Raw genomic sequence first — 121,896 nt, forward strand, 5'->3', positions numbered from 1 at the left:
CTCAATGCTCTGATAAGTTACTACCATCATTGCCATTTCACAACTGAGGAAACTGAAGCACAAAGATGTTTGATTATACCCAAATACCCACAGCAAGGAGGAGAAAAATCTGAGTTTGAACCCAAGTTCGTGTGTTTTTTGGCTCAGACCCCGCTCCATAAAGCAAAACAATATACTAAGTTATGAGTTGGGTTCTGAATCAAGGAATCAAAAGATCTAGGCTAGAGTCTCACCTCGGCCCCAGCCTCCTCTAAGCCCTCCAGTCCCACAGACCTCAGTTTCCCTATCTGGAACTGGACTTAAATATTCTGCACTGTGCCGTTTTTACCCCAACACAGTTTACTAGCTTTCTCTCTCCTGATCCAGCAATAGCACAAGCTGGGGATGGGGAGAAGCAGGTACTGGCCAGCGTCCCTGAGCCAACACGTAGTTCAGAGACCTAGGAGGGGGTTGGACCCTGTGGGAAGACCCTGAGGAACACAATGAGCGTTCCCTCCCCCTCCAGAAAACCCCTAACCCAGGTTTTGGGCAGATGCCAGACTTTTATTCTGAAGCTGAGGCCACAACCTATGAGGTAATCTTTGGAATTGCATTCGAGGCGGAGTCCCATTGGAAGGCTGGCGAAGCCCCTCCCTGGGTTCCCGGCGCCCCGCCTCCCCTGAAGCCCATAAAAGCGCAAGTCCCCGCCTAGGCAGCCAGTGGACACCTGCATCTGCCTGCAAGACGGGAAGCAGGTGAGGCACACAGGGGAAGGGCCAAAGCCGCGTGGGGGGAGGGGTGGTCTGAGGGATCCGGGCCCCCGTGAATGGGGCTGGTTTGCAGGTCAGCGCATGGACAGTTTCCCAGAAAGCGACAAGACTGTGAAGTTTGACGGTCTGGAAAACGGAGACCAACCGCGCTGACTACCTGGGAGGTAAGTTCTGGAAACATGCCACTAGGTGAGGAGCAGGTATGAGTCCTAGTTATTGACCTCTCCGTCTCTCCCCCGCCTTGTGCCGGGAGGCGCACCTGGAAGAGGATCGGAGGGGAAAGAATTGTAGTGGAGGGGAGTTCCCAAGAGGGAGAAGAACAGAGGGGACTAGGGTGAGCTGGGGAAGAAAGGGAAGCAAATCAAGTTTTCTTCAGAACCGAGGTTGAGGACAGCTCTCCGACCAACAAGGAAGGAAACTGCTATTTATTTCAGCACCGAGACTCAGGACAGCGCCGCTCGGGGTCCAGGAAGGGAGCCACAATCTGCTTCAGCACCAGGGCTCCGGACAGCTCCTAGGGGGTTCCCGGAGCCGACTTCATTTCAGAACCAGGACACTGGACAGCTTCCCTGGTACCGGGAAGCCCCTGTCCCCTGACGGGGGAATAGAGGGTGGTCTGAAGTGTCTGACGTTTCTGGAGACCTGACCCTCATTTAATGGATCTTTCAACGAATTGTTTTCCAGATAAGCAGGTGAGATGAAACCGCACACAGAAAAAAACCTGTAATTCCCAACAGGTGAAATGGCCAATCCGTAGGACGGAGTGGGGACAGGCGCCTGCCAAGATGGCATTACTGTGCTCTTTCCAGACTTCTGTGAGAAGCATTGTGCCAAGCATGTTACATACATTATATCATGCCATCTTCAGCCCCAGGACATGGGTGTTATTACACTCAGGTGACAGGTGAGGAAACTGAGACCCAGAGAGGGGCAGGGACGTAAGAAGCCCAAGGGCTCTCAGCCCAAGGGTGAAGCTGCAAGTCAACCCCACGTTTGTCCAACTCCAAAATCCATGTTTCTGATATGGCTGGGTGGGAGTTGGGCCCTTGGAGATCAGACCCTGCCTCTCTCCAGGAGGACCAGGAACGGGAAACAGGGGGCAGTGGAGAACAGGTGTTATGGCTTAGCTCAGGTGAGGGGAAAGAGCTGGGTGGGGATCTCAGACGTGGGGCAGACGGTGGCGAAGACGACTGGAACGGTTGTGGTCTAGTGCTGTGTGGAAGACTAGTGATTTTGTTGTTCTGATGTACTATGACAACAAGTCACAGCTTCCTCATAGCGTGGACTCCCGTCGACCTCCGCCCAAGACGAACAAGCAAGTGTGAGGGCTGGGGGCTCAGGGAGGAATCACTTCCACCCAGGGGTTGGGCTGACTAATTCCACAGAATAAAGGCAGGGGAGGGAACAGAATAGGGGCATGCACCCCATGAATACACAGCAGTGTGTGGTGTTGGCCATATCACTCCTATGCCCCCACGGGCCTGGAACTACAAAATATCTGACTCTGAACCCAGGACTCTTAACCATCTCACTACACTTTCCTGGAGGATCAATGAGGGAACAACCTTTGAAGGCCTCCCTAGATCAGGATTCTGGGGAAACTTTTCAATAAAAGTTCTGGGGAATGATTTTTTTTCTCCCCCCACCCTACCATCAGTTCCATGGACCAATTACAGGACACGTGTAAACTTGCGTCTAGTAGGTGGGCTGTGGCATCATCGAGGCTCACCCCCAATTCTCTGTGACACCCTAATCAAGTCACAGACACGACATTCGGCTCAGCCCAGCCTACGAACAGCCTTTGCCTTTGTTGTTCCCTCAGCTTGGAATGGATGCCGCCACCCCGAGTGCCCCATGGCACATTCTGCCTCCTCATCCAAGTCTCATTTCATCAAGGGAAACTTTCTTTGTTGCCTCACCTTTCCCCACGTCAAGTCTACATTAGACATTCTCATAGACCCGGGATATCTTCCACCTGGCACTTAGTCTAATTATTTTTGTGTTACTATTTACAGAACTGTCTCCCCCATGATACTGTGAGCTCCATGAGGGCAGAGACTGTGTTTGTATTTCCACTGCTGAGTCCCCGGCACCCAATCCAGGGCCTGGTACACAGCAGGTGCTCAATAAATATTTGTTGACTCAATAAAGGCATCAGGGAATAAACCAATACATCAATCAATAAATGAATTGATGGTTTCGGCGCACGAAGACCCTACTTCTCCTCGGTCTCCCCCACAGAGATACCACAGGGTGATGGTTGATGCAGGTGTTTATTGGGAAGTATAATTAAATTTGTGGACACTCAAGGGCCGGCCAACCAACTAATGCCCCAGGAGACAGCCAGACTCGTTTAATTAGCAATTATGAGGCATTGATTCCTCATTAGCTCTGGCAACCCCTGTCTCCCTCCTCAGCCCCAGACAAACGAAATCTTTCTCTCTCCCGGGAGTACTGCCTCAGTGGGTCCATTAACAAGCAGAGAAGATATGATTACAAGACACCAGAGGCTCTTCATGAATGAGGAGCGGAGAGAGAGTTCAACATCTGGGTTAAGGCTAACTGTGAGAGACTTTCTGGTATATTTAGAATTGTTCTCTGGGAATGGGAGCGCTTTCAGATACGAAAAGGCACCCAGATACTGCCCTTTAGGGACACCAATGAAAGAGGAGGTTCTGCCCTGGTATTTTTTTTAAAAAATCTTATTTATTTATTTTATTTTTGGCTGTGTTGGGTCTTCTTTTCTGTGCGAGGGCTTTCTCTAGTTGCGGCGAGCGGGGGCTACTCTTCATCGCGGTGCGCGGGCCTCTCACTGTCGCGGCCTCTCGTTGCGGAGCACAGGCTCCAGACGCGCAGGCTCAGTAGTTGTGGCTCACGGGCCTAGTTGCTCCGCGGCATGTGGGACCTCCCCAGACCAGGGATCGAACCCATGTCCCCTGCATTGGCAGGCAGACTCTCAACCACTGCGCCACCAGGGAAGCCCCCTGGTATTTCTATGAATATCTTTCCCTAGGTGTCTCACCATCACTCCAAACTAATAATGTCAAGGTGAATGCCCAATCCACCCAACCCCCAACTTGCCCCTGCCCTCCATGCCCCCATCATGCGGCAGGCTCTCCACATTCCAGAGACACTCCCCTCCCCCTCCCCCTCCCATATTCCCCAAGGCAAGTCATTCTCATCAAATCTGTCCTCTTCTCCAGCCCCCTACCTCCATCACTGCCTGGTCGTCTCATAGTCTCTTCCCTCCTCCCCCAAAACACACACACACAGCCAATTCATTCGCCACATACAGTGAGGGGTCTTTCTAGAACACAAATCTGATCAAGTTCCACCTTTGCCTTCAACACTTCCAAGACTCCCACTGCCGGGCTTCCCTGGTGGCGCAGCGGTTGAGAGTCCGCCTGCCGATGCAGGGGACGCGAGTTCGTGCCCCGGTCCGGGAAGATCCCACATGCCGCAGAGCGGCTGGGCCCGTGAGCCATGGCCGCTGAGCCTGCGCGTCCGGAGCCTGTGCTCCGCAACGGGAGAGGCCACAGCAGTGAGAGGCCCGCGTACCGCAAAAAAAAAAAAACTCTCCAAGACTCCCACTGCCTGCAAGATAAAATTCAAATATCCTCACACAACTTGCATGATCTGGCCCTTCCGTGCTGAGTGTAATTGCCTATCATTTCCCCCACCAGTGACACTCAATAACTAGCTCACTCACGACCATCTCTTGCTTGAATTCTCCAATATTTAAAAAAACTTTTTGGCCACGTCACACGGCATGTGGGATCTTAGCTCCCTGACCAGGGACCGAACCCACAACCCCTGCATTGGAAGCACAGAGTCGTAACCACTGGACTGCCAGGGAAGTCCCTGAATTTTCCAATTTTATTTATTTATTTAAAATTTTATTTGTTATTTTTGGCTGTGTTGGGTCTTCATTGCTGCGCGCAGTCTTTCTCTAGCTGCGGCGAGCGGGGGCTACTCTTCTACTATTCACTGCGGTGGCCAGGCTTCTCTTGTTGCAGAGCACAGGCTCTAGAGCGCGTGGGCTTCAGTAGATGCGGCGCGTGGGCTCAGTAGTTGTGGCTCGTGGGCTCTAGAGCGCAGGCTCAGTAGTTGTGGTGCACGGGCTCAGTTGCTCCGCAGCATGTGGGATCTTCCCGGACCAGGGCTTGAACCCGTGTCCCCTGCATTGGCAGGCGGATTCCTAACCACTGTGCCACCAGGAAAGCCCTCTCCAATTTTATTATGAGGATGATTCCCCTAGGAAAATCATAGAGAATGCACATTCCAGGGCCCTCTCAGTTTCAATAATCCAGAGGTGAGGCAGGCCAAGGAATCTGCATTTTGACCAGCTTCCCCACTGATTGTCATTTAGGGGAATCCTTCGTTTAAAAAAAAAAAAACCTCCGATCTTTTATTCTCCCATAGACCACTGGGGGGCCGGGAATCTCAGTTAATCTCAGCAGTTTGATCTCTGTACCCACCCCCATGCCCAGCTCAGTGCAAGTACCTAATAAGTATTCAGCTGAGATGTAAATGCTGATGCCTGCACCCCTTCATCAGACACAGGAGCATGGAGGCCACAGGCACCTGTAAGGAAGAGCCATCACCCTCAGAGGTGCTGTGGACAACTGAACTGAAGGTACAACCCATGGAGCTATCTTATTATCTGGTCAGTGTCCAATTATCTTAACTTGGGAAATCCATGAAAGTAGAGTCTGAGACAAGTCTGGTTTATTTGGAAGGTGGTCCCAAGAAAGCAGAAGTGAAGAAACCAGAGAGTGAGGCAAAGAAGGAGGGAACATCAATATATAGGGAGATAGTGGGGTTACTCTAACAAAGTGGAAGTTTATTTTCTTCCCTTTTTTTTTTTTTAAGGCCAGGTAACTTTCTTTTAATTTAATTAATTAATTAATTAATTTATTAATTTATTGCGGTACACGGGCCTCTCACTGTTGTGGCCTCTCCCGCTGCGGAGCACAGGCTCCGGACGCACAGGCTCAGCGGCCATGGCTCACGGGCCCAGCCACTCCACGGCATGTGGGATCTTCCCAGACCGGGGCACGAACCCGTGTCCCCTGCATTGGCAGGCAGACTCTCAACCACTGCGCCACCAGGGAAGCCCTTCTTTTAATTTTAAATAAATTTGGCTGCACTGGGTCTTCGTTGTTGGGTCTTCACTGCTGCACGCGGGCTTCCTCTAGTTGCAAAGAGAGGGGGCTACTCTTCGTTGCGGTGCGCGGGCTTCTCACTGCGGTGGCTTCTCTTGTTGCGGAGCAGGGGCTCTAGGTGCGCAGGCTTCAGTAGTTATGGTGCACAGGCTCAGCAGTGGTGGCTCACAGGCTCTAAAGTGCAGGCTCAGCAGCTGTGGCACATGGGCTTAGCTGCTCCGTGGCATGTGGGATCTTCCCGGACCAGGTCTCGAACCCATGTCCCCTGCATTGGCAGGTGTATTCTTAACCACTGTGCCACCAGGGAAGTCCCTATTTTCTTCCCTTTGACTCAGCAGTTCTATGCCTGGATCTACACAGAAGGGAAAAGAATATCTATTTCCACAGAGCAAATTTTACAAAAACAGTCTCAACAGCTTTGTTGGGAATAGCCAAAAACTAACTGGCAAATGGATAAACAAACTGGTATATCCACACTATGAGCAAGAAAAAAAAAGAAGGGAACAAACTGATGATACAAGCGGCAGCCTAGATGACTGAAGGTCATGCTGAACAAAAGAAGTTGGACACGAAAGGATACATACTGCATGATTCCATTTATATGGCATTTAAGAACCGGCAGGGAATTCCCTGGCGGTCCTGTGGTTAGGACTCCGCACTTCCACTGCAGGGGGGCACGGGTTGGATCCCCGGCCAGGGAACTAAGATCCCGTAAGCCATGCGGTGTGGCAAACAAACAAACAAACAAAAACTGGTAAAACTAATGTATGTTGATAGAAATCAGAATTTTGGGTGCCCCTGGGGGAGGGTAGGAATCAACTGGAAAGGGGTCCCTGGGAACTGTTTAGGGTTCTGAAAACATTATCCATCTTGATTAGGGTAGTGACTATATGGGTGTCTACAATTGTCAAAAATCATTGATCTGTACACTTAAGGTCTATGCATTTTACTATATGAAACATCCAACTCCTCTTTTTTTTTTTTTTGATTGTGCCAGTTGTGGCTCCCAGGCTCCTTAATTATGGCAGTTGGGCTCCTTAGTTGTGGCTTGCAGCCTGCTTAGTTGTGGCATGCGAACTCTTAGTTGCAGCATGCATGTGGGATCTAGTTCCCTAACCAGGAAACAAACCCGGGCTCCCTGCATTGGGAGTGCGGAGTCTTAACCACTGCACCACCAGGGAAGTCCCCCAGCTCAACTTCTTTAAGTAAAAAAAATGTAATACATTTATTTTATGTCACAAAACTGAGTGTACGCAGTTCAGGGCTGGTATGGAGCTCCATGATGGCAGGACCTGGACTCCTTCTATACTGTTGCTCTGCTATCCTTAGTGTGTCACACTCATCCCCATGGTGTGCTGCGCCATTTGTTAAAATACTGTCTATCTTTTACACCGCCAGATATGCTCAGATAAAATTTGGGGGTTCTAGTGCTGTGAGAAAGAAGGGAAGAACAGTTTTTGAGAACAGCTGGCAATCTCTGCCACAGATATCTCAAACAGTTGTAAATCCACCCAATGTTGCTCACGTTTTCCAAGCCAGTTTCCACCTGAGACCTCCTATAAGCCTGTATATCCAGGTTCATATTTCAAAATAGAGCTGTAAGCTCTTGAAGAGGGAATGCGTACGAATGGGTAACATGGCAGAGCTAGTGGGTAGTTACCTAAAACACACCCATGTCCTGGCGGCTGCTTCAAGACCCTGGAGAGACAGACAAGGACAGAACAAATAAAACAAACAATCCAGCCCACAGTGGCAGCAACACAGTTCCAAAAGGTAAAAGCACTTGTGAGAAGACAGGGGATTTGAAATATGGAGTTATCCACTACAGGAATGAAATGCCTCAGAGGATCATGGGGGGCATATGAGATTGTGCCTTTGAGGCACTATCTGGGTTGAAAGTTAAAATTAGTCAACTTTGGGCTTCCCTGGTGGCGCAGTGATTAAAAATCCGCCTGCCAACGCAGGAGACGGGTTTGATCCTGGTCCGGGAAGACCCCACGTGCCGCGGAGCAACTAAGCTCATGCGCCACAACTACTGAGCCTGCGCTCTAGAGCCCGTGAGCCACAACTACTGAGCCCACGCGCCATAACTACTAAAGCCTGCGTGCTCTAGAGCCTGCATGCCGCAACTACTGAGCCTGCGTGCTGCAACTACTGAAGCCTGTGCACCTAGAGCCCGTGCTCCACAAGAGAAGCCACCGCATTGAGAAGCCCGCACGCCACAACGAGGAGTAGCCCCTGCTCTTTGTAACCAGAGAGAGCCCACACGCAGCAATGAAGACCCAATGTAGCCAAAAAATAAATTTAAAATAATAATAATTAGCCAACCTTGGTGCCTGTTTCTTGGCATCATAATAAGTCTTTGTAGGATGGTGAGGGTTAGAGACCCACATGCAATGTTTTGGGCACCAGGAAGGTGGGTGCTAAAATAATTTCTATTCTGTGATAGGCAGTGGGGCAGGGAGGTGAAGGATGCTGAGCAGGGACATTGGTCAAGTGCTTCTCCTCTCTCAGCCTCAGTTTCCCTGTCTGTAAAGTGGGGTGATTATGGCCTCTCTCTTCAGGCTGTTATAAAGATCAAGGAGATGGTGTATGTATGTGCATGGCACCACAGACAGTAAGTGCTCAGGAAATGATGATGACAAAAGTATAAAGGTGGATAAATAACGGATTGATAGATAAATGAGAAGGGAGGAAAGAAGAAAGGAAGAGAGGGAGGAAGGGAGGGAGGAAAGATGGAAGGAAAGAAGGAAGGGAGGGAGGGACCCATTTCTGAGGCCCTGGACAGAGGCTGATCAGTTCCTCTTGAGAAACTGCCTAAGTCCACACCTGGACCACTTCCCTTATCAGCTCTCATACTTAAGGGCCACCACACACCTGCTTTGATTGCCCCAGGGCCAGGAACCAGGCAACTGGGGACAGCCCCATGGTCTTGGAACCCAAGAAATTATTCAAATTCGCCAATCCCAGGAAGCCCGGGAAACCTAGCTAACCGCACTACAGTTCCAGCTTGCTGTTACCCTGTCCAGTGCAAGCCCTGTATCCTCTAGTTTGGAGCGCCAAGTAACATAAAGAGTTTTGTCTTTCTTCGATCTGAGTGTCACTGTGTGTATCACACCATCAAAAAAATCTTGAAATTTTATAAAGCAAATACGCATAACATAAAATTTGTATTTCAACCATTTTAAAGGGACAATTCAGTGGCACTTAGTACATTCACAAAGGTCCAGAACCATCGCCACTACCTACTTCCAGAACATTCCATCACCCCAAAAGGAACCCCATTCCCATTAAGCAGTCACTCCCCATTTCCCTCTTCCCACAGCCCCCAGCAACCATCAGTCTGTTTTCTGTTTCTCTGGATTTATCTATTCTGGAATTTTCATATAAATGGCATCATACACCACGCATCCCATTGTGTGTGGTTTCTTTCACTGAACATAATGCTTTCAAGGTTCCTCCATGTTGTAGCCTGTCAGTGCTTTGTTCCTTTTTCATGGCTGAATAATATTCCATTGCACGAATATCCTACATTTTCTTTATCCAGACACTGTTTGGATAGCTTTAGCTACATTACCTCCTATAAGGTAGGTACCATCGTTATACCTCATTTTATAGGAGAGAAAACTGGGGTCCAGAGAGGTCAAGCAAGTTGTTCAAGGTTGCACAGCTAGTGGGTGGCAGAGTCAGGAGCTGAATTTGGGCACTCTGTGGCCAGGATGTGCATGTTGAACCGCTACCTTACACCCCTATCATAGTTTGGTACGCAGAGACAACATGGCAGTTGTGACGTGTCCCTCTGTCATTTCCACAGGGGAGGATGCTAAAGTGCTGACAGGAGCAGAGACTTATGGTCACACAGCGCATTGTCTCCAGCCAGTGCTGGAAACAGATGGTGAGGGCAGAACTCAGATGCTTCATCATCCAGGAGCTGCTGTTCAAATGGTGGTCGCCTCCCACCAGGGAGCGTGGGGGTCTGCCAGAGACACCGTTGATTATATCCTGCACCTTAATGGGTCCTTCAAAAGAGAATGGCTTGGGTTTCCATGACAACAGGCAGGCAGCATCACAAGGAGATGGCTGAGTTTCCTCCCCCAACCCACATCTGGCTCTGGAATCTGTCCCCTTCCATCTCTGCCTTTCTGGATCCCGGGAACCCAGCCGGTGCCCAGGCCCAGACCCAAGCAGACAGCCGTGTGGGTGGTCAGTGTTCACACCCCTGGGTACGCTCAGAGCTCCCTCTCTTCGGCCCAGCCCCAGCCCAGTGAGGGAGGGAGGGACAGACGGAAACAGCACACACCAGGCACATGTGCAAAGCAAAGTAGAAGGGACAGGGCACGGTGAAGAGGTAGTCCCAGGGGCCTCCACGTCACCCCAGGTTTCCCAGACATGTATCTAGCCAACCAAGGGGATGGAGAAAGCTCTGAGGTGGAAATGGTTAACAGGGCTCGAAAAGGTGAGACTTATTAACTAACAGTGACCTGACAGGTTACACAGAATATGCTCTTCAGGGCAGAGAAGGGATATTTGACAGACATCAGAGTAAAGCTTGCCAAGACTCCAACTTATTTCTTCAAATTGTCCAGGAAACATTATATGTACATTGTACATATATATATTTTACTTTATATGTTATATGAAGATATAATATATTTATACATTATATATTATTTTATATATTATTATGTATAATATGTATACATAACATGTAACATAGTATTTATAATACATTATTATATTTTGTCAAGTTATGTTATAAAATATTATGTATTATATAATATGAATATTATGGATATTATATTTATACACTTACAATATGTTACATGCAAAAATATATACTATATAGACAACAGTCTATATAATTAGACTATAGAACACAATAGTGTTTATATAGGGAGAGAGAAAGAGAGAGCATGATAAAGCAAATGTGATGAAATGCGAACAGTTGAGGAATCTGAGTAAAGAATATGCAAAAATACTTCACCTCTTCTTGCAGCTTTTCTGTATGTTTGAAATTATACCAAAATAAAAAGTTACAAACAAGGTGAGGTTGGCTTAACATTTGAAAAACCAATCAAAGTAGGGACTTCCCTGGGTCCAGTGGTAAAGAATCCGCCTTGCAATGCAGGGGACGCAGGTTCGAACCCTGGTCAGTGAACTATGATCCCACACGCTGCGGGGCAACTAGGCCCGCGTGCCACAACTACTGAGCTCGCGAGCCACAACTAGAGAGCCTGCAAGCTGCAAGCTACAGAGGCCATGCGCCCTGGAGCCTGTGCGCCAAACTAGAGAAGAGCCCGCGTGCCAGAACAAAAGATCCCACATGCCTCAATGAAGATCCCACATGCCGCAACTAAGACCCGATGCAGCCATAAAGATAAATAAATAATAAATCTTTTTTTCTAAAAAAGAAAACGAATCAAAGTAATTCATTATATGAACAATTAAGTGAAAAATTACATGATCATCTCAATAAGTGAAGAAAAAGCATTTGACAAAATCCAACATCTATTCTTGATTTTTTTTTTTTTTTTTTTTTCTGTACGCGGGCCTCTCACTGTTGTGGCCTCTCCCGCTGCGGAGCACAGGCTCCGGACGCGCAGGCTCAGCGGCCATGGCTCACGGGCCCAGCCGCTCCACGGCATGTGGGATCCTCCCGGACCGGGGCACGAACCCGTGTCCCCTGAATCGGCAGGCGGACTCTCAACCACTGCGCCACCAGGGAAGTCCCTTGATTTTTTTTTTAAAGTCTCAGGAAACTAGTAATAGAGGGGAATTTTCTCAACCCAATAAAGGATACCTATGAAAACCTACGGTGAACAGTATTTTCTTTGGAAGGAAGAAGCAAAACTGCCTTTATTTGTGGATGACAGGATTGTGTGCTTTAAATATGCCTAGTTTCCTTTTTTTTTTCCCGGATGTGCAGGCTCAGCGGCCATGGCTCACGGGCCCAGCCGCTCTGCAGCATGTGGGATCTTCCCAGACCGGGGCACGAACCCGTGTCCCCTGCATCGGCAGGCAGACTGTCAACCAGTGCGCCACCAGGGAAGCCCTATGTCTAGTTTCTTGTAAAGCTGTTTAAAAAAAAAAAAAAAATCACAGACACAGGAAAACAGTATGGTGATGTTTCCAAAAGTTAAACATAGAATTACTATATGAGCCCACAATTTCACTCCTACCTCTATACCCAAAGAACTGAAACCAGGGACTCAAATTCTTATACACGAATATTTATTGCAGCACTAGTCACAACAGACAAAAGGTGGAAACGACCCAAGTGTCCATCAATGGATGATTGGATAAACACAATGCGGTCCATCTATATGGCAGAACATTACTCAGCCATGAAAAGGAGAGAAGCCCTGACACTCACTACAATGTGGATGAACTTTGAAAACATGATGCTCAGTGAGAGAAGCCAGACACAGAAGGCCACATAGTGTGTGATTTCATTTACATGAAATGTCCAAAACAGGCAACTCCACAGAGACAGAGAGTGCATTCGTGGTTGTCAGGGGTTGGGGAAGGAGTGACTGCTAATGGGGATGCGGTTGTCTTCGAGGCTGATGAAAATATTTTGAAACTAGATAAAGATGACAGCTGCAGAATATTGTGAATATACTAAATGTACGTAATACACTTTAATATGTCAGGGGATGGTCTTTACAGTTAAGACTTGCGCAATTAAAAAAAAAAAGACACTTCACCATAGACAGCTAGGAAAGTAGTGCGGATGACATCTGTTTATTACTCAGCAATGTCTTGTCTTGAGGGAAAAATTAAGAGGACTTTGTTGAAATGTCCTTTGGACAGATGTGTTTACCTCTGAATCTCTCATTCATTGTGTTAAAAAAGAACCAATTGTGTGATTAATTTGAGGGCTTTTAAGGAGAAGGGAGTGTTCCCTCATCTTTGGTGGAGAAATTACCTGAATTGCTGTCTTGTGGATGTGGGGTGATTCAATGAGGCACTGAATGCACAGCGCCTACCCTGCGGTCTTATCTTTGCAACCGTGTGTGTGTGTGTGTGTGTGTGTGTGTGTGTGTGTGTGTGAGACTTTAAAACATATCAACAGGGACGTCCTTGGTGGTGCAGTGGTTAAGACTCCCCTATGCAGGGGGCCCGGGTTCAATCTCTGGTCAGGGAACTAGATCCCACATGCATGCCACAACTAAAGAGTCAGCGAGCTGCAACTAAGGAGCCCGTCTGCCACAACTAAGACCCGGCACAACCAAAAAACAAAAACAAACCCACAACACATACCTACAAATTTATTGACATCCCTCCCACAACTAATTCCCTTCCGTTGAGAGGGTGGTGTCTGCTTCTCTCCCCTTAGAGTGGGCAAGACTTAGTGACTTCCATCGAGCAAAGAGAATGGGGAGGAAGTGACACTGTGTGACTTCCAAGGCTGTATCTGCAAATACGGTCACATTGCGGGGTTAGGGCTTCAACATAAGAATTTGGGGAGGACCCAATTCCGTCCCAGCAGTCACTAAGCTTGGGGTAGTATGTTAAGCCAAAATGGACAACTAGAGTGATCTGGAACACTGCTCCATTCAAACACTCTACCTGAAAAATCCCTGTCCATGAATGAAGCCACTCTCAACTTCCTCCTTCCCTCCCCATCCAGGCACAATTTATGGGTCCCCTGGGCTCCCGCATCCCTGACTACACACCCTGACTTAAGTTCTCTCCCTCCACCAGATCCCTGGCTCCTGAGAACGCTGTGTTTCTTGCTCACTGCTGCATCCCAGCTTCCAGCACATGGCGCAGCATGTAGTAAGTGCTTAGAATATAAATCAGCATGGCTGAATGAATGAAATGAAGACATATACCAATACCTCAGGCTGTGCTAAACAAAATCAATCTATCTGTCCCTTCAGGGAGGGGAGACATATCCAGGCTATTTCTTAGAAACTCAACTATGGCATATTCCCCGATGAACAGGCAGTGCCCCAGAGAGGGAGCAGACAGTAAACAAACTCTCAGGGGAACTGTGTGATTTGCTCAGTAATTATACACACGCAAATTAAAGCCACAAGCTACATTTAACGCTGTTCTAGTTACTGCTGCTGCATCAATCTATTCCAAAACATACAGGCTTAGAACAATCATTTTTGTATATCTCACAGATTTTTGTACATCTCAGGTCAGGACTCTGGGCAGACTCAGCTTCTGTGGCCTGTGGGTAGGGTCAGGTGGATGGCTGGTCTGGAAGGTCTTAGATGGCCTCAGTCACCTAGGGGACACCGTGGAGGGGAGGGCCGGAAGGTGGAGCTCAGCTGGGACAGTGGACCAGAGGGTCTACACGTGCCTACAGCATGATGGTCTTTGGGTAGTTGACTTCTTTCATGGTGGCTGACTTCCCAGATGGGGCACCTCAAGAGAACCAGGGGGAACTGGTGACCTTTTCTGTCCTAGCCTCAGAAATCCCAGCGTCACTTCTGCCTCACCGTAGAGATCGAAGCAGGCACGCACTCACCTATATTCAAGTGTAGCAGACACAGACCATGGCTCTCGATGAGAGAAGGGTCAGTGAACGTGGGGGCCATGTTTCAAAAGTGCCACAAACACCTATTAAACTAGCAAGGAAGGAGGAGGAGGAGGAACAGGAAGGAGAGAGGCCTCAGGAGAAACCAACCCCCCAACACCTTGACCTTGGACTTCCAGCCTCCGTAATGTGATACAATAAATACCTGCAGCTTAAACCACCCAGTAAGTCTTAGTCAGTTTGGGCTGCTATAACAAAATACCAGAGACCCAAGGGCTTACAAACAACAGAAATCTATTTTTCACAGTCCTGGAGGCTGCAAAGTCCAAAATCAGGGTGCCGGCATGGTCCAGTGAGGGCTCCCTTCCTGGTTCATAGGCAGCCGTCTTCTTGCTGTGTCCTCATTGGGCAAAGGGGCAACGGAGCTCTCTGGAGTCCCTTTATAAGGGCACTAATCCCATCAGGAAGGGCTCCACCCTCATGACCTCACCACCTCCCAGAGACCCCACCTCCTGATATCATCACCTTTGGGGGCTAGGATTTCACAAATAAATTGGGGGGGGGCACAAAAATTCAGCCTGTAACACAGGCCTAGCAAATGAATACAGTGATTTAATTTCTTACCAGCCTTCCCCTCCACCCCACCTTGAACCAGATTCCAGAGTTAAGGGGGTTTGCTCTATTTTTCTCCCAGTTCTACCCCAGCTCCTAAAACAGTGCCAGACACACTGCTAACCTCATGAAATATTTATGGGATGAATGAGGATGCCTACTCTTTGGCATTGCTATCTTGGGGGTCTGTCATATTATTTTCCCTATTTTCCTGAATGTTTAAAATATTTTCTCATTAAAAAGATTTTAAAGCGCCCTACGATGAAAAGCCCCCCAGCTGGGGTTGGGCACGGCCCTAGAGGTCCCCGTGGCCTCCTTGGTTCCTGGTGCGCCCGTAGCGCGCAGGTGGCTGCGCCGTGGCCCTGCATCGGCTGCCGCGTTTAGGCTGCTGCGCGGGAGGGGAAACGCCACAGCTGCTGGCGCCCCGCGATGCGCACCTGGCGGGCGGCCCGGGGATGTGCCGGCGCATGGGGGCCGGACGTTTGCAGCCTCCTGGGCCTGGCGAGGGGACAGGCATTGGGAGAACAGGCTCCCCAGATGCAGAGGGTCTGGGGAGGGGGCCGCCGCCTGGGTGGACCGCAGTCACAGCCCAAGTAGCGGCCCCCACCGTGTCTCCTCGTGGCTGCCTCCCTAGAAGACTGCGGGGCGTCAGAAATAAAACAGAATGAAGGAGGAGAAGGTGGATGGTGCCCAGGCCACGGAACATTAGGCGGGGTGGAACTGTGGTTAAAATGCGCTTCCTGGAGTGACCCCTTTATTCACATCCCCCATATTTACTGAGAGCCTACTGTGTGCCGGGCGCTGCTAGAAACTGGGACACATGACAGACCAAAATCCCTGCCTTGTCCGAGCTGACATGGTAAGCAAGCACACTGAGAATAAAGGTCGTAAACACGTCAGTGATATAGGAAGTCAGGTTGCAAACTGATACGTGCTGTGGGAAGAAAATAGAGCAAGGTCGGGGGGCCTTGGGGGGGAGGGTTGCTGAGGATGCAGATACCCCATCAAGGATGGTTTCAAGCTACCTGATGGCGTCACAGAGTGGGAAACTGGGAGGAGATGGGCAGGTCCACACCATCACATGGTATTTCCGCCATGTACCTTCATAGGCATGTTATCGAGAAAGCATAGATAACAGTAATGCTTAGTGAATAATTAGGACGTGATGAGTATTTGCGTGAATAATTAGGACGTGATGAGTATCTGCGTATCACCTTTGTTTTTTTATGATCTGTTAAGTGTTAAATCTCTATAATTTAGTGTTCAGTGCTGGCTGGGCTTAATCTCTGGTTGTCAAAAATCTAGAAAATTTGGCCCTTGTAAGCCAGGGCATGCCGGCTTCAGCACAGCCTGGAGGGGAGAATTCTGAACAGGACTGAGGTAGTAAGTGCTTAGAATATAAATCAGCATGGCTGATTTTTGCCCCTGAAAGAGCTGTTATTAATCGAAGTTGGGAGCCTGGGCGAGTGAAATTAGAATTTGCTGTGAGTGTGTGTCTTTACTCTGCTTGCAGCGGAGCACAGCTGGGGACACTCCATGACGTGGGGGTCCCCAAATCTCCCCATTTCCATCCCCACATCCTGTTCTCAGTCTTTTCTCTGGAAGGTAGATGAGTTCAAGGGGAGCTCCTCCCACTTTCTGGATGCCCCTCCCAAATTCCTCTGCTATCTTGCCCTATCAATTATCCCCAACCTCATTCCAATTCCGGCCTTCTTCTCCCCAGCTCTCCCTCCTAAGATTGGGCCGGTTAGGACACATTCCCATTGTGTGTCAGAAAATCCACAACTATAGTGGCTTAAAGAGGAAAGAAACTACAGTATGGATGAACCTTGAGGACATGATGCTCAATGAAAGAAGCCAGACACAGAAGGTCATATACAGTCTGATCCTACTCACAGGAGGTCCCTAGAGGAGTCACATCCATAGACACAGGAAGTAGATGATGGGGACAGGGGCTGGGGGAGGGGGATGGAGAGTCAGTGTTTCAGGGGGACAGAGTTTCAGTCTGGGAAGATGAGAAAGTTCTGGAGATGATGGTGGGGATGGTTGCCCAACAATGTGAATGTACTTAATGCCATGGAACCGTACACTTAATTTTATGTTATGTATCTTTTACCCCAATCTAGAAAAATAAAGAAAACACAAAAATTTTGCTACCAGCATGTGCACTAGAGTGGAGGTTTTAATAGATGGGGTCTATCTACATAAATCATGGCACAAGTCCACACCATGGAATACTATACAGCCATGAAAAATACTATCAGGGAAAAAAATGTGATTAGAATGTCAGCTCTGTCACGGTTGGGAATTTTGTCTTTCTTGTTCATGATCGTAGCTTTAGTATCCAGAGCAGTACCTGGCACCTAGTGGGCACGCAATAAATGTCTACTAACAGGAGACTGTCTGTCTAAAACATGGTACCTGTTGAGTACCATGGGAGTACCATGGGAAATATTCAAGCTATACTGTCAAAAGGCAGGTAGCATAATACCTGTATTTCCTTGATCCCCAAAATGATCACTTTTCCATGCTTTTGTGTTTCAGGAACCAAAAAAAAACTGAACCATATTTAACTAAAAGCCATGTGTATGTTTAGCATGGTGTGGGTTTTTGTTTGTTCATTTGTTTTTTGTTTTTGCCCCTGAAAGAGCTGTTATTAATTGAAGGTGTTCTTTTCAACAGTCCGTGGCAGGTAAGAGTGGAAGAAATTCAGATTTGTGACCAGAAAGATGCAAAACGAAAGAAGTGCTTGTAGATCAGTGACGGTTTTGTCTCTGGCTGCAGGACGCTAGGAAGGGTTTTCATGATTTTTCTTTCTCCTTTGCTTGTCTGCATTTCTTGATGAGAATACATAACATTTATGCAATCAGAAACAGTCAAAACTAAGTGCACTCAATGACGTAAAGGATATAAGTTCATCAGGACCCACAGTGCTGTGGCTATGGGCACAGACAGCCTGGGTTCAAATCCTCAAAGCACCATGTGTGAATCAAGGGGCATTCCCAGTTGCCTTTGCCTCTGGTCCCCACATTCAGGCATGCCCCCCTGCTTCCAAAAGAAACTTGCCCCACCAAGCCTGTGGGAGAGGGTCTGTCCTCCCCGCCCTGCTCCTTGGAGCTCCCTCAGTTCTCCCTCTTTTACGTTCAACAATTCAGGAATTCCATCAACAAGCCCTGAATCTCAGGAAGTCATTTTAAAGTATGTTGCGGATGGAATGTTTCACCTCCCCACCAAAAAAACCCCGATATGTTGAAGCACTAAACCTCAACGGGATGGTATTTGGAGTTGGGGCCTTTGTGAGATGATCAGGTTTAGATGAGGTTGTGACGGTGCTGCCCTCAGGATGCGATTGATGCCCTTATAAAGGGATGAAGGGAGCACTGCTCTCTCTCTCTCTTTCCTTCTCTCTCCTCCACGTGAGGACACAGTTGAGAAGACAGCTGTCTACAAAGCAGGAAGAGAGTCCTCATCAGAACCTGATCATGCTGCCACCCTGATCTTGAACTTCCAGCCTCCAGAACTGTAAGAAATAAACGTTTGTTTGTTTAAGCCGCTGTGATGGTTAATTTTATGTGTCAACTTGACTGGGCTAAGAGATGCCCAGGTAGCAGGTAAAACATTATTTCTGGGTGTGTCTATGAGGGTGTTTCTGGAAGAGGTTAGCATGTGATTCAGTAGACTAAGAAAAAGAAGATCAGCCCCACCAATGTGGGCGTCATCCAATCCACTGAAGGCCTGAATAAAACAAGAAGGTGGAGGAAGGGTGAATTCTCTTTTTTCTTGAGCTGGGACATCCATATTTCCTGCCCTCAGACATCAGAGCCCCTGGTTCTCAGGCCTTCAGACTTGGACTGAATTACACCACCAGGTTTGCTTGTTCTCCAGATTACAGACGGCAGATCATAGAACTTCTCAGACGCCATAATCACATGAATTAATTCCATATATATATATATATATACATATATATATATATACACATACACACACATATATACATATAGATAGATAGATATGGAACTGAGCAGAACCCTGCAGGGCCCTCCCCAAATACAAAGGCCCCTTTATGTCCCCTGCCTCTTGTCTGCGGAAAAGCTAAAGTCTCCCAGGCCTCCCTGAGTCACAAAAGAGCGGGCTCAAGCAGTTAACGATTAGGACACTAGAGTCACAGACTCAATATCCGATGAAAGAATGGGATTAACATTATTGCTCATAATAATCTATATCTGTGTGGGCATTAGAATAATTATAGCTTGCTCTGCCCCTATATGTAAGCAGGAGACTAAAATTGTCAGCAAAGAGATGCTGCAGACCCATGTCGACATCTTTCACTCTGAAAACACAGCGTCCTATGTCAGCATGAAGAAGTTACGGAAGATGGACTTTGCCCTTAATCCCACAGAAATGGAATGATGTCTGACAAGTGGGAATTTGTAAGCAGCTCTTTGGCCCCTTTCCTGTTTGTCTATTTCTGTTCCCTTTAAACCTTGATCACTAGGTAACATTTACTCTAACTCCTGATTTTTGGTTTATTAAGTATACACAACGCCTTGTCTGACCTGTTGATTCCTTTCCTAGATTAGAAGGAGTAAGAATGAAGGATTAAAGAATGACTGACTAGGGCTTCCCTAGTGGCGCAGTGGTTAAGAATCCGCCTGCCAATGCTGGGGACACAGGTTTCAGCCCTGGTCCAGGAAGATCCCACGTGCCGCGGAGCAACTAGGCCTGTGCACCACAACTACTGAGCCTGCGCTCTAGAGCCCACGAGCCACAACTACTGAGCCCACATGCCACAACTGCTGAAGCCCGCACGCCTAGAGCCCATGATCCACAACAAGAGAAGCCACCGCAATGAGAAGCCCACACACCGCAACGAAGAGTAGCCCCCCGCTCGCTGCAACTAGAGAAAGCCCATGTGCAGCAACAAAGACCCAACGCAGCCAAAAATAAACAAAATTTTAAAAATGAATAAAATCTATCTTAAAAAGCAACAAAAAATGAATGACTGACTCTCTAACCTCAGCTGTCCCATAGCAAATTGGCAGGTGGACCACGCGTGCAAGACACCATCCAAAATAAGATCAGGAGAAGTCAGCAGTCTGCACACAATGGAAAATGGACAAAGAAGCTGACATCCTACCGTAATGATTAACTGAGATTTCCCCCTTTTTCCCTCTAAAAATGGTCATGGCTGAGCAGAATCTCTGGAGTTGGTCTCCAGACATGAGCCCACCTTCTCCCCAAATTGCTGGCTTTTTGGAATAAAGCATCTTTCCTTTCTACTGACATTTGCCACTAGAGTATTAGCTTTTGAACGGCGAGCAGCTGAACCTGAGTTCAGTAACATATCTATCTGTCTACCTATCTCCTACTGGATTCTGTTTCTCCGGAGAATCCCGACTAATATAGCCACCCAGCCTGTGGTATTTGTTACAACACCCTGAACTGACTAGAACAGAGTATTTCTCTAAGATTCACGAAGCAGAACGTCAGTGGTGCCAGGGAGGGCACCCAGTAAGCTCCAGGTCAAGGAATCATCCAAGAAGACCTGAAGTCTCAGCTGAGGCCTGAAGAAGGCCCAAGATGTAGCCAAGGGAAGAAGGTACGGAACAGCATTCCAAGCAGAGGGAACAGCACACACAAAAGTCGGGAGGTAGAGAACACCATGCATTTCTCGAACATTCCTGGACACAGCAACCTCCTTCATCTTTCCAGTAATCCTCAATAACCCTGGAGCAGGCAGCAGCAAATTAGAGGCAAGACAGTGTTGGGGGTAAGGGTCTGACTTTGGAGGTGGGGTTCAGGCTTCACGGGGGTGTCGACGTGTGCAGTCACCCAGGACCCCATGCTCAGAAGGGCCCCACGCTTGGTTTAATGCCCTGCTGTCCTTGTTGGGAAGTTCTTCATCACTTTTGGACAAGGAGCTCTACATTTTCCTATTGCACTGGGCCCTGCAAATTACGTAGCCACTTCTGCCTGGGTTCAAATCCCGACCAGGCCATTTACTTGCCCTGTGCCCTTGAGCAAGTAACTGAGATTCTCAAAGCCCCCAATCCCAGAGGTTTACTCACAATGATATTGGAGAAGTTCCCCAGCCAAATGACCAAGGGCTGAGGCAAATTAATTTAGATTTTGTATTGAGGATGTTGAGGGTTGAAGGAAGGAAAACTAAATTTTTAATAGGGTATTAATGAGTGAGCAAATAAACATATGAGTGTGTGAATGAATGAACGAATGAATGAGAAGTGAACGAGCGTCGGACACTGAACCTTAGGGCCACCTGTACTCCCTGCTCTCCTAACGTCCCCACCCCGCCCCACTTTCCTGCCTCTCCCGAGCGCCTCCTGCCGGTGAGCGGCTCGGCCTCGCGAAACCCAAATCGGACCACTCGCCTGGCTTCGCCTTTGCTCTCGCTCCTGGTTGGCTCCGAGTCGCTCTCCCTGCCTTTTGCGGAACGTACTCCTTTGGCCTGCGTCTGCGTTTCCGTCGGTTCCGGTACAGTGACAGCCACAGGAAGTACGTAGCCAAACTTTCCCAGGTCCCACAAGCCATCGCGATAGCATTGCATGACGGGAGTGGTAGTCCTCGAGGGAGGAGTTTCCGCCACAATTGGCTGTGATTGGAACTGCCATTCCCGCCATGCATCGTGATACCACTTCGCCGCCGCTGGCCCTCGGCCTTCTGGGAGTTGTAGTTTTAATACCTTACCGTTCCTTTTCTGTTTCATGGGGTGTGCCGGCTTAGAGAACTACATTTCCCTGCACCCTTCCAGCCTCCAATGGAACCAGGTCGCGGCAGCCATTTTGTTCCGCCCCAGAAGCCGCTAAGATGGCGGCGGGGGAGACGGTGAAGGTTGCCCTGTGTTCCTCCGGGCGCTAGTCCGCTGTCCCCCGCCCCGTCCCCCAGTACCCCGGCGGCTGGCCCATGGCCTGGCGGAGGCCCGGACCATGGACCTCCACACCGCCGTGTACAACGCCGCCCGCGACGGCAAGCTGCAGCTGCTTCAGAAGCTGCTCAGCGGCCGGAGCCGGGAGGAGCTGGAAGAGCTGACGGGCGAGGTGGCCAGCGGGGGGACGCCGCTGCTCATCGCCGCCCGTTACGGCCACTTGGACGTGGTCGAGTACCTGGTGGACCGGTGCGGCGCGAGCGTGGAGGCGGGCGGCTCGGTGCACTTCGATGGCGAGACCATCGAGGGTGCTCCGCCGCTGTGGGCCGCCTCGGCCGCCGGCCACCTGGACGTGGTGCGGAGCCTGCTGCGCCGTGGGGCCTCGGTGAACCGCACCACGCGCACCAACTCGACGCCCCTGCGCGCCGCCTGCTTCGACGGGCACCTGGAGGTGGTGCGCTACTTGGTGGGCGAGCACCAGGCCGACCTGGAGGTGGCCAACCGGCACGGTCACACGTGCCTCATGATCTCCTGTTACAAGGGTCACCGCGAGATCGCCCGCTACCTGCTAGAGCAGGGCGCCCAGGTAAACCGGCGCAGCGCCAAAGGCAACACGGCCCTGCACGACTGCGCCGAGTCCGGCAGCCTGGAGATCCTGCAGCTGCTGCTCGGGTGCAACGCCCGCATGGAACGGGACGGCTACGGCATGACCCCGCTGCTGGCGGCCAGCGTGACGGGCCACACCAACATCGTGGAGTACCTCATCCAGGAGCAGCCCGCTGGGGAGGAAGCGAGGCCAGGGCTGGCCCGAGAAGGCCCCTCCGCCGGCGTGGCGTGCGCGCAGCCCCAGGGCGCCCGCTGCGGCAGCTCCTCCCCAGAGGAATCCCTGAGTGAGGAATCGTTCGAGAGCTGCTGCCCCACCAGCCGGGAAGCCGCCGTGGAAGCCTTGGAGTTGCTGGGAGCCACCTACGTGGATAAGAAGCGAGATCTGCTCGGGGCCCTGAAACACTGGAGACGGGCCATGGAGCTTCGTCACCAGGGGGGCGCGTATCTGCCCAAACCCGAGCCCTCGCAGCTGGTCCTCGCCTATGACTATTCCAGGGAGGTGAACACCGCCGAGGAATTGGAGGCGCTTATCACCGACCCGGATGAGATGCGCATGCAGGCCTTGTTGATCCGAGAGCGCATCCTGGGTCCCTCCCACCCAGACACTTCCTACTATATTCGGTACCGGGGTGCGGTGTACGCCGACTCAGGCAACTTCGAGCGCTGCATCCGCTTGTGGAAGTACGCCCTAGACATGCAGCAGAACAACCTCGAGCCTCTGAGCCCCATGACCGCCAGCAGCTTCCTCTCCTTTGCCGAACTTTTCTCCTACGTGCTCCAGGACCGCTCGGCCAAGGGCAGCTTGGGCACGCCAGTCGGCTTTGCAGACCTCATGGGGGTGCTGTGCAAAGGAGTCCGGGAAGTGGAGCGGGCTCTGCAGCTGCCCAAGGAGCCCGGGGACTCGGCCCAGTTCACCAAGGCCCTGGCCATCATCCTCCACCTGCTCTACCTGCTGGAGAAAGTGGAGTGCACGCCTGACCAGGAGCACCTGAAGCACCAGAAGGTCTACCGGCTGCTCAAGTGCGCCCCCCGCGGCAAGAACGGCTTCACCCCTCTGCACATGGCCGTGGACGCGGAGACCACGAACGTGGGCCGCTACCCGGTGGGCAGGTTCCCCTCCCTCCAGGTGGTCAAGGTGCTGCTCGACTGCGGGGCCGACCCAGACAGCCGGGACTTTGACAACAACACCCCGCTGCACATCGCGGCGCAGAACAACTGCCCGGGGATCATGAACGCCCTGATCGAGGCGGGGGCCCACATGGACGCCACCAACGCCTTCAAGAAGACAGCCTACGAGCTGCTGGACGAGAAGCTGCTAGCCAAGAGCACCATTCAGCCTTTCAACTACGTGACCCTGCAGTGCCTTGCGGCCCGCGCCCTGGACAAGAACAAGATCCCCTACAAGGGCTTCATCCCCGAGGAGCTGGAGGCTTTCATCGAGCTGCACTAGCAGGGCCCAGAGGAGAACCTGGGAGGGGCGGGACCTGCATCTGTCCCCGCCCCGCCGGGGAGCACTTCCGGTGGCTGGAATGTGGGAAGGGCTTTCCCGCCTCCACGGCCCCCTCCCCTCCGCAGGGAGAGGGGAAAGGAGTCAGCGAGCTGTCGGTGCTAGAAGCCTTCAGGATCACGCGCTAGGAGAAAGGACTTTCTCGAGGAGCCCGCGCGCGCGCGCCCATCCTCAACAGGGAGAAGACGCTAAACCTCCCGCACCTTAGTCCTGTCTGCCTGGGTTTCTGAGGGTCTGAGGGTCTCCTTCTGACCCGGAGGCAGAGGGATTGAAGCCATCGCCATCCTCCCCTGCTAGAAACGCAAGAAGAAACGGAGAGTCGGGTCAGGCCTCTGCCCCTTACATGGCCGGATAGACCCAGCCGCCCAGTGCAGTGTTAGGACTGCGGGTCCCCGGGCGGAGGGGGAGTGGGAGACTCGCCCCCTACAGCACGTTTGCACCAGCTCCCTCCGCCCTGCTGTGGGCCGGGCTCTCTGCGGGGGGCGGCCTGCCCTTTGCGTAGCTTTTGTGGTTTGGTGTTCCGTTTATTTACTAAGCGGGCAGGTTACAGGTGTGGCTCAGGAGTCCTGAGGTTTTGCTGCCATATACTTTTTTTTTTTTTTTTTGTAAGATTTTGGTTTGTCGGGCTAAGTTCACTTGACGCAGCGAGGGTTTTGTCGTGCCCGAGATGGCCATGGCCGGCAGGAGTGAGCTTCGTTGTGTGAAGAGTTGACGGAGGGAGGGGCCATCCCGGCCTATCAGTCCCCAAAACGAGGGTGACGGTACCTTTCTGAACACTTCACTCGTTTGCCTTTTACTTGGGCCGCCCGACTTCCCGTTCACCCTAGAAGGAGAAGTAATTTTCCAAACGAGGAGCCGGCCAAACACTGAAGGAGCAGGGCTTGCCGGCCGCTTCCCACCCAGCAAGAGTTAGCGTGGTTGGTTTGGGCTTTGGTTTTCACAATTTCCAAGTTAAAACTGCAGGTCACTTCTGCCTCACAAATCACACCGGAGGGCACAGGTGTGTGGCGAGCAACCCAAGTGGCTGTAGCCATTTTTTAGCTGCTTGGGGAACTGGATCCAGGTGACCCTGAGACAATGCCAAGTACACCGTTAAGCCACTAAGTCAGCTAGATGAGACGCTGGATGCTGGGAGTGGGTTGCCAACTAAGGTGGTACAAAGTCTTGGTCTGCCATCCTTCGGGGCGTCCAGCGCCCCTGCCAGAGAACCCGCCCCAGCGAGATTCCCTCGGGGGCATCCTCCGTCCGCCTCGGCTGCCAGCAAGAGAGTGATCTTGGCATGTTGGGAGAGCAGAAGAGGACGGGAGCAGCTGCCCGCCGACTCAGGAGAGAGGTCGTTCCCACCCCGCGCCTCTCCCGCAGCCTTGTCGAGGGGCAGCTACACGGAAGCCTCCAGAAGCCACATCGGGTCCCTGGATGTCCCGCCCCACCGAGGGACCTAGGTCTCGTTTGGATTTGCAGTGTTAGTTAGGACATTCTTTCTTTACAAGGAAAGACCAGGTTTCGCCTTCCGTCAAGGTGGGAAATGCTGTCACTGTCCCTCCCAAAGGCCGGAATAAAGAAACGAGGCAGTGTCCATTGCGAGTCTCTTACTGATGTTGTTAAAAGGATGACACGGGGAGAGGGCCGCCTGGCAGTCCCGCACGGGCTAGATGGGGGAGAAGGCAGGGAGAGGGTGCCACCAGGTGTAGAAGGTCCACGTAAAGGCTAATGGCTCCCACCCGAGTTTCGGTTTGTGTCCTGGGGCTTTGTCAGAGTGCATTAGGAAGATGTATTACTGCAGGGAAAAAAAAAAAAACCCACTGACTTAGTCAAAAGCCCTGCTTTTCAGGAGGGTTGCCACAGAAAAGAGGGCTTGACCTTCAGGAAAGGCGAGGAAGGGCTCAGGAAACAGGAAGGCCCCTAGCTCAGCCCTGCTTCGCAGAGACCCCCAATGGAGCCCATGGACCCTCTGGCCCAGGAGGTCTGTGCATGAAGTTGATGTGCCCCTACCCCTCCCTTTGTCCTGCCGTCTCGCTGGTTAAATTGTTTTTCTCCCACATTCACAGTGAATTCACATTCACCCTCCCCAACAGCAGTGCCCTGGTGGTGGGTCATTGAGTGTTTCCTGAGGGCCCACTGTGTGCCAGGCAGGGTTCGAGCCCCCTTGGAGGCGGGGGGAGGATTGAGCCAGCTATACCTGAGGGCAGTCATCTCCCCTGCGTCCTTAGCTCCTGGGACAGTGGGGAGACCATGCTGTGGTCTCTCCGACTCCTGGTTTCACTGGGCCCCAACCACACTTACCAGCTAACACCCACTCAGCTATGGTGTGAATATATGGTTGTTGCCCTGAAAGAGTGGATTTTGAGTCAGCAGATGCTCTCAGGAAACATGTAGACCAGCAGCATTTATTGAGCCCTGACTGGATGGCAGGCACCATTCTGTGTGCTTGGGTGGGCTGCCAATAGCAGCCCTGGGAAATAAGTACCATTATTCCTATCTTGCAAATGGGGGAAACTGAGGCTATTAAGAGATTGTATTTGTCGGGAGTCGCCAAAGAGGGAAACCGATCTGGGCCACGTGCTTTCTTTGAAGGCTCACACCTGAGAATTGTGACTTTTGCCTGAGACTCTCCAGAGAAAGCCATCTTAAAGCTCAGGCAGGTTTCCAGTGAGGACTGATGCAGCAGCTCAGAGTTTAGGAATGATCTGCTTCCTCCTGGGTCCCGCCGTGGCAGCCGGCAGAATGGCATACGCCAGCCACAGTCCTGATGGTCACTGGAATTGGACCAATCGTAGTAGCCCAGGAATGGGTCGTGCTGGCTGACTCAGCCTGGGTCAGTGATTACCTGCACATTACCAGTGACAAGACAAGCTCAGAGAGGCCAGTTGCCTGCCCAAGGCCACACAGCCAGGATGGTGACCCACCTTGCTGATAGGTGAGCAGACCAGGGCTCAGAGGGAGTGGCGTTTGCCCGAGCTCACCGGGGTCAAGGCTGAGACCCAAGATTGAGGGTGTCAAAGTGTGCAGCCCACCCCACAAGTGGGAGCCACTGCCCCTACTCACTGTCACTCCCTACCCCACTTCCTGCCTCTGCAGAACTGAAATCAGGGCCTGAAGTTCTTTCTACTCATTGGCTTGTCTACTTGGTTTTTGCCTTTCTCAGACCTTCTGGAGCCCTGGGAGGGTCTGTGTTGGTCCCCACTGAGTGACCCATGTGGTGAGTGAATGAATGAATGCCTCTTGCCTCTGGGGCTTTCAGTCCCCCCCTAACCACTTGGGAGCAGCCCCGATGGCTTTGCCATGCACGGAGCCGGTCGCCCCCGTGGGATTCCAGGACTGTTATCTGAGCAGTGTTTACAGTGAGCAGAGCGTCCCGGCCTGAGGTTAAAGATAGCACTGCTCAGGGGCTCACATCACAGGCCCAAAAGCTGAGATGACCAGCTCCTGGGAAGATGGCACTTGGCTGGCACTGCAGGGCACTAACTCTGTGTCCCTGGAGAAAGGGTGAGGGTGTGGATTCCTTCAGGAAATTCAGTTAGGACTGGACAAAGGGTGATTCCACCCAGTGGTTGCCACAACATGTGTTAGGCAAGACCCAGACCAGACGCAGGCAGCACCACCCCTCCTGCAAGGCGGGGGAGAAGTGCTCCCTCCCCTGACCCCAGCACCTGTGTTTCTAGTAGGTTGCAAAAGAGACAGTGACCCTCAACACCGGACGGGACATTTGAAATCCCCCAGTGCAACCCTCTCCCCCTGACCTGAATCCTGATGTCTTCTATTAAAAGCCCATCAATGAAAGGTCTCCATCGGATGTCACCTCCTCCGTGAAGCCCTCCCAGATCATCATTAAAAACGCAGCCCCAGACAGCCTCCACCACATCCTCCTGGGTACTTCCTTCTTAATCCTTAAAATCTTAACACCTGTCATCATCTTCTTTTAAAAAAAAAAAAATTCTATTTTATTTTATTTATTTCTTGACCACGCCACGCAGCACGCAGGATCTTAGTTCCCTGACCAGGGATCGAACCTGCACGCCCTGTATTGGAAGCGTGAAGTCTTAACCACTGGACTGCCGAGGAAGTCCTCATCATCTTTTTCTTTGTTTCCTTCCTTGTTTTTTCATCATGTCCCTTCCTTAGAATGTCAACTACTCAAGCTCATTCCATACTGTGTCCCCAGCACCTAGAGGAGGGCCTGATTCACAGTAGTTCATTAAGCATTTGTTGAATGAATAAATGAACTCACGTGACTTGTTCCAAGAAGAGCAAGGAACCCTGTGTGGCTGGATCAGAGTGAGTGAGGGGAGTGCAGGAGGAGCTGGTGGACACAGGCAGATGGTGCAGGGCCTTTAGGCCCTAAAGAGCAATTTGGGTTTTACCCTCAGGGCTATGGGCAGCAATGGCAGAGTTTCACACCAAGGAGAGACATGGCCTGATTTAAGCCTTGAGATCACTGGCTACAGCTGGAGGAACGGATTAGAGAGAGGTCGTGGGATGGACAGAAGTGAACAGATTTCAGATCCATTTTGGAGTAAGGCTGGCAAGACTTGATAAATTGGTTTGGGGAAGAAGAGAGGTCTAAGATGACTCCTAGGTTTTTTGGCCAGAGCCAGTAAGTAGATGGATGGTGGGGCTGTTTAACGGGCTGTGGAGAAATGGAGCAGAGTTCCTGACTCGGGGTGACTCTAGGGCCTAGTGGGAACCCTACTGTAGCTGCCTCATTCACCACTGTACAGCTGGTACTTAGGAAAATGCCTGGCACATAGTAGGAGCTCAATCAGTATGTGTTGACTAATAGAAGGCTTTCAGTCCCAGGGAAGGTAGGCCTTTGAGTTGCTGAAGTAGCTTAACATTGACTTCTAAAGAGCCTTAAACTCAGCCACCACTCAGGGCAGGCAGGTAACACAGGTGAGTGAGCTGGCAGGTAGGCAGCTGTGACCCAGCTTCAGTCGAAGAAGCCACAAACAAAACTAGAAAGTACTTTGAATGGAGCATACCACACAACATATGAAAAATGTGTGCAGTGCAGCTAAAGCAGTGCTTAGAGGACAATGTATAGCTTTAAATGCTTGCACTAGAAGACAAGAAAAATGAAATCCGCAAACTATGGCCCATGGGCCAAGTCCAGCCACACTCCTGTGCTTACACCTTCCCTGTGGCTGCTTTCATGCTGCAATGGCAGAATTGCATTGCAACAGAGACCATCTGGCCCCCCAAAGCCTAAAATATTTACTGTTTAGCCCTTTATAGCAAAAGCATGCCAATGCCTGATCTAAAGTTTCACCTTAGGAAGCTAGAAAAATCAGCACAAATTAAGCCCAAAGAATAAAGAGTAGAAATCAATAAAATAGAAATGGGCAAGCAATAGAGAAAAACCAATGAAACCAAAAGCTGGTTCTTTAAAAAGTTTAATAGAATTGAATGAAACACATGTGCTGGTGGAGATGAGGTGGGGCTCCAGATTCTGCCCCGGGGTCACCCCCTTGCAATCAATCCTCTGGTTTAGTCCAGTTTCCTCACTCAGAATGAACATGCTCATTGGACAGTGTGGCGTGGTGCTTTAGGACACAGGCCACATGACCTTGGGAATGTCACTTCCCCTCTCTGAGCCTCAGTTTCCTCTCTGTAAAATGGTGTTGATGGTAGCAGCTTCCTACCAGCACTGTATGAAGAATTAAATGAGTTTACCCCTGAAAACATCCTGGCACACAGTAAATGTTCAGTGTAGCTGTCACAGTTATAGGCACCTACTGCCTGCACACTTATTTATACATATGATACACAGATGAGCCTTTTAAAACATATTTATTTATTTATTATTTATTTATTTTGGCTGTACTGGGTCTTAGTTGCGGCATGCAGGATCTAGTTCCCCAAGCAGGGATTGAACCCTGGCCCCCTGCATTGGGAGTGCAGAGTCTTACCCACTGGACCACCAGGGAAGTCCCATACACAGATGAACTTTAAAAAAATTTAAGTAGTTATGTATTTATTTGAATGTGTCTTGAGGAACAAAGCGTCGCTAGGCCCTCTGCTCCCAACATGTGAGTTCACAGATGTTAATCCTGAAAATGACCCAAGTTTAAAAATAAAGACGAGTTCGTATTTTTTACAATCTTTTTCTGAGATAAAATGGATCATTTTAAAGCATACATAGTGGCTTTAGTATAATCTCAAGGTTTTGCAACCCTCACCAGTATCTAATTCCAGGGCGGGGGGTGGGGAAGAGCTGTTTTTTAAACCTCTTTAAAGAAAAATATTAAAGGACTCAAGGAGGGACTTCCCTGGTGGTCCAGTGGGTAAGACTCCGTGCTCCCAATGCAAGGGGCCCGGGTTTGATCCCTGGTCAGGGAACTAGATCCTGCATGCCGCAACTAAGAGCTAGTGCAGCCAAAATAAATACATACATAAATATTTTAAAAATAAAGGACTCAATGAATAGGAAAGAAATTAAGTAAACAAGAGGGCAGATGGCCAGCAAAGATGCTGAGGACAGTTAGACAGGTAAGCAAAGTTTGGGAATCCTCAGGAGGCTGCCAGAGAGCATGATGGCCCCAAATGACAGAAGGGGACTCTAAGACCCAGCAAGGGGTGGGAATGGGCATAGCACCTGGTGAGGGGTCTGAGGGACCCCGGGGAGCCTCAGGGAAAATAAGAGATTGGGCCAGGCCCCTCTGAGAGGTCAGGCAGTTCCTTTTCTTGGGAAGGGAACAATTTTTTTAAAAACTTCCTTTGGAAATTGGAAACCCTGGGCGCCTCCCAGGGCTATAAAAAGGCGGTGTCCACTGACCAGGTTAAAAATAAAGATCCCCACCCAGGGGCATTTGGGGTTGGGAGGAGACACTGTGTAGGCCAGGCAGTGGTAGGACTTGCTGTGTGACCTAAGGCAGTTGTCTGCCCTCTCTGGGCTCTGGTTCCCAACAGCATTCGACTGAAGGATTTCTAAACACCCAGTTAATGGGCATATTTATACGGCTGCGGTTGTTGTTATTTACGGAGGTTGTAATCAGGGAGAGAGGCCTTTGGCATGGCCTGGAACTTGGCACTCTCTGGGGGTCCTGCCCCTCTGGGCTCTCTTAGGAGGAAGGCCGTCGCCAGCCCGGGGTGGGGGGTGGGGTGGTGGTGGAGAAGGAGAGGCAGGAACTGTTGTCCGACGGCGCCCCCTGGTGGCACCAAATGCTCATCGCAGTATCTTCTGGGTCCCCACGAATAAAGGAAGCATCCTGTTCTGGGGGAGGTGGGGGGACCGGTCTTGCACGAGGGTGGGATCACACTGGCTCCTCCCACCCCTTGGGCTGTGTCTCCCCCCTCCCCACCTGGACTACCCTTTCTCCCTGGAGTGATGCCTTCCAGGAAGCCTCCCACAGCCGCTCTCCCCTCCCCCTACCATCCCCCATCACACCCCGGACCACCTCGGTTGTAACCGCCTAGTCTAATGTCTCCCCCACGGATCTGTGAGCCCCAAGAGGGTAGGAACAGGGTCTGCTTTAATCAACAGTATGTCCCCTGATTTGAAACCGTCCCTGGCATACAGTAGGTGTCAATACACACTGTTCAGTAAATGAATGAGTGGATGGCAGAATGAATGAATGGAACCATTCACCCATAGGCAAGAAGGGAACATGGAATCAAGAGGTTGTTTTGCACAGCAAAGGAAACCAAAACAAAACGAAAAGACGACCTACGTAGGGACTGCAAGAAAATATTTGCAAACCATGCGACTGACAAGGGCTTAATTTCCAAAATATACAAACAGCTCATACAACTCAATAACAAAAAAACAAAGAGCCCAAGTGAAAAATGGGCAGAAGACCTAAATAAACATTTCTCCAAAGAACACATACAGATGGACAATAGGCACATGAAAAGATGCTCAACGTCACTAATTATTAGAGAAATGCAAATCAAAACTACAAGGTATCACCCCACACTGTTCAGAATGGCCATCATTAAAAAGTCTACAAATAACAAATGCTGGAGAGGGTGTGGAGAAAAGGGAACCCTCCTACACTGTTGGTGGGAGTATAAATCGGTGCAGCTACTGTAGACGAGTGTATGGAGGTTCCTTAAAAAAACTAAAAACAGGGCTTCCGTGGTGGCGCAGTGGTTAAGAATCCGCCTGCCAATGCAGGGCACACAGGTTCAAGCCCTGGTCCAGGAAGATCCCACATGCTGCGGAGCAACTAAGCCTGTGCACCACAACTACTGAGCCTGCGCTCTAGAGCCTGCGAGCCACAACTACTGAGCCCATGTGCCACAACTAAGGAAGCCTGCACACCTAGAGACCGTGCTCCGCAACAAGAGAAGCCAGCACAATGAGAAGCCCGCACACCGCAATGAAGAGTAGACCCTGCTCGCCGCAACTAGAGAAAGCCCACACACAGCAATGAAGACCCAACGCACCCAAAAATAAATAAATAAATTAATTAATTAATTTAAAAAACTAAAAACAGAACTACCATATGATCCTGCAATCCCACTCCTGAGCATATATACGGAGAAAACTCAAATTCAAAAAGATACATGCACCCCAATGTTTATAACAGCACTATTTACAATTGTCAAGACATGGAAGCAACCCAAGTATCCATCAACAGATGAATGGATAAAGATGTCATATATAAATAAATAAATAATAATAAATATATAAATGTATGCACACAATGGAATATTACTCAGCCATGAAAAAGAATGAAATAGTGCCATTTGCAGCAACATGGTTGGACCTAGAGATTGTCATACTGAGTGAAGTCAAACAGAGAAAGACAAATATCATATGATACCCCTTATATGTGGAATCTAAAAAAATGATACAAATGAACTTATTTACAAAACAGAAACAGACTCACAGACATAGAAAACAAATTTATGATTACCAAAGGGGAAAGGGAGTGGGGGAGGGATAAATTAGGAGTTTGGGATTAGCAGATATAAAATAGATAACCAACAAGGACCTACTGTATAGCACAGGGAACTAGATTCAATATTCTGTAATAAACCATAATGGAAAAGAATGTGAAATATATATATATATACATACGTATATATAACTGAATCACTTTGCTGTACACCAGAAAATAACACACTGTAAAGCAACCATACTCCGATAAAAATAAATAATTTAAAAAAGAGGTTGTTTTAAAGATAAAAACAGACTTATGCGATAATTCAGATTCAGGCAGACCTCAGAGATACAGTGGGTTCAGGTCCAGTCCATGGCAATAAAGTGAATATCGGAATAAAGTGAGTGACATGAATTTTGGGGTTTCCCAGTGCATATAAATTATGTTTACGCTACACTGTAGTCTAAGTGTACCACAGCATTATGTCTTTTAAAAATGAACATACCTGGGCTTCCCTGGTGGCGCAGTGGTTGAGAGTCCGCTTGTGGAGGTAGGGGACAGGGGTTCGTGCCCCGGTCCGGGAGGATTCCACATGCTGCGGAGCGGCTGGGCCCGTGAGCCATGGCCGCTGAGCCTGCGCGTCCGGAGCCTGTGCTCCGCCACAGGAGAGGCCACAACAGTGAGAGGCCCACATACCGCAAAAAAAAAAAAAAAAAAAAAGTGCATACCTTCATTTAAAATTACGTTCTTGGGCTTCCCTGGTGGCGCAGTGGTTGAGAGTCCGCCTGCCGATGCAGGGGACACGGATTCGTGCCCCGGTCCGGGAAGATCCCACATGCCGCGGAGCGGCTGGGCCCGTGAGCCATGGCCGCTGAGCCTGCGCGTCCGGAGCCTGTGCTCCGCAACGGGAGAGGCCACAACAGTGAGAGGCCCGCGTACCGCAAAAAAAAAAACAACAAAAAAAACAAATTACGTTCTTGCTAAAAAATGCTAATCATTGCGCCTTCAGCGAGTCGTAATCTTTTTGCTGGTGGAGGGTCTGGCCTCTATGGCTGCTGACTGATCAGGGTGATGGTTGCTGACGGCTGGGGTGGCTGCCGCGATTTCTTAAAATAAGACAACAGTGAACTTTGCTGCATCAATTGACTCTTCCTTTTTTTTTGCGGTACGCGGGCCTCTCACTGCTGTGGCCTCTCCCGCTGCGGAGCGCAGGCTCCGGACGCGCAGGCTCAGCGGCCATGGCTCACGGGCCCAGCCGCTCCGCGGCATGTGGGATCTTCCCGGACCGGGGCACGAACCCGCGTCCCCTGCGTCGGCAGGCGGACTCCCAACCACTGCGCCACCAGGGAAGCCCCTGACCCTTCCTTTTATGAACCATTTCTCTGTAGCGTGCTGTGCTATTTGATAGCATTTTACCTGCAGCAGAACTTCTTTCAAAACTTAAGTCAATCCCCTCAAACCCTGCGGCTGCTTTATCAACTAAGTTTCTGTCATATCCTAAATCCTTTGTTGTCATTGCAACAATCGTCACAGCGTCTTCACCAGGGGTAGCTTCCATCTCCAGAAACCACTCTCTTTGCTCATCCATAAGAAGCAACTCCTCACCTGTGAAAGTTTTATCCTGAGATTTCAGCAGTTGTCCCATCTTCAGAATCCACTTCTAATTCTAGTTCTCTTGCTGTTTCCACAGCATCTGCAGTGACTTCCTCCACTGAAGTTTTGAACCCCTCAAAGTCATCCATGAGGGTTGGCACCAACTTCTCCCAAATTCCTGTTGATGTTGATACTCTAACCTCTTCCCATGAATCACGAATGGTCTTCATGGCATCTAGAATGGTCAGTCCTTTCCAGAAGGTTTTCAGTTGATTTTGCCCAGATCCATCAGAGGAATCACCGTTCATGGCAGCTGTAGCCTTTCGAAATGTACTTCTTCTTTTTTTTTTTTTTTTTCCTTTTGTTTTGTCTGCACCGCCCGTCTTGTGGGATCTTAGTTTCCTGACCAGGGATCAAACCCGCGGGCAATGAAAGTGCGGAGTCCTAACCACTGGACTTCAGGGAATTCCCAAAAATGAATTTCTTAAAGAATAAGACATGAAAGTGTTAATGACCCCTTGCTCCATGGGCTGCAACATGGGTGTTGTTTTCTTACCGAATCCAAGCTTGTGCTGCGTGCTGCACGACAGGCGAATAATCAAGAGATGAGGTGTTGGGGAAGGGAATAGCGATCTTACTCGGAAAGCCAGCAGACGGAGAAGATGGTGGACTAGTGTCCCAAAGAACCACCTTCCCCGAGTTAGAATTCCGGGTTCTTTTATACTAGAAGGGGCGGGGGTAAAGTTCTGGTTCTGGGTTGTGTTAATTTCTTCCTGCCTGCAGCCGCTCACAGGTGGACCTGGTCAGGAGGTTTCCTGCGATCTGAACTAAGGTGTTTTAAATTAACGCTCCTGGGAGACCGGCTTCCCAGAGATGGGCCATTATGTATAATTTAAGGCTTACAGGCAACATCCCTTTAGTGATTAACTTGTAATAGAGTACAAAGTTTCTTCCCTATATTGAGTTAGCAAGCATGAAAACAACAAGAATCTCATTGTCCGTCAGCGTCAGAGCTCTTGGGTGACCAGGTGCCTTGTCGATGAGCAGTTATATTTTGAAAGGAACCCTTTTCTCTGAGATGTAGCGTAACCAAAAGTGGGGTCTGGCTGCTTGCAGCTCAAAAGCCAATAAAGAGGCACGTTCGGTGGAAAGGAAAGTGTGCTTTATTTCGGATACTGGCAACCACGGTGCGGGGGTGGGTGGGGGCAACTGTCCAAAGGCTGACTCGCCCCCCACCGACAATCAGTGGGCAAGAGCTTTTATAGATGGAGGGAGGGGGCTAGATGCAGAAACAGCACAGGCAGCTCTGACAGGCATCTTGAAACTGATCATGCGGTGGTCTGATCAGTATCATCTTGATTATTTTAAGTACAGTTAATCTTTAGTTCCAGGGTCGGTTTTTTCCCATTTCCTTGAGGCTAATTCTTGGAACTGTGGCAGCTTATGACATGGCCACAGTCTGGTCATCATGTAGTTAACTTCTTCCACCTGGTGGGAGTTTCAGTCTCTACAAGACAGCTCACGGGATAGGGCTCAAAATATTATCTACAGCCCTTGAGAAGGAACTAAAAGTCCTTAACTATGCTTAATGACTATTATTAGTTAGTCTTGTTGGACTGTTTTCCTTTGTTTCTGCAACTTCTCACTTCTCTGAATAAGCTTATTCTTTGGCTAAAGTTTTTCCACAGACAAAGGCAGGCTGAGGACATGGCGGGGAGTGGGGGTGGGGGGAGGGACCACAGGGTCCTGCTGCATTTCAGTAGGTCTCCACAGTGGGCTTAAAATACTTAGTAAACCACGTTGTCAACAGATATCCTGTCATCCAGGTTTTGTTGTTCTATTTACAGAGCACAGGTAGAGTAGATTGAGCATAATTCTGAAGGGCCCTAGGATCTGGGGAATGGTAAATGAGCATTGGCTTCAACTGAAAGTCACCAGCTGCATTAGCCCCTAACAAGAGAGCCAGCCTGACCTTTGAAGCTTGGAAGCCAGGCATTGGCTTCTCCTGTCTAGCTATGGAAGTCCTAGATGACATCTTCTTCCAATAATAGAAGGCTGTTTTACCCACACTGAACATCTGCTTAGTGTAGCCACCTTCCTGAATGGTCTTAACTAGATCTCCTGGAGAACTTGCTGCAGCTTCTACACCAGCACTTGCTGCTTCCCCTTGCACTTTGATGTCATGGAAACGGCTTCTTTCCTTAAACCTCATGAACACAGCTCGGCTGGCCTCACACTTTTCTTCTGCAGCTTCCTCACCTCTCTCAGCCTTCAAAGGACTGAAGAGAGTTAGGGCCTTGCGCTGGATGAGGCTTTGACTTAACGGAATGTTCTGGCTGGTTTGATCTTCTATCCAGACCACGAAAACTTCTACCCTATCAGCAGGGAGGCTCTTTCACTCTGTTATCGTTCACGTGTTCACTGGAGTAGCACTTTTAATTTCCTTCAGGAACGTTTCCTTTACATTCACGGCTTGGCTAATTATTTGTAGCAAGAGGCCCAGCTGTTGGCCTGTCTCAGCTTTCGACATGCCTTCCTCACTAAGATTAATCATTTCTAGCTCTTTTAAAAAATTTATTTATTTATTTTGGGTCTTCATTGCTGCCCGCGGGCTTTCTCTAGCTGCGGCGAGCGGGGGCTACTCTTCACTGCGGTGCGCGGGCCCTAGGCACGCGGGCTTCAGTAGTTGTGGCTCGCGAGCTCAGTAGTTGTGGCGCATGGGCTTAGCTGCTCTACAGCATGTGGGATCTTCCCGGACCAAGGATCGAACCCATGTCCCCTGCATTGGCAGGCAGATTCTTAACCACTGCGCTACCAGGGAAGTCCCTCATTTCTAGCTTTTGATTTAAAGAAACGTGTGATTCTTCCTTTCACTGGAATACCTAGAGGCCATTGTAGGGTTACTAACTGATCTAATTTCAGTATGGTTGTGTTTCAGGGGATAAGGAGGCCCAAGGAGATGGGGAGAGATGGGGGAACACCCAGTGGGTGGGGCGGTCAGAACACACCACATTTATCAATTAAGTTCACCATCTTACATGGTGCCCCAAAACAATTACAATAATAATGTCAAAGAACACTGATCACAGATCATCGTAGCAAATATATTCACAATGACAATGTTTGAAATTTTGCAAGGATTACCAAAATGTGACACAGAGATACGAAGGCAGCAAATGCTGTTGGAAAAATGGCGCCGATAGACTTGCTTGACACAGAGTTGCCACAGACCTTCAATATGGAAAAAATGCAATATCTGCAGAGGGCAATAAAGTGACACACAATACAACAAGGTATGCCTGTTCATTTATTGAGTGCCTACTGTGTGCCAGTCCCAAGATCCAGCAGTGAAGTCAGACAAAATTCGTGTCCTCGCAAAGAAGGCCAATAACAAAGTGTGCAATGAATAAGTGACTTATATTTGTCCAAAAGTGCTAAGTGTTATGAAACAATAGAGCAGGACTTCCCTGGTGGCGCAGTGGATAAGACTCCGCGGTCCCAATGCAGGGGGCCTGGGTTCGATCCCTGGTCAAGGAACTAGATCCTACATGCATGCCACAACTAAGAGTTTGCATGCTGCAACTAAGGAGCCCACCTGCCACAACAAAGGAACCCACGTGTCCCAATTAAGACTCAGAACAACCAACCAACGAAACAAAGAAATAAATGAATCTTAAAAAAAATAAAAAAATAAAGCAGAGTCAGGGGGATTGCTGGGTGCTACTGTAAATGAATTTTAAATGGGGGCTCAAAGAAGCCTCCCTTGAGAGAATAACATTTGAGCAAAGATCTGGAGGAAGTGAGAGAGGGAGCTATGGAGGAATCTGGAGGAAAGACACCATGCAGCGGGCACAGCACGTGCAAAGGCCCTGAGGCAGAACCATGCCTGGAGTGTTGGAAGAACAGCGAGGAGGCCCATGTGTCTGGAGCAGAGTGAGCGAGGGGGAGAGAGGGAGGAGGTGAGGGCAGGGAGGGGACGGGGCAGGTCGTGCAGGGCCTTGTGGGCCACAGGGATGACTTGGGCTTTTACCGCAAAAGAGATGGAAGCGGGCTTCCCTGGTGGCGCAGTGGTTGAGATTCCGCCTGCCGATGCAGGGGACACGTGTTCGTGCCCCGGTCCGGGAGGATCCCACATGCCACGGAGCGGCTGGGCCCGTGAGCCATGGCCGCTGAGCCTGCGCGTCCGGAGCCTGTGGGAGCGGCCACAACAGTGAGAGGCCTGCGTACCGCAAAAAAAAAAAAAAAAAAAAAAAAAAAGAGGTGGGAGTCCTGGAGGGCCTTGGGCAGAGGAGGGGGCGGGGCCTGACTCAGATGCTCACGGTCTCCCTCTGGTGGCTGCTTCAAGGAGGACAGGCTGTGGGGACGAGGATGGGAGCCCAGGGACCAGGGTGCAGGTGACAGCCCTGGTCCAGGTGGGGGCAGAGGAGGGGAGAGAAGTGGGTGGGTTCTGCACAGTTTTTTGAACGCAGAAGCAGGAGGACTGGCTGACAGGTCAGTCTAGGGTGACTCCCAGGTTCTCGCCGAGCAACTGCCAGTACGGAGCTTCCGTCAGCAAAGATGAGACGTGGGAGGAGCAGGTTAGCGAGGATGGTCAGACACCGCGTGGCGGTGTTGAGTGTGAGACCCCCGTGAACCCCCCAAGTGGAGACGTAGAGGGGTAGCTGCACCCTGAATCTGGAGCTCAGAGGAGGTCCGAGCTGGAGACAGGGCTGAGGGCATAGACGAGGCCGCCAGGGAGGGGTGGGGTGGGGGAGGGGAGAAGCCCGAGGGGGTCCGGGAGAGGTGGGTGGGTGGGTAAGTGGGTGGGAGGGAGAGCGAGGCGGGAGCGAGGAGGAGTATGGGGCCCGGGGACTATGTAACAATGCAGTTCTTAGAAGGAGGCCGACTGGCCCGGTCAGACGCCTCCGAGAGGGGGAGGAGAACAGAGAAGTGACCTCTGGACTTAACAACTCAAAGGTACCCATGACCTTGACCAGGGCAGTTTCTGCAGCCTTGGGAGGAAAGAGGGCTGATACTGGAGCAAACACTGCAGGAAAAATCCCACACTGGCCCTTCTCAGGGCTGACCCTACCTTTCAGAAGGCCCTTTATTAGCATGGGCAGAGGAGTAGGGGGTGGAGGTGGGTGTCGGCTGCAGAGCCTGCAGAAACTTCCTCCTTCTGGCTCCACTGGACTTTCAGTTTCCTGAGGCCCTGCCTGGCCGGGGTCTGGGTCAGGGTAACCTTGAGCTCCAGTGTCACAACGACCCCTGGCAAAGGCCCAGCACAAGTGCCAGGCCCTGGTAGGAAGCAGATGCTTCTAGAAGAAAGAGAATAAACAGACGCTCACTGCCTCATCGCAGGCCATCTGCAAACCTCCACACCAGCACCCTGGCAAACAACTCTGCCCATGTGCTTGCAGATGTGTGTTTGTTGATTGATAATCTCACTGACCCGAGAGCCTGGGCACACCAGGTATATATGGTGCAACCAGAAAATAAAAAAAAAAGTAGGATTTCTCAGTTTTGTTCTGCTTTGCAGTGGATTGCCTAACTGACCCCTAGGCACCCCTCTGCTCTAGCAATGCAGGTTCCAAGGGTGTTTCTCATACTGGTTATGAAGGGGCTCTCTAGAGGTGGAATACTATGCAGCCATGAAAAAGAATGAGGACACACAGAGTGGTGACCAGTGCTCCCGATAATGGGAGTGGCCTAGGAATGCAAGTTTATGTTCTGCTGAATAAAAGAAGCCAGACGCCAAAGGCCACATAGTATGTGATCCCATTTATATGAAACGTCCAGAATGGGCAAATCCACAGAGACAGAAAGCAGATTTGTGATTGCCAGGGGCTGAGGAGGGGAATGCCCAGTGACTGCTAATGGGGACTTGGCTTCTTTTTGGAGTGATGATAATGTTCTGGAATTACATAGTGGTGATGATTGCACAATATAGTGAAATATACTAAAAACCACTGAAGTGTACACTTAAAAAATAACATAATTCTCATAACAAAAAAAATTCATGTTATATTTTTCATTAGAATCTCTGTTCCTTATAGGCTGTGTGACCTTGGCCAGATTACTTAACCTCTCTGAGCCTGTTTCCTCATATGTAAAATGGGAATAATGAAATCCACCTCTTAAGGGTATTGTAAGGATGTGGTCAGGATTGCACTAAAGCTCTTAGAGCAATCCTTGGCCCATAGTAAGTTTTATCGAAGTGTTTGTGCTTGTTATTATTATTATCTTATATAACGTAAGTCAGAGCAGAGGAGAGGATTGGAGAAGTGCAATTTAAAACGGATTTTAGGGCATTCCTTGGTGGTCTAGTGGTAGGAACTCTGTGCTCCCATTGCCAAGGGCCCGGGTTCCATCCCTGGTCAGGGAATTAAGATCCCAGGTGCCATGCCTCGTGGCCAAGAAAAAAAAGGTCACAATCTAAAATATATAAAGAAAAAAGGGGAAACTTTTCAAAAAATTTCCCCCTATTTTTCTTTAAGGCTGTTTGGCCAAGAGGGGGCATGGGACTTCTCCAGGAAATACCCCAGGCCCACGGGGCCATGTGGGGTAGGCTGGCCTCCGAGGTGATGGCTGCCACCAGGGGGCGCTGGGGCAGCAGGAATTGTGGCCGTGTGTGAAGTTGCCCTTCCCTACGTGGTCTCCCCTCCAGGCCTTTGCCCATGCTGTGCCCATCCCCAGGGACACTTTTCCCCACCAATGGCTCATTCCGACTTAGGCCTCTGGTGTCAGCTTACTTCCTCCTTCCAGAAGATTCTCTTAATTCCCCCAAGGCTGGTCAAGGGTCCCCTTTGGGCCTCCACAGCCCCGTACACTTCATCACAGGCCTGATCTCCCCATAATTCTGTCTCTGGCACTGGACAGTGAGCCCTGAGAGGACAGAATGGGGGTGTCTCAGGTGACCTGAGAGGGTGACTACTCAGTCATCCCTGTGCCCAAGGGCCTGCACACAGTAGGAGCTCAATAAATGTTGGTTGGCTAAATGGATGGAGGAATCCATGTCCTCTCCACTCACTGCCCAGTGAGCTCCATGGGGGCAGGGACCAGCTCTGTGTCCAGGGCACCCAGCATGTTCTACACACAGTAGGTGCTCACTAATTGTTTGTCAGAAGGATTTACTTTACTGAACAGTTATTGTGTGCCACATCCTGTGCTGGGTTCTGAAAATACTGCAGTGACCAAGACACATGGGCCCCCAGCTCTCTCAGGGTGGGCAGGGTGTAGTGGAGAAGCCACAAATTAACAAGTAACAAAATGAACAGGAATATTTCAAAGAATTTTAAAAATCTAGGGACTTCCCTGGCAGTCCAGTGGTTAAGACTCTGCACTTCCAGTGCAGGGGGCACTGGTTCGATCCCTGGTTGGGGAACTAAGATCCCACATGCTGTGCAGCACAGCCAAAAAATAAAATAAAATAAAAATAAAAAACGGAGGTCATCAATTAACAGGCTGGAGAGTCTCCATATGGGCTAGAATCCAGTAGAGAGATGCCTGGCTCCTTCTCCTGCCCCAGAAGGCTACTTATAAGCTGTGTGACCTTGGATAAATGACGTCACCCCTCCTGGCCTCAGTTTCCTCATCTGTAAATTGGGAGCATTGTTTCTAGCTCCTGGGGCTGTTGAGAGGATTAAGTGTGTTCATCCAGCACGTAAAGACCTTAGCCCAGGGATTTCAAAATGATCATCCTTTAAATATACGGGGTTGGGGACTTCTCTGGTGGTACAGTGGTTAAGAAAGAATATGCCTGCCAATGCAGGGGACACGGGTTTGAACCCTGGTCCAGGAAGATCCCACATGCCGCGGAGCAACTAAGCCCGTGCGCCACAATTACTGAGCCTGTGCTCTAGAGCTCACGAGCCACAACTACTGAACGCCTAGAGCCTATGCTCTGCAACAAGAGAAGCCACCGCAATGAGAAGCCTGTGCACTGCAATGAAGAGTAGCCCCCGCTCGCCGCAACTAGAGAAAGCCCATGCGCGGCAACGAAGACCCAATGCAGCCAAAAATTTTAAATAAATAAATAAATAAATTTATAAAAATAGATAAATATACTGGGTTGACACAGGGACATGTAGGTACTGGAGTTCCAGACTGGAGGTCACTATGTCCATGGTACAGGTGAGAAAGATGAGGCCCAGAAAAGGGCTGTGACTTGCGACTCACAACATCTCAGGGATGAAATAGGGGCTCACATTCTGAATGGGCCCACTTCTCCCTCCTCTGCCTCCACCCGGTCCAGCCCCCATCCTCACTGGCCTGGACCAGTCCCCTCTGGGCTCCCAGCTTCCACCCTTGCTCCCCAGTCTGCCCTCCCCACCCCGGCCAGAGGTCGCCCATGAACACCTGAGTCAGGCCCCGCCCCTCCTCTGCCCACAGCCCTCCATGGTCCCACCTCCCTGGGGGTAAAAGCCCAAGTCCTCCCTGAAACCCACAAGGCCCTGCACGACCTGCCTCGTCCCCTCCCCCTCCCGGTCCTCACCACCCTCTCTCCTCCTCACTCACTCTGCCCATCTTTGCTGTTCATGCAACAACGCAGGCACGGTCCTGCCCCAGGGCCTTTGCACTGCCTGTTTCCTCTGCCCAGAAGATCTAACCCTTCCTTCCCAAGCTTTTCCTCCAGGTCTCGGCTGTAATGCCACCTCCTCAGAGAGGCCTTCCTGGCCACCTGGGCCAAAGTTCTTCCTCCTGAGGCACCCCATCACCGTGCATGCCCAGTTTATTTCTTCTGAAGTCTCCTCAGTTTCTGAAATTATCTTGCTTCCTCATTTGATGATTCATTCACCGCTCCCTTCCCTCCACCTCTACCTGCGATTGAAAAGAGAGCAGGGGATGGTTCACATCTGTCTTCGCGCCCACTGCACCCCAGTGTCTGGGACAATCCTGGCACACAGTAGGAGCTCAATAAATATTGGTCAACTGCAAAAATGGCCTGTTAACTGCAGCTGACTCTAGCCTTAGTGATCCGAAGCCGTCTGTTTGGGAATTCCCTGGTGGTCGAATGGTTGAGACTTGGCGTTTTCACTGCTGTGGCCCAGGTTCGTTCCCTGGTCGGGGAAATAAGATCCGCAAGCCACACCAGAGCGGCCAAAAAGAAAAGAAAAGAAACTGTTTCCACAACCCCACCCGGAGAATCTAATCTCCCCAAGTTTCATGTCACGGCAGGGAAGCCGGAAGCAGACCTTCAACAAAATCTGAGTCAGCGACTAAAATAGTAAGTGCTGCGTGACAGTCTGGGTGACTCACACCAGGCCCGCCCTTTGGGGTGGCTGGTGGAGGAGGAAAGGGCATGCTAAGTCAGTGTTCAAATCACGCTGTTGGGCGAGAGGAGGCCTGCAGCTTCCCGGATCACCTGGCCCACATAGCCCTTCCTGGGCTGGCTTTCATTCCCTCCCTTGGAAATCCGACTACTTCATTGCAATCTCCCCACTTCCCATCTGTGTGACTTTGGGGACCAGAATTCACCTCTCTCTGCCTCAGTTTTCCCCATCTGTAAAATGGGGACCAGCAACAGAAGCTTCTACCGTTGGGGGGGGGTCATTTTTGAGGATTAAAATACGTTTAGATGGTCCAGTGGTTAAGACTGCGCTTCCACTGCAGGAGGCGCGGGTTCGATTCCCTGGTCGGGGAGATCCCTGGTCAGGGAGATTCCGCATACCGTGCAGTGAGTCCAAAAATTAAAAAAAAAAAAAAAAAGGTTTAGATTTAAAGCCTCCAAGACGGATAAACGGTGAGTGCTCAACAAATATTAATTCTATTCTCATTCTCAAAAGGTCTGAGACCCTGAAAAAGATTAATCCCCTTCATACCGGGCACAAAGTTAATGAGCACTTACACTGTCCCTGGTATTTCACTGTTATCGCACACGATCTGCTGATGACCTTGGAACAATGGCCTCATAAACCCATTTCTCAGATAAGAAAGCAGAGGCTCGGAGAGGTGAAGGCACTTGCTGAAGATTACACAGTGTGATCAGAGCCCAGCCTTGGTGGGAGCATCAAAGCAGACCCCCGCTTCCCCCAAAAAGGGCTGCAACAGAAACAGCTAAATGTACTCACAATGTCTTTTCTCTCCACCTTCTCTGGCATTAGAACCAACACTTCTGGCAAAGCACGTGACCCATCAGAGGACTACATTTCCCAGCCTCCTTTGCAGCCGGAGATGGGCCATGTGACTACATCCTGACCAATGAAATGAAAGCAAACGTGCTCAACTGTTTGGCTCCTGTCCCTTTTATGGCAATAGCAGCTACGTTTTTATCCTGACAGATGGCCAGGCAGAGGTCTCCCAGAGGACAATGGCGCTGTCAAAGCATTCAATAAATATTTATTACAATTAAAACACCATACCCATGGGGCTTCCCTGGTGGTGCAGTGGTTGAGAGTCCGCCTGCCGATGCAGAGGACACGGATTCGTGCCCCGGTCCGGGAAGATCCCACATGCCTTGGAGCGGTTAGGCCCGTGAGTCATGGCTGCTGAGCCTGCGCGTCACGAGCCTGCGCTCCGCAACGGGAGAGGCCACAACAGTGAGAGGCCCGCGTACAGCAAAAAAAAAAACCAAAAAAACACCACCATACCCATACCCCCAACCCATTCCCCACCACCACGGTCCAGAGAGAGGGAGGGATTGACTGAGAATTTGTAAACAAATCCAATTCTGGCTACCTGGAGGGCCAGAAAGTCATGGGGTCAATTTTCTCGGCAGTGTCCTGAAAGTAGCAAATGACCCCATGTTCCACTGACCCCTGGAGATGGGGAATCAAGGCCGAGGTTATCAGGTCCACTCACTTGGTCATTCCGTTTCTGGCGTCTTGTCCTCGGGCGCCTGCGTCCCTCTCTGGTTCCACATATGGTTGTTGAGTCCCAGCTGTACCATGTGTGCATGATGTATGATGAGGGGCTGCAGCCCAGAGCTCTGAGGGTGCACAGGTGAAGTCTGTGGGAAGTCCGCAGGCTGCGGGAAGGCCTGGGGCTGCGGGAAAGCCATGGGGGCCTGCGGGAAAGCTGGTGGGGGCATGCCCGCCAGCCAAGGAGGCAGGGATGGCGGCTGATGGCCCGGCCGGGTGGGAAAGGCTGGTGGTGGGCCTCCGAGGGGCCCCGGTCCCCCAAAGGGCGCCTGAAGCACAGGAGGCTGCCGAGTCTCAAATGGCATGTAGCTCCTGAAAGCTACCTGGAGCTTCTCCATCTGCCTCTGGTAGGACAGGTAGTTATGGAAGTAAGCTGACTGTGCGGCACTCCACGCCGCTGCCTGCTGCCGCTCACCCTCCAGGTGTTGGCTGTGCTCCTGCAGGGCCCGGACATCCTGTTCCTTCCTCCACTTGGCCTTGCGGGCCCGCAGCTTCTGGGACTTGAAGGTGTTGGCCACCTTCTTGGCGAAGATCGGGGAGTGCTCGTCCAGCCACACCAGGGCGGTGAGCAGGCTGGACGTGCTGGGGCTGAGCTGGGTCAGGGAACTCTCCAAGGGCAGGAAGGGGATCACGCAATCCTGCCACCCGTGCCGCGTGAGGCTGCTCATCAGCGACTGGTTCGCCTGGTGCTGGCTCAGCCGGCAGTCGAAGTTGGAGGTGAGCAACAGGATGGTGAAGGCCGAGTGGTCTAAGGCGTCCTGCAGGCAGTGCAGCTCGCCGCGCCCTGGCACCTGGAAATCTTCGCAGAAGGTGGCGCCGTCGCTCACGCCCAGGGCTTCCAGCCTCTCGCGCACGCGCAGCGCGATGTGCTCGTCAGCGCCAGCGTGCAGCACCACGAAGTTATAGAACTTCTGCTCCGGCGACTCCAGCTCAGGAGGAGGGGGCCCCGGCTTCGAGACGGTAGGGTGAGCCTTAGGAGGGGTCGATGGAGACGAAAAGGGAGGGGACGTTTTGGGGGCCGATGGAGTCGGTGGGCGTGGCTGAGCCGCCGGGTAAGTGGTGTCTTCCTCTGAAAGTTGGATTGGCGTCTGATCCGCGACAGGGCAGGCGTCTCTGGAAGGCGAGGGGAGAGATTTGGGAGCTGCTGGCACATCCGTGCACTCCACCGAGTAGTGACTGCTGGTTTTTGGAGCTTCCGGGGGGTCGTGCAGGCTGGCGGGGCATGCATCTGCGGCCACCTCGGGAAGCCTGGGGGCTGGGCTGTTTGGCCGCACCGGGGGCCCGGCAGCCTCCACTGATGGGGGCCAGCTCATCTCCTCGGGCTCCTGGCAGCCCATAGGGGCAGGCTCGGGCACCGGGCTGGCCCGGGGCTTGTCACACAGCTTGCTGGGCCCGTGGGGGCTGTGGTGAGTGCTGAGGAGGGCCATGGTGGGCGACTGGCTAATTTCCAGGTTGCTGGTCAGGGAGGCCGGGCTGCCGGTGGATCTCAGGGAATGCCCTCTGCTCCAGTCCGAAAGGTCCTCGATGGGCCGCGGATCGCTGCGGGTCCTGGAGGGTGATGCCGAGGACGGCAGGAGGCACCCCAGATCGGAGTGGAGAGTTTGGATGGCCTCCAGGTCCCTAAGGACGTCCCATCCGCACCGGTCTCGTGCCTCTTCCTGGAGCTCCCCCAGCTGTGGGTCGTCCCTGGACCTGAAAGCACGGACGGCTGCGCGGTAGGCCTCCTCCCGCATTGGCGCTGGACACAGCCTCTCCTCGGCAAGAAGGTGGTACATCCTGGCAACGGCCCGGGACATGTCTGGGGGCTCCTCTGGGGCCTCAGTGCTGTCCACACCAGCCCACTGGTGGGCCACCAGCTTCGCCACGGCGTCCTCCTTCAGCGCCTCCAGGGAGATCCTGGCCTCGGTCTCCTGGCCCAGCTTTAGGAGCACCAGGGCATGCAGGAGGTCCGCCCCCCGGCAGCCTGGCCGCAGGGTCTTCAGCTTGTGCTTAAGATACAAGAGCTTATCCTGGCCCACCGCGCCTAGAATGTCAAAGGCGCCAGAAAGCGACGGCCCTGTGCTGGCCATGGGCACAGGTTGGTGTGGCCTCCGGTGGCGGGAGAAGCACTGGGTGATGGAGTCATGTTCCACACGCCGCCCCCCTGCGCTGCAGGCCCGGTGTCCCTACCTGCTCACGGGTACTAGGTCCCCTGGGGGCTGCAGAGCAGACCTGTGAAGCAGAAAGACATGGTTATCACCAGAAAGGGGGCTCTGGGAGGCGGCCCAGACAACGCCCCCCCCATGCCTTCAAAACTCACCAGACCTATCACCAGACCTTGACCTTGGGCAAGACTTCTCACCTCCCCCACCTTCCCTCTCCTCCTCTGCAAGAGGACAGCAGAGGTACCTGCCTGGTGTCACCCAGCGGGTAGCTGCTACTATTTTCCCCATTCACAGAGGAAGAAGGTGAGCCAGAGAAGTGAAGTCATTTGCCCCAAGTCACACAGCCGGTGACAGATCTGGGATTTGTTTGTTTTGTCCAAAAGGCATGCGGGATCTTAGTTCCCCAACCAGGGATCAAACTTGCACCCCCTGCAGTGGAAGCATGGAGTCCTAACCACTGGACCACCAGGGAATTCCCAGAGCTGGGATTTGAGCCCAAGCTGTCTGGCTCTAGAGGCTGAGGCTATGTGCGTAACTACAAGACTATACTGCCTATTAGGATGATAATAAGCCCACTTATGGGATTGTTTCAGGGAGCTGAGTTGCGTTAACGTATGGAAAGCTCTGAGCCCAATGACTGGAAGTCACTCAGGAAGGGTCAGCCTCCTAGATGGCCCCCAGTGACCCCACATCCTGGTATTCAAGCCTTGGGTGGTCCTTCCAATGTTGTCCCAGAGTTCTGTGAGATTGATAGAATATGGCAGAAGTGATAGGCTGTCACCTGTGACATTAGGTTATAAAAGACACTGGCTTCCTTCTTAGTCACTCTCTCTGTCACTCTGTCGGGGGTAAACCATGATGTGAGTGGTCCTCTAGAAAGGCCCACCAGGGGAGAAACTGAGGCTCCCCACCTCCAGCCACATGGGGGCGCCAATCTCAGGCTCCAGCCCCAGTTAAACCTTCAGATGAGGCAGCCCCGGCAGACAGCCTAACTGCAGCCTCATCAGAGACCTAGAGCCAGAGCCATCCAGCTCATCTGCCACCAGATTCCTGATGTTCAGAAACTATATGAGATAATAAATGTTTGTTGTTTCGAAGCCACGAAGTTCTGGGGTAATTTGTTCCACAGCAATAGCTAACTGATACAGGTTGCATTATTACTATAATGAGTTAACCATGACCAAGGGCCAGATCTATGCCTAACACTGCTGCTAAGCCCTTTGGAGGCTCTTTCCTCTTCTCTCCATTTCTTGAAAAATGCCAAGCTGGTTCCCACTTCAGGATCTTTGCATGCACTGTTCCCTCTGCTTGGAGCACCTGACCCCAGATCTTTGCTTGGGTGACCTGAAGCTCATCCTTAGCCCCCAGGTACAATGGTGCAACCTCAGGGAGCCCTCCATGACCACCCCGGTTCTCTATCCCAGTCTGTCTCTCCATGTCCCCCCACAACAGAATTGGCCACTGGGTGACCTTTTCCTGTGTGTTAAACCTTCCACATCTGTCTGCCTCCCAGTCACCTTGGGCATTATAGGGTTTGTGGAACCACACAGCAGGTACCTAACAAATACTTGTTGAATGAATGAATCAATGTATGAATGGGGCCAGCAATATTTCCTTCCAATACTGTCGATAAGAACACAGGCACAGGGCTTCTCTGGTAGCACAGTGTTAAGAATCCACCTGCCAATACAGGGGACACGGGTTTGAGCCCTGGTCTGAGAAGATCCCACATGCCGCGGAGCAACTAAGCCCGTGCACCACAGCTACTGAGCCTGACCTCTAGAGCCCACGAGCCACAACTACTGAGCCATGTGCCACAACTACTGAAGCCCGCGTGCCTAGAGCCCATGCTCCGCAACAAGAGAAGCCACCACAATGAGGAGCCTGCGCACCACAATGAAGAGTAGCCCCCGCTCGCCACAACTAGAGAAAGCCCGTGTGCAGGAACAAAGACCCAACACAGCCAAAAATAAATAAAATAAATAAATATATATATTTTAAAACGCTTAAAAAAAAAAAAAACAGGAACAAGGATGTCCACTCTCACCACTTTTATTCAACATAGTTTTGGAAGTCCTAGCCACAGCAATCAGAGAAGAAAAAGAAATAAAAGGAATCCAAATTGGAAAAGAAGAAGTAAAACTGTCACTGTTTGCAGCTGACATGATACTATACATAGAAAATCCTAAAGATGCTACCAGAAAACTACTAGAGCTCATCAATGAATTCAGTAAAGTTGCAGGATATGAAATTAATACACAGAAATGTTTCATTCCTATACACTAACAATGAAGTATCAGAAAGAGAAATTAAGGAAACAATCCCTTTTAAAATCGCATCAAAAAAATAAAATACCTAGGAATAAATCTACCTAATGAGACAAAAGACCTGTACTCAGAAAACTATAAAATACTCATGAAAGAAATCAAGGATGACACAAACAGATGGACAGATATACACCATGTTCTTGGACTGGAAGAATCAATATTATCAAAATGACTATACTACTCAAAGCAATCTACAGATTCAATGCAATCTCTGTCAAATTACCAATGGCATTTTTCACAGAATTAGAACAAAAAATTTTACAATTTGTATAGAAACACAAGAGACCCCAAATAACCAAAGCAATCTTGAGAAAGAAAAATGGAGCTGGAGGAATCAGGCTCCCTGACTTCAGACTATACTACAAAGCTACAATCATCAAAACAGTATGGTACTAGCACAAAAACTGAAATAGATATCAGTGGAACAGGATAGAAAGCCTAGAGATAAACCCACACACCTATGGTCAACTAATCTATGACAAAGGAGGTAAGACTATACAATGGAGAAAAGACAGTCTCTTCAATAAGTGGTGCTGGGAAAACTGGACAGCTACATGTAAAAGAATGAAATTAGGGACTTCCCTGGTGGCACAGTGGTTAAGGATCTGCCTGCCAATGCAGGGGACATGGGTTCGAGCCCTGGTCCGGGAAGATCCCACATGCCGCGGAGCAGCTGAGCCCGTGTGCCAAAACTACGGAGCCTGAGCTCTAGAGAGCCCATGAGCCACAACTGCTGAGTCCGCGTGCCACACTACTGAAGCCCACACGCCTGGAGCCCATGCTCCACAACAAGAGAAGCCACTGCAATGAGAAACCCGCCCACTGCAATGAAGAGTAGCCCCCACTCGCCACAACTAGAGAAAGCCCGCGCACAGCAACGAAGATTCAACCCAGCCAAAAATAACTAACTAAATTAAAACAAACAAACAAAAAAACCCAATCCCTTAAAAAAATAAAATAATATAAACTCAAAATGGATTAAAAACCTAAATGTAAGGCCGCACACTATAAAACTCTTAGAGGAAACCACAGGCAGAACACTCTTTGACATAAATCGCAGCAAGATATTTTTTGACCCACTTCTTAGAGTAATGAAAATAAAAACAAAAATAAACAAATGGGACCTAATGATAATAATAAATATATATATTATATAATATAATGATAATAATAAAAAAGCTTTTGCACTGCAAAGGAAACCATAAACAAAACGAAAAGACAACCCACAGAATGGGAGAAAATATTTGCCAACGAAGCAACCCACAAGGGATTAATCTCCAAAATACACAAACAGCTCATGCAGCTCAATAACAAAAAAAACCCCAAACAATCCAATCAAAAAAATGGGCGGAAGATCTAAATAGACATTTCTCCAAAGAAAACATACAGATGGCCAAAAAGCACATGAAAAGATGCTCAACATCACTAATTACTAGAGAAATGCAAATCAAAACTACAATGAAGTATCACCTCACACCAGTCAGAATGGCCATCATCAAAAAATTTACAAACAATAAATGCTGGAGAAGGTGTGGAGAAGAAGGGAACCCTCCCACACTGTTGGTGGGAATGTAAATTGGTACAGCCACTATGGAGAACAGTATGGACGTTCCTTAAAAACTAAAAAGAGAGCTACCATATGATCCAGCAATTCCACCCCTGAGCATATACCTGGAGAAAACCATAATTTGAAAAGACACATGCACCCCAATATTCATTGCAGCACTGCTTACAATAGCCAGGACATGGAAGCAACCTAAATGTCCATCAACAGAGGAATGGATAAAGATGTGGTACATATATATATAATGGACTATTACTCAGCCATAAAAAAGAATGAAATAATGCCATCTGCAGCAACATGGATGGACCCAGAGATTGTCATACTGAGTGAAGTAAGTCAAACAGAGAAGGACAAATACCATATCATATCACTTATACATGGAATCTTAAAAAATGGTACAAATGAACTTATTTACAAAACAGAAATAGAGTCACAGATGTAGAAAACAATCTTATGGTTATCAGGGGGGAAAGGCGGGGAGGGATAAATTGGGATACTGGGATTGACATATACACACTACTATATATAAAATAGGTAACTAATCAGGACCTACTGTATAGCACAGGGAACTCTACTCAATACTTTGTAATGACCTATATGGGGAAAGAATCTTAAAAAGAGTGGATATATGTATGTGTATAACTGATTCACTTTGCTGTACAGCAGAAAGTAACACAATATTGTAAATCAACTCTACTCCAATAAAAATTTAAAAGAAAGAAAGAAAACACACACAGAGAAAAGGTCTTTCCCAAGGACACAGAACAAAGACACCATGGAGAGTGTCCCAAACCCCCAAATTTAAATCCCCAGGCGCTCAATTTACATCACATTCAGACTTGGAAAAAGCATAGCCTCACGTCCAGTCCAGGGGGCCGAGAACACTTTCTCTGCCCCTCAGCTAGGCCTACTGCCTGTTCTCCACTGGTGTCCACGTTGGGACCCGCCCCACCCCCAAGCCAAGAACAGTGCATCTGCACCAGGGACAACTCTATCCCCCCAGAGGACACATGGCGACATCTGGGGACATTTCTGTTGTCACGACTGCATGGAAAAGTGCTCCTGGCATTGAGTGGGTGAGGGCCAGGATGCAGCTCAACATCCCACAGTGCCCAGGACAGCCCTTCAAGAGAATGACCGAGCCCCAGACGTTGCTAAGCGCTGACGTTGAGGATGCCTGGTCTAGATGAAGAGCTGATTCATCCATCAACCCCCTTTGCTGATAACTCACAGACGGCACTGTACACATGACTCAGCTTTTTTTTTTTTTTTTTAATTCATTCTGAGCGGATGCCAAATGGCCCAGGACCAAGGTCGATGGTTCCAGAGGTGTGACGGGGATGTGACCGAGCAGAGTGGGCAGAAGAGAAGTGGCCGAGAAGCATCAGAGAGAGAGGCGGTGCTGGGGAGGGGGGGAGGGGGGGAGGGGGGGAGGGGGGCGGGGGGAGGAAGGACGCAAGGAGATGAGCGGCTGTCTGACTGTTTCGAAATTGAAAGCGGCCTGACATATTGAAATGCTGATAGGCACCAGGAAATAGCAGAGACCCTAAAATGGAGCTGACTTCCTAGTATGCGGGGACAAATGATCGGCGGATACATGAGTGAAATTCACGATATATCACAGTATGAATGCCGCGGAGAAACAAGGAGGGAAGGAGAGTCATGAACTCCAAGAATGGGGGCGGAGGGGTGCAGTTTTGGGGTTTTTTGTTTTGTTTATTTGGTTGTGCCGGGTCTTAGTTACGGCACGTGGGCTCCTCAGTTGTGGCACACAAAGTTCCAGTTGTGGCATGCCTGTGGGATCTAGTTCCCCGACCAGGGACGGAACCCTGGGCCCCCTGCACTGGGAGTGTGTAGTCCCAGCCACTGTGCCACCAGGGAAGTCCCTGTGTGCAGTTTTAAACAACGTAGTTTAGGAATGTCTTGATGAGAAGAGAGATTTCGACAGGACATAAACATGGGGAGAGAGTGGGGACATCTGAAGGAAGAGAGATCCAGGCAGAGGAAACAGCCCGTGCAAAGGCCCTGGGGCAGGACCATGCCTGGTGTGTTGGAGGAATAGCGAGAAGGCCTGTATGTCTGGAGCAGAGTGAGCGAGGGGGAGAGAGGAAGGAGGGGAGGGCAGGGAGGGGACGGGGCAGGTCGTGCAGGAACTTGTGGGCCTGAGTAGGGGGAAAGGGGGGCACTTGGGCTTTTACATGAAAACCTAGAACCACCTCGACCTGTCTAAATGCCGTGGTCTTGCCTCATGTGTGTTGCCGAGAAGGAAAATGGGCTCAGTGGGACCACATCTGCTAACTTTTCAAGAGAAGCCAGAAACGCAGATTTTCAGGAATCTGCTCGGTTGTGTCGAGTTAGCAATCGATTCAAATATTTTAAAGAGACCTTATAAGCTTAAAAGAAAAAAAAAAAAAAAGCAAGCCAATGTGCCATCCGCAGAGTAAAAACTCTGAACATATTTGTTGCAAATAATAAATAAAGGAAGTGTGTGAAGAGGCGAAAGTTATACATACACAGCATTCATTCATTCATTCATTCAAGCAGTAATTTTCCAGCATCTGCCATGTATTGGACACTGAATGTATCAGGACAGAGAGAAGAATAAAACAGGAATACTCTTCCTTCTTGGAGCTGACAGTCCCCCCCCAAAAAAAGAAGGAAGATCATTATTGCTTAAGTGCTTTCTTAGCTCCTGAATTATTTTTCCATAAAGAAAGACTAAATGCGAGCCATATATTACTGCAGAGAAGAGTTCCTTTTTTCTTTTCATAAACCTTTTTGCTTCTTTCAAAAACAAATATCAATATATGGCAACTTACGGCAACAAAGTGGGTATATGTATATATAATATACAAACCTAGTATATCATATCTCTTAATTGCCCCACTGGCCTCCCCGCTATCCTTCAAACTTGCCAGGCACAGTCCTGCCTCAGGGCATTTGCACTGGCTGCTCCTTCTGCCTGGAACACTGTTTCCCCCATGTATCCCCACAGCTCACTCCCTACCTTCCTTCAAATTTTTGGTCGAGCCTGCCCTGATGACACTGTGCACAACTCCCTAGGAAGGGGTCACAAAGTATGGCCCATGGGCTGTTTTAGTAAATAAAGTTTTCTTGGAACACAGACACGCTCACTCATTTACACAGGGTCCATGGCTGCTTTGAGGCTACAGTGGCAGAGCTGAGTAGCTGCAACAGACGCCCATAAAGATGAAAATATTCACTCTCTGGTCCTTTCCAGAGAAAAGTTTGCCAACACCTGGGCTACGAAACAGGCATATGATTTTTTTTTTTTTCCCATTCCATAGAGGGGCAAACTTAGATTGCACAGCTAATGACGGGCAGAACAGCCCTATGGCACCCATGTTTGTAACCCTAAGACCAGATGCCTGTCTCTCCAGCCCATATAATTATTACGGGGGATAACTGGCTGTTATTGGTTGAACTGGGTTCCCCCCTCACCAAGTTCAGATGTTAAAACCCTAACCCCCAGGACCTCAGGATGTGACTACATTTGGAGATGTGGTCTTTACAGAGGTAATCAAGTTAAAATGAGGTCATAAGGGTGGGGTCCTAATCCAATAAGACTGGTGTCCTTTTTTTTTTTTTTTTGCGGTACGCAAGCATGTGGGATCTTCCTGGACCGGGGCACGAACCCGTGTCCCTGCATCGGCAGGCGGACTCTCAATCACTGCGCCACCAGGGAAGCCCAGACTGGTGTCCTTATAAGAAGGGGAGACTAGGACACAGACACCCACAGAGGGAGGATCACGTGAGGACACAGGGAGAAGACAGCCGTCTGCAAGCCAAGGAGAGAGGCCTCAGAAGGAACCAACCCTGCCGACACTTTGATCTTGGACTTCCAGCCTCCAGACTGTCAGGCAATAAATTTCTGGTTTTTAAGGCCTCCAGCCTGTGGGACTTTGTTATGGCAGCCCCAGCTCCATGTGGCTACTGAGTACTGGAAATGTGGCTACAGCTACCGGGGAGAAAGTAAATATTAAATTTTATTCATATTTAATTCATTAAAATGGAAAAACTGGGTCAGTGTAAAAAAAAAAAAAAATGTTTCCCCATTAAACCCAACTTTGGGGACTTCCCTGGTGGCACAGTGGATAAGTCTCCACGCTCCCAATGCAGGAGGCCCAGGTTCGATCCCTGGTCAGGGAACTAGATCCCACATGCATGCCGCAACTAAGAGTTCACATGCCGCAACTAAGGAGCCCACCTTCCACAACTAAGACCTGGTGCAACCAAATACATAAATAGATATTAAAAAAAATAATTATCAAGGTAAAATACAATGCATTTAAATAATTGTATGTATTAAAAAATAAATTCTGTAAGTACTATTATCTCCTCTTTAAAAAAAAAGACCCAACTTTGTTTTGGTAGGATCAGATTTCACTTAAACTGTTAAAAATGTAGCATCTGAATTGAGATCTGAAAAAATACACACCAGATCTTGAAGAATTAGTCGAGAAAAGGTATGTAAAGGCCGCAGCTGGATTGGAAGCCAGGCTGCCTGGCCCTAGAACCCACTGAGCCTGTGGTCTCCAAAGTGTATCGCCAGAGATTCCAGCTTACATGGGCCTGGTTATATGGCCTGAGAAACAGACTTATCTAGTTTTAATTGAAACAGCCCCTGAAATGAGCTCATGGCCAGACTACTGGAAGAAAGTGGAGGACAGACGTTGTTGCCATAATGCAGGCACAAGTAACAGAAAGGCAAAGTGGGGCTTCCCTGGAGGCGCAGCTGTTCAGAATCCGCCTGCCAATGCAGGGGACACAGGTTCGAGCCCTGGTCCGGGAAGATCCCACATGCCGTGGAGCAACTAAGTCCATGCACCACAACTACTGAGCCTGCGCTCTAGAGCCCATGAGCCTAGAGCCCGTGCTCCACAGCAAGAGAAGCCACCGCAGTGAGAAGCCCGTGCACTGCAACAAAGAGTAGCCCCCGCTCGCCGCAACTAGAGAAAGCCCGCGCAGCAACAAAGACCCAACGCAGCCAAACAATAAATAATAAAAATTAAATTAATTAAAAAAAAGAGAGAGAGAAAGGCAAAGTGTATAGTTTCTCCCATCTCTGATGTGAGCTTGCTGTCGGCAACAAAATGGCATAAAAACGATGACGATCAGGTGGGACCACAAGTCAGCCAAAACTTACCGAACTATCAAAACTCCTTGAAGTATCAGACATCTCCCTCTACAGCAATGACCCTCAGATCAACTGTTCTTTCCACCTCTCAGTGGCTCCTGGGAACAGCTGCGTGTATGGTAACTTAAAAAGAAAAAATCGCTGGGAACTCTACTCAGTACTCTGTAATGACCTATATGGGAACAGAATCTGAAAAAAGAGGGGATATATGTATATGTATAACCGAGTCACTTTGCTGTACAGCAGAAACTAACACAACATTGTAAATCAACTAGACTCCAATAAAAATTAATTAAAAAAAAAAAGATGGATGGACCTAGAGACTGTCATACAGAGTGAGGTAAGTCAGAGAGACAAAGACACATGTATATTAACACATATATGTGGAATCTAGAAAAATAGTACAGATGAACCTATTTGCAAAGGAGAAATAGAGACACAGATGTAGAGAATAAACGTATGGACACCAAGGGGGCAGGGCAGGAGGGATAAATTGGGAGATTGGGACTGACATATAGACACTACTATGTATAAAATAGATAACTAAGACTTCCCTGGTGGTCCAGTGGTTAAAGACTCCATGCTCCTACTGCAGGGGGCCCGGGTTTGATCCCTGGTCGGGGAACTAAGATCCCGCATGCCACGTGTTGCAGCCAAAAAAAAAAAGTTAAAAAAAATACATAACTAATGAGAACCTACTGTCTAGCACAGGGAACTCAATGCTCTGTAGTGACCTAAATGGGAAGGAAATCCAAAAAGGAGGGGATATATGTATATGTAGAGCTGATTCACTTTGCTGCACAGCAGAAACTAACACAACATTGTAAAGCAGCTACACTCCAATGAAAAAAAGAGAGAAAAATCAATCACCTGGTGACAGGCACCCTCCAACTTTTAACGAACAAAGGGCACAGCTGATAAAGCGTGAAGGATGGGGCATGAACGGGGCCAGACATTAAGTTCATCACGCACTGTTCACTCTGAAAATTCAAGTTCAGTACTTAGGATCTGTGTCCTAGTCTGAATTCAGGTTCTAGGTCAATAAAATGTTAAAAGGAAGAAAAGTTCACCAACTCCCGCAACTACACCACGGGCAGCAGTGTGAGAAGAAAATTTGAATTAGCTGCCAACGCTGAACAGAGGAGGTGCTGTGTGAAACTCTGGTGTTCTGGGTTCTCTTGGAATCCAGACGGTCAACAAGAACAGAGTGGCAGCTGCCCTTGTCCTGCGCTTGGCCACAGCCTCCCCCCCTTTATGGGACACCCACCCGAAATGAGTCAGCTCCGGGGCAAGAGAGAGCAGTGGGTGGGAGCATGCGCTTGGGGTTCAAATCTCAGCGTATGGCTTCCAGGCTGTGACCTTGGACAGGCCACAAGCACATTGGTGCCTCAGTCTCCTCCTTTGTGGACTGGGTACAAGGATGACCTCTTCCTGCGAGGACTGCCATAGGTCGAATGAGTTAATCCGTGTAGAAATGGTACAGAGCCGTCGCTAGCACACCCTCGGTGCTCCGTGAGCCTTAGGGTACCTGACAGCTGTCTGCCCCCAGCAGTACCCGTGCTGGAGGCCCCCGCAGCAGAGGCTCAGGGCTGGGCTTGTGGAAAAGCTCACAGCCAGACTCAGAATTAGCCAAGCAGGGGCTTCCCTGGTGGTCCAGTGGATAAGACGCTATGCTCCCGGGGACTTCCCGGGTGGGGCAGTGGTTAAGAATCCGCCTGCCGATGCAGGGGACACGGGTTTGAGCCCTGGTCTGGGAAGAACCCACATACCGCAGAGCAACTAAGCCTGTGTACCTAGAGCCCGTGCTCCGCAACAAGAGAAGCCACCGCAATAAGAAGCCTGTGCACAGCAACAAAGAGTAGCCCCTGCTCACCGCAACTAGAGAGCCCACGCGCGGCAACAAAGACCCAATGCAGCCATAAATAAATAAATAAATAAATAAATAAAAATACACTCCCAATGCAGGGGGCCCAGGTTTGATCCCTGGTCAGGGAACTAGATCCGCGTGCCACAACTAAAGATCCTACGTGCCGCCACTGAGACCCAGTGCAGCCACGTAAATAAATATTAAAAGAAAAAAAGAATCATGCAGGCAGGCCCTCCCGCGCCTGCACTCCTGGCAAACTGCCTAAAGTCACACCGTGTTTCTCCTCCATCTCCCCGCCCGCCAGCCTGAGCCCCGATGCAGCGCCCCCTCCCCAGACACTGTGCCCTGGCATGTCCCCCGTCCACTCCATCTGCCCCGCCCAGCGGCCACCCCAACCTTCTGGAAACCTGGCTTTCATTCTGCCCACCTTCCACAGCCTCCAGGGCAAAGTCCACTCTACACCTGACAGTGGGTGCCGGGGACAGTGGGGTGGGGGTGGGGAAGCACCCACCGGGGTGAGGGACCTGGCTCTGCCACCTGCCAGCGGTGGAGACTGTTTTCTCAGCCTCAGTTTCCTCGTGTGTAAACCCAGCAGGAGAGTGGCCCTCGTCCTGAGCGAGAGTTCAGAATAACAATATAAGAAACCGTACAAATCGGAAATAAATACTGGCAGAATTTCTTTTTTCTCTTCTTTTATATTTGTTCACCAAATCTGGAATCTGCCTACCCCCTCCTCTCCTGTCTACACTCTTGGGTAATCTCTTCACACACAGAGGGAATATTAATTGAGCACCTACTGTGTGCCAAGAGCTATTGTAGGTGCTGTTGCAGACCCCTGGCCCTCTTGGAGCTCACAGTCTAGTTGGGGGAGACCCGGGATGAATGAGAAAGTAGTTCATTGCAGAGAACGGATAGAGCCATCAAGAAAATGAGCCAGGGTGGGGGAGAAAGGCAAGGACTGGGGGAAAGCCTGCCAAGAACTGGAGATCAAGGGAGACCTCTGGGAGGAAGTGACATACGGGAGCTGAGACCTGAAGGAAGTGGGGGAGCAACTCAGGTGCAGATCTGGGGAAAGAGAGTTTCAGGAAGTGGGGACAGCATGTGCAAAGGTCCTGGGGTGGGACTGGACCTGATGTGTTGGAGGAACGAGGAGGCCCACGTGTCTGGAGCAGAATGAGCGACGGGGAGAGAGGGAGGAGGGGAGGGCGGGGGGGGGGGGGGGCGGGGCAGGTCAGGCAGGGCCTTGTGAGACGGAGGAGGGAGCCCTGGGGAGCTGCATGCAGAGCTGGGAGGGGACCTAATTCAGGTGCTCACAGGTGCCCTCTGGCTACTTCAGCGAGGACAGATTCGGGGGTGGGGTGGTGAGGGCAGGAGAGAGGGTGGGGAGGGGACATGGGTGGAGGTGACCACTGGCTCAAGCAAGCAATGATGGGATCCAGACCAGGTGGTGATCTCCAGGAAGGATCTCTGGAGACCAGCACACAGTATACTTATATAAATAAATAAGTATACCTTATAAATAAATACTTATTGGCTGAATAAATCAGTGAGTGGACAGAGCAGTGCCTGGCACACAGTAGGCACCCAATAAATGTTTTCTGCTTGAATCCTTCCTCCCCAAGAAGACAGCCTAATCGGCTCCTACCAGGACTGGCACATAGTAGGGGCACTTCACTCCTTTTGGCTAATTAAGAAATGTTCCAGGGGACTTCCCTGGTGGTCCAGTGGCTAAGACTCCATGCTCCCAACGCAGGGGGCCCAGGTTCTATCCCTGGTCAGGGAACTAGATCCCACATGCATGCCACAACTAACAGTTCTCATGCCACAACTAAAGATCCCGCACGCCGCAATGAAGATTCCATGTGCTGCAGCTAAGACTCGGGGCACCCAAATAAATATTTTTTTAAAAAATAAGTGTTTACTGAGCACCAACTATGTGCCGGGCACTGTGCAAAGCAAAGGACAACGCTGCGAGTTAAGACTATTTTGACTGCCTGTTTCCCAGTAGAAAAGGGAGGCACAGAAAGGTAGAGTGACTTGCCCGGGATCACACAGGTAGAAAGTAAAGGGGCAGTGATTTAAACCAGGCAGCGTGGCTGCAGGGCCCCTGCCTTTATTCACTGAGCACCTACTATGTGCAGTACCCCTCCCATGCCTGGATCTGAGGAATCCTCAAGCCTGGCCAAGGTACCGGATAGCTGCCCTCTGCATTTGGCACACATCACTGTGACAGGTCACACTTTTGCTCCCTGTGGCTCCATGAGGACACGATTTGGCCCCTACTGTGTGCCCAGTGTACTGAACAGTGTCTCCTGGCACGCAGCAGGTGCTCGCTCCATAAATGTTTGTTGAGGAATGAATGAATGGCCCTTATTCGGAGGAGGACACAGAGGCCCAGGCAGGTTCTGCAGCCTGGGGCAACCCTCCCCCAAACTCTGGAACCCAGACCTCAGCCTGCCTGGGTCACACTGTGGTGTCCCCTCCCCCAAACCCCTGCCTCAGCCGCAAGGAGAGGAAAGGAACACAGGTACCCTGAAGAAGTCCTGGGCCCAGCCGAGTGGTACCAGCGGCCTGGGCAGACTTGGATCGACTCCTGGGCAGGTACCAACCAACCCCGTTCCCCACGGGAAGGGGTGGGGAACAGGGGGTTGAAGATTCCCGGAGACCCATCTCAGCTGATGGATGGGACCCGCTGAGGGAAGTGCACTCCCCCAGTGGGAGGGGGGTCACGGAAGCCCCTGGATAAAGTGGGGATTCGGGGCCCTGGAGGAGCTGGGGGAGCGGCAGTGGGGGGTGGCGATCACCGGGCGGGAAGAACCGGGGCTGGGGCAGAGAGAGTGCCCAGTTTGGGGAAGAAATCAGAAACGCGGAGGAGGAAAGCAGTGTTGGAAGGTAGTACGTCATGTTGGGGAGGATTCGGGGTGTTGGGGAAGAGTTGGGGGGGTGGGGAGGACTTGGGCCAGGGAGGGGTGTTGAGCATTGGGGGGCGAGGGGCACTGAACACGCGGCGCAAGGACGTCCAAAGCTCCCAGTGCGGGGCAGCTGGCTTCGAACCCTGGCGAGGGGCGTGGGCAGCCGGGCCCCCTGCAGGCCTGCGGGGGTCCCCTGCCCCTCCCCAGCCGGCCCTCGCCCCTTCCTCACCTACCAGGGATCGCGGGGGCGGCTGGCTGCGCCGCTCGTGTCCTCGGGGCTGGGGCTGGCGGCCGGACGGCCTGGCGGCGGTGCCAGCGGATGGCAGAGCGCGGAAGGCACGCTGGTGCCTCCAGGCGCACGGCCTCCGACCGCCCCTTCCGCGTCCGGAGGGGAGGGAGGAAGGGGATGAGATCACGCTTTCCCAGCGGGACCGGGAAAGTCCCTGAGACGCCCCGAGCGACGCCCTCTGTCCCTCCGCCGGCTGCCCCTTAGGGGACGTTTGCGCACCTCCGGGGTGCCCGGGCGTTGGGGACCACAACAGGGGTCAAGGGTGACGACAGCCCTCGGAAGCCCACCGTCTAGTGAGAAAGAACCACAGCGTTTAAATTAGTTCATCTCAATTAGTAATTAATGTTTTCCAGGACACCGAATAGAGGGGATGGGATAATTGGGGGGGACGGGGGTGGGAATCATGGCCACCCTGGAGGGATTTGGGGACGCCCATGTGGTTGGAAAAGGGACAGCAAGATGGCATACCTTTTTGGCCGCGCAGTGCAGCTTGGGGGATCTCAGTTGCCCCACCAGGGGTTGAACCTGGGCACTCCGCAATGAAAGCGCAGAGTCCTAACCACTGGACCGCGAGGGAAGTCCCAAAATGGCGTATCTTGAAGCTGCAAACATGACGTTTTAAAATTCACAGGGAGCAGAACTAACTAAAGCCTGTAACTAAAAAATAAATACATATATAAAATAAAATTCACAGGGGTCCTGAACCCAGGGCTTACATATCTATTGGGCATAGTTAAATCACGGTGCTCAGAGCCCGTCATACTTCTGGGACCCACGAAAATGTTTTCATTTCTCTTAAAATCAGAAAGGAAAAAAAAAAAAAAGAAAATGAATATAATTCAGCCTGAATTATATGTGTCTTTATACCAACACAGTTGTAAAATGTAATTTAATTTTTTTTTTTAGTGGAAGAAGAGGCCCACAAAAGCCATAAATAATATACCTTTGATTGGGCCCCTTTGTCACCCGGAACCTCTTGTCAAAATACCGTTTGCTATAGAAAACAAACTTCTGGTTACCAAAGGGGAAGGGGGTGGGGGGAGGGATAAATGAGGAGTCTGGGATTAACAGATACACACTACTATATATAAATATATAAAATATTGTCGGTCTTAGGCACCATAGTGTCTTTATTACAACTACCTATGCTGCCGCTGTAGCCCCAAAGCAGTCACAGGTGATACCTCAGTAAATGGATGTCAGCTGTGTGTCAATAAAACTTTATTTACAAAACAAGGTGGCAGGGACTTCCCTCGTGGCGCAGTGGTTAAGAATCCTCCCGCCAATGCAGGTTTGATAACCAGGTCTTCCCTGATGGTCCAGTTGCTAAGAGTCCGTGCTCCCAAAGCTAGGGGACCCCTGTTCGATCCCTGGTCTGGGAATTAGATCCCACATGCTGCAACGAAAGATCCCGCACGAGGTGACGAAGATCCCGTGTGCCGCAACTAAGATCTGGAGCAGCAAAATAAATAAATATTTTTTTAAATAATAAAATAAATAACCAACAAGGTCCTACTGTATAGCACAGGGAACTATATTCAATATCCTGTAATAACCTATAATGGAAAAGAATCTGAAAAAAAAATATATATATATACAAAACTGAATTAGTTTGCTGTACACCTGAAACTAACACGACATTGTAAATGAACGATACTTCAATTAAAAAAATATATCATTTGTTAGATGCATCAAGCCCAATATAGGAGGTTACAGGGAAGTCCATTATGTTGACATATACTTATTAAAAATTTCTTTAACAACAACTTAGTGATCCATCCTTGGATGAATGGGGTCCACCCACACAATGGAATATTATTCGATGTTAAAAAGGAAGGAAATTCTGACAAGCTACAACGTGAATAAACCTTGAAGACATTGTGCTCAGTGAGATAAGCCAGAGAGGGAGGGACAAACAGTGTGATTCCACTCACAGGAGGTCCCTAGGAAGGTCAGATTCATAGAAACAGAAAGTAGGTGGTGGGTGCCACCCCTTCGGAAGAGGAAGACAGTGTTTCATGGGGACAGTTTCAGTTTGGGAAGATGAGAAAGTTCTGGAGACGGATGGTGGGGATGGTTGCACAGCAATGTGAATGTGTTTAATGCCACTGAGCTGTGCACCTAAAAATGGTTAAAAGGTGGTACTTCCCTGGTGGTCCAGTGGTTAAGACTCCTACTTCCACCACAGGGGATGTGGGTTCAATTCCTGGTCGGGGAACTAAGATCCCATATGCCACACTGTGCAGTCAAAACCGAAAAAAAAAAAAAGGTTAAAAGGTAAGTTTCATGTTTAGTATATTTTACTACCACAAAAAGTTGTTTTCAAATACTTGCAAGACAATCACTTCAAAAAGACTTTTGAAATAGAGCTATACCGAAACAAACAAACAGGCTTAGGGTTCTACCTCTGTGTGTATCACCACATTAACTAACAAAATCTAATCCCCACAGTGAGTATTCAGTAATAAGGAGGGTCAGCTGTATTTTGAGCCACCTGCAGCAGTGTGATCTGATATGGAAATGCCTGTGGCTTTCTACCAGAAACAAAGCCACAAGTCCTTCATTCATAATTGAGAAAATGGCAAATACCAGTTGAGTCAGTGCAAATGAAGATATGAGGGTTTTTTCCCGTCTGTTCATTGGACACCCTGAATTTTATCATCAGCTCTCCCAAACGGTGCATGGACTCCAGGCCAAAGTTCACTGAAAGGTTTGTGGGAGGGAAATGCAAATGGTAGTTATCAGGATGCTAAGTCCCCCACCCCCGCCCTGTCCCCGCACCTCAGTGCCTCACTTAGTGCCTGTCGCCTGTGAGGGAGAAATTTTCTTGAACGCCTACTGTGTGCCAAGCATGTCTAGGTTCTGGGGATACATCGGGATGGGGGTGCGGGAAGAAGTGGTCCCTGCCTTTAGGGCCTCCTGAGCTGGAGGCGGAGCAGGCATGAAACCCATCTTCCCATATGCCTCTCCACCCCATACCCATCACCAATTTTTGGAGCGTCCATTAGGTGCCTGTTCCCAGGCCAAACACATCTTGGTGGTCATCTGATCCATGTCTTTTATTTATTTAGTTAGTTTTTTGGTTGTGCTCTGTGGCATGTGGGATCTTTAGTTCCCCGACCCGGGATTGAACTCGTGCCCCCTGGAGTGGAATTGTGGAGTCTTAACCACGGGACCACCAGGGAAATCCTTATCCATGTCTTAAAACAACTGTTCCTGGTAGGTTTGACCGTGTCCATTTTATAGGTGAGAAAACTGAGGCTCAGAGACGGTAACACGGCTGGAACATCCAAGGTTTCCATGGGAAGCCATGGGCTGCAGATGGATAAATTTGACCACCTGCAGACAGGTGTGGTTGTGCACCTCCCTTCATTTAAAGAAAAAAGAAGGTCCTCGTTGAGGTCCACATTCCTACTCCCACTTGGGGGCCCATTCGTTTCGTTTTCCGCTTTTGCACACACGTTTACACGCATCCATGAATGTGATATTTGGTATCCTTTGGTCTGGCTTTGCTTTTTATTCAAATTGGCCAGAAGTCAGCAAACTTTTTTCTGTAAAGGACCAGCTAGTAAAATATTGTCGGTCTTAGGCACCATAGTGTCTTTATTACAACTACCTATGCTGCCGCTGTAGCCCCAAAGCAGTCACAGGTGATACCTCAGTAAATGGGTGTCAGCTGTGTGTCAATAAAACTTTATTTACAAAACCAGGTGGCAGGGACTTCCCTCGTGGCGCAGTGGTTAAGAATCCACCCGCCAATGCAGGTTTGATCCCTAGGAATCCCACATGCTGTGAAACAACTACGCTGGTGCGCCACACACAACTACTGAAACCCGCGCGCCTAGAGCGCGTGCTCCGAAACAAGAGATGCCACTGCAATGAGAAGCCTGCACACCACAACGAAGAGTAGCCCCTGCTCTAGAGAAAGTTGGCGCACAGCAACAAAGACCCAACGCCGCAGGCCAGTGGCCGTGGTTTGCTGGTTTGCTGACCCTGGATATAGATGTTATCAATACTTAGCTTTATTCTGTTGAAGATGTCTCCAACATTTTTCTAAGCCAATATATGTAGCCCGACCTTGCTCTTTTTTTTCCTTTTTTGGCTGTGCCACACGGCTTGAGGGATCCTAGTTCCCTGACCGGGGATCGAACCCGTGCCCCCTGCATTGGAAGCATGGAGTCCTAACCACTGGACCTCCAGGGAAGTCCCCCAACGTTGTTCTTTTTAAGTGTATTATGGTCTCACTAAGCATTGCCATATCACAGTTTGTTGAGTCCCCTGTCATTGGACATGCTGGTTCCTGCCACTCTTCCCCCCAGGCAGGCATTAACACCTTATAAGTTGGTGGTTATGAACAGTGCGGGGATGGCGTGAGGGGGAGGGTAGTCTGAGTGCTGGGTTCAAATCCTTATTCTGACACTTGCCGTGAGGTGGGGCCACAGGGGGGCCCGCTGAACCCTGCCTCAGTTTCACTCTCTTGTAACACAGCGATCATTACAGCACCTGCCTATTGGAGCTGATAGAAAGGACTAGGTGATGGGACTTCCCTGGCGGTGCAGTGGTTAAGACTCTGTGCTTCCACTGCAGGGGGCACGGGTTCCACGCCTAGCCTGGGAACTAAGATCCTGCATGCCTTGGGACCAAAAAAAAAAAAAAAGGATTATGTGACTCTGTTGACAGGGTTTCTCTAGGGTGGCTGAAGAGAAAGGGAACTTCTAGGACTTTTCAGACGTGGAGTACATTCTCACTCTTACTAAACACCGCCCGATTTTGTCCAGAACAGTGTACCTGTTTGCACTCCCCCTGGAAGCGAACAAAAAGGCTCATTTCCCCCACCGCCACCTCATGCTACTTTCTCTGTCTTAATTTGTGTTGACGTATAATTCATAGGCACCAAAGTCTATAAAGCTTAAAGGGACAGACAGCTCAGTGGTTTTTTTTGGGTATGTACACACTCCCTGTAGCCAACTCCCTGATTGAGATATAGAGGTCATTTCCATCCCCTAGAAGTCCCCAAGGGCCCCTTCTCCATCCCTACCCACTGGGAAACCACCCTTCTGGTTTCTCATCATAGTTTAGGTTTTTATTTTTTTTATTAATTGAATTATTTATTTATTTTTGCTGCGTTGGGTCTTCGTTGCTGTGCGCAGGCTTTCTCTAGTTGTGGCGAGCAGGGGCTACTCTCTGTTGCGTCGCAGTGCAAGCGGTTCTCGTTGTGGTGGCTTCTCTTGTTGCGGAGCACGGGCTCTAGGCCAGGGGGCTTCAGTAGTTGTGGCGCATGGGCTTAGTTGCTCCGCGGCATGTGGGATCTTCCCGGACCAGGGCTTGAACCCATGTCCCCTGCCACATTGGCAGGCAGATTCTTAACTACTGCACCACCAGGAAAGTCCCATAGTTTAGTTTTGTTCATCAAAGGAGAATCAGCGTGCGGATGCGTTTGTGTCTGCCTCCTCTCACTCAGCATCATGCTTGTGAGTTTCAGCCACATTGTTGTGAATATCAGTAATTCACCCTTGTTCACATCTTCTATGGACTGGGAGAAATATTTAAGTCTAAGCAGTAAGATGTAACAGGAAGAAGTCCTGTACAGTGGTCTCAAAACAGGTAGGCAAGCTATTCCTATAAAGGGTTAGATAGTAAATATTTTCAGCTTTGCGGGATACAGGAGGTCTCTGTTGTGTACCTTTGCTTTAAAACCCTCTTAGCTTGTTAGCCATGCCAACAAACAAACAACTCTTTGGGTACTTTTGGCCCTCAGGCTATAGTTTGCAGACTTTTAGTCTAGATCATTTTACCACAGTGCCTGACATACAGCAAGTATCTATCACTAAGTGTCGACAGGCAGGTTTTCTGTGGCACCTAATTTTGAATTTGTCATTGCATGTTCTTTTTCATACTATTTCCCCCAAATGTTTAACCTTTTGTTTGTTTTTTTTTGAGATGTAATTGACATACAACATAGCATTAGTTTTAGGTGTACAACATAATGATTTGATATATGTATCCAATATACACTGTGAAATGACCACAATAAGTCTAGTTAACATCCATCACCTCACATAGTTACAAATATTTCTTTTCTTGAAATGAGAACTTTTAAGACCTACCCTCTTAGCAACTTTCAAATACATAATGCAGGGATTTCCCTGGTGGCGCAGTGGTTAAGAATCTGCCTGCCAATGCAAGGGACACGGGTTCGAGCCCTGGTCCGGGAAGATCCCACATGCCACAGAGCAACTAAGCCCGTGCGCCACAACTACTGAGCCTGAGCTCTAGAGCCCGCGAGCCACAACTACCGAGCCCGCCTGCTGTGACTACTGAAGCCTGCATGCCTAGAGCCCCATGCTCCGCAATGAGAAGCCCGAGCACCGCAAGGAAGAGTAGCCCCCGTTCGCCGCAACTAGAGAAAGCCCGCGCTCATCAACAAAGACCCAACATGGCCAAAAATAAATAAATAAATTTATTTTTTTTAAAAAAATTAGCAAATACACAACGCAAGACTGTTAACTGCAGTCACCAAGCTGTACTTTATAACCCCAGACTCGTTCATCTTTTTCTAAAAAATTAATTTATTACGTATTTATTTTTGGCTGCACCAGGTATTAGTCGCAGCACGCGGACTTCTTAGTTGTGGCATGCGAACTCTTAGTTGCGGTTTGCATGTAGGATCTTAGTTCCTGACCAGGGATCGAACTTGTGCCCCCTGCATTGGAAGCACGGCGTCTTAACCACTGGACCGCCCGGGAAGTCCCCCAGCCTCCCTCTTAAAAGGACCCTTGTGATGATGTTTAGGGTCCACCCGGATAATCCAGGACCATCTCCCTGTCTCCAGATCCTTAACTGAATCCCATCATGCAAAATCTCCTTTGCCACGTGAGGGAATGTAGTCACAGGGCCCAGGGATCAGGTCGTGGACATCTTTGGGGGTCGGCCTGCCACATGGTTCCCCAACATGGCCGGGGAGGCCCAGGACAGGAAAAGCAGCAGGCTTCTCACTTCTGCTGGCTGAACAGAACACGACACGGGGGTAAAACTCTGGCACGTGGGCGGGGGGAGATGAAAGACCCCCACAACCTGGTTCTCTCCAAGCCGAGCAAGCATGGTGAGTGCATCTCTGACAACCCAGACAGGCCTTGTCCGAGGCACTGGGTACAGACCTTCAGGTCCGGCCCTGTCCCGTTCACGCCCTTGGGAGCAAAGCAGAGAAGGGGCTGAGAAGGTCACACAGAGACTCCAGAGTTGTTTAGCTGCTGAAAAATAAACACACACACACACACACACACACACACACACAAACCTGGACTTAGCTGCAGGTAAAATTTATTAAGGCAACACTGAAGCCCCACCAGGCAGGCCTCACCCCCTTCAGCTCTAGAATGAGTATCAGCTGCTCTGCCCCTACCCCATCCCCAGGAGGCCCACTTCACAGAAGTCCAAGTCCCTTAGCTCAAGGCTGATATCCAGGAGCCTTGATGTAGAAAAAGGAGTGGATGTAAGAACTATATTCCTGGTTTTGGAGGAAGAAAAAAAAAAGTTTTGGAACCTTCTAGAAAAAAAAATTTTTTTTTCTGGAAATCTCGTCCTAATGATCGCTGTGATGCTCAGGACATGCTTCCTCCAAGCTCAGACAGGGTGAGGGACTGGTTGGTTCTGAGGACCTCGGTTTCCCAAGGTGGCAGCTGAGGTGAGCTGGAAGGGTTAGAGATGTGTGTTCCCAGTGAGGGGTCCTGGGCCCTAGGAGCCTCCCTCCTGCTTCTCCTATTTCTTCTCTTCTGGGGCCTTCTCGGTGATTCCGGGGGCGAAGGGTCCCACCAGCCACGTGATGGGCGTGTTCTGGGCCACATACTCCACCACGTGGTCGAGGGCCTCTCGGGCCCTGGCCACCTGCCCGCGGCTCTGTGTCAGGATGCTGCTGGACAGGTCCTTGAAGGAGTGGATGCCGGAGAAGGTGGCTTGGAGGTCCTCCACCTGGCGGCGAGCCTGCAGCGCCTGATCCTTGACGTGGGCTGGCAGCCCCTGGAGGCTGGAGCCCAGCGAGGCGCAGGTGGTCTGCAGCTGCTGGGCGACGTCACGGAACATGGTGAGCGTCTGGGACTCAACCTGCTGAGAAGGGGTGGAGGGTGACCATCAGGGCCCTCTGAGTTGGGGGGTAACTGGACCCAAAGCCCGGGAAAGAGAAAATGGGGGTTCTATCGCCCACCTTGGGGAAAACCTTTCCCCAGGAGAGGATGTCGAGCACAGGTGGTTCAGAATACGGGCTCTTTGGGGCTTCCCTGGTGGCGCAGTGGTTGAGAGTCCGCCTGCCGCTGCAGGGGACACAGGTTCGTGCCCCGGTCCGGGAAGATCCCACATGCCGCGGAGTGGCTGGGCCCGTGAGCCATGGCCGCTGGGCCTGCGCATCTGGAGCCTGTGCTCCGCAACGGGAGAGGCCACAACAGTGAGAGGCCCGTGTACCGCAAAAAAAATAAAAAAGAATACGGGCTCTTTGAGTTTCAAACTGTGTGAGATAATCACTGATCAAATTGAAAAACACGTATAGAAAAAAAAAAACAGGTATAGACATTTTTCCAAAGAAATACGCAGATGGCCAAGAAGCACGTGAAAAGATGTTCAACGTCGTTAATCATCAGGGAAGTGCAACTCAAACCCACAGGCAGATACCCCCTCACCCCCATGCTGGGGAGAAACTGGAACCCTCGTATCTTGTGGTGCAGTCACTTTGGCAGATGGTCTAGCAGTTCCTCAAAATGGTAAACTGTAGAGTTACCATATGACCCAGCAAATCCACTAGGCATCCACCCAAGAGAAACGAAAATACACGTCCATGCAAAGACTTGTACACAAAGGCTTAAAGGGGTGTTATTCACAGGAGCGGAAAGTGGAGACAACCCAAATGCCCATCAACTGGCAAATGGAGACACAAAAGGTGGTCCCTCCACACACGGGCACATCTCTCAGCCATAAAAAGGGGTGAAGCCCCGACACTCACTACAACGTGGATGGACCCTGACAACACGATGCTCAGTGAGAGAAGCCAGACACGGGACACACAGGGTGTGATTCTGTTTACATGAAATGTCCACAGAGACAAAGTACATTTGTGGTTGCCAGGAATGGAGGAGGGTGTGGAAATGGGGCTTGACTGCTGTTGGGGAGAAGATCTCCTTTGGGGGTGATGGGGATGTTCTGAATTACAGTGATAGTCACACAACCCATGAATTGTATAATTTACATGGGTCAATTGTACCGTGTGTGAATTATACCTCAAAACTTTTTTAAAGTACAAGATTCTGACTTTTATATCTCCATAAAATTGTTTTTGTTGGTTTTTTTTGCGGTACGCGGGCCTCTCACCGTCGCGGAGCACAGGCTCCAGACGCGCAGGCTCAGCGGCCATGGCTCACGGGCCCAGCCGCTCCGCGGCATGTGGGATCCTCCCGGACCGGGGCATGAACCCGCGTCCCCTGCATCAGCAGGCGGACTCTCAACCACTGCGCCACCAGGAAGCCCAAATTGTTGTTTTTTTTTAAGTTTAAAAAAATGAGAAGGTGTGGAAGAACTTTCTAGGCAGAAGTTGTAAACAGTGCGGGAGACTGCAGTTGAGATCGGGTCCTTGAAAATTCGCCGGGGCCGGGGAGGAGATCAAAGCAGGCTGGGAGGCAAGACTTTGCCCTGAGCCTGCTCACCTGAGGACTCTGGCTTTGGACCTGGCAGGGAGGTGCCGACAGAATCAGTATCTATTTTCTGGCTGCTGCGTTCAGCAGTTGAGGGGGGAAGGGAGACGGTTTTCCGCGGTTGGGGTCTGAATGCTGAACAGTTTTGCATTTACAGAGACATTCACCATACCTTATAAATATTATTTTTTAGCACTTACTATGTGCCTTACATGTCAATGTGTGTGTGTGTATAAAATAACTCACATAACCAGAAAATTCACCCTTTTAAGTGTGCATGTTTTTAGTACGTTGACCAGGTTCTGCAACCAGCACCTCTAATTCCAGAACATTCCATCACCCCAAAAGAAACTCCCTCTCCATCCCCCCTCTCCCAGCTCCCAACAACCACTAACCCACTTTTTCTGTGTCTATGTATTTGCCTGTCCTGGACGTTTCCCATCAATGGAATCACACACTGTGTGTCCTTCTGTGTCTGGCTTCTCTCACTGAGCATCGTGTTCTCAGGCTGCAACCACGTTGCAGTGAGTGTCAGGGTTTCTCTCCTTTTCGTGGCTGAGTGATGTTCCCGTGTGTGGAGGGACACATTTGTTTGTCCATCATCTGTTGATGGACATTTGGGCCGTTTCCACTTTTTTGGCTGACGTGACTCATGCTGCTGTGAACATGCGTGTTCATTTCACCTTAACAACCTGGCAGACGGTCCTATATCCCATTCACAGATGGGGAAATCGAGGCCCAGAGAGGTAAAGCTGAGAAGCTATTGTGCTAGGATATTATGAGTCCCTAAGAGAGAGGGACTATGGTTCAGAATGAGGCATGAGAATTGTCTAAGGCACTGATTCAGTGAAAGCTTAGATGAGTGACAGCACAGGTGGCAAAAGTCAGGGCTCGTTCAAGAGGCCAATGCCTGGGATAGATTGGAGGGGCCAGAGCACGTTAGTGAGAAGCTGACACTCAGAACCGGGCAGGTGAATTTGAAGGATGTGACGGGACACTGGGATGGGGCAGGGAAGGAGTCAGGACTCAAGTAAATGGGACATGGCTTAGAATTCAGCAGGTTGAGACCCATCACTATCAGGCGTCCCATGGTTCAGAAGCAACGCCTATACCCAAGAGTGGAAATCCAGGCAGGCTTCCTGGAGGAGGTGTCATCAGGTCCCGAAGGCAGTTAATGGGAGGCGAGGCTGGGGAAAGCGTTCCGAGCAGGTAGGTCCATCAAGCAGAGGTGGGGAGAGGGAAGTCAGGGCCCCAGGTATCCCATGCTCCCCCCACGGTGGGTACCTCTGGCTTGGCTGCATCCTCCTCTGGGCCCTGGAGCTGCTTCTGGTTCCAGCTGAGCCACATCTGGTGTAGTTTCTCCTGACCCTCCACTAGCTTCTGGTCGACACCCTGCTTGACGGTTTCCATCTGGAGCAGAGAGAGAGAGGGTGGCTGCCTTGGCCCTTGACCAAAACCAGCAGAGCGCATGGGAATCCACAGGAATCCTAGATGTGGGATTCCAGAGGGAGCGGGGGTGGTCCTTTCATCTGGGATGGGGAGAGAAGGGGGAGGCATGCTGCTTTTCTCAGAGTGTTTCCACAGGCTGTGGGTTTCAGGGTCACCAACATGCTTGTGCCCCGTGTGGTACTTGCAAAGAAAGTGGCCACAGGTTCTCTGCAGCTCCTCCCATCTTGCCTGTTTCTCCCCCCCACCACCACCACCACCACCCCGCCCTGCAAGTGGGCCTGGCCACGTGACGGGCTTTGACCAATGGGACACAGCAGATGGAGCGCAAGCAGGGGCTTAAAAAGCACTTGCAATGGAATATTTTACTCAGTCTTAAAAAGGAACGAGATTCTGACACTCACTACAACATGGATGGACCTGAGGACAGGATGCTTAGTGAGAGAAGCCAGACACAGAAGGACAAATACTGTCTGATTCCACTCACAGGAGGTCCCTAGAGGAGTCACATCCATTGAGAAAGGAAGTAGATGGTGGGGGCCATGGGCTGGGGGAGGGGCTGAGGAGTGAGTGTTTCATGGGGACAGAGTTTCAGTTTGGGAGGATGAGAAAGTTCTGGAGATGATGGTGGGGACTGTTGCACAACAATGTGAAGGTACTGAATGCCACTGAACTATACACTTAAAATCGGTTAAAAATTGGTTAAAATGTGTGTTTTACCACAATTAAAATTTTTTAAAAAAGAGACAGGAGATAATACTGAGTAGAAGCTAAGCAAACAGGGAAAGAAATTAGAAATTTCCCTCTTTAGAGAACAGAAAAATTAAAAACTTCAGGGGGCAGGATTTGACTGCAAAGAAGCAGGAGGGAACTTTTTGGGGTGATGAACATGTTCCACATCTTGACTGCAGTGGTGGTTACATGTCTGTTTATATTTGTAAAATTCCTCAAACTGTATACTTTAAAAGGGGTGATGTTCATTGTATGTAAAATGTTAAGTTATACCTCAAATAAAACTGACTTTAAACAAACAAAAAACGTGCTCATCCCGAGTGCCACAACTAGAGAGAAGCCCACGCACCGCAACGAAAGATCCCGCGTGCCGCAAAGACCCAACATAGCCAAAAATAAATTAAAAAAAAAAGTGCTCACGTGCTCCCGCTGTACCTGGATCCCTAAGGCCACAGCCAGGGGAGAGCCTGAGGTACCCTAATGGAGGAGGAGACCAGACCGAGAGACCCAGCCTCCAGCCAACCTGTCATGCGCTGAACTGTGACCCCTCCAAATTCACAGGTTGGAGCCCTGACCCCCAGGACCTCAGGATGTGACTGTATTTGGAGATGGGTCTTTAAAGAGGTGATTAAGTTAAAATGAGGTCCTTAGGGTGGGCCCTAATCCTATATGACTGGTGTCCTTATAAAAAGGGGATATTAGGACATAGACATGCATGGAGGGATGACCAGGTGAGAACACAGAGAGAAGACAGTCGTCCACACACCAAGGAGAGAGGGCTCAAAAGGAACCATTGTGCCAACACCTTGATCTTGGACTCCCAGCCTCTAGAACTGTGAGGCAATAAACGTCTGTGTTTAAGCTGCCCGGTGTGTGGGACTTTGTTACAGCAGCCCCAGCAAACTCATCCAGGGCCGCGGCCCCGTGAGTGAGCCCAGGCGGATGTATGGGGAGGAATAAGCCACTAGGCTGCGGAGGGGTTTGTTGGCACACACGCTGCTGGCCAGCGCCCCCGTCACCACGGGCCTCACCAGGCTGAGCGTCTGTGAGAGCTGTAGCAGGGCCTCCTGGGCCCTCTGCCTGGTGTTCTGCAGTTTTCCCAGAGAGTGTTCGTAGGCACGCTGGCGCAGCCTCTCTGACAGGGAGCCCAGACGCACAAAGTAGCTCTGTTCCTGCCGCTGCTGGGCCACTGAGGCGATGTCGAAGCCCTCCAGGGACGTGGCGAGGCGGGCTGCGGGGGGAAGGCAGGAGAAGCACTGTGAAGGCCGAGTTTGTGCCCCGGGTCTGCAAGTGTAAAAGGATTTCCCTGCCTTGGTTTTCCCCATCTGCGAAATGGGTATGATAGGGACTGAATATCCCAGGATTAAGAGGCCTTATACTACGGACTTCCCTGGCAGTCCAGTGGTTAAGACTCCACACTTCCAACGCAAGGGGCACGGGTTCGATCCCTGGTCAGGGAACTAAGATCCCACATGCTGTGAGGCATGGCAAAAAAAAAAAAAAAAAAAAAAAAAGGCCTGAGACTGGCGTGAGAGTCTGAAAACTACGGCCCTCGGGACAACCCGTCCCATGAATACAACCGTCTATGTTTATTATATGTTGCCTATGGCTGCTCTCAAACAACAGGGGTGGCCTCTGGAATATGTGGCTTCTTAGCCTGCAGAGATTAAAATATTCATTATCTGGTCCTTTACAGAAAAAAGTTTGCCAATCCTGCCTGTATTAGCGCCTAACATATATTAATAGTGGCCAATCTTTCACAATGTTCTAGGTGCTTTGCGGGCATTCTTGTTAAATCATAACAGTTCTAAGAGGGAGACACCGTTATCCCATTTTTACAGACGGGGAAACGGGGACTCAGAGAGGTTAAGCGACTTGCCGAAGGGCACACAGCTGGGACGTCACAAATCAGGATTTGAAGCCAGGCCCCACGTTCTTAACCACGATACTTGACGGGAGGAGAAGTCTGAGCCATAGGAGAACCATCTTCACAGCCGTTAAGGGAAAGTCCGGACTATCTAGTCCAGAAAATACTCATAAAGTTACAAGGCAACAGGATGGAAATCCACCTGTCTTGATAATTTGATCCTATCTTATCCTGCTCCCTTTAGACTTTACTATAGTAGTGATAAAAGTTCGAGCTTTGTAAGTAACCCGATCTGAGTTTAAATCCGGTCCTAATAAATCACTGGCTTTGTAAGGCCCTATGGCAGGGTCTGCAAACTATAGCCCCTGGGCTGAATGCCACCTGCCTTTATCAATAAAGTTTTATTGACACAAAATCACAACCATTCATTTAGCTACTGTCTATGCTTTTGTGCTACAATGGCAGAATTGCATAGTTGCGACAGAGACTGTATGGCCCAAAAAAGCCAAAATTATTTATTACCTGGCCTGTCAAGAAAATGTTTGTGGCCCCCTGGATGCAGAAGTGATTTGGCCAATAAGCCTCAGTTTCCCGAAATCTGGGGAATTCCCTGGCAGTCCAGGGGTTAGGACTCCGAGATTTCACTGCCTTTGGAAAGGCATGCAAATGAACGAGTGTTTAGCTATTCTTATTACCTATATGTGGTTTATCTGTTTATAGTAAGTGATAAAGTTCCCTTTCTAAAAGAATCTGGCAAAGTTGATTGAAAGAACAGCAAATAAACAGAACAGTGAGTACACATGACCAAGATAACGCAAGAAATGTGCTCTGGTCAGGCAGGAACAGTGGGGCTGGTCTGATGAGTGAGATCTCCACTTTAGCCACCTAAATATGCCTCTCCTTTGGATTGGGCACTGTTCCAGAAATGAAAGAAAGGGGAAAATCACGCAACAGAATCCCACATGGTGCCATCGACCCCTTGCTCGATCAAGGTAAGACTTCAGTCAGGGGAATTCGGTTGTTTCTATTGATAAAAAGAAATTTTCACATATTAAGATATAGATAGGGAAGTCATTCTGGCTTATACCTGAGTTAACTTGAATTTGATGCTACCTAAAATAGCCTTTTTGTGGCCTATCAAACCTACATTGTACATCTGCTTCAATTATTAAAGAAAAGGGCACATTGGCCAGAAGTAAAGAATGTCCATGTTCAAAATCAAGATTAAATGCCTCCCTTCCTGGGACACCAAAATGCTGGTCCTCCTTTGATGATAAGATTCCTTCCTAGGTGCCAAGGCCATACTGACTCGTGTACATGCTGGTCTGTTCCTTTTTTTCTTTCTTTTTTTGAAACCTTGAAGAAATGTAACCCTGACTTGTTTAATGTTTTTTGTTCTGACAAGATAAAAAACTGCTGAAAACTCTGCTTCTCAGGAGCAGTTTCTCAGAGTTATCTGGGAAGCAGGCTTCCGGGATATAGTCCTCAGTTTGGCTCAAATTAAACTCTTTTCTCTTATTATTGGCTGTTTATTGATTTTCGTTGACACTATAAACATTAAAAATTTTGGAAGAACATACTCTTATCCAGGGATTAATAAACTTTTTCTGTAAGAGGCCAGTTCAGTCAATATTTTCAGCTTTGCAGGCTCTACTGTGCAATTAATCAACTCTGCCATTGGTATTCAAAAGCAGCCATAGAGTAAATGTAAATGAATGGGCGTGGCTGTGTGCCAATAAAACTTTATTTACAAAAGCAGGCGGTGGGCCGGAGGTAGTCTAACATAGTCGACTGGGGGACAAGGATGTCACAGAAGGGTCATTTCATGATGACATTTTAAAAACTGAACAAAATAGATAACCAACAAGGACCTACGGTATAGCACAGGGAACTATATTCAATATCTTGTAGCACCCTATAATGGAAAAGAATCTAAAAAAGAATAGATATAACTGAATCACTTTGCTGTACACCTGAAACTAACACAACATTGTAAATCAACTAAATTTCAATTTAAAAAATTATTTTAGTTAAAAAAAATGAATTACAAAAAGATTAAAAAATAAATTAAAAACTGAACAAAACCCCCAAACACCTGGGACATTTAGAGGCAGCGAAAATAAAAGCTGGAATCTTGGGAAAAACAGACTCTGCCCCATTCTCCCACCAAAGGCAGGTTTGCAAAGACTAAACCCAAACCAGCAACATTTTGAACCCATCCTAATGGCCAGAACTTCTCCACGGCCCTCTGGGAACCCGGGAGCTCTGCCCTTGTGAGTGAAAGCAGCTTTGTTATTTAGGCCAAGGATGTCTGGCAGAGCCTAGGCATGTCAGAGCAAGCTGGCAGGGCCCCTGGAGGGGGCGGTGCCCTTGGCAAAGGGGAGAACTGGGAGAGGGGGAGCAGGGCTGTGCTCCCGCCCCGAGCCCACGAGTAATATCCTAGCTCTAACATGGCACCTTTACTCACAGACCTCCCCAGTACCTCAAGCACCACTGTGCACAGTGATTTCACCCTTGGTGGATGGACACAAAGGAAAGCGGAAAGTCAAAGCTGCTCAGACAGACCTGTTCTCTGAAGTGGCTCCCAGGCTTGCTTCACAACCTGCCTCCCAGCAAACCCTGCTTCTCTCCCTACTTTTGGGGGCCAAGACCCATAGCTAAGTGTGACTTGGTCTGAGCACTACAAGAAGCCAGCAGGCACTGAACTTGGGATACAGGACGGAAGACATCAGCCAGGTCCCTTCCTTCAAGAGGTCTGGAGTCAGGTATTGAAAACACAAAGGACAAGCGACACGCTATGCTCAAGCCACACACTGCAGGGCTTAAGATCCTTTGCCTGGAACGTCGCCCCACTGGGAACACTGTCCCATCCTGCCCCACCAGGAACATCACCCCACCTAGAACATCGAGGTCCTCCAGAGAGCAAGGGACCATGACTTTCTGCCGAGGATTCCCAGGGAGAATCATGGGGTCTCAGAGTCAGCTCAAGGAGGGCTCCAAGCAATCGAAAATAATAGGACAAGTGAAGCGTCAATAAAATAAATACCTCGGGTCGCAATACGTTGTGTTAATCTTCGTGTTCAAACCTATAATGTAAAGACTCACTACGCACTCTTGGAGGGTGCTGGTGAACCAGCCTGTGATGCCACAATAAATAAAAAGGGGGAACGTTAACTACTTGCCCTGCTTTTCCTCTATAAACCGTACCTTGGGGTAATCAAGATTGCAACAGAGAACTTTGTCCATGGAAGTTTTCCAGCTAACAGCTAAAACAGTGACACGTTGCAATCCCAATGGGAAAAGAGATTAGAGATAATGATTAGGAGCTGTCTACCCATGAGGGAATCACGATTTTTTTTTTTTTTTTTTTGGCTGCACCGCGTGGCTTGTAGCATTCCCCGACCACCAGGGATTGCACCCACGCCCTCGGCAGTGAAAGCGTGGAGTCCTAACCACTGGACCGCCAGGGAATTCCCATGATTCCCTTTATATGAAGTTCTAGAACAGGCAAAGCACTGGTTCTCACCTGGGGGTGATCCTGCCCCCAGGGTATACTGGGCGATGTCTGGGGGCATCTGTGGTTGTCACAATTGGGGGTGCTCCTGGCATCGAGTGGGTGGGGTCAGGGAGGCTGCTCCACACCCCACAGTGCCCAGGACAGCCCCCCACAGAGGATGACCTGACTCCAATGACAGTTGGGAAACCCTGATATAGTCTGTCGTCATTTCTTTCCAGTCATCCCAAATATTTGGCATCTCATTCAAACAAACCAGCTCTGGGTAAAGTTGGCCGGAGCCGAGAGGCTGCTCCCTTTGGACGGAGCATGGTGTCTGGTTACACGTGGCCCTCGTGGGCCCTTGCTGCTGTGGGCACTGGAGTCTGCAGCTGCTGGCCAGGCTGGAAGTTCCCAGTACGTATGCAAAGGAAGGCCGTCTCTAGAAGGCGGGGTCAAGGCCAACCCCAAGAGCCATGGGTATGAGATCATGAATAAGACTGGCTGCTTTGTCTCAACACTTTTATCCTCAGTTTGTCTATTTCTCCTTATTCCTACCACCACCTGGTCCAGCCCCATCACAGCTCACCTGAACCCGGATTCCCCTGGCTCCCACCCTCTCCTCACCCAGAGTCTATCCTCCCAAAAGCAGCCACCAGAGGGCGTGAGTGAGTGCCGAGTCAGGCCCCGCCGCCCCCGCCCCCTGCCCACAGCCCTCCAGGGTCCCACCTCCCTGGGGTAATAGCCCAAGTCCTCCTCGTGGTCCACAAGGCCCTGCACGACCTGCCCGATCCCCTCCCTGCCCTCCCCTCCTCCCTCTCTCCCCCTCGCTCACTGCTCCAGACACACAGGCCTCCTTGCTGTCCCTCCAACACACCAGGTATGCCCCTGCACCCGGGTCTGTGTTCCCTGTGTCTCTTCCCTGACAACTGCACAGCTCATTCCCTCCCTCCATGCACGACAGGGAAAAGTCACCTCCTCAGAAACATCTCCTTAAATCTGATTTCTGAACACATTAGACTTTAGGTTCTATGAAGGCAGAACTTTGTTCACTGACGTATCCCTAGGACCTAGACAGGGCTTGGCATACAGCCAGTGCTCAAGGAACATTTGAACAAACAAATATATGCCTAGGGTGTGGTGGGGGAATGATAGAGAAGAGTTTGAGTGATTTTATTTGGGGATTTCAGCACCTGCTAAGTGCCAGGCCCCGTTCTAGACTCAGAAAGGACACAGCTTCTGCTTTGTGGAACTGACGACCAGTGCTGAAGAGAAAAATCAGAGCCGGGCCTGGGGAGAGGTTTCAGGACACAACATGCATGAGGGACGGTGCAATGTTAGAGGCCTTATTGGGAGGTGGCATTTGAGCACAGAGCTGGAGGTAGAAAGAACGAGACATCTGGATGTCAGGGCAGAGTTCCTGGTAGAAGAAACAGCCAGTGCAAAGGCCCTGGGGTGGGAACACGGTCCAGGATGGGCAAGAAGGCTAGTGTGCCTGGAGTAGAATGAATGAGGGCAAGCAGGTAAGTACAAGGGAGCTTCCAGGAGGATTTGGGCTTTTATCCACGGGAGGTGGGAGGCTTGGAGGGGCCTGACTTGAGTGCTCACAGGCGCCCTCTGGAGGCTGCTTCAGGGAGGACAGGCACCACAGACCAGGGCAGAGGGAACGGAGCTGGTCCAGGTGGGCTAAGATAGACGGGAAGAGGGGGCAGGGATGAGATGACAGCATGTGATGGACTGACTCCTCGTGGCTGAGAGGGACCACACGTCGGGTGGTCTGGGGAAGGGTCCCAGCCCTGTGGGCTGCACTCACCAAGCTCAGCGTCCGTCATGGGCAGGTGGTTGTCTACCCACTCCTCCGATTTGCCCAGCACCGTGTCCATCCCGCTCAGCACCATCTGGCCCACGCGGGAGCCCATGACCGAGTGGACGCCACTGGTCAACATGGACTTGGTCATGTCCACGCCACTCTGCACAGCACCCCGGGTCACCTCCACCGCCTCGGTCACCCGGGAGGCCATGGTGTCCCTGGCGCTGGACACGGTGTTGGACACAGCTTCTCGGGCTCCCGACACTTTGGACGACACGAGCTCCTTGGTGTCTGCCAGGACCTACGAGAAAGGACAGCATCACTATCTCCGTCCTCCCTTTGTACCTGGGTACCCCCACCCTGCACCCTGGGCCGAAGGGAGGAGTTCCAGCTCCAGGATGACCCTGAAGGGTGAAAGCAGTTAAGATCATGTGCTCTGGAGCCGGGACAGCCTGGTTAGAGTCCTTGGCTTGATATATCCTAGCTGTGTGGCCTCAAGCAAGTCACTCGACCTCTCTGGGCCTCCACCTCTTCTCCCCATGGTGTTATGGGCTGAACAGTGTGGAAGCGCTAACCCCCAGGACCTCAGAATGTGACTGTATTTGGAGATGAGACCTTTAAAACAGTAATTAAGGTAAAATGAGGCCATTAGAGTGGATCCTAATCCAGTCTGACTGGTGTCTTTATACAAAGAGATTAGGACACAGACACGCACAGAGGGATGACCACGTGAGGATACAGGGAAAAGATGGCCATCTACAAGCCAAGGAGAGGAGCCCCGGAGAAACCAGCCCTGCCGACACCTTGTCTCGGAATTCCACCCTCCAGAATCGCGCAAGCGTGAATGTCTGTTGTTAGGGGTAATTGTTACAGCAGCCCTAATCGGCTAAATCACAGGGTTAGAACAGTGCTCGGCTCGAGCACTGAACCTGTGTGACACCGGAAACTAGCGACATCCCTAGAAGGGACCACTCCAATCCTGTACTAAGAACTGCAATCCTGTTTGAACAGGTAATCAGTATGTTAAGTCCCTCAGGACAGCACTACTCATCCAGGGTGTTTCTGCCCCCAGGGAACATTGGGCGGTGTCTAGGGACATCTGTGGTCCTCACGACTTGCTTGGGGGGGGGGGCTCCTGGTATTGAGCAGGTGGGGGCCAGGGATGCTGCTCAACACCCTACAGCTCCTGGGATGGCCCCCCACAGAGAATGACTGGCCCCAGTGTCAGTGGTGCTGAGCGAGAGGGACCCCGCTTTAGAGTGAGACGCTCAGAGCTACACTAAAGCAACAGGAGGGGAATTCCCTGGTGGTCCAGTGGTTAGGACTCCGTGTTTCACTGCCGAGGGGGCAGGTTCAATCCCTGGCTGGGAAACTAAGATCCCACAAGCCACATGGTGCGGTCAAAAAAACCGCAAAAGCAGGGCTTCCCTGGCGGCACAGTGGTTAAGAATCTGCCTGCCAATGCAGGGGACACAGGTTCGAGCCCTGGTCTGGGAGGATCCCATATGCTGCGGAGCAACTAGGCCCATGTGCGCCACAACTGCTGGGCCTGCGCTCTAGAGCCCACGAGCCACAACTACTGAAGTCCGCACGCCTAGAGCCCGTGCTCCGCAATGAGAGAAGCCACCGCAATAAGAAGCCCACACATCACAACGAAGAGTGGCCCCCGCTCACCACAACTAGACAGAGCCCGCGTGCAGCAACGAAGACCCAATGCAACCAAAAAAAAACAAAAAACCCAGGGGCTTCCCTGGTGGCGCAGTGGTTGAGAGTCCACCTGCCAATGCAGGGGACATGGGTTCATGCCCCGGTCCGGGAAGATCCCACATGTCGTGGAGAGGCTGGGCCCGTGAGCCATGGCCGCTGAGCCTGCGCGTCTGGAGCCTGTGCTCCGCAACGGGAGAGGCCACGACAGTGAGAGGCCCGCGTACCGCAAAAAAAAAAAAAAAAAAAAACCCAAAAGCAAACAACAAACAAAAATAAAGCAACAGGAGGGATTTTATGCACATGCCCAAATAACCAAACGTTTTGTCTCCATTAACTGCCAATTTAACACGCTGACTGCCTTAAACTCCCCATTGTGAACTGGTGACGTGCCCAAAACATCAGAGCATTTTGTGGACCCCGAAGCTCGTATCAATACATTAAGAACCAACACTCAGTGGCGGGCAATAAATTGGGTGATTGGGATTGACGTATACACACTACCATATATAAAACAGATAACTAGTAAGGACCTACTGTATAGTACAGGGAACTCTACTCAGTACTCTGTAATGGCCTATATGGGAAAAGAACCTAAAAAAGAGTGGATATATGTATATGTATAACTGATTCACTTTGCTGTACGCCTGAAACTAACACAACATTGAAAATCAACTATACTCCAATGAAAATTAATTAAAAAAAAAAAAAAGAACCAACACTTAGTATGTTCTCGGCCTTCAGGTGATGAACCCACTTCAGCAAATCTCCAAGACACAGGAGTGTACACATTCCCCAGAAGAGAAGGCAAGGCCAAGAGAGGCTGAACAGCTTGTGTTGAGGGCTGTCCAGCTGCTAAGGAGCAGAGCCTGAATTTTAACCTGGTATTTTGATTCTCCTGCCTGTAACCTTGACTGGTTAAAAGGGGTCAGCAACTTTCTCCAGGAAAGGCCAGATGGTAAATATTTTCAGCTTTGCAGGCCAGAGGGTCTCTGTCCCAACGACTCAAACCTGCCGGTGTTCAGGCAAAAGCAGCCACAGACGATGCGTAAGCCACTGTTTGCCCATAAAACATTATTTACAAAAGCAGGCAGAAGGCCAGATTTGCCCTCCTCTGGACTAGCTTTGCATTGCATCCTTGGAGAAGCCGCTTCAGCACACAGTGGGTACTGGTTGATCCATGCCTGGTGTTCTTGAATCTAAGTCTTTAAATAGATCTCTACCCACAGAGCACTCTGGAAAGTTAAAAACCATGCCCCCTCCCATCCTACCCTTCTAAGCTGGCGCCCCTCTTAACACCTAAACCCTCCTATTCATGGGAATCAGTCACTTTTTGGGGGGAGAGGGCACGGTTGTCAGATTTGAACACCAGCCCTAAGCTCACTGAGCACACAGTGGGGCTGTCACGTAGCTCACGCTGGCCCGGGTTCAAATCCCAGCTCTGACAACACTGTTGTCCCACAGGACCAGGGAGAGCTACCTCATTCTGAAGGGGAACCTCACAAGGCCCAGAATCAGGAGAGCCTCCCACGATGGGAATTCCCTGGCAGTCCAGTGGTTAGGACCTGGGGCGTTCACTGCCAAGGGCCTGGGTTCAGTCCCTGGTTGGGGAGCTTAGATCCTACAAAATGCAAGGCAGGGCCAAAAGAAAAAAAAGAAAAAGAAGAGAGCCTCCCAGGAAGTCAGGAGCTCAGAGCTGTCGCTCTGTTGGACAACCTTGTCCAATGTCACCCTGAGCTCATCCCGTCTATAAACAGAAGGAATGCTGGCCTGGTGACACCGGCAGGACAGGAGGAGAATGCAAGCACTCAGCCCTAAGGAGGTGGCTCCTGGGCGATGATTCTCCATCCTTCTTTGGATGTGGCCGTTTTCACCTTCCACATGCCCAACTTGTTAACACCCTTTGTGGTAAGACATGGGTTCAGGTTCTGTTCCAATTCTCCCCAGCCCACTCCGTTTCTGTGTAACGGGGCTGCCCTTGGGGGACATATCGTGGTCCCTGGCAGACAGGAGGCGCTTGAGAACTAGCGGGTAAATAAGCTGCCTGACAAAGTAGGTGGTCTCAGCAGAAAGCCTAAGGGAACCGGAGGAGTGGCTGGTGTGTCCCAATGCCCCCGACCTATTTCCGGTGGGAAGATTCTCAACGCGAACAGGTTTGCCTTAGTGCGGCACTTCCGTCCCACCAGGAAAAAGGGGCGATGAAGTACGTGAGTGTTTAATAAGCATCTCCTACATGCCAGGCCGTATGATGGGCACATGGCACAGCAACAAAGCAGACAGTCTGTGCCCGCATCCCAGCTGGGGAGACAAATAAGCAGTTATGTAACACACTATCTGAAACGTTTTTTAAAAGTTAATGCATGGGGCTTCCCTGGTGGGGCAGTGGTTGAGAGTCCGCCTGCCGATGCAGGGGACACGGGTTCGTGCCCCGGTCCAGGAAGATCCCACATGCCGCAGAGCGGCTGGGCCCGTGAGCCATGGCCGCTGAGCCTGCGCGTCCAGAGCCTGTGCTCCGCAACGGGAGAGGCCACAACAGTGAGAGGCCCGCGTACCGCAAAAACAAAAAATTAATGCACAGAATTCACTGGTGGTCCAGTGGTTAGGACTCCGTGTTTCCACTGCAGGGGGCCGGGGTTCGATCCCTGGTCCGGGAACTGAGATCTCGCAAGCTGCGTGGCACAGCCAAAAAAAAAAAAGTTCACGCAACTTGTGAATGCTGCTGCAATGAGCATGGGTATATAACAGCCCAAAGGTGAAAGCAACCCAAGAGTTCACTGACGGAAGTATGGAGAAACAAAATGTGGTCCACCCAGAAATTCTGACACCTGCTACAACATGCATGAACCCTGAGGACGTGATCCTTAGTGAAATAAGCCAGACACAAAAGCACAAATACTGCCTGATTCCACTCACAGGAGGTCCTAGAGGCGTCACACCCACAGAGACAGGAAGTAGAGGGTGGGGGCCAGGGGCTGGGGGAGGGGAAGGAGCTAAGGGATGTGGGATTTGTTTCTGGGGTGATGAAAATGTTCTAAAAGGGATGATGGTGGCTGCACAATCTGAAGGTACTACAACCACTGGGTTGTACATTTTAAATGGGCGAGATGTATGGTACGTGAATTATATCTCAGTGAAAGCTGTTAAACCAAAAAGCTGGAGGGGGGTCGGTGGGATGAATTGGGAGACTGGGATTGACATATATACACTACTATGTATAAGATAGATAACTAATGAGGATCTACTGTACAGCACAGGGAACTCTACTCAGTGCTTTGTGGGGACCTAAATAGGAAGGAAATCTAAAAAAGTGGGGATATACGTATAACTGATTCACTTTGCTGTACAGCAGAAAGTAACACAACATTGTAGAGCAACTATATTCCAATAAACACTAAAAACAAACAAACAAACAAGCTGATGTAATGTGAATGATGCTAATACAGGAGCCACAAGCCACGTGTGGCTATTTCGATTTAAAATAATTAAAATTAGCTATTTAAAATTTTTAAATAATTAAAATTAGGGACTTCCCCGGTGGCACAGGGGTTAAGACTCCACACTCCCAATTTGGGGGGCCTGGGTTCGATCCCTGGTCAGGGAACTAGATCCCACATGCATGCCACAACTAAGAGTTTGCATGCCACAACTAAGGAGCCCTCAAGCCACAACTAAGGAGCCCACCTGCTACAACTAAGACCCGGTGCAACTAAATTTAAAAGAATAAATAAAAATAAATTTTAGGGCTTCCCTGGTGGCACAGTGGTTGAGAGTCCACCTGCCGATGCAGGGGACATGGGTTTGTGCCCTGGTCCGGGAAGATCCCACATACCGTGGAGCGGCTGGGCCCGTGAGCCATGGCCGCTGAGCCTGCGCATCCAGAGCCTGTGCTCTGCAATGGGGGAGGTCGCAACAGTGAGAGGCCCACGGACCGCAAAAAAATAAATAAATAAAAATAAAAAAAGAGAATAATCTCAATGTTAAAAAAAATAATTAAAATAATTAAAATTAGTATTCGAGTTCCTCAGTCACACTCGCCACATTCTAAGGGCCCAGAAGCCACATATGGTTGTTGGTTTCCATATTGGATGGTGCACAGAAAGAAGGTGTACAGAAAAAGTTCTACTGGGCAGAGCTGAACTGGAAGGACCTTCTTTAAGAGGGAAGGGAAGGCCTCTGAAGAGGTGAGATTAGAACAGAGTCCCAGAATCCTGGTCCATGAAGAAGGAACAGCAGGTGCAAAGATCCTGGGGTAGCACTGAGATGGGTGTGTTCACTGTATTTGCTTTCCCTGCTTCCCTGGTATGAAAGTTCCATGAGGGCAAGGACTCTGTTTCCATCACCGTGTCTGGTACCTATGGGCGCTGATGTGACTGAACAGGAGGATGGAGGCCAGCACAGATGGAATGGAGCAAGTGAGGTGGGCAGGGAGGGCAGAGAGGCAGCGGGGCCAGATCTGGCAGGGCCATGAGTAAGGCTTTAGCTTTTGCTCTGCACCAGCTGGGAGACACGAGGGGGTTTAGGGCCCATCTGGCTGGTGTTCAGAATGCTCCTGCAGCTGCCTGGTGGGGGTCTGGGGACAGACAGAGAAGGGGTCAGGGAGGAAGCTGTCCCACTCATCTGCTCTGGTTAAGGTGGGACCACAGACTGGATACCTAGGCAGGCCCCCGTCTCAGCTGAGCATCCCACCCCCCCTCACCTCCCCCCACTGGCGGTCACCTTCTCCGGTGGCTGCTGCAAGATGGGCAGATTCTCCTCCAGTTTGTCCAGCCCCCTGTGGGCGTATTCACTGGCCGATGTGACTGCGGAGCAGCGGGGGGCGGGGAGACAGACAGCTGATGTTACCGCGCATGCGCATCCCTCCAGGGTGGGACGGTCCTCAGCCCACCGCCCGCCTCCTCCTCCCCCCACCCCGGCCTGGGAAATAGCCAGGAGGGGCGGGTCCAGGCTCTCCCAGGCTTCACTCACGCTGAGGCTCCAGTTTGGACAGGATGGGCTGCGCCCCGCTGACGGCGACCGCTGTGAGGGTCTTCACGCCCTTCTCGGCCGCGTCGCACACAGTCTTGACGTGGGGGTGGCTCTCCTTGGTGGACATGTAGGTGGCGGACACCATGTGGCAGGTGGAGCTGATGAGCGGCATGCCGGCCACGCGGTCCACCACGCTGGGCTACGGGCAGGGCAGCTCAGGCCAGGGAAATAGCTCGCCTCCCCTCCCTCGCACCCACGCGGTTGCACAAGTCAGGAACTCTGGGGTTCCGCCGGGCACTTCCTGTATCTTGGTCCCCACAGCCCACTTGTTTGAACATGACCTTGCCACCCACCGTGCGCCAGGCAGTGACATGACACAAGAACCCCATTGTCCTGGAGCTCAGGGGCTACAACTGAAGCCAGGAAACTACGGACCCCTGGGGGCGAAGTCCCGTCCACCGCCTGATTTTTTTCTTCTTGCCTGTTTTTTTTTTTTCCTAGCAGCACTATTGAAATCTAGTTCACACGTCATAAAATTTCACCATTTTGAAATGCACAAGTCAGAAGTTTTTAGTGTATTCACAAGGTTGTGCAACATTCACTGTCTAATTCTAGAACTTTTTCATCACTCCAAAATGAAACCCTGTCCCCACTGGCTGTCACGCCCCTGCCTCCCAGCCCCTGATAACCATGAATCCACTTTCTGTCTCTGTGGATTTGCCTGTTCTGGACATTTCACACCAATGGAATCACACATGTGGCCTTTTGTGTATGGCCTCTTTCACCGAGTAACATTTTCAAGGTTCACCACGTAGTAGCGTGTCTCAGTGCTTCATTCCTTTTTTAAAAAAAGTGTGGCAGGGCTTCCCTGGTGGCACAGTGGTTGAGAGTCTGCCTGCCAATGCAGGGGACACAGGTTTGTGCCCCAGTCCGGGAAGATCCCACATGCCATGGAGCGGGTGCGCCCGTGAGCCATGGCCGCTGAGCCTGCGCGTCCGGAGCCTGTGCTCCCCAATGGGAGAGGCCACAGCAGTGAGAGGCCCACGTATCGCCAAAAAAAAAAAAAAAAAAAAAAAAAAAAAAAAGTGTGGCAAAGTACACATAACTTAAAATTTACCATTCAAATCATTTTTAAGCGCACATCTCAGTGGTATTAAGTACATTCACACTGTTGTGCAACCATCCCCACCATCTGTCTCCCGAACTTCCTCATCTTCCCAAACTGAAACTCTGTCCCCATGAAACACTGACTCCCAAGCCCCTCCCCCAGCCCTTGGCCCCCAACCATCTACTTCCTGTCTCTATGGATTTGAATCCTCTAGGGACCTCCTGTGAGTGGGATCACACAAGATTTGTCCATTTGTGTCTGGCTTCTCTCACTGACCATATCTTCAAGGTTTATCCACATTGCATTGTGTGTCAGTACTTCATTCTGTTACATGGCTGAAAAATATCCTATGCTACCTGGTTTTGTAAATAAAGTTTTATTGGCACATGGCCACACCCATTCATTTACATATTGAATATGGCCACTCTTACCCTACAAGAGCAGGACTGAGTACTCAGGACAGGCCTTCTGAGCCTCAGTTTCCAATCCATAAAATGGGAAGTCATTTCTGTCCTGAAGGAGTTGCAAAGATGACCCGTGTGAAGACGCAGGCAGAAGACTTAACTCTCACAGGGGCTATTTGTAGAATTTGTTTTAGCTCACTTAATCGCCAGTCCCAGGAGACTGGGAATATTATTCCAACATTATGGAAGGGTAAACTAAGGCATGGAGAGGCTAAGGAAGTCACCCCCCACCCAAGATCACAAAACAAGCCAGTGGCAAAGCTGGACCTTGGACTCAGGCAGTCCTCCTCCAGTGTTTGCCCAGGAGGTCTCTTCAGAAATGAATGACAAACTTACCACACAATCCAGCAATTCTGCTCCTAAGATTCTACCCTAGAGATAGGAAAACACACGTCCACATAAGACTTGTACACGAATGTTTGTAGCTGCCTTATTCACAATGGCCAAGAAGTGGAAACAACCCAAATGTCCATCAGTTGGTGAATGGATAAAGAAAATGTGGTCTAAAGCATGTTTTTAAAAATATATAGTCTCCAAATGGCTAACAGGTACAAGAAAAGATTCTCCACATCACAGATCATTAGGGAAATGCAAGTCAAAACTACAATGAGCTACAACCTCACACCCCGCACTCACTGGGATGGCTACTATCAAATGAACAGAAATTAAAAAGTAATGGTGAAGACGTGGAGGAATTGGAACCTTTGTATGATGTTGGTGGCAATGCAAAATGGTGCGGCCATTATGGACAACATTATGGTGATTCCTCAAAAAACTAAAAGTAGGGACTTCCCTGGTGGCACAGTGGTTAAGAATCCGCCTGCCAATGGAGGGGACACAGGTTTGAGTACTGGTCCGGGAAGATCCCACATTCTGCGGAGCAACTAAGCCCGTGTGCCACAACTACTGAGCTTGCGCTCTAGAGCCCGTGTGCCACAACTACTGAAGCCTGCGCGCCTAGAGCCTGTGCTCTGCAACAAGAGAAGCCACCGCAATGAGAAGCCCGCGCACTGCAACGATGAGTAGCCCCTGCTTGCCGCAACTAGAGAAAGCCCGTGGGCAGCAACGAAGGCCCAACACAGCCAAAAATAAATACATTAACAAATTTATTTTAAAAAAGGCACTCCTGACAAGATCTACAACATGGAAGAACCTTGAGGACGTTATACTCAGTGAACTAAGCCAGACACAAAAGGACAACTACTGTATGATTCCACTTACGTGGTACCTAACACAGAAGATTCTACTTTTATAAAATGATTCCACTTATTCTACTTATATGAGATGTCCAGAAAAGGTAAACCCATCAGCAGGAAGCAGATTAGTGGTTGCCAGGGGCTGGGGGAGAGGGGAATGGGCGTGACTATTAATGGATATGGGGTTTTGATTTGGGGTAATGAAAAAGTTCTGGAATTAGATAGTGATGATGGTTGTACACTGTGAATATACTTACTGCCACTGACCTACACACTTCAAAAACAGCTAAAATAGTATATTTTTATGTTATGTGTATTTTACCACAAGTTTAAAAAAGGAACACGATAATTAATAAGAACCTAATGTACAGCACAGGGAACTCTACTGAATATTCTGTAATGACTTAAATGGGAATAGAATCTAAAAAAGAGGGGATATATGTATACGTATAACTGAATCACTTTGCTGTACACCTGAAACTAACATAACATTGTAAAAATAACTATACTCCAATAAAAATTAATTTTAAAATAAAAATAAATAAAAAAGGAACAAAGCACCACAGACATTACAAGGCAGATGAACCTCAAAAAGATGACGCTCAGTGAGAGAAGCCAGATACAAAAGGGTCTCGTAGTGTATGTTTTCATTTCTATGAAATGTCCAAAATAGGCAAATAGAGACAGAACCCAGGGGTTCCCAGGAGGAGAGAAAATGGGGAGCGACTGCTAATGGGTGTGGGGTCTCTTTGGGGGGAGACGAAAAAGTTCCGGTGTGGTGGTGATGGCTGCATAACTGGGCAGTTTACTAAAAAAATCACTGAGTAGTTCTCTTCATAAGGGTGAATTTTATGGTATGTGAATGATACCTAACTTTTAAAAAGCTGTTTATTAAAATGGGCTTTTATTTAAACTGGGGAAAAGAGGTGAGATAGAAACTGGCTTCCTAAAAGGAGGACCCTAAGAGAACCTGCAGAGACAGGGAAGGTCTGCCTGGGGGGAGCCAGGCAGTTTCAAACAGAGCTGTACCCCTGCTCTCCCAAGAGCCCTTGGAATCCCCAGCTCTCCCACCTCCACCTATTAGAGGGGCACCTGTTAGGGGCTTGTATAATGGCTCTGCCCAACCTACTCAGAAGGGTGTCTCTTGACCCCCCCCTGTGCTGGCATCAGCTCCCTGCCAAGGCACCACCAGGTGGGAAGCCTCATCCCACAGATCTCAGAAATTCCTCACCTGCTGTACCGGTTCTTCCGCTGACACCTGGGTGCTGGCAGTGGCTTCTGTCTCGTTGGTAGACATTTCTCAGAAGCAGGCACTGTGAACAGAAGGACCAGTCAGGGTACAGCCTGCTCCTCTCTTCCCTCCAGGGGGATGTCCGGGTTCACACCTGCCCTCTGACCACCCCCGCCCCCAATTTCCTAGAGCCCTGCCTCTCAACTGTTGACACATACCTGTGAGCCTGTTCAAAACAGGTGCTGATTCAGCAGAGCAAAAGTCTAACAAGCTCCCAGCTGCTGCTCATGCAGCTGATCCCAGGGGCCACACCTTAAAGGGCAAGGTCTGTGTGAGGCCCTCCAAGGGCTCACCTCTATCAATACTATGGTGCAAAACCCCTGTAGACGGCAATTTGTCGATTACTACTGGGTTTTAAGAGGCATCTTGCCTTTGACCCAGAAACCTCACTGCGGGGAGAGTCCCACACTGGTACTGCCACGTGGACAGAGATGTGTGTACCTGTGTTGGCCACAGACACTGGAAACAATCTGGTGGCCCAACAGAAGGGGACTAAAGTGGTAGCCCAGGGCAGTGGCTTAGGTGTGGAAGTTTACATGTAATTGACCGGGGCCAAGATATTAAGAGACAAAAAGGTGTGAGTGGGGCTAAAGTTTTTGCTTGTATTTGACAGAATCTTTAAAGAGACACAGGAAACTGTTACAGTGGCCACCTTTCAGGGAGGAAGATCGGGTAGCTGGGGCAGGCCTCTGACTTTTGAGCCAGGTAGATAACATTACCTGTTCAAAAAAAAGTTAAGTTTTTTTTTTTTTTTTAAGTTAAATAAATAAAAAAAGAGAGACTATTCCTGGCCCCTCTGCAGACAGTCAAGTCAGTCTCAGGGATGTGGGGAAGGCAAGGGAGGCCCCCTGGGTGAATCTAATGCACACATTTGCAGGCAAGATGGCAGCCACAGGTATGCTCCATTTTCCTGGCCAAATGAGATGAGACACCTAGAGCATTGTCAGATTAGATTTCAGGAGTCCCAGCTCCACCCATGCTGTGCTATGTTGGGCAAGGAGCTTCCTCGCCCCTAGCCTCAGTCTTCTTATCTGTAAAATGGGGCTAAACCTGCCTTAAGTCTGGTTCTCCAGGTCCTTTTTTTTTTTTTTTTTTTGGCTGCACCACGCAGCACGTGGGATCTTAGCTGACCAGGGATTGAACTCATGCCCCCTGCAGTGGAAGCACAGAGTCTCAACCACTGGACTGCCATGGAAGCCAGCCCACTCCAGATCATTCTGGGATAAGCCTGTGGTGAACCCCTGACCTTGAGTTTGAGCATTTCCTTCCAGACACCGTGTTTTGCTATCCCCCAAGTGGAACCCAGCAAACAGATGCTTTGAGAGCACCAGTTCTACAGTCCAAACTGGGTTCTAATCCCAGCTTTGCAACTCCCTAGCTGTGGGAGATTGGGAAGGCAGCACCCCCTCTCGCAGCCTCACTTGCCACGTCTATGAAATGAGGATATAACCGTTCCTAGCACGGAGTCCCTGTAGACTGGAGGAGAGTCTGGAACGTAGCTTGGTGCCTGGCACACAGTAGGTGCTCAATAAACAGATCCATTTCATACCACTCTGCCTGCCACAAAGAAATGGGTGAAACTAGCCAGGATTGAGCTTCTGCTTGGTACAAAGGTCCCCCAACTGGGAAGTGGGGCAAGGAGGCACACCTACCCCTAGTGATCATCACCTGACCCCTGTTCTTCCCCTTACCTTCCCTGGAGCCTGAGCTCACCTGGGCAGCTCAGAGGTCCTCCCTCCCATCCCTTTTGTCCATCAACTCCTTTGGAAATGGTTTAACCAAGGACACCCATTGCAGATGTCAGCACCCCCATTAAAGTCCTTGGGGTCAGCAACCTGCCTGCAGCTGGCCCCAGCAGCGAGAGCAAGAACTGGCTGAAACTGGCTGGAGTCACGCAGTCATCCAGCTGCAGCCAGGGAATGTGAAGATCCAACTTCCGAAGTTCCCAGGGACGGACCCCAGGCCTAGGCTCTGGTTTTACAAAGGTCCCAAGGACTCAGATAAGGGGGTAGGCCTTCCCACCACCACTTTGTGCAATCCACTGGCCATACCCACCCAGGAAAAGGGGGCGGGATTTGCCCCAAGACCTCGCCAGGGTCAGCTGGGTGGGTCAGAAGATCAAGGGAGGGGCCGAGTCCCCAGGCGGCAAAACTATTTGGAAGGGAAAGGGCTTTGCTAGGCAGAGGGACTGCCCCCTGGTGCGGGGAGGGAGGGGGCCCGCTCTGAAGACCCAGAGAGGGCGGAATGGGCTGTGGCTTGCCTCCAAAGTGCGTTTGCAAAGCAAGAGGATGTGGTTGGGACTGGAGACTTAACCCTCCCCACCGCTTGATACTGCCACTTCTAGCGGGCTCTTTCGCGCACCCCACCCCGAAAGTCCTAGATATTGAGAGAAGAGAGTCTGAAAGTCTGAGCCTGTTCCAGAAGTTGTATTTTTTGGGGGGGGAGAGGTGTGCTCAGCCCAGGCTGGACACCTTTCCCCAGGCCGCGAAGACAAGCAGAGCCCCCAGGAAGACCCTTCCTGCCCTTCCTCCTCTGGGGCACCCCAGGACTCGGTGGCCCCCGCCCCCACTTAATCGGGGGCCCTCGCCTCTCACCGTGGTCAACGGGACGTCCCGGGTACGGTGACCACTACTTCAAGGCCAGCTCCAAAACCGTCCTGGGCCAGCCCAAGGCAGGCTTTTATGCTTGGGGGCGGGCACCCGGGACTGACGGGCTGAAGGACCAATCTGGTTGGGGGGGCCGCCCGCCGCTAGGCCACGCCCCTCGCCCGGCTCCGGACGTTGCAGCAACAAGTGAAGTCCGGGAAGGGCTGGAATTTCGCGGGCGCGCGCCCTGCCAACTGTGCACGCAGTGGGCGAACCCTGTACGACGCTGGATCCAGCCAAGGGACGCCCCTCCCTGCCAGGGACCCTAGGAATTCGGCCCTGGGAGGTGAGTGCGATCCTGGGGTCCCCCGCCCTTCTTTCTCCAGTGGCCAGATCGAGGCAGTGGGAACTCAGAGAGCATTGCGTGATGCCTCCTGCGTGTCAGGGGCCAGCCCTCCCCCCCTCCTCCCCCTCCGCCCCTCCTCCCCGTCTCCCCACTCCGCGAGAGGGTAATGGAGCCAACCTGGACCCAGCATTATGAGCAACTTGCCCTGACCAGCGTCACGCCACTTTATCCTCCCAACACTGTGTATCCCTTTATCATCCCCATTTTACAGATGAGAAAACCGAGACCCAGAGACAGTCATCCAGGGACACTGCAGGGGCCAACTCTTGGATCTTTGACTCCTGGATCAACCCCTTCCTGAAGGTGCTCACTTGGATTTTCACCACCCCCCACCAAAAAAAAAAATCCTTTATTCTCTTCGTCTATAAACCAAGGTCTCAAACTCAGATGGCCCCAGGGGCCAGGCAGGAGGTAAATGCCTCTGCTAAAAAAGTGACAGCATGTCCTGCCTAGAGGGAGCAGAGCTTTACCTTGGGGGAGACCCACCCACGTATTCACAGATCCATGGGGATTCCAGACTGTAGACAAAGTGTCCTGCCTCTTTAAAAAAAAAACCTCTGGACCAAATAAAACCCAATGGAGCCATATCCAGTCCAGGGGCCACAAGTTTGCCACCTCTGCTAAATTATTTGTGTTGGGGTGGGAATTCTGGAACCTCCGGAAAGAACATGGAAAAAATGGGGTGTCTGTGACTAGTGCATTTTTTTTTCTTTTTTTTGAAAGGGTCTATACTAGCATTGTGTGATAGAGCTTTCTGAGATCAGAGGAATGTTCTAGAACTCTGTGCCACGCAGTATAGTGGCCCCTGGCACCATACGGCTGTTGCCCACTAAGAAACTGAATATACATATTTAAGTAACCACATGCAGCCTGTCCGATTCCTAAGTGACTCTGAAACCCCCAAATGATTAAAGCAATTATATAAAATTATAGCAGATACAAATTTCACATTTGCGGCAGGCCTTTGTTCCCACTCACTCATTCATTCATTTTTCCTACTCATTCATTCAACAATTCTTACTGAGCTGCTGTGCTGGGGAGGGGAGCACAGAAGTGAGTAAAATAGATCCCAGCCTTGTGATGCTAACCACCCAGTGGGGAAATGGATGATAAACTAGATAAATGAGTGAAATGCATAACGGGTCTGGTGTTGGTAAATGCTACCAAGAAAAGCAAAGAACTGGGATTGAGAATGTGGGAGCTACACTTTTTAGTAGGGTGGTCAAGGGTGGCCTTTCAGAGTGCCGTTTGAGCACATAAATGAGGGAGGAGAGGAGGGAGACCCATAGAGATCCGGAGAACAGTATTCCTCATGATAGCAACAGCACGTGCAAAGGCCCTGAGGCTGAACCACGCCTGGTGAATTGGAGATGCAGCCAAAACCCTATGTGGCTGAGGCAGAGTGAGAGGTAGGGAGAGCACTGGAGGAGAACAGGTCTGCGATGTGTAGACCTCAGAGAGGTAAAGTGACTTGTCCAAGGTCACACAGCTGGAAAGTCACCAGGAGATATGCCTGGTAGCCTTCAGCTTCCAAGTGGCCTTCAGTGCTGGGATGTGGTCAAAATATCCCTGGTCAAGGGGATGTAACTCAATTTTGATGTGGAATATAAAGTCCTGATGATTTTGCCCCACATCTTCTGAACAAAACGAGAGCAGCCTCACTCACCTTCTTCCCTGGTGTGGAGATCAACCCCACCTCCAGTCCCTTGTGAACCCAGTCAAGGGTGCATGTGTAGGTGGGGGAGGGGAAGGAAAGGTGGCCACACCATCAGCTCTTAGCACCACTGCCCCTTCCTCCTGGAAGCCTTCCTGCCTGCCTCCCCAGGCTCCCCCAGGCTAAGGTTGCCAGATAAAATACAGAATTCCTGATTAAATTTGAATTTCAGGTCAACAACAAATACCTTTTGGGGGTTTAAGTGTATTCCATGCAATATTTGGTATATACTTATACTAGAAAATTATTCATTGTTGATCTGAAATTCAAATTGAGCTGGGCATCCTATTTATTTTGTTGTTTTTACTAAACCTGACAACCCTACCCCCAAACCCATGTCCACTTCTCTGCCCCAGCCATGTCTTCATGAAAACTCTGTCACTTCCCAGCCTTGGGGGACTCCTTGAGGACAGCACCTGTCCAGGAGTCCTAGGGTGGGAGGTAAGAAATAGCTGCTGTTTCTGAGCTATTTCATTACGTTATTCAGAGGCCAGATTTGGATTTCCCCCATTTTCTGGATGAGGAAGCTGAAGAATTAAGAGGTGATGTAGTTTTCCCTGGGACACACAGCCACAAACAGGTGGCTGCGGGATTTGGACCCAAGGTCTTTGTTTCTAAGTTCACTGCCTACCGCTTCCTCCTCCTCCTTTTCCTCCTCTCCATCCCCTTCCAGTGGAAAGGCTCTGAAAACTCCCCAGAACTTTTCCACTGGAACCTAAGAGAGGGAGAGGCAGGCAAGCAGTGTGCCACAAGGCGGCGCTGCTGGTCCCAGATTGGTGTCCTGGTCAATCTGCCTTCTGACCCTCCCTCCGTCCATCCATCTACCATCCATCCATCCATCCATCCATCCATTTATCAAGCATCTCCTATGATGTGTGAGCCAGGCCTGGCTGTGAGGACCCAGCGATTCACTGGATATTCAGTTATTCAACACAACAATTATTAAGTGCCTGCTGTATGCCAGGCCACTGCCAGGCAGCCGTGGGGACCCAGTCTCGACCTCTGCCTTTGCAGCACTCATAGTCCAGTGGGGAGACCCACACGGGATCAGCAGGGCCCCTTTAAGAACTTCACGGGGGGAATTCCCTGGCGGTCCAGTGTGTAGGACTCCAGGTTTCCACTGCAGGGTTCAATCCCTGGTCAGGGAACTAGGATCCCACGTGCCACGTGGCGCGACCAAAAAAAAAAACCCCCAAAAAACAAAACAACAACAGCAACAAAAAACCTTCACGGGCCTGAGGCACTTGACGCCTCCCTTCATGAAAAGATATTACAAATGATCTCTTACAATTGAATTGGTATTATTTTATTCATTGTTTCTTTTGATTTTAAGAGAAATTAAAATGAAGCCATTTTGTGGGTTCCTGAAAGTGCTGTGGACCCGGGGTCTCCTTTGTCTGATGACAAGTTGCCTCTGGTGACCAGGTGGTTAAAATAGAAGTGGTCAGGGCTGTGATGGGGATGCTCAGGCATGGTGGAGCCCAGAAGAGGTGCTGGACTTAGGTGTGGGTGGTGGTCCTGGAAGGCTTCTAGGAGGAGGTGATGTCTAATCTGAGGCCTGAGGGATGAAGTCAGGTGAAGGTACTGGAGCAGCTGTTCCAGGCTGAGGGAACAGAGAGGGTGAAGGTGCAGAGTGAGGCTGGAGGGTAGACCGTGGCCAGGGGATGGGGAGTATTGGTGGGGGAGAGATGGAGCCAGACAGTTGGCAAAGGCCAGGCTAACAGAGTCCTGAGGGCACTGGGGAGCCACAGAAGGTTCTGCAGTAAGGTCAGCAGGGGCATGTTGGAGCATTCGAAAGCTATCTTGGGCCATCCTGTGGATAAAGGAAACCTGGGAGAGGAACACGAGCCCACCTGCTTCAGGTAAGTCTTGAAAGGTGGAAGGGGGGTGTGCAGGAGGCTGTTCCAGAAACAGTGATGGTTATTCATTCCGGAAGTATTTATTAAACACCCCTTGTGTACCCTGCTCAGGATATAGCAGTGAACCAGACAGAACATCCCTGCCCTCATGGAGCTGATGTCCTAGTTGGGGAGACAGACCACGTGCAACAGTCAATGCATAGTATATTAGAAGATGATAAGAGTTGTGGAGAAAAATAGAGCAGGAAAGGAAGATGGGGAGTCGGGGTGGCTTACAGTTTTAAATAAGGTAGACCAGGGACTTTCCTGGTGGTCCAGTGGGTAAAACTCTGCGCTCCTAATGCGGGGGGCCTGGGTTCGATCCCTGGTCAGGGAACTAAATCCTGCATGTATGCCACAACTAAGAGTCTGCATGCCGCAACTAAAGATCCCAGGTGCTGCAACTAAGACCCGGCGCACCCAAATTAAATAAATAATTTTTTTTTTTTTTTAAAGGTAGACCAGGGAGACCTCACCGAGGAGGTGACAGTTGAGCCGAGACCTGGAGGAGGGAAGGCTGTTGGACTGTGTAGCTTTTAGGACGAGGTGTGCTCCAGGCAGCAGTAACAGCATGTGCAAAGGCCCTGGGGCAGGACTATGCCTGGTGTGTTGGAGGAACAGCAAGGATCCTGTGTGTCTGAAGCAGAGAGCAAGGGGGAAAAGAGGGAGGAGGTAAGGACAGGGAGGGGACAGGGGCAGGTCGTGCAGGACATTGTGGACCCCGGGGAGACTTGGGTTTTTACTCTCAGGAAGGTGGGAGCCATGGAGGCCTGTGGGCAGAGAAAGGATGGGACCTGACTCAGGTTGGGGGTGACGGGCCATACCTGGGGACCTGAGAGAACAGGCAGCTTTTGGGAAACCACAGCTCATTTGAGGAGAGGGGGGCTGGGAGTTGGGTATAGGGGTTTGTTGGAGCCCTGCTGGGGACGGGGCTTCCAATGTCCAGCAGAGGTTTTGGGCCTTTATTGTGGGAGCAGTGGGGAGCAACTGTCGGACTCAGAGCAGAGGAGGGGCCCCATTCAGATCTCTGGGGATGGAGGCGTGGAACCTTTGAGATTCAGGGAAGGGGGGCCGGATATCTGGGGGGCAGGCAGGAACTCATGGCCCCCTCTGCTGAGGATGAGGGGCAGATGGGAGAGAGACTGCAGCGGGGGAGTGACGGGCCATGGTTTGGAAGGTGAGGCTGATACGGGCCTCTGGCTGGGAATCCAGTGAGGGGTGAGGGTGGAGGGACCACCCCTGAGGCTGGGACCAGCAGAGGAGCAAGTCTGGGGGGATGTTGGTAAGCAGTTTTGCTTCTCCCAGAGCCCCTGGCCTCGGGTAGTAGATTTAGCAAGTAAAAATATAGGACCCCCAGTTAAATGTGAATTTCAGATACACAGTGAAATTTTTTTTAGCGTAAGTATGTCCCAAGTATTGCAAGGGACATACGCTGAGTAATTACTTGTTTACCTGCGCGACCTGTACTTTTTTCTGGCAACCCTACCCCAGCCAGGACAGATCTGCCCACGATGTCCCCCCAAACCGCAGCTCCGGCCAGTGGGTGGACAGCCTGACCGATTGTGGCCCCAATGGCCGGAAGACAAGGTTTTGTCTCCTTGTCCCGCTCGCCGCTCGCCGCAGGAAGCTGGGGGTCTTTTAACATGCAGGCCCTGGCCTGTCCCCGCCCCCCCCACCCCGCCCTGGTGGCGCCAGCTGCCCGCTGCCCCGTGCGTGGCTTGGGGGAGGGGAGCTGCTCCCAGAGCCACTGTCCCCTGGGCCGGCCCCTCCCGGGCCGGGATGGGGTGGGGTGGGGTGTGGGGTCCCACTGGGTACCCCCGGCCCCGGGATGCAGGGCCAGGGGTGCGGGCAGCAGCAAGGCGTCCACGTGGCCTTTGTCCCCCTCCATCCTGGTGGCCCATCCAGCTCGGAGCCCGACAGCGGAGGCCTCCTGGCCTTTCTGTGAAGTTCTGCAGGCCGAGCCGGCAGACTTCCTTGTCAGAATGTACTGGAAGGACAGAGGCCTACGGGCAGCTGACCAGGAACCAGATCCCTCGGGACCGCAGCCATTCCATCCCAGTGCCCCCATACTGAGTGGCCTTGTGTCGGGTGGCCAGGCCCAGAGGCTCTGGCCCAGCCCTCCGAGTGCCAGCTGCCAGGATGTCACGTTGTCGGGGAAAGAACACGCAGTCCTTGGCTCTCCCGGCCTCCGCTTTGTTCCCGGGAAGAGGAGGGGGCTTTTGTCCTGGCAGCCAGCCCCTCCCCCCTCAAACGGTCCCTTGAGGTGAAGATCGGAGGCACCTCGGGTCTGGGGGTTCTGGCCGGAGAGGGTCCCTTGTCACCCAGCGTGGCAGAGGAGTCCCCTCCCCCCCAGCCAGCCCTGCCTGCTCAGAGCTCCTGTGTCCGGACCTTGGGGGAGGCCAGGTCACCCCCTCGGGATTGGAATGCCGGAGGTGGCAGCAGCGGGGGGTTGGGGGGGGACATTCCCAGCGGGACAGGCGCCGTGATGACAGCTGCTGGCCCCCGCCTGTCCTGCGTCCCCTAAGTTGGAGGCTGCAGCTGGCGCGGGTGGCTTTGGTTTGGGGGGGCATGTTATTTTGGGGGTGGCGGCAAAGGAGCGTGAGAGGCGCCTCCACCCAGGGCAGGAAGTGGGGCGGCCCCAGCTGCGTTCTCCTGTTGGCACACCTGGCCCAGCGGGCACTGGCGGCCACCGCACAGGAAGTGTTCCCAACGCCCGCCTGTATGGTCCCCCAGTCGGAGGCCCGGAGGGGAGGCGGCCAGCAGGGAGGGTGCAGGGGCCCGCTGTTGTGGGCCAGAATCTTCCAGAAGACCCCCCCCACTGGGGTAGCAACGGTGCCTCTGGAGCGAGTGCTTACTGCGGTTGGTACCGGTTATAGACGTTAATCCAGAGACTTCGGGAGGGAGGGGCTATTGATGAATCCGAGTTCTACAGATGAGGAAACTGAGGCTTAGAAACAGAAGCGACTCCCCCAAGGTCACACAGCACAGAAACCGCAGAGCTGGGAATCTCAGTAGCATTTAGGATCAGATATACTAATAACTCAACATAGGCCTCCAACCTGATAGTGTGGACAGGGGGTCCCAATCAGGGCGATCCTTGGGGTGTCTGGAGACATTTTTGGTTGTCTCGGTTGGAGGTACACCTGGCATCCAGTGGGTGGGAGCCAGGGACGGTACTCCACACCCCACAGTGCCCAGGACGCCTCCCACAGAAAACGGTCCAGCCCCAAATGTAGTCTTGCTGAGGTGAAAAGTAATAATAATATTATTAATTATTATTAAGTATAATCTTCATTTTATTTTATTTTTAAACAAGGTTTGTTTGTTTTTGGGGGGGCCGCACCTCACAGCTTGTGGGATATCAGTTCCCTGACAACCAGACATTGAACCTGAGCCCTCTGCAGTGAAAGTCTAGAATCCTAACCACTAGGCAACCAGGGAACTTGCTAACCTTCATTTTATTTACTTATTTTTTTAAAGTCTTTATTGGGGCTTCCCTGGTGGCGCAGTGGCTGAGAGTCCGCCTGCCGTTGCAGGGGACATGGGTTCGTGCCCCGGTCCGGGAGGATCCCACATGCCGCGGAGTGGCTGGGCCCGTGAGCCATCACCGCTGAGCCTGCGCATCCGGAGCCTGTGCTCCGCAACGGGAGAGGCCACAACAGTGAGAGGCCCGCATACTGCAAAAAAAAAAAAAAAAAAAAAAAAACTTTATTGAATTTGTTACAATATTGCTTCTGTTTTATGTTCTGGTTTTTTGGCTGCGAGGCATGTGGGATCTTAGCTCCCTGACCAGGGATCAAACCTGCAGCCCCTGCACTGGAAGGCGAAGTCTTAACCGCTGGGCCGCCAGGGAGGTCCCCTTAGTCTTCACTTTAAAGATGAGGAAACCAAGGCCCAGAGAGCCTGTGTTTTGGACTCCTGGACCCCAGGTACCCATTTCCCTTGGCTGCTTCCTTACTGTCCTTTCAAGCTTTGCAGTAAGGGAAACTGAGGCCCAGAGAGGAGATATAAGTGAAGACTGGAACCCACAGCCCAGCACAGGCCCCTCTGCTCACAAATCGAGCCTGCAGTGGCTGTGTGGGCTCAGACTCTCCAGGGTCCCCATCCCAGCTCAGCCACTCACTGACACCCAGGGACCCTAGCAGGCAATGTCACCAGCCTCAGCTGTGTGTCTTCCTTCTCAGCTGAAGCAGTAATGAGAACCACCGAGGTTCAGGGAGAAGCAGCATGTACAAGGGTTAGGGCGTCTAATCCTGGCTGCAAGCACTTGGGCAAATCACTGCTCTTCTCTGAGCCTCAGTTGTCTCAACTGTAAAATGGGATGATAATCATTGTCCCTAACTCACAGATGATGGAGGGGATCAAATGAGGTAACACATAGCTTAGCATGGTGCCTGGGACATGGGAAACACCATATAAGGGTCGGATATTAAAAAAGAAAATTTTTAACTGTGGTAAAATACACAGAACATAAAATGTATCATTTAAACCTTTTTAAAGAGCACAGCTCAGTGGCACTAAGCACGTTTACATTGTTGTGCAACTATCCCCACCCTCCATCTCCAGAACTTTCTCATCTTCCCAAACTGAAACTCTGTCCCCATGAAACACTGACTCCCCAGCCCCTCCCCCAGCCCCCGGCCCCCACCATCTACTTCCTGTCTCTGTGGATCTGACTCCTCTGAGGACCTCCTGTGAGTGGGATCACACAGTATTTGCCCTTTTGTGTCTGGCTTATTTCTCTGAGCATCACGTCCTCAAGGATCATCCATGCTGTAGCAGGTGTCAGAATTTCCTTTTTGAAGCTGAGTAAAATTCCATTGTATGGATGGACAGCATTTATTTATTCATCCATTGATGGACACTCGGGTTGCTGAACCAGGGTGGTGTTAAGGGAAAGGGTAATAGTCTAGAAGGAATTTGAAAGTGGATTCAATAGAATTTGCCGAGGAATTGTTGGGGAATGTGGTTTTTATTTATTTTTTATTATTATTTTTTAACATCTTTATTGGAGTATAATTGCTTTACAATGGTGTGTTAGTTTCTGCTTTATAACAAAGTGAATCAGTTATACATATACATATGTTCCCATATCTCTTCCCTCTTGCATCTCCCTCCCTCCCACCCTCCCTATCCCACCCCTCTAGGTGGTCACAAAGCACCGAGCTGATCTCCCTGTGCTATGCAGCTGCTTCCCACTAGCTATCTATTTCACGTTTGGTAGCGTATATATGTCCATGCCACCCTCTCACTTTGTCACAGCTTACCCTTCCCCCTCCCCGTTTCCTCAAGTCCATTCTCTAGTAGGTCTATGTCTTTATTCCCGTCTTGCTCCTAGGTTCTTCATGACCTTTTTTTTTTCTCTTAGATTCCATATATATGTGTTAGCATGCGATATTTGTTTTTCTCTTTCTGACTTACTTTACTCTGTATGACAGACTCTAGGTCCATCCACCTCACTACAAATAACTCAATTTCCTTTCTTTTTATGGCTGAGTAATATTCCATTGTATATATGTGCCACATCTTCTTTATCCATTCATCTGTTGATGGACACTTAGGTTGATTCCATGTCCTGGCTATTGTAAATAGAACTGCAGTGAACATTGTGGTACATGACTCTTTTTGAATTATGGTTTTCTTAGGGTATATGCCCAGTAGTGGGATTGCTGGGTCATATGGTAGTTCTATTTTTAGTTTTTTTAAGGAACCTCCATACTGTTCTCCATAGTTGCTGTATCAATTTACATTCCCACCAACAGTGCAAGAGGGTTCCCTTTTCTCCACACCCTCTCCAGCATTTATTGTTTCTAGATTTTTTGATGATGGCCATTCTGACCGGTGTGAGATGATATGTCATTGTAGTTTTGATTTGCATTTCTCTAATGATTAATGATGTTGAGCATCCTTTCATGTGTCTGTTGGCCATCTGTATATCTTCTTTGGAGAAATGTCTATTTAGGTCTTCTGCCCATTTATGGATTGGGTTGTTTGTTTTCTTGATATTGAGCTGCGTGAAGGGAATGTGGTTTTTAAAAATATGTCCACACATTTTGGACACTGCTTTAAAAGGTGGAGCCCAAGTCTATTCCCTGTGAGTATGGGCTGAATTTAGTGAATTGTTTCTCACAAACAAAATACGGCAGAAGTGATTGTGTCCAATACCCGTGAGGCTTCTGAAACTAGGTGATAAAAGGCACCATAGCCTTCTTGCTCTCTCTTTTTCTCCCTCTCTCTCTCTCTCTCATGTCAATCGCTCCAGGGGAAGCCACGTGCAATGTTATGAGGATACCCCAGAAGCCCAGGTGGCAAAGAACTGAGGTCTCCCACCAACAGCCATGTGAGGGAGTCTCCTTGGAAGCAGCTTCCCCGACCCAGCTGAGCCTATAATCACAACTGCATTTAGAAAAGCTGTCTCTCTGACTGCTGTGTGGGGAATGGACTGTAGGGGCAGGAATAAAAGCAGGGCCACCTGGGAGGTGGCTACTGCAATAGTCCAGGGAAGCCTTGATGGTGGCAGAGGAGATGGAGAGAATCAGATGGACGGATTTAATAGTTATTTGGGAAGTAAGACAAACAGGACTTGGGAGAATAAAAGGTCAGTGATGACCCTCAGGTGGGGTCTTCAATGAAACGCAGATGGAGGCAGGGATGGAGGAAGATATGATGGCAGGTTTAGCTGTGGCCACACTGAGTCCATGTCCCCAAAATGTACACGGGTGTCCATAAACGTAGCTACCTGCATGATAAGAATAGACTAGAGGCTCTCCACTAAGGGTGATTCTGCCCACCCAGGGGACATTTGACAACATCTGGGGAAATTTCTGTTGTCACAACTGTGGCCGGGGGGTGGGGTGGGGTGGGGTAGGGTGGGTGGGGATGCTACTGGCGTCTCTTGGCTAAAAGCCGGAGATGCTGCTTAACGTCCTACAATGCACAGGGCTGTTCCCCATAAAAAGATTTATCTGACCCCAACTGTCAATTGTATGGAGGTGGAGAAATCCTATGGCTGGAATAAGAAAATCTACGTTGTGGTATGTATATGTATATATAATGGAATACGACTCAGCCATAAAAAAAAAAAGAACAAAATAATGCCATTTGCAGCAGCATGGATGCAACTAGAGATTATCATACTAAGTGAAGTAAGTCAGAAAGAGAAAGACCAATACCATATGATATCACTTATATGTGGAATCTAAAATATGGCACAAATGAACCTATCTACAAAACAGAAACAGACTCACAGACATAGAGAACAGACTGGTGGTTGCCAAGGGGGAGGGGGTGGGGGAGGGAGAGATTGGGAGTTTGGGATTAGCAGATGCCAACTATTACATGTAAGATGGGTAAACAACAAGGTCCTACTTTATAGCACAGGGAACTGTATTCAACATCCTGGTATAAACCATGATGGAAAAGAATATTAAAAAAAAGAATGTATGTGTGTAACTGACTCACTTTGTTGTACAGTAGAGACTGGCACAACAAACTATAGTTCAATTAAAAAATAAATAAATAAAGACAATCCCAACCTCAGTGGAGGTCGTTTATTCAGTAAAGTTTTATTTCTTGGATATGCAACAATCAAGTACAGAACGAGTTTCCTGGGCAGCTCGCCTCCAAACAATCCTCGCCAATCAGCTGGCAAAAGGTGAAAGAGCAAACAAGTCTCTCAGGGGAAGATTTTAAAGGATCAGTCCGGAAGTGACTTTTATCACTTCCTCTTACACCCCATTGGCCAGATCAGTCCCATGGTGTTGCCTAAGTGCAAGGGGTGCTGGGAAATGTAGTCCAGCCACGTCCCCAGGAGGAAGAAGGAAACAGTTGGATGGGAAAGGAGCCAGTTTGTGCCACAGTATTATTATCATTGTCCTCATTATTTCTGATGTTATTCCGAACTAGCGGCTTCCTGGATGTATTGTATTCCATCCACAGGGTCAGTGGAGTGATTTTTCAAATCTCCTTTCTCAAATCCTCACTCTCTAGCCCGTCTCCAAAGAAAAGTACTCCAAACATTTCTGCATAAGCCATAGGATCAAGTCCAATGCCCTTGACCTAGCATTTCCAGAGTTCAAAATGTTGACCAAGCAGTGGGATATGGATGTCTGCAGAAATGAACCCTGAAGCTCATCTATGTTTCAGGACCTGGTAGAGGAGGGTGAGAGGCTCTGCTCGGCAGGACTGGAAGGCTTCCTGGAAGAGGAGACCTGGGTGCTGTGACTTTGAAGAAAGCAGAAGCCCCATATCCGAAATCCGAGGAGCGGGAGAAGAATGAGAAGGGTGTGGAATCAGTGAAATCAAGGGAAGTGGATGTTTGCATAAAGAGGAAATGGTCGGGACTTACCTGGTGGCGCAGAGGTTAAGAATCCGCCTGCCAATGCAGGGGACACAGGTTGGAACCCTGCTCCGGGAAGATCCCACATGCCGCGGAGCAACTAAGCCCGTGCGCCACAACTACTGAGCCTGCGCTCTAGAGCCCGCGAACCACAACTACTGAAGCCCACGCGCCACAACGAGGAGCCACTGCAATAAGAAGCCCACACACCTCAACGAAGAGTAGCCCCGCTCCCTGCAACTAGAGAAAGCCCGCATGCAGCAATGAAGACCCAACACGGCCAAAACTAAATAAATAAAATATTTTTAAAAAGAAAGAAAACAGTATACCAAGTCCTCAAAAAATTAAACATAGCATTGCCATATGATCCAGCAAGGTCACTTCTGCGTATATACACAAAATAATGGAAAGCAGGGTCTCAAAAAGATATTTATGTGTGTACCGTGTTCGTAGCAGCGTTTTTCACAGTAGCCCAAAGATGGAAACAAATGTCCACCGATGCGTGAATGGATAAACAAAATGTGACGTATACAGACAACGGAATATTATTCAGCCTTTAAAAACAAGGGGGGCTGGTGGTGAGGGGAATGGGGAGTTAATGGTTAATGGAGACAAGAGTTTCAGTTTGGGAAGCTAGGAAAGCTAGTTGTGGTTGCACCACAGTGTGAATGTGCTTAATGCCACTGAGCTGTACATCTAAAAAATGGAGAAGATGGTAAATCATGCCGCGTGTATTTTACCACAATAAAAAAAGATACATATCGGAAGAGTGAGGATATTGGAATATGGAGTATATATAGGTGAGAGGATGGAACTGCCCTGGGAGTGATCGTGTTACTGTGATTATCTAGACGCTTCTAATTCTCAGGGTACTGGAAGAAGTGCAGAGTACAGGGACCCAGCACCGTGATGCTACAATTTACTGCAAAACAATCTGGGAGACAGAAAAAGAGGAAAAGAGCAAATATGGCCAAAATCAACAACAGGAGGCTCGAGGTGGATGATCACCTGTCTATTGTATAATTCTTTCAAGCTTTTTCCATAGGAGTTGGAATTTTTCCAAATAAAAAGTCTAAGAAGGACAAGGACAGTGAGGTGACCCTAGGCGCAGTGACCTGGAGGTCCCTGAGGCCTGACTGGTGAGCTGTTGGAGTTGGAGAAGTCCATGGAAGGGAAATAAATCCTAAAACTCATAATTAGCATCAGGCTGGCACTTACTGTGTTCCAGAAGTTCTCCTAAAAGCGGTGCACATACTAGCCCTTTTATTTTAATTTTTTGGCCGCACAGTAATATGGGATCTTAGTTCCCCGACCGGGATGGAACCCCTGCCCCCTGCAGTGGAAGCATGGAGTCTTAACCACTGAACTGCCAGGGAAGTCCCTAATCCTTTTAATCTTCTCCAAACTCTAGGGCTAACAACTTTTGTTTTTTCCATTTTACAGATGGGGAAACTGAGGCCCAGAGAGGAGAAATCCCTTGTCCCAAACAGAAGGAAGTAAGGATAGTATGGTGGGAAAGAATTGGAGGCCCCCCCCGGGTTCACAGACACCCCCTTCCGGCCTGATGACACCCCAGCTGTGAGGGCTAGTCACCAGCTGGCTTATGATCCACCTCTGGGATTCTTGAAACGCTCTGTCCCACCATCCAAGAGGAGCAGAGTCCCGAACACTGTTGTTATACATTAACAATCGCTTGTTATATCTTTAAACAACCACTTGGGGGCTGGAGTGGTGCCGGGGCCCTGAGGAGGACTCTGCTGTGATATCCCCACCTTAATTTCCCCCCCATATGGAACAGAGCTGGACAAAGGCCTTTGTGGTGTATGAGGTCAGGACCAGATGGAGGAAGGGTCTGGGACTGGGGAGCCCTTTGGAGGGCAAGAGGCATGGCTGGAAGGCTTCCTGGAGGAGGCGACATTGGCTCTGCAGCTTTGAAGAGCACAGCCCTTCTGGATCTAGTTCTGGAGAGGTGGGGATGGCCCAGACCTGGTCTCCAGAGCCTCAAGGATGCTCAGGCTGGGGCCAAGGACATTATGGCAAGCAAGAGCATCCTCTTCCTCCCTAAAATAAACCATTTTGAATTTTCGGGAAGCAGGGCAGCGGAATGACACCGCCTCAGGGTTGGATCCTTTTGTCCACTGCAAAAGGAAGATTACATACCCAAATCAGCAGGGGTACATCCCCACCCAGGCCCAGCAGTGACCCCTGCCAGGGAGCCAGGACTGCCACAGAAGCTCTTTTGGAGACACCCTGTAAACATGGCTGAAAGTGAGAGATCTCGCTCATGAAAAAAATTTTTTTTAAAGAGAGAAATAGCAAATTAAATCTGTGCATTCTATCTGCACCGCCTCCCCTCAAAAAAGTTTGATCTGAAACAGCATCTCAGAATGTTCCGGGATGCCTTGGGCCCGCCATTCAAGTGTATATGCCTCCCCTCTGCATGGTTTATGGAGGGCCCGCGGCAGGGGTGAGGCAGGTGCGAGTATTTTGTCGCCTGCGGGTGCTTGGAGAAATATTTCAGAGTCATTAGCCCAGAATAAACACTCTGGCCCATTCCTTCATTCCTGACCACCCAGGACCTGGTGGGCCGCAGCGGATGCTTTGGGGAACCGCCGGAGGTTTAAAAGATTTTAAGCCGAGGAGTATGGTGGCCCGACTTGTGCGGAGAGTCTTTTAGTTGCTTGGGGAATCGGATGACCAGATAAAATACAGGATGTTCAGTTAAACTGGCATATCAGGTAAACAACGAATGATTTTTTAAAGCATAAGTAGATACCAACTGTGGTGAGGGACATACTTATGCTAAAAAATTATTCTTCTGAAATTCAAGTCTAATTGGGGGTCCTGGATTTTTATTTGGAGGAAGGACAGAACGTGGGGATCCAGGTCAGGGGTCAGGAGACCCAGGTGCAGGTGACCGCCCTGGTCCAGGGGATGGATGGGAGGAAAGCTGGATGCAGACGAGGGCAGAGAAATAGGCGGATTCTGGGGAGATTTTGGAGAGGGGCCCCTATGGCTTGCTGATAGATTGGACGTGGGTGGATGTGCTGGGAGGACTTGGGCTTTTACCCTGAATGTGGTGGGGGAGCCGGGGAGGGGGACTGTGAGTGGACGAGGGATACGACTTGGATAAGAGGCTCCCAGACCCAGCCTGGGGACTCAGCAACCATCTGTCCCCATACATGGCCCCAGCCCGGGTCTCCCCACCTCGGTACTGTTGACATCTGGAGCTGGGCCATTCTCTGTGGGAGACCGTCCTGGGCACTGTGCGGCACAGAGCAGCATCCCTAGCCCCCACCCCCTGGATGCCAGGAGCGCACCCTGCTCCCCTCAATTGGGATAACCGATACAACCAGGCTTTGCCAGTGTCCTCTGGAGGGCAGAGTCGCTCCCAGTTGGGGATCCCTGGTCTTGGCACTGTAAGAGCCAGCAAGCAGATGGGTCTGGGGTGCTAACTGGGGTGCAGTCCTGGAAGGCTTTGTCCTCTACTGGTATTGAGTGATCTTTCTTGGGATGGGAGAAATGGAGGACCGCACGGCTGGAGCTTGGCAAGTTTCAGACTACGTGCTGCCCAAGCCTGGACTCATCTGAAGGCCATCTGCACGAGGCAAAGGAAGGACCTGCCTTAGAGTTTGATAAAACTTGAAATATTTAGACGTTTGGGCATTTAATTCTGATGATCCAGGCTCACGATAACACTGCTCCCGTCCAGCAGCCCGCAGCTGTCTGAGTCCACGGGGGCTCTGGTGATAATGATGGGCACCTTGACCTTGACACTGGTCAGGGACCAGGGCAGGTGGACGGTGCTGACCAGTTCGTAGTAGGTGTTCATGATCTCGCTGTCCCGTGTGCCGCAGCTCACGGACAGCACGGGCGGGAGGTAGAAAGTGCTGACGATCTTGGTGGTGTTGAAGGGTGTGATTTGGGTGTTGGCCTCCTGCCGAAGCAGCTCACTGCTGTCCACCCTTGAGTGTCGCTCTGCATTGGGTGTGAAGCCCTCGTACTGCACGTGGGCGTAGAGGGCAAAGATGACCGTCTTGATGCGCTTGCTGGTCTGGTTGTTGATTTCCGTGGTGAAAATGACCCTCTCCCCTGGCGTGAAGATGTTCTTTTCCATCTGGATCTGCAGGCAGATGGTGCCCTGTCTGCAGCAATTGTAGTAGATCTTTTTCTTGGCCTCCACGACCAGAGGATTCTAGAAGGGGGTGGGGGGAATGGACAATTGTGAGGCATTGCGGCCACAAGATCCACTTGCTCACCCAACAGTCCACCAAAGCCTTGAGCCTTTGGGACTCTCCTAGTAAGAGGCACTGGGATGGAATCTGGAGTCTTGGGGATTTTGCAGCCCAAAGTCATTCCCAGCTTTGCCATTTAATCAAAATCCTTTGCCATTCTGACTGTCAATTTCCTTGTCTGTAAAATAGACCTAAGAAATTCACAAGGCCCTGGCTTTATCCCCAGCTCCATAACTCACTTGCTGTGTGACCTTGTACCAGTGCCTTGACTTCTCTGAGTCTTAGTTTTCTGGAAGAGTCTTAGTTCAGACTTAAGGAGAAAATATTATGGGCTCTGAATCATGAAAACTGTAGAATTGAAATTATGTAACGTGTTTAACTAAAGGCTTCAAAAAGCAGCCTTTATATCAATTGGTTAGCTGCTGGATTGCAAATAAAGTCACATATACGTTATGTTTAATGTGTGGCTTGGGTAACGTTTGGCTTTTTATTTGTGGGTACTACTGTAAAAGATTCGAGGGAATTCTCTGGCCGTCCAGGGGCTAGGACTTGGCGCTTTCACTGCCGAGGCCCACGTTGGATCCCTGGCCAGGGAACTAAGATCCTGCAAGCCATGTGACCAAAAAATAAATAAATGAATGAAATAAAATAAAAGATTTGTTGTGAGGTGGAGTGCGCTTCCAATGATTTGCTCTCCACTTCTGCTGACTTCCTGTCTCTTCTTCCAGAGGAACTTAATACTTTTACAAGCGTGTGTGTGTGTGTGTGTGTGTGTGTGTGTGTGTGGCATTTGTCATGCTCATGCAAATGTTTGTATTGTTTAGGAGTACATTTATTTATTTGTGGTAGAAGTACACAGTATTGTTTGACATATCTGAATGCTTTAAATAAATCAAGCCTCATATCTTTTCCAGCAACCTGCTTTTCTAGCTTAACATCCTGTGTTTGAAAGGCATTCATGTTGGTGCCTGTCATTCTGATTCATTTGTTTCCACGATGGCAATGGAATGTGCTGCAAAATAGTTAATTTACCCTTCCCCCTCCAGGATAGACATATATATATATATATATATAAAATATACATATTTTATGTATATATATAATTTTTTTTTTTTTTTGCCATGCTGTGTGGCATGCAGGATCCTAGTTCCCTGACCAGGGATTGAACCCGCGCCCCCTGCAGTGGAAGCATGGAGTCCTAACCACTGGACCGCTAGGGAAAGATAGACATTTATATTGTTTCCATGTGTGTTTGACATCATAAAAGAGCTGGAAGGAGCATCTGAAGACACTTCTTGGGCTTACATACAAGAAAGAGTTGCTCTACCAAAGAAGATATACAGATGGTCAATAGGCACACGAAAAAAGGCTCAACGTGGCTAATCATCAGAGAAATACACATCAAAACCACAATGAAATAGCACCTCACACCTGTCAGAATGGGTATCATCAAAAATTCTACAAATGACAAATGCTGGCCAGGATGTGGAGGAAAGGGAACCCTCCTACACTGTTGGTGGGAATGTAAATTGGTGCAGCCGCTGTGGAGAACAGTATGGAGGTTCCTCAAAAAACTAAAAGTAGGGCTTCCCTGGTGGCACAGTGGTTGAGAGTCTGCCTGCCGATGCAGGGGACACGGGTTCGTGCCTCGGTCCAGGAAGATCCCACATGCCGCAGAGTGGCTGGGCCTGTGAGCCATGGCTGCCAAGCCTGCGCGTCCGGAGCCTGTGCTCTGCAACGGGAGAGGCCACGACAGTGAGAGGCCCGTGTACCGCCAAAAAAAAAAAAAAAAAAAGGGCAGAAGACCTAAATAGACATTTCTCCAAAGAAGACATACAGATGGCCAACAAACACATGAAAAGATGCTCAACATCACTAATTACTAGAGAAATGCAAATCAAAACTACAATGAGGTATCACCTCACACCAGTCAGAATGGCTATCATTAAAAAGTCTACAAACAATAAATGCTAGAGAGGGTGTGGAGAAAAGGGAACACACTTACACTGTTGGTGGGAATGTAAATTGATACAGTCACTATTGAGAACAGTATGGTGCTTCCTTAAAAAACCAAAAATAGAACTACTATATGACCCAGCAATTCCACTCCTGGGCATATACCTGGAGAAAGCCATAATTCAAAAAGATACATGCACCCTAATGGTCATTGCAGCACTACTTACAATAACCAGGTCATGGAAGCAACCTAAATGTCCATCAACAGAGGAATGGATAAAGAAGATGTGGTACATATATACAATGGAAAATTACTCAGTTGTAGAAAGGAATGAAACTGCACCATTTACAGAGACATGGATGGACCTAGAGACTGTCATACAGAGTGAAGTGAGTCAGTAGGAGAAAAACAAGTATCATATATTAACGCATATATGTGGAATCTAGAAAAATGGTATAGATGAACTTATTTGCAGAGCAGAAATGGAGACACAGACGTAGGGAACAGACGTATGGATACCAAGGAGGGAAGGGGAGGGTGGGACAGATTGGGAGATTAGGGGTGACATATATACACTACTCGGTATAAGATAGATAACTAATGAGAACCTGCTGTATAGCACAGGGAACTCTACTCAATGCTCTGTGGTGACCTAAATGGGAGGGAAATTCAAGGAAGAGGGGATACATGTATACATGTGGCTGATTCACTTCGCTGTACAGCAGAAACTAACACAACATTGTAAAGCAACTATACTCCACTAAAAATAAAGAGAGAGACACAGGCTACTATATACAAAGTAAATGATTAACAAGGATATATTATACAGCACAGGGAAATACAGCCATTATTTTGTAATAACTTTAAATGGAGTATAGTCTATAAAAATATTGAATCACTGTTATACACCAGAAACTAATGTAATATTGTAAATCAACTATACTACAATTTAAAAGAAAGAGTTGGTCTAGGACATAGAGTTGATGAATTTTTTTCTGTAAAGAGCCTGATGATGAATCTTTTAGACTCTGCAGGCCACATAGAGTATTTGTTACATATTATTCTTTTTTAAAAAACCACAACTCATAGTTGAAACGTAGATTTTAATATTGTGGCGAAAAGCACAAATCTATATATCCATCGGCATCTAAATCTATGAAAGAGAAATAAGTTTCATGAAATAATGCTTATCCTTGCTACATGCCTGCTGAGAATTCCTCTTCTATCCTCTTCTATTCTATTTAATCTATTCTTTTAAAAACTGTTGATTGGACCCTCTGAATTGATTTTTCTGGTATTTCTAGTCTACTTACGCTATTCTATTCTATCATTTTGTTTTATATAAAACGAAAATGTTGTAACCCACCAAATTTATTTTTTCTGGTAAATTCTATCCCCTTTTACGTATTCAATACTATTCTATTCAGTCCTACACATTGATTTTATAAAAACAAAGTCTGTTGCAACCCACCAAATTTATATTTTCTGACATATTCTATTCTCTGTTTTCATTTTTAAAAATTAATGGCAACCCACCAAGTGGACTTTTTCTGATACTTTCTATTCTACCTATTTTATTCTCTGTTCTGTTTTCTTATTTTATATTAAGAACAACAACGTTTGCAACCTACAAAATTGATATTTTTTGATATTTTTCTATTTTGGTCCTGCCTATCCTTTCATTTTGTAGAAATATGCTTTGCAACTTGCTAAATGGATTTTGCACCCTACTAGCGGGTCATGACCTGAGGTTTGAAAAACACTGTTCTAGGTTCAATGCCTTTCCTCTTGGAGACCTCAGGCTGACCCCCCCGACCCCTTCAGCCTCACCTCCTACCGTCTGCCTCTGGCTTCTGCCTATCTTCAGCCTTCCCACTCTTTCCCTCCTCTTGGAAGGCTAATTGCAGCCCATTTCATTCTAAACCCCTCCAGTCTTATTCGAAAATTCGTTGCATGCGTTAGGACCCTGCAGGCATTAAAGGACTCACTGCCCTAACTCAAGGCCAAGCCAGCAGTTCTGTCCTGGTCCTGAAGGAAGTGCCGAGAGGCATCAGGGGTGGCCCATCAGAGAGACCCCCCCGCACCAGGCCAGGTGGGGTGGCCACAGGGCTCTGATTTCCAAGAATATTAGGGCATAAACTCAACATTGATTTTCCATACCCAGGAGTTTTTTGGGACCCCATATTCCTTTGGCATATATGAAACTTTGGGGGGATTCATTCATTCAACCAGTATTCGTTTGTATCAACTTGGTGCAAAGTTCAAGGAAAACCCATAGCAGTGAAGACCAGTCCAGTCTCTGCTCTGGTCTGGAGATGGACATATAAATGGTACATTCCTTTTTTTTTTTTTTTAGTGGTACATTTCTTTTTTTGTTGTTGTTGTTTATTTATTTATCTATTTATGGCTGCTTTGGGTCTTCGTTGCTGTGCACGGGATTTCTCTAGTGGCGGCGAGCGGGGGCTACTCTTCGTTGCGGTGCGCGGGCTTCTCATTGCTGTGGCTTCTCTTGTTGCGGAGCATGGGCCCTAGGCACATGGGCTCCATAGTTGCGGCTCATGGGCGCTAGATCGCAGGCTCAGTAGTTGTGGCGCATGGGCTTAGTTGCTCCGTGGCATGTGGGATCTTCCCGGACCAGGGCTCGAACCCAGGTGTCCTACATTGGCAGGCGGATTCTTAACCACTGCGCCACCAGGGAAGCCCTAATGGTACATTTCTGATAGGGATAAGCTATGAGGTTAGGCAAGGGGGTGAGGTAAGGGGAGTCAGGATGCCAACTCTTTCAGACTTCTTGGTTAGGAGAGGTCTTGGGGACATGTCCTCTACCCAATGGTACTGCTTGTTGGAAGAGGCAACGGGTCACGTCTTTCAAAATTCTAAAGGTACACAGAGAGGAGTGAATGTGGAAAAATTGGAACCCTCGTTCATGGCTGGTGGGAATGTAAAATGGGGTGGCCGCCGTTGAAAAGAGTCTGGCCACTCCTCGAAAGGTAAAACAGAGTTACCATCTTTCCCAGTTCCACTCCTAGGTGTCTACCCACGAGAAATGAAAACTCGCGTCCATGTAAAACCTTGCACACGTATGTTAGCAGCAGCATCGTTCCTAACAGCCAAAATGTGGAAACAATCCAAGGTCCATCAAGAGGTGAGGGGAGGGACGTCCAGACCAGGCAAATCCACAGAGACAGAGAATGGATTTAGTGGTGGCTGGGGGAGGGGACGGAGAGGTTTGGGGGTGACAGCTAAGGGATGCAAGACTTCTTTGGGGGATAATAAAAGTGTTCTAGAACTGACTGTGGTGAGGGCTGTACAACTGTGTGAATGCACTAAAAGCCATTGATTTGGACATTTTATTTTATTTTTATTTATTTATTTTTTATTTGGCCGCACCGCTTAGCACATGGGACCGTAGTTCCCCCATGAGGGATCAAACACACGCCCCTTGCGTTGGAAGCATGGAACCTTAACCACTGGACCGCCAGGGAAGTCCTGATTTGGACATTTTAAAGGGGTGAATTATAAGGTATGTGAGTTGTATATCAATAAAGATGTTAAAAAAAAAAAGTGGAAGGGGAAAAGTTTGCCCCTCCCCTACTCCCTCCCAGGAGGCAGTGTCTGTTGCCGGTTTCTCTGGTCTCTGGAAAGAGACGTCTGTTTGTTACACCTGCAAGGAAGTTCTGTGCAGTTTTTGTTTTTACCACCAACGGCTAGACACGCTGTTCTGAACTTTGCTTTACTCGTTCAACCCAGTAACTTGGAGGTGCTGAGAGGGAGAGCTGCCTCACTCTCTGTCTCTGTGTCTTGGTCTCTCTCTCTTTCTCTCTTTGCTGTATCTGTAGAGTTGACCTTTGTGTACTGCTACTTTAATTGACTTAGCAACAAACATTTAAGCTGTTGCCAGTTTCTGGCCACCACAAACAGTGCAGTGAGAGGTCATGTCACACACGTGAAAGGACAGCGATGGGAGAATTTTCTAGAAGGGAAATGGATGAGGCAAAGTGCGTGTTCATTTTAATATGGATATTGCCTTCTGTGGGGGTTGTGGCGGTTCATGGGGGCATCAGCAATGCCGGTGATTGAAGACCTGGCTTCCAAGCAAAGATCTGAAGGATGAGGGGGAGGGATAGGAAGATCCTGTCACAGGGTTCCAGGCGGAGGGCGCAGCCTGTGCAAAGGCCCTGGGGCAGCACCATGCCTGTCGTGTTGGAGGAACAGCAAGGAGGCCAGTGTGTCGGGAGCAGAGTGAGTGAGGGGGAGAGAGGGAGGAGGGGAGGGCAGGGAGGGGACAAGGCAGGTGGTGCAGGGCCTTGGGGGCCGCAGGGAGGCCTTGAGCATTTACCCCGTGGAAGGTGGGAGCCCTGGAAGGCTGAGCAGGGTCATCACCTGAATCCTTTCAGCTGCTATGAGAAGGACAGATTATAGGAGTCAAGACTCCGTGTCTACTTGGACCAGAGCAGTAGCTTCTGCCCTGGTCCACCAGCTCCTGCCCTCACCCTGCCCCCTACAATCTGATTAAAACAGTACTGAGTAGCTGAAGAAAACACCATATTTCTGTACTCTCAAAACATATCTGTAGGGACTTCCCCGGTGGTGCAGTGGTTAAGAATCTGCCTGCCAGTGCACGGGGCACGGGTTTGAGCCCTGGTCCGGGAAGATGCCACATGCCACGGAGCAACTAAGCCCGTGTGCCACAACTACTGAGCCTGCGCTCTAGAGCCCGCGCGCCACAGCTATGGTGCCCGCGCGCCACACTACTGAAGCACGCATGCCTAAAGTCCGTGGTCCGCAACAAGAGAAGCCACCACAGTAAGAAGCCCGCACACCGCACTGAAGAGTAGCCCCCCGCTTGCCGCAACTAGAGAAAGCCCGTGTGCAGCAACAAAGACCCAGTGTAGCCATAAATAAATAAATAGGTAATAAAAAGGAAAACATATCTGTAATAACTCTCTTTGCTGCTATAATAACGATTTGAGCTCTTCCCATTTACTAGGCATCCCCTATGTGTACACATCGTGCTGGGTGCTTTGTGATCCCCACAATCGAGGAAAGATTAGTAGTAGTAGTAGTAGTAGTATTCCCATTGTACAGATCAGGACAATCGAGGGTCTGGGAGGTGCTGTTAATTGCCCAAGGCCATCGGCTAGTGAAGGATCTGGCGGCAGAGATCTCAAGCTAGGTGTGGTCCCATACCAGCATTTTGCCCCAATTCCTGCCTTGTGCCCCCTGCACCCTAGATTAACTCTTGAGGGAAGAGCCAGAGAAGGGCCAGAGCCCGCTCTGGGTCACACAGGGAGCAGGTGGCCAAGCGGGCCTTGAGCTCAGGTCTGCTTCATCTGATCCACCCCTCCAAGCATCTACCCCCCTGAAGTAGGCCGGGCTAGAGATGATCCCTGTTACACAGATAAGACTACCCGGGACTTCCCTGGCAGTCCAGTGGTTAAGACTCCATGCTTCCAATGCAGGGGGTGCACGTCTGATCCCTGGTCAGGGAATTAAGATCCCACATGCCATGTGGTGCAGCCAAAAAAAAAAGGCTCCCTGTGGCAGCAGCAGCAGTGACAAGATTTATGGGGACTTAATATTCTGGGGCTCTCTCCTACCACCACTGCCGGCCACTGTGCAAGGTCCAGAACTTGCATGAAGTCCACTCACTGCTCCTTCTGAGATCTAGGGGACAGGCACCATCTCTGTGCCCATTTGACAGATGAGGAAATGCAGGCACAGAGAGGCCACATCACTTGCAGAGGGTCACACAGCAGGTAGGTGGAGATGTTAGGATTTTTAACTTGGACGTTGAAAACTAAAATGCCAGCCCTCTCAGCCACAACACTCTGATGACAAATGGGTCCCCAGGGAGGTGAAGTGACTTTGGCCAATGTAAGTCCACCCTCCCTTACTTCCACCTCTGCACCTGGCCTCCAGAAGCTGTCCAAAAACTTCCTCCGCTCAGGTGACTGATGCCACAAGGCCCTTCCTTCCCCCTGAATGGAGGGCATCCCCTTTCCGTGCTTCTTGGTGGGGGGCACCACCTCCATTATCAGTTCCTGGAGAGTCACCAAGCACCCAGGACCCTCAGTCAGGGGTCACAGAGGGGCCTTTGCTCACTCTTTTTTTTTTTTTTTTAATAACATTTATTTATTTACTTATTTTTGGCTGCGTTTGGTCTTCGTTGCTGCACGTGGACTTTCTCTAGTTGGGGCGAGCGGTGGCTACTCTTCATCGTGGTGCACGGGTTTCTCATTGCGGTGGCTTCTCTTTGTTGTGGACCATGGGCTCTAGGCTTAAGGGCTTCAGTAGTTGTGGCATGCGGGCTAGTAGTTGTGGCTCGTGGGCTCGGTAGTTGTGGCGCACGGGCTTAGCTGCTCCGCGGTATGTGGGATTTTCCCGGAACAGGGCTCAAACCTGTGTCCCCTGCATTGGCAGGCGGATTCTTAACCACTGCGCCACCAGGGAAGTCCCTCTGCTCACTCTTGATTCTTGAATGTCAAGGACATTCAGGGCCCATGTCATTCCCTGTGGGGGGCACTGCGGGGTGTGGAGCGTCATCCCTGGCCCACACTCTCTTGATCCCACTCATCACCCCTCCCCAGTTGAGACAACCAAAAATGTTCCCAGACATCTCCCAGTGTCCCCCGCAGGGGCAGAATCACCCCAGTTGAGAGCCGCTGGTTTAGTTCCTGCCCTGGTTTCTGATTCCCCGTTTGCGAAATCACTGGGCCGGAGGAGCGGCCAACACCTTCCCTTCTTCCAGGTCACGGCCTCCCGTCTCCTGGCTGCCCGCCTCCCCCTGCCTCCGGGGAGCTTTGAGGACATGCCCTACCCCTGCTCCTTCTGCATCACTACCTGCAATGGGTTTTCTGCGTGGAAATCCGAAGAAGTCCCTTGAACCAACAAGTACCTTCTCTTCTTGGCTAGAATGTGCTCCCGACCCATGCAGGAGGCCTGCACGAAGTAAAAGACATGGCCACTTTTGCTGGTGAAGGTAGAAGGGAGCCTGGCAGGTAAGTTGAAATGGAAGTCAAAGGTGCGGCTGCCTGCACTTAACCAATTATCTGAAAGCAAAACACACCGATGCCATCAGAAGGTTCTAGAATCTTTTCTTCCCTCTTTTCTTTCTTTATTGTTTTGGCAGGGAGCTTGTTCTGGACCTGGCCTGTTTGTCCCTGAGCTAGGCTTAGCTCTGTGATTTTTAGGGATCGAAAAAGCCTAGGCCCATAAATATTAGGTCTCAGCTACGCTGGAGACCGATGCCCTGGGTAGGTGATGCGACTGGGGTGGTCACTCAAAACCACTGACCAGGACTTGCTCACCCGTGCTCTGGGCCTGGGAAACTGGAGGTCTGGCTGCAGGATTCGATCGCATATTCATTCAACAAACACACCTTGGGTCCCAAGGCAGGCAAATCTCCCTGCCCTGGCAGAGCTTGGCCTTCAGTGCACAGCATACAGTAGGTGCTTAATATTTGTTGATTGACTGAGTGGTGATGGAAGACCGGGGAGGGACTCACACTACCCCCCATCTCTGTGACCTCCCTGTTTTATTTTTTTTTTGCACTTCTCCAAAACCCCCTTATTAGAGCGTTTTCCCTGCCTGATGGCAACCCCAGCGACGCCAGGGACCCTGTCTGTTTTCTTCGCTGTTGTATCCCCAGCATCTGCCATGGTTGTTGTGCACAGTAGGTGCTTAATACATGTTTGTGAAGTAAATGAGTGAACCCATCGCAGGCTTGGGGCTGATGCTTCTGAGGGGAAAGGATGCTTCCCTTGGAAATGGAGAAGGGTGATAGCTGATAATGTGGGTGGTGAGGGGTGGGGGAGTGTTTTGGTTGAAAAAACGAACACCTAACAAACATTACTGTATACCCCTCCCCCCCCGCCCCACTATTCTGAGCCCTCCCCTCGACATGCCATTAAATCATTAAGTCCTCAAGGCAGTCTTAGGAGGCAGGACTTTTTCCTATTCCCATTTTCCAGGTGGGTTAACTGGGACACAGAGAGGCGGCCTAATTGCTGAGTATGAAGGCCCAGCAGGTTGCCGTTCCTCCCTTGGATATCTGGGCAGGTCCCCCTCCCATCACTAGATCTGAGCTTGGTAGTCACCTCTTTGGAGAGACCTTCCCAGGCTACCCTATCTAAAATTAAAAAAAAAAAATCTACAATTGAACTTTGTTCAGTCAAGCATTGGCCAAGTGTTCTGCTTGACTGTGGACTACCCGGAAACACCCCCATGGACATATTTTGGAAAGGACATATAGTTTCCTGGTAGCTTAGGCTTCCTGATGTCTGTCCAGACTTTAGATTTGAACCTGGCAGAGTTGGGGACTAGTCAGTCCTTCCCACAGAGAGCTTTCCTAGCCTTCTCCCTCCTATCTCTTTCCCTGTGACCAGGGGAACCAGGCCTCTGCCCATTTCTGATATCCCCGGGGGTTTGTTGATTGACTAACAGATGTGTTTACCTTCCAGACCCCGGTTCCTATTCTGGCTAAGGTTGGCGGCTGGCCTTGTCCTTACCCTCCACTGGGAATGTCTTTGTCTTGTGCACATAGTCAGCCTTGTTGTTGCAAATAACATCTCGGCTGTAATCGCGGGATGCCCCAATTTCTTCATTCCACTCCACATAACCTCTTCCCACGAGCTCCACCTTCACGATGGGGTCCACCAGGGTGCTGTTCAGAGTTAGAACCACCTGCCCTTTTATGCTGGAGCCGGCCAGGTAGACCGCATCCTTGGGCAGCACTAATTCAATGGACTTCACCACAGACATAGGGGGTTGGGGTGACGGAGAAACATCCTCCCCTCTCCCCCATGTCACTGAGATACCCGGTTCCTTGGCCACAGTGACGTCATCTGTCTGTGACATCATCCAGCCAGGGTTCCGGGAAGGGTTCCCCAATGGCCAGGATGAGAGGCAAGGCTGTTGGGAGTGGGCGGCTGCTTGGGAATCCCAAAGTCCTCACTGGTTGGTGAAATGGTAGCCTGACCTCTTTTTCCTAGGAAATAACGAACAAACGAACAAGAAAACCACAAGATCCCAACATTGCTGGCGACTAGGGAACAACTGTCATCCTGCCAGAGGTCTAGGGGCCTGGGTGGGAAGAATTCTTCCAGGCCCTGTGGTGAGGCAGGCATCGTGAGCTCTATTTACAGATGGAGAGGCACAGGGCATGAGCCCAGGGGTATTTTCTGCCCCATCCGATGGCCCCCAAATGTGGGTGTGTGCACCCCCTTCTCAGGGTTCACAGATTGATGCTGGGTCCTACACAGATAATCGTTTTCACCTTTTGTCTGTTTGTTTGTTTTGGCCACACCATGAAGCTTGTGGGCTCTTAGCTCCCAGAGCAGGGATTGAACCCGTGCCCTCAGCAGTGAAATCTCGGAGTCTTAACCACTGGACTGCCAGGGAATTCCCAGTCGTTTCCACCTTAATAGCTCTATATTTATATCAGTGTGTGTTAGAAGGAAAATGATAGCCATGGCC

The 121,896-nt window shown here is 50.0% G+C and overlaps 4 protein-coding genes and 2 long non-coding RNA genes across 11 annotated transcripts; 3 read left to right on the plus strand and 3 right to left on the minus strand.

The window, feature by feature from the left end:
- The first annotated feature begins 503 nt into the window (after nucleotides 1-503).
- Nucleotides 504-3,898, plus strand: LOC117195690 (uncharacterized). Of its 2 annotated transcripts, XR_004475451.2 has the most exons (4): nucleotides 543-734; nucleotides 823-913; nucleotides 1,487-1,653; nucleotides 2,572-3,898. It is a non-coding gene; the product is annotated as an uncharacterized LOC117195690 (long non-coding RNA). The 2 variants fall into 2 exon arrangements; XR_007476352.1 differs by lacking the exons at nucleotides 1,487-1,653; nucleotides 2,572-3,898 and adding an exon at nucleotides 1,184-1,472 and having other exon boundaries at nucleotides 504-734.
- Nucleotides 3,899-21,828: 17,930 nt separating this feature from the next.
- On the plus strand, nucleotides 21,829-25,595 carry FEM1A (fem-1 homolog A). The gene has a single exon (XM_004277232.4). It carries the CDS (start codon nucleotides 21,968-21,970, stop codon nucleotides 23,960-23,962), a length of 1,995 nt encoding a protein of 664 aa, XP_004277280.1. The 5' UTR covers nucleotides 21,829-21,967; the 3' UTR covers nucleotides 23,963-25,595.
- A 13,071-nt stretch (nucleotides 25,596-38,666) lies between these two features.
- Nucleotides 38,667-61,814, minus strand: TICAM1 (TIR domain containing adaptor molecule 1). 3 transcript variants are annotated; one of them, XM_004277234.4, is made up of 3 exons: nucleotides 61,481-61,814; nucleotides 45,217-47,486; nucleotides 38,667-39,734 (listed from the first exon to the last, which is right to left on the minus strand). In XM_004277234.4, exon 2 carries the CDS (start codon nucleotides 47,342-47,344, stop codon nucleotides 45,221-45,223), a length of 2,124 nt encoding a protein of 707 aa, XP_004277282.1. In that variant the 5' UTR covers nucleotides 47,345-47,486; nucleotides 61,481-61,814; the 3' UTR covers nucleotides 38,667-39,734; nucleotides 45,217-45,220. The 3 variants fall into 3 exon arrangements, with proteins under 3 accessions (XP_004277282.1, XP_049563544.1, XP_033256734.1); XM_049707587.1 differs by lacking the exon at nucleotides 38,667-39,734 and having other exon boundaries at nucleotides 44,738-47,486; nucleotides 61,481-61,808; XM_033400843.2 differs by lacking the exon at nucleotides 38,667-39,734 and having other exon boundaries at nucleotides 44,738-47,486; nucleotides 61,477-61,808.
- A 7,025-nt stretch (nucleotides 61,815-68,839) lies between these two features.
- On the minus strand, nucleotides 68,840-93,990 carry PLIN3 (perilipin 3). Of its 3 annotated transcripts, none has more exons than XM_012535921.3 (8): nucleotides 93,881-93,990; nucleotides 91,227-91,308; nucleotides 87,228-87,426; nucleotides 86,979-87,061; nucleotides 80,562-80,859; nucleotides 74,420-74,619; nucleotides 72,495-72,620; nucleotides 68,840-69,636 (listed from the first exon to the last, which is right to left on the minus strand). In XM_012535921.3, the coding sequence occupies exons 2-8, from the start codon at nucleotides 91,290-91,292 to the stop codon at nucleotides 69,295-69,297; spliced, it is 1,314 nt and encodes a 437-aa protein (XP_012391375.1). In that variant the 5' UTR covers nucleotides 91,293-91,308; nucleotides 93,881-93,990; the 3' UTR covers nucleotides 68,840-69,294. The 3 variants fall into 3 exon arrangements, with proteins under 3 accessions (XP_012391375.1, XP_033256736.1, XP_033256737.1); XM_033400845.2 differs by having other exon boundaries at nucleotides 68,840-69,639; XM_033400846.2 differs by lacking the exon at nucleotides 93,881-93,990 and adding an exon at nucleotides 91,445-91,468 and having other exon boundaries at nucleotides 68,840-69,639.
- Nucleotides 93,991-94,061: 71 nt separating this feature from the next.
- Nucleotides 94,062-95,136, plus strand: LOC117195691 (uncharacterized). The gene is made up of 2 exons (XR_004475452.2): nucleotides 94,062-94,217; nucleotides 94,489-95,136. It is a non-coding gene; the product is annotated as an uncharacterized LOC117195691 (long non-coding RNA).
- Nucleotides 95,137-109,852: 14,716 nt separating this feature from the next.
- ARRDC5 (arrestin domain containing 5) lies at nucleotides 109,853-121,258 on the minus strand. The gene is made up of 3 exons (XM_004277237.2): nucleotides 120,930-121,258; nucleotides 119,263-119,471; nucleotides 109,853-110,422 (listed from the first exon to the last, which is right to left on the minus strand). Exons 1-3 carry the CDS (start codon nucleotides 121,180-121,182, stop codon nucleotides 109,895-109,897), a joined length of 990 nt encoding a protein of 329 aa, XP_004277285.1. The 5' UTR covers nucleotides 121,183-121,258; the 3' UTR covers nucleotides 109,853-109,894.
- Between the last annotated feature and the right edge of the window lie 638 nt (nucleotides 121,259-121,896).

Source organism: Orcinus orca, chromosome 3, assembly GCF_937001465.1.
Source record: "Orcinus orca chromosome 3, mOrcOrc1.1, whole genome shotgun sequence".
NCBI lineage: Eukaryota > Metazoa > Chordata > Mammalia > Artiodactyla > Delphinidae > Orcinus > Orcinus orca.

Bases quoted from the DNA above. Each gene is read 5' to 3' on its own strand.
- FEM1A (XM_004277232.4), top strand. From the start codon at position 21,968: ATGGACCTCCACACCGCCGTGTACAACGCCGCCCGCGACGGCAAGCTG.
- TICAM1 (XM_004277234.4), bottom strand. From the start codon at position 47,344: ATGGCCAGCACAGGGCCGTCGCTTTCTGGCGCCTTTGACATTCTAGGC.
- PLIN3 (XM_033400845.2), bottom strand. From the start codon at position 91,292: ATGTCTACCAACGAGACAGAAGCCACTGCCAGCACCCAGGTGTCAGCG. The intron at 80,860-86,978 runs GTGACCGCCAGT...CCTTTCTCGTAG, and splicing joins TGCAGCAGCCACCGGAGAAG to GTCCTGGCAGACACCAAGGA. The intron at 69,640-72,494 runs GTACCCACCGTG...ACCCCTTCTCAG, and splicing joins AGGATGCAGCCAAGCCAGAG to CAGGTTGAGTCCCAGACGCT.
- ARRDC5 (XM_004277237.2), bottom strand. From the start codon at position 121,182: ATGTCTGTGGTGAAGTCCATTGAATTAGTGCTGCCCAAGGATGCGGTC. The intron at 119,472-120,929 runs GTAAGGACAAGG...TTTTGCTTTCAG, and splicing joins AAAGACATTCCCAGTGGAGG to ATAATTGGTTAAGTGCAGGC. The intron at 110,423-119,262 runs GTAGTGATGCAG...ACCCCCTTCTAG, and splicing joins ACGCAGAAAACCCATTGCAG to AATCCTCTGGTCGTGGAGGC.